Source organism: Peromyscus eremicus, chromosome 8a (genome assembly GCF_949786415.1).
Source record: "Peromyscus eremicus chromosome 8a, PerEre_H2_v1, whole genome shotgun sequence".
Lineage (NCBI taxonomy): Eukaryota > Metazoa > Chordata > Mammalia > Rodentia > Cricetidae > Peromyscus > Peromyscus eremicus.
In genome coordinates, this window is record NC_081423.1 from 32,438,231 (window position 1) to 32,582,409 (window position 144,179).

At 40.4% G+C, this 144,179-nt stretch overlaps 6 protein-coding genes and 1 pseudogene across 7 annotated transcripts; all 7 read left to right on the plus strand.

Annotated features, from left to right (window-relative positions):
- Positions 1–16,443: 16,443 nt before the first annotated feature.
- On the plus strand, positions 16,444–30,409 carry LOC131916847 (olfactory receptor 2Y1B). Of its 2 annotated transcripts, XM_059270409.1 has the most exons (5): positions 20,839–20,891; positions 21,048–21,217; positions 22,470–22,560; positions 28,464–28,514; positions 29,149–30,409. In XM_059270409.1, the coding sequence occupies exon 5, from the start codon at positions 29,192–29,194 to the stop codon at positions 30,125–30,127; it is 936 nt and encodes a 311-aa protein (XP_059126392.1). In that variant the 5' UTR covers positions 20,839–20,891; positions 21,048–21,217; positions 22,470–22,560; positions 28,464–28,514; positions 29,149–29,191; the 3' UTR covers positions 30,128–30,409. The 2 variants fall into 2 exon arrangements, with proteins under 2 accessions (XP_059126393.1, XP_059126392.1); XM_059270410.1 differs by lacking the exons at positions 20,839–20,891; positions 21,048–21,217 and adding an exon at positions 16,444–16,540.
- Positions 30,410–38,554: 8,145 nt separating this feature from the next.
- LOC131916846 (olfactory receptor 2Y1B-like) lies at positions 38,555–62,139 on the plus strand. Its single transcript, XM_059270408.1, has 3 exons — positions 38,555–38,668; positions 41,414–41,464; positions 61,142–62,139. The coding sequence occupies exons 2-3, from the start codon at positions 41,443–41,445 to the stop codon at positions 62,116–62,118; spliced, it is 999 nt and encodes a 332-aa protein (XP_059126391.1). The 5' UTR covers positions 38,555–38,668; positions 41,414–41,442; the 3' UTR covers positions 62,119–62,139.
- Positions 38,605–108,566, plus strand: LOC131916850 (olfactory receptor 2Y1B-like). Its single transcript, XM_059270414.1, has 4 exons — positions 38,605–38,668; positions 41,414–41,464; positions 105,911–106,073; positions 106,235–108,566. Exon 4 carries the CDS (start codon positions 106,898–106,900, stop codon positions 107,810–107,812), a length of 915 nt encoding a protein of 304 aa, XP_059126397.1. The 5' UTR covers positions 38,605–38,668; positions 41,414–41,464; positions 105,911–106,073; positions 106,235–106,897; the 3' UTR covers positions 107,813–108,566.
- Positions 41,413–43,294, plus strand: LOC131916848 (olfactory receptor 2Y1B-like). Its single transcript, XM_059270412.1, has 2 exons — positions 41,413–41,464; positions 42,112–43,294. Exon 2 carries the CDS (start codon positions 42,155–42,157, stop codon positions 43,088–43,090), a length of 936 nt encoding a protein of 311 aa, XP_059126395.1. The 5' UTR covers positions 41,413–41,464; positions 42,112–42,154; the 3' UTR covers positions 43,091–43,294.
- LOC131916851 (large ribosomal subunit protein eL21-like) lies at positions 74,112–75,797 on the plus strand (annotated as a pseudogene).
- Positions 78,425–80,943, plus strand: LOC131916849 (olfactory receptor 2Y1B-like). The gene is made up of 2 exons (XM_059270413.1): positions 78,425–78,581; positions 78,743–80,943. The coding sequence occupies exon 2, from the start codon at positions 79,406–79,408 to the stop codon at positions 80,333–80,335; it is 930 nt and encodes a 309-aa protein (XP_059126396.1). The 5' UTR covers positions 78,425–78,581; positions 78,743–79,405; the 3' UTR covers positions 80,336–80,943.
- Positions 108,567–137,269: 28,703 nt separating the features above from the next.
- Positions 137,270–138,205, plus strand: LOC131915996 (olfactory receptor 2Y1-like). The gene has a single exon (XM_059269298.1). It carries the CDS (start codon positions 137,270–137,272, stop codon positions 138,203–138,205), a length of 936 nt encoding a protein of 311 aa, XP_059125281.1.
- The last annotated feature ends 5,974 nt before the right edge of the window (positions 138,206–144,179 follow it).

Consider the following 144,179-nt stretch of genomic DNA (forward strand, 5'->3'; position numbering starts at 1 on the left):
TGGATATAGAGCAGGCTGTGCATTGGCACTTAAGACTCCTGATTGTGACCTCAGTGAGAAGAAATACACTGACAGAGCACATCTGTCCCACCCTCAGCATTTGCTGAAATTTCACCCATATCACAAGCAGCACCCTCTGAGAAGTTTTATTCCCCACTGACTAATTTGTACGTGTGTTTATACGTGTGTGTGTGTGTGTGTGTGTGTGTGTGTGTGTGTGTGTGTGTGTATGCTGTATGCATGCTCATGTGTGTGTACACTTGTGTGCCTTTTTATGGAGTCCAATGGTCAACCTCATGTCATTCCTCGGAATACTGTCCATGTTACTTTTTGAGACAGAGTCTCCCAATGGCAGAGAACTTCCCCATTAGGCGAGGCTGGCTGGCCAGTGAGCCCAGGGATCCGCCAGTCGTCCTCCCCAGTGCTGCCATAATTGGCCTTTTTACATGGGTTCTGGGAGTTGAACTCAGATCCTCTTGCTTGCGCAGCAAGTAATTTATTAGCTACCCCCCCCCCTCCAGCCCAATTTTTTTTTTCAAAGTGATTCTTGAGAACCCTGGGTCTGACTGTGTGACAATCAAATTTGGATCTGGCCACTAGTGGTAGAGATCACTGGGAGAAGTGGGGGTTAGTGACTTTGCTTTGCGGCTCAGGAGTGCAGACTAAAACAGTGGAATCCGTTTCACTATCTTAAACTTTGACATTGTGGCCTTGGCTGTGTCTCCCCTTGATGCTCTCAGATGGATTATTTAATACTAATTTTTGATTTTGAAAGCAGATAGTCCATTGTTTGTAGCTACAGACACAGGGCCTGGAGGAGGAGACACATCATATCCCTGACCATTGAGTGGGGAGTAGTTTGTCTGGACTTCATGTTCTCAGCATACTTAATGAATGTATTTAGCAGTCCCTGGCCAAGTGCTTTGTTCGGAGCTCTGCCGGAATTGTGTTGCTGCTGTTACACCAGTGGAGGAGCAGGCACAATAGGGGTGAACTTGATCAGGGGTGCTTGGGGCAGACCCGGGATCTGAATGGAGTGTATGCTGTAAACAACGGAGATACAGGATGTTCCGTTCCATCCTTTAGTGCCTTCTTCAACACCCCTCCCCAGCCTCATTTGGCCCCAAGGCAGCAGGTGGTACTAGACTTCCGGAATGAACAGCCAGTGGTCTCCTACCCTGGATGGTGGGTGTGTTAGACTGAGTCCAGGAAATACAGGACACGGAGAGGCAGAAGGGGATGACTTAAGGCCCGCTAAAGCTGTACAGACACTTAAAAATAGCCTGGCTTCTCGGGTTTTCCTCAAAATGAGGATTACCTTTTTGAGGTCTCTTCGTATTCTGTTTACTTTTGAAGTATGCCCCTAAAGAGTCAGCTTGCTGCTTGTCAAGGCACCTTTGAGGTTCATGTGTGCATAGTTGACTAGGAACCCTGATGCTCTGGTGGAGGACCAGTGGGTCCTGGAAAACCCCGTGGTGGTAAATGCTGTAGAGTCCTGTTACCTTTCAGTTTAGAGATTCCACCGGCTGGAAAACCCCATGGTGGTAAATACTGTAGAGTCCTGTTACCTTTCGGTTTAGAGATTCCACAGTCATTCTGGGTTTGCCTCAGCCTTGGTGTTTTCCTACTGTGCTTCTGCTTTTGTCTCTAAGCACTCCTTGGTCCACCCACTGCCATCCTCATGCCCCTTCACTCATGACTCTGATGGCTTTGGGACAGCCATCTTTGTCTTCCATATGGCCTAGCCCTCTTATCTAGGTCACATTGACATCTCGTTTGTGGAGTGAGTCACCCAGTGTAGACAGATGTATTAGATTTAGTCTCTGTGGCAAGGCTTCTGAGTCTTCAGTAGACTGCCCCATCTCTTCCCCATCTGATCCCTGCCGGGTGGGTTGCCAGGAGAGCTGAACCTCTTAGGGAAGGTAGGAGTTAGAGGGTAATTACAGCACTTGATTGAAAATCTTACTTTAAGAATGTCTTTTCTCTGTCATTACGTATTTATTTTAGGACGTCAAAACAGATTGCAATAATATCCATGCCTCTTTACCAGATTTATATTGTGGTGCAGGATCCTACCAGACTTCTTTCTCACACAAATAGAACTTCATAAAGTTCTGCAAATACTTAGCTTATATAAGTTTACATAACTAATAAGTTTATGTAACATAATATTACCCTCATTCTTAAGAAATAACGGGTCTCAGGCTTCCAGGTGGGAATTTCAGAGCAGCAAGTGGTTTACTACTCCAGGAGCCCTTGGGTCCTGTTTTCTACACACTTGGCTAGCCTGGACAAATCACAGGGAGTTTATGTTTGGAAGCAGAGGTTAGAGGCCCTTTCAGGTAAGGATCAAGTGCCGTGTTCTCTTGTCCTAAGGCTAGGAGACCAAGCATGGTGGGCACAGATTACCCAGGTGATGGGCCTTGCTTGGACCCTGCACTGGGCCAATGTCTGTATGCCTCACTCCAGAACAGACCTTGGAACCTGCCAGGGTTTCGTCCTATGAGGTCAGGACAGTAGTACCCTCTGGAAGGTTATGAAGATGACTTAATGTGTACAAGCAACATGAAGACAGTCCCGTGGGAATCGTCTCGTGTTTTCCTTTCCCAGTGCTCACCTCGGTTCTCCCGCTTTAGGCCCTCACACCTTCACGAGTCTAAAGAAGGCTGAGTGGCAGTCTTAGAAACTGTGTGCATGGGCCCCACACGGTACTGAAGTTGGTGTGCTTTGCCCCGCTGCCTCCCTTCGCTCATTTGAAGTCTGATTCTTTCTACTAAAACTGTAAGTGACTCAGAACTAGAGTGAGCTGCACACAACAGGAAATTTGGATCTTGAGAGAGAGGGGCTGGCGAGATGGCTGATCAGGTAAGAGCATATACTGCACGTGCAGAGGACCCAAGTTCAGTTCCTAGCACCTACATGAGGCAGCTTACAGTCACTGCTATCTCCAGTTCCAGGGGATCTGACCTCACACTTCCTGGGGCACCTGCACACGTGGTACATAGACGTACACAGGCATAGACACATAAAACTAACACAAGTCTTTAAAAAAAGAGAGGCAGGCGATCTAGGGCTGGCTTGATGGCTTCTGATGTCATCAGGGCTACAGATACATGTTGGTGTCACCCTCCTTAGCATGAGGCTTCCATTCTGGGTATCACTCCTTGGCTCCGAGAGTTCCAGCCATCACCCAGGTTAGGCTGGAAGAAAGGAAGACAGGCTAAAGGAGGGCCAGCTTCTGTTTCTGGGAATCTGCAGCCAGCACCTGGTCACAGGTCCATGGCCACAAACAACACACAGACATGCTCTCGGCAAAGGAGACAGAGAAAGTAACTTGCCAGCTAAACTGACGTTCAGTCCAACTAGAATTCCTACTGCTAAAGAAAAAGGGAGCGAGGTGTGGGAAGCCATTGATGCTGTCACACCTGCAAGACTAAGACCAGCAACAGTGGCCGAGGGTTCTTGGAGAAGGAAGGATAATGATGGTGTTATGGAAATGCATTAAGAATCCTGACCCAGAGAAGGGCAAAATTAAGCTCCCTGAAACGCTTACTGGGTTCTGTGAGAACTGTTCTATCATGGTGAGGCCTTCCCAGGGTCACACAAGAGTAGTATTCTTATGGTTTTACCTTATTGTTGTTGGTTTTTCAAGACAGGGTTTCTCTGAGTAGCCCTGGATGTCCTGGAACTCTCTGTAGACCAGCCTGGCTTCAAGCTCGGAGGTCCTCCTGCCTCTGCCTCCTGAGTGCTGGGATTAAAGGTGTGTGCCACCACTGCCTGGCTAAGAGTGGTATTCTTAAAGCCCAAACACATCCACAGAAATGCTGATTGACAGGCTCACGCAGTGGGATGAAGGAATCATCTTCAACCTACGGCTCTAGGGTCCCCCTTCAAGATGGATCTAGGCATCAGGACAGAGTAAAGGGGAGGGGAGAACAAACAATCTTCACCCTCCCCACACACATGCACACACCCATTCCATTCTTTAGAACTTGGCCCAGGGCTCTGAGTTGCAGATCAGGGAAATGGAGTCTCAGCCTCCCCACAATGTGTTCAGCTAAAACTCTTACCTAGCACAGGCGGGGGCGGGGGAATGTGGTTAATGGGCAGGCAGTATGCGTGAGTATGGAGATAGGGCACCTTTGCTCAAATACCTCTTGGGAATGTAATTATATTTCAAGGTTTCTGTTTAAGAAAAAGGAAGAACTCAGACCCTGGGGTGGGTGGTGAGAACTCACCAAGACCCTCCATACCTTTCCAGAGGAAGATACCAATTGGCACACACTGTGGGAACAGCTGCCTCCATCCTGCATGAAGCTGCAACAGGAGTCAGGCTGCATATATGCAGTTAGGTTATTGAAGGCACATTAGTCCCTTTATGTCACCATATCAAAATAGTAGACACAGATGGTTTATTTTGGCTCAGGATTTGGAAGTTTCAAGTCTAAGATGGGCCACTCTGCTGGTTTATTTTGGCTCAGGATTTGGAAGTTTCAGGTCTAAGATGGGCCACTCTGCTGGTTTATTTTGGCTCAGGATTTGGAAGTTTCAAGTCTAAGATGGGCCACTCTGCTGGCTGGTTGGCAGGATCCATGTCCTTGTGAGTGCTCACATCTCCAGCTTGGAAGCAGACAGACAAGCTAGGCCTGGGTTCTACACCTCACTTGGGGAAGCACACCTCCAAGTGACTGCAGATCTCCCACAGGCTCCATCACTGCCCAGACACCACCCTGGGGACCAGGCCTTTTGCACAGGGCTTCTGGAAAGAATCCGACATTCAACAGCAAAGCTTGTGTGACTTGATGATTTGCTTAGAATCTTGGGCTGAAAGCTCCCCGGTAAGGAATCTCACTTCCCTGAGAGCATCTCACTGGAGAGGCCCGATGGGGTGGTTGGCGGCAGGCAGCAGCATTTGCTGCTTCTGTGAGCGAGCCATCCTCGATACCCAGTCCTGTGGAGGCTTGGGAAACCCCAAGCCTAGGCTGACATCTAACTACAACTTGGTGTGAAGTGGCAATTACCTGGCCAAGCCCTTCCTCAATTTCTACCCCCCGAGTAGCAAACTAAATGATTATTTTTAGTTGCTAAGTTTGAAAGTAGTTGATCAGTGAAACCAGTTACTGGTTGGAATTCTCCTTGGCTGTTGGGTTCTGTCCTTGAAATAGAGAGTCTTTGCAACCAGAATGGAATGCTTAAACAAATATTTTGAGGATAAGAATTGCCAAACATTTACTTATTACTACCCAAGGGTGAGTATGGTGTCCGTTCTATTACTAAGGTAGAAATTATCTTTGAATTAAAGGATATGAATATTATTTTATTCACCCCCCCAACTTTTTTCAATTTTGCATTTGAAGTATTTTTCAAGTTTTTATTAGGAAAATTTAAGCCCATAGGGAAATTGAAAGATTAATGCCAAGAAGACACACAATTCTTCTACGGAGATAATATAAAAATTAATATTTTGTCACATGCCATCTACATGCACATTATACACACACCCTTTTATCTGTCCCATCAAATAGGTTATAGGGCAAATCTTTTAAAAATAACTTTTAAAATTGATTAAGTTCCATATGGCACCATGGGTTTCTCTGGTGTTTTCATACATGTATGCCATGATACTTAGTTCTTATTCATCCCTCTTCTCTGCTTCCCTCCCCCATCCTGTTTGCCCCCTGCTTCTAAGCAGTCTTCTCTTCCACTTTCAGGGCCTCTTATTCCAGTGGTTCTCAACCTCTGGGAGTCAAACAGCCACTTCACAGGGGTCACATATCAGATACCCTGCATATTAGATATTTACAATTCATAACAGCAGCAAAATTACAGTTATGAAGTCGCAGCGAAATGATCTTATGATTGGGGATCATCAAACATGAGGAACTATATTTAAGGGTCGCAGCAGTCAGTGGGAAGGCTGAGAACCACTTCCTTACTCTGGTACTCTCACTTCCCTCCCCAGAAGGTCTATTCCTCTTTTCTTAGGTCATGATCCCCTTTCTACTTCCAAAATACATACGCACGCACGCACGCACACCAATCAATGTTCCGGATATGAGAGGAAGCATGGTATTTGTCTCTCCGCGTCTGGCTCATTTTGTGTCTCGTAACCATCTGCAGCTGTTGACTCCAGTCCAAGTGTCATGATTTAACTTCTTTCTTACAGATGATAAAACTGCATCGTTTGTGCACACCACCTTTCCTTTGTGCGTTCATCTGTTTGATGGGCGTCTAGTGTGGATATCGCAGAAGCAAACGTGGATGTACGAACACCTCGGAGGGATGCAGACACAGAATCCTTCAGTTACGCATCCAGGAGCGACACAGCTGGGTTATATTCTTCTTCTACTTTCAATATTTTGAGTAACATCTTTACTGACCTCTAGAATGGCCCCAGCTCACACTTCCACAAGCACCGTACAAGGGGTCCCGTCTTCCTACCCTCACCCCACCCCCACCCCGCATTTCTTTTCCCTTTTGACTGGGTGAGATAAGCTATCAAAGCAGTTTTACGTTGCATTTCCTGCTGGCTAAGGATGTTGAGATTTCAAACATTTTGAAGTATTTTCTGGTCATTTGAGTCTTCTTTGGAGTACTATCTATTCAAATCATCACCCCATTTATTGATTGGATGATGGTGGGGTGTTAATTTTCATCACTTTTTTACAAATATTTTTAGAAATCTGTAAGTAATGTGTCAATTGTTCTGCCATTGTAAAAATGTAGAAAATTAGAAAGAAATAAAAGTCGTTAATAATTTCACTTCCTAGATTAATTTTTAATCTAGGTATACTAAGCAAGTGTGTGATCAGACGTTGGTCTTCATTAGGCAGGAGTGCCCTCTAGTGGTAACTAGGAAAATTGCATTAGATGGGAATTTTTCTTCTCAAGGTCTCTTGGTTGTATTGACTTGATTAGACTCCTGAGTTTCTGAAACTGATGAAGATCCTGTTGACCCACACCCGGGGCTTCCATCCATTATAACAGATGCCTGTCTCTGCTCCTGGCCTGGCAGCTCTACACTTCAGTCAGATGGCCCACACATTGAAGTCAGTGTCTTTCTTCCCCAGTGAGCGGATGTCTCTGGTTTTCCTAGGTTCTTTCCCTCTCTGTCAGTTTGTCCTTCCTGCCCCTTCCTCCACTTACATCATGTCTCATGTACAATGTCATACCTTCTAGGACTTCTGATACAATTTGCTCTCGATAGTTTTCAACCTTCCCACTTTGGCCTCTTTGCAAATTAGCACACCCAAGCGCCTGCATTTAGATAATGAAGTCTCTAGAATACTTTTAAAATGTGATGTGTCTTTTCCTCACAAAATTAAAAGCAATAAAAAAGACCCTACTCACATCACTTAGAAACTGTTGTTTGCAAAGACACAGGCAGGAAGCTCCACATTTTCTGCAAGCAGTATTCTCAACCCCTCCCCAGGCAGTCCAGAGAGCACTGAACCACACCTCACACACCACACGGTGAGTCCGTTTGTCATGTGCCTCCATCCTTGGTATGCACGAATAAGAACAATTCTTCCTCTCAGGATAAACGAATAAAGTCATTGTCGTTGTGACAAATCTGTCAGGAAGAGGTAGGGGGTTATTTGTCCCTGTGGCAAGCATGTGATGAGTCAGAATGAAGAGAACAGGCATCTGGACGTTTAGGAAAGTGTCAATGCAGGGTGGGCTGGAGTGCAGTGTCAAGAACTGGGTGGACCTCAGAGTTTGGGGCCAATGATTGTGTTGCCTTGCCTTAGCCAGCTGCTTCTCAAGAGCCTCGTGCTGTGAAAGGTGGAATGTTCTCAAGCCCCCTTCTCATTTGGGACATCCAGAACACCATGATGTGACTGGCTTGTGAAATAAGATTACTTCTGACTAAAATGTAACAGTGTCAGCTAGGGGGAGGATGAGATGGTGGATGGTGTTGAGTAAAAATACAGCGATTCCTTCGATGGACTATGTTAAAAATTTTATCTGTGGGATGGGGGTAGATTCTTATCTGCCATATTTATAGTTTTCTCACGTCAGCCTATAGTAAATGGGTTAATGCTTTGAAGACATTTTTCCCCCAAACACATAGCAACAAAGTATAAATAAAAAAGGAGATAGATATATCTTTGGTGAAGTATTTTTTAAGAAGTATCCAGAACAACACACAAGAGAATGGCAGCCAGGACTTGCTCCTCATGTCCTGGAGACAGTGGACTAGCATCTTCAAAAGGTTCAGAAAATTAGTCAACCTTCCTAAATTTTATATTTGGCCAAAATTGTATGTGTTAGTAAAGATAAATTCATAACTCAGTTTCACATGCATAATATCTAAGGGGCTTTGTTTTCATAGATTCTCAATAAAAGAGACAGTACAGGTTAAAAGGGCCACAATACATGAAGTATGCCTTTTTTTTTTTTTTTTTTTTTTTTTTTTGGTTTTTCGAGACAGGGTTTTTCTGTGTAGCTTTGCGCCTTTCCTGGGACTCACTTGGTAGTCCAGGCTGGCCTCGAACTCACAGAGATCCGCCTGGCTCTGCCTCCCGAGTGCTGGGATTAAAGGCGTGCGCCACCACCGCCCGGCATGAAGTATATCTTTTACACAAGTACACACAATACCTTTTACAGAAAGAAGGGGCTGGACTTTAAGAACAACAGCAAGCATAGTTACTAGTCAGTAGGGAGATTTTCTTAGCAAGTGCATGTAAAATTCCCCATTGCTTTGTTTAATGTGGTGTGTGAAGCTATACTCCCAACAAGAATAAATGAGACTGGGAAACAGGTATTTGAATAGAGTGCATTGAAGTCCTATTGGGATGATAATGGTTAGACATATATATGCTGGGCATCTCTAATCTCAAAATTCAAAGTCCAAGCTCTCCAAAATCTAAGCCTTTTTCTATATAATCTAGGCCGGGCTGGAACTCACTGTGTAACACAAATTGGCCTGGAATTCAGGGTCCTCCTGCCTCTGCCTCCCAAATGCTAGGCTTACAGATGGATCTGTGCTACTTGCTCAAAAACATTCTTACTGTTAACCTGACACCACAAAAGGGGCATTCCACATCTGACCTCATATGGAGGGTCATAGTCAAAACATAGGTACATTAAACATATAATATATATTCATCTATACATACATACATATATGCCTTCAGTGTATATATGTACAGGGCATACATGAACTAGTAGACTTGGGTCCCATCCAGAGAGATATTCAGAAACATGTGTTGTTCCAATCATAAACATTTTGGGTAATATTAGGCATTGCCTGTGGTTTGGACTGTGGTGCTCCTCACTCGGATTTCCTGTGGCCTTCTCAGAGCAGGTTGTGGGTGGACACTTAGAAGTTCATTGGGCTCTCCAGGAAAGGAGGACAACAATAGGTCGGAGTGCCAGCAGGAGGGCAAGCTGTGAGAACCAGCTGGACAGGATGGCATCCCGGTGGTGGTGGTGGTGAGGCTTGAAGGACGACTTGGGACTTTTTCCTGAAGATGTCCTTACCACCGTCTGTAGTCCGACCAAGCTGACCATATCTTGTCCAGCCTCCATGCTGACCCAGCCCTAGGTCCCTACATCTGATTTGCTTTTCTGGTCTCTTCAGCACCTCATAGCCACACATATCCTGGACGTTTCTTTATAGGTTGGCAGGTAGATAGCAACTGAAGGGTTCAAAAAAAGTGTGGTGATATTTCATTTGTTCATCCCAATAAAGTTTATCTGAGGATCAGAGGAAAAAGCCAGCCACTATATTAAACACAGAAGTCAGGCAATGGTAACACACACCTTTAATCCTATCACTCAGGAGGCAGGGATCTGTCTGGATCTCTGCGAGTTCAAGGCCACACTAGGAACAGAGCCAGGCGTGGTGGCACATGTCTTAAATTCCAACACTAGTTAACCATGGAAGTCTGGAGGTCTGTATAGACAGACAGGAAGTGACAAAGCTGGGCAGGAAGAGGAAGTGATGTAGCTGGACAAAGAGTAAATGAGATAGCAGAACAGAAAGGCATATAGGCATGGGTATGCAGGAAGTAGGTCTCTGGAGACTGAGGTGAGGTGAGGTTAGCTTGTGACTTTTCCTATTCCTCTGCTCTCTCAGGTTTTCACCCCTATATCTGGCTCCAGGTTTTTTGTTTTTGTTTGTTTGTTTTTAAAGATTTTATTTTTTAATTATGTATACAGTGTTCTGCCTGCATGTATCCTTGCAGGCCAGAAGAGGGCACCAGATCTCATTACAGGTGGTTGTGAGCCACCATGTGGGTGCTGGGAATTGAACTCAGGACCTGGGGAAGAGCAGTCAGTGCTCTTAACCACTGAGCCATCTCTCCAGCCCATGGCTCCAGGTTTTTATTTAATAAGACCATTTAGCAATTCATCTCCAAAACAACAACAATAAAAACCCCACATCTGTTAAAGAGGGCCACAGCTGTCCAGGCCTTTGAGCTTCTGGATCCTTTGCTGTGAGTCAGTCTGTACTCACGGATTATCTAGCTGTCAGAATCTCTGAAGCGGTGGTTTGGTCTCCAGTGGGAACGGCTGCAATCTGGTGTTCCCTTTGAGAGGGCCATCTGCCTGTCTAGTCTCAGTTTGCTCTGGAGTGCTCCAATAGCCTCTCAACACCCTTCACTGGTTTATCCCATCCTTTGTGTTCACTCTTCCCCCAATCCCATTGTCAGCTCAGGAGTAGGCTTTCCCAGGGAAGGAAAGCATGTCTCCCTTGTTGGAAGCACGGGCTGCTCCACTGTGGCCCAGGGGGTCAATGTACCTGCTGAGTTTACCTGGAAACAAGTTCAGCCTTCCACCCTCCATCACCACAGGGTGTACAAGTTGATCGAGGTGGAGGTTGAAAACCAAATCGATGGAATCCCATCATTCAAGTGGTCTGTGGCCCCTTAGGAGAGCAAGAAGGCAATTCAAGATAAGATAACATTAGCTTTTAACCACAGAGCCGTGGATCCCTGGAAGCTTTACTTTACTAGCAGGCTTATGCTGAATCCTAGAGGTCAAGGTATCCGGCTGCCTTTTTTTTTTTTTTTTTTTTTTTTTTTTTTTTTTTTTTAAACCATGATAACAGGAGGTTTTGGTACTGTCACAGTCTAAGCAGGAGCAACTCTATCCGCCCCCCAACACACACACATTTTCCCCCCCCTAATAATGAAATGTATGCACATTAGAAACAATTTGGTACAGATTTTAAAAAGGTCACCCATACTCCCAGCCCTCTAGTCACTGTTAACATTTTTGGCTTTCACTACTTCTCTGCAAAAATTTAAAGACAGTTATCATGGGGGCTAGAGATATGGCTCAGTGGTTAAGAGCATGTGCTGATCTCGCAGAGGACCAAGTTCCCTTTCCAGCACCATGCTGGGTGGCTCATGACTGCCTGCAACTCTAGTTCCAGGGGATCCGACGCCCTCTTCTGGACTCCCTGGGTAATTACATGCACATACCCACGCACAGACACAAAAGCACATAATCAAAATTGAAATCTTAAATGAATACAATTATCATTACTGCATAGTTAATTATATGTCTTTTTTTTTCTTATGAGAAAAGTCCTTTATGGACGACACATGCGTTATACAGGAACAAAGACACACTACACAGGGAGGTGGGGGAGGGAACGCTCAGCCAGGACAGCTGCCACAGGAACAAGATTAGAACTGTTCAGAAGCAGCATCGAACACTAAAGCATTTTTACAAGTGTAAGTCAGAACCTCATACAAAAGGAAGACGGGGAGAAGCCACTCATGAAGTAAAAAAAAAAAAAAAATCTATTTACACAGATACGAACACCCATATTTTCTCAGTGCTCCCCCCCCCCGCCCCCCTTTTCTCCACAAATCAGACAAAGGAAAAGTTCATTTCTCCAGGGTTGCTCTATTTACTGCAGGTTAGGGAGAGGGGCCTCACGTGGGCTTGGATTCAAGGAAGCTGATTCAGTGCTGATGAGTTAGTGTGGGAATGCTCAGGGACATAGGCGTGAATGTTAAGAAGGACAGGAGCCAGGCGATGGTGGCACACACCTTTAATCCCAGCACTTGGGAGGCAGAGGCAGGAGAATCTCTGTGAGTTCGAGGCCAGCCTGGACTACAGAGGGAGTTCCAGGAAAGGCACAAAACTACACAAAGAAACCCTGTCTCAAAAAAACAAACAAACAAACAAAAAACAAAAACAAAAAACAAAAAACAAACAAACAAAAAAAAAAGACAGGAAAACATGGGGCAGTGCTGGAACATGGAATCCTAGCATCAGGCAGGAATCAGGAGGAGGCAGATGTCTGAGTTTGAAGCCAGCCTGATCTAAATAGCAAGGTCCAGGCTAGCCAGTGTTACCTAATATGAACCTGTCTCAAAAAACAAAACAAACAACAAAACTCAAAAAACCAAAAACTCTGGTTCACCTAGTTTATACATTATGTGCAAGGGCGCCAGTGTCTGGAAGCACATGACTGTTCACTGAATCCTTAGCAAACTTCTCACTTGCGGAGGCAGAGTCATGAGGAAAGCGGTATTTTGACCCAGCACACTGGGTCAGTTGCACACACCAGTTCCAAGCAAGTTGGCAAGGATGGGCAGCTGACTACTTGGTGGGTGAGCTTTCTGTGTCCCTGGATTTCCCTCCCTGGGGCTGCAGCCAGACTCTCTACTGTTCCCTTGGGACCGGAGACTGATAGCGGACTGACAAGTTTAATTTACTGCTCTCCTCCGACTGACTTGTCTCGTTACCCCACCCCCACTCCCTAGCTTCCAACAAGGGATTCTGGGAAAAGAGAAATGGGACTACCTCTATGCTGATGACTGCCGGTCTTATCTGAGGCCTCCCCCAGAGACTTCACCACGATGTTCTCCTTAGAATTCAGCTCATCCCCAAATTACTCATGCTAGCCTTTCCCGGAGGAATCAGTTTCTGCATTCCTTATTAGCCTGGGTCAGCGTTTAAGCATGTCCTTGGACATTTCGTCCTCATTTAAACCTTTGATCCTTCAATGAAGAGGAATTTTTTTGTTGTTTATTTTTAACACACTAAACTGCTTTGTGTGGTGCCGTTTGAGATAATTGTAAAAAAACAAAGACTGTTTAGTACTTGACAGCATTAAATAAAACTGGAAACAAGGAGGCTAGAAGATGGCTTAGTGATTAAGAACTGGTTTCTCCAGAGGATCCGGGTTCCATCCCAGCACCCACATGTGAGTTTTAAAACAATATGAATTAATTTTTTTTTGTTCTGGGGGGAGGGGTTTATAACCTGAAAATTTCCCTTCTTTTCTTCTGCTTAAAACTATAGCAAATTGTTCGAGGTTGGCCTGGTCTACAGAGCGAGTTCCAGCACAGCCAGGGCTACACAGAGAAACCCTGTCTTGAAAAATCAAACCAAACCAAATCAAAACAAAACCCCCAAAACAAAGCAAATAAAAAACTATGCAAATCATTCTATTATAGTGTGTAAGACAAATTGCTTACCGGTCTTATTAATAAAAAAATAATCTGGAGCCAGATATTGGTGTTAAAACTGAAAGATCGGAGGAATAGGACAAGCCACAGCCAACCTCACCTTACGAACCCTCAGCTTCCAAAGAGATCTACTTCCTATATACCCATACCTATATGCTTTTCTGTCCCTACCATCACACTTCCTCTTTCTGCCCAGCTCTGTCACTTCCTGTCTGTCTGTATAGACCTCCAGACCTTTATGGTTAACTAGTGTTGGAATTTAAGGTGTGTGCCACCACACCTGGCTCTGTTCCCAGTGTGGCCTTGAACTCACAGAGATCCAGATGACTCTCTGCCTCCCGAATGCTAGGATTAAAGGTGTGTGGTACCATTGCCTGACATCTATGTTTAGTATAGTGGTTGGCTTTTTCCTCTGATCCTCAGATAAGCTTTATTAGGGTGCACAATATATTGGGGGACACAATATATCACCACATTTCCCCTTTTTTGTTTAAAATAAAAAATAAAAAGTTATAACTAATATAAGAAAAACTATATACAATAAGTACAATAACCATATACAATATATATACACACAAGCAATAAATATATGACAATGTCTAGTCCATTTGCATTTGACAAATTCAGAGAAAATACTCCATTATCTATCCTATTTTCGTGAATCCAAAGGATTGTATCTAATTTACCTTCTATCCTAATTTTCATTACTCAAACTATCTTTTGATATCTTTCAAACTTACATACTTTATACCTCTTTGGTGAGTTTCTTTTCTGAATTTTTTTTTTTTTTTGGTTTTTCGAGACAGGGTTTCTCTGTGTAGCTTTGCGCCTTTCCTGGATCTCGCTCTGTAGCCCAGGCTGGCCTCGAACTCACAAAGATCCACCTGCCTCTGCCTCCCGAGTGCTGGGATTAAAGGCGTGAGCCACCACCGCCCGGCTCTTTTCTGAATTTCTTAACAAGGAAAACTATAATCTACAACTCCCTCAGAGACCCAAGAAGGAAATAATTTTACCTAATAAAACAGGAAGTGCAAACAAGCGACTTCCAAAAAATGTGAGTTATGACAGAAACAACCATCTGCCTGGACAGTCACCTGAGGTTTCTCCACAACATTGGGGCATCCTTTTCAGCCTACAGGCTTAGCGTATCTGACAGACTCCTCTGTGAAGCAGGATTTTCTAAAGTGCTTTCCTACCCTGTCTTGTCAAGGTTCTGCAGTCCTTTCTTTTGTGTCCTGCTTGTCCCGTTTGGACAGCATACTGTCAGCAGTCAATGCAAAGGCACTTTCTTGCCCAGTGGCTAACTTTTGCCACAATGAAAGTAAACTCCATATGGAGTCTCTTCAATGTCCATCATCCTTTCTGAAGTAGATCAGTGCTGCCAGGAGCAGACATGTCTTATAGTCATGAAAAAAGAAAAAAAAATCTATGTTATTAAAACATCTCAAATGCCAAATTCTGTAGATCTCTGAAGTGTTTGAAGATGACCTGTTTATCTAAAATATATCTCTGCTTGACCTTAAAAACATACCTAAATGACTATAAGTTCGATTGTAATGACTATTAACTTGCAATTCTTATATCCTAATTAGTTGGTGATACTTTGAGGAGAGGGGACAACTTTTCACAATAATAAATGATACAGGTCTTTCTGTGCCCAAATATATCTGTGTATAACCTGTGTTCCATATCAGATGGCCAGCTACAGCCACAATGAGCCTGTGCAGGAGACAGCACATGGCCAGGCTTAGGACACAACAATGGCTACTCCTTCACCTGCTGTAAAAGCCTGTCCTTCCATCAGGCACTCTGACTTCCCACAGTCTCCAAATGACACCCACATGGTCCTCATGCTCATGAGTCATTTGTCTGAATGCAAAAACACAGTGCAACTCCCTAAAACATCCTCCTGCCAGACGCTGGACACTTGGTCTCCAAAGGGAGAGCCAGGCTAATTCAGGCAAAGGTTTAAAGCATCTCACACTTATCCACTGAACTTTCCAACATTCTGAATTACTACAGAGAATGCACAGTGGCCCCATGGCCATGTGTGCTCAGCAATCTCCAGTGTTGGATGTCAGTCATGTTTTACACCCACCATCCGGTCATGAGAAACACTGGAAACCTGGTGGTTGAGAGACTGCAGCTCGTGCACATGGGAAGCATGGACTTGACAGAGTCCCAGGTCAAGAAAGCTAACAGAATGAGCTCCCAACACTGCATAAACTGCAAGTGCATGTGGACAGTGGGCTTGAAACACATCTAGACAGAATGATTATTCACAAACACAGTTATTCAGGTGGAAGGTCCACTGAGGATAGGACAAGTGAAAGCTTGTGCTCCCAGGATTCTCACCCACCCCTCATTCTGGGCTCTGTAATTCATTCTATTGTGGCTCATGAACGCTGTGAGTTTATTCACTATCGATCTATATATTTTCATACTGTTCTCTCTAAAACTAAGGGTCACTGGCCTTGCAGGCTAACACTCAGCTAATAACTCACCACCCACCACAAGCTAAAAGATTAGTGGTGCAGAGGTAAAATAGGAAACAAGGTATGGTTACATTTGGAGCCAGATGCAAGGGGCAGAAGATGGCACCCTGCAGGTGAGTGCCAGCAATAAACCATGATGCCTATGGAGAATCTGAGATGCTGAGACACAGGGTGAGTTCAGACATTTGAGATGAGGAAGCAGCACTGTCAACTGTGTGCCTCCTCTCAAGGATGCAGTGACCTCAGAAAAGATGGAGGGCTGCGACAAGATGTATATAAGTGATTCCCACGGAGGTGTCTCTGTGAAACACTTCCAGCTACTTTCCCAAATCTATGTGTTTCCAAGGATGCTTAACACAGTTTGGGAGAAAATAAGTATGGACCAAGCTTGGAGGTAACTGAGGCCAGGATGCCCTTTGCGATTCTCAGAATGAAGTGAGGTGAGGCCTCTGTGACCTCACAGGTAAATCTCTGCCACAGTAATATCAGTGTTCTTTGCCTGAGGGCAACACAGAGTCCACCAAGGAGGGCTGGGATTCGAAGCAGGCCCAAGTGTCTGGGTAAGCTTGGGCTGTTTTCTGGGATGGATGCTACCTGAAATTCATTGTGAGTGACTCAGTCAGTGTGGGGCACTTCTTCATTGAGGCCTTGAATGGGGAGAATGAAATGTAGTGAGGTCATTGAAATGTTCCTGCCTGAGGGACAGCTCATCCTAAGAACTGGAAAGATCAAGGATCAGACATCTTATAGCCATGAGACTGGTCCCTCAAGACCACAGGGAGAGACCCCGCCCCCCCCCCCATCTCACCAGGGAGAGTGTAGTATGAATCTTAACAGGTCTCGGGCCAGGTATTGGGGTGAATGCTGGAAGATCAGAGAAGCAGAACAAGCCACAGCTGTAGCTCGAGAATTCCTGCCTGGCCCACGGTCAGGGCAAATCTCTCTCAGGCTGGAGAATTTCTCTCCAGCTCCCGCCACCAAGTCCCGCCAGTCCCAGAGCCCACTTATAAAATAAACACACAGACTCTTACATTATTTAAACTGCTTGGCCATTAGCTCAGGCCTGTTATTGTCTAGCTCTTACTCTTATATTTAGCCCATTTCTATTAATCTTTACTTTGCCACATGGCTCATGGCTTACTGGTACCTTACATCTTCCTTGTCCTGATGGCGGCTGGCAGTGTCCCCTTCTCAGCCTTCCACTTCCCAGAATTCTTTTCCTTGTCCCGCCTATACTTCCTGCCTAGCCAATGGCCAATCAGTGATTTCTTTACTGACCAATCAGCAACACACTTGACATACAGACCATCCCACAGCACTTCCCCTTTTCTTTTCTTAAAAAGGAAGGTTTTAACTTTAACATAGTAAAATTACATATAACAAAACAATTATCAAGCAAGAATTACAGTTACAATATTAAAGAAGAGATCCTATCTATCTTCTATTTGTAAGTTTAAGGTTTTATATCTAACTTATCTTTTATTATAACTAAGGAAAATTGTAAGTATCTAGTCTTTAACCACATCAAAGACCTCAGAAGGATATACTACTACCTGAGAAATGGAGAAGGATATAAGCAACTTTTAGGAGTCTTGTAGGGTAGACAGAGACAGCTGGCAGCCTGGACAGTCATTCAAAGTTCTCTTGTAAAGTTGGGGCATCTGTCCTCAGCCCACAGGCCTAGAGTCTCTTATTCACTTTTCTCTGTGTCCTGTAGAATGTCTGGCAGTTTTCTCTGCAAAGCAGGAACCTGAAGGACCATTTTGTCAAGCAAAGTTCAGTGGTCACCTTTGTATGGGTCCTGCATGTCCAGTTGATCAGGCAGTCCAGGCAAGAACAGTTTCTTGCCCAAATGGCTATTTTTGTCAAGGTGAAGATAAACTCCATATGGAGTGTCTTCGATGCCCATCCTCCTCTCTGAAGTAAATCGGTGCTGTCAGGAGCAGACATGTCTCACTGTCCAAAAAGTCTAAATTTTTAAAACATTTTAAATGCCATATTCTGTAGGTCTTTGAAGTGTTTGAAGACTACCTATCTATCTGAAATATAACTATGTATACCTAGAAGACTTAACTAACATGGCTACAAATATGATTATCATAGATGACTAATTATTAATCTATTTTTTAATTATCCATTATAATTTTAAATGAGTTACATAAACATAATACCTCAAACAAGAATAGAAATATATATACAGTATAACAAAATTAAGTTTAAATTTGTATCAATAAACTAAAATCTATAGCAATGTAAAACATTTTAAACAAGTTGTTACTCTTTAAAAGTAGGTTCATTAATCTACCCTTTCATCCTATCATATCTAAACTATCCCCCTTTTTGTTTTAGAAAGAGATTGTATTTATAATCAACCTGATTTAAATAAAAATATTGTTTTTTCTCTGTCCCACACCAGAGGGCTCTTCTGATTTGGGACACAAGAATCTCTTAACCATTTTTTTTTTTGAGCAATATGTCTGGGTTTAGAGGGGGAGTGAGCCAATTCCATCTCTAAAGCCAGCTTGGTATATTTGGGAATTTGGGAGTAGCTTCTCTTACTACTTCCTGCTGGAGGGGGGCGCTGTATCTTCTGGAGACAGAAAGAAAATTTTAGGATCATGGAGTAGTCCGTGAGGCTGTATATCTGAGCCAGTTGACTTGAAACCATTCTGGATGTTGAATCATCTGGGCCATGGTGTCATTGGAGACCTTTCAGGGGGTCTTGGCTGGTCAAACCTGATGTATCTTAATCTGGAACAAATCCATAGTCTCTGGCTTTCTGTGGAAACAAGAGCAGAGACTCTTTTCCAAAGCAACATATCCTTATATCCAAATTTTGAAGTCAAGGTACCTTTAAAATATACATTTTGGCATAACTCAACAGCTTTTACAATCAAATGTTTTTCTGCAGTTACGAATATCAAAGAGAACATAATCCAGATTCTCTGTGTGGTAGTCATCTTTACGTGGCTTATTTTTTTATATTAGCTTGAGCCTATTCCTTTTAAACTGCAGCCTTCTAAGCCTGAAACGGCGCAGTGGCTGCTGGCTCCGCCCACTTCAGCTTCCCAACATGGCGGCGGTCCGCTTTCCGCCAGCTCTGGGAGCCATAACTCTCAGAAATAGTGGGTCTACACTTTTACCAAAGTAGCGTGTAGCCCAGAAACCTCTTTTTTTGTTTTGTACTAGCAAAGGCTAAATCCACCACACAGTTTAATGTGCTACTTGCAGAGGCCTCATTCCCACCATACTGCAGGTCGAGAGCGCACGCTAGGAACCCGCCAGTAGCTCAAACCGGCAGCTGCCGCTTATTTGAGAGAGACAATTAGGAAGCTGTTTTCAGCTCCGTTTTAGAATCTTTTTACTCAGGTTTTAGGTGGAAACTCTTGCCAACACGTTGGGCGCCATTTGTAGCTCGAGAATTCCTGCCTGGCCCACGGTCAGGGCAAATCTCTCTCAGGCTGGAGAATTTCTCTCCAGCTCCCGCCACCAAGTCCCGCCAGTCCCAGAGCCCACTTATAAAATAAACACACAGACTCTTACATTATTTAAACTGCTTGGCCATTAGCTCAGGCCTGTTATTGTCTAGCTCTTACTCTTATATTTAGCCCATTTCTATTAATCTTTACTTTGCCACATGGCTCATGGCTTACTGGTACCTTACATCTTCCTTGTCCTGATGGCAGCTGGCAGTGTCCCCTTCTCAGCCTTCCACTTCCCAGAATTCTTTTCCTTGTCCCGCCTATACTTCCTGCCTAGCCAATGGCCAATCAGTGATTTCTTTACTGACCAATCAGCAACACACTTGACATACAGACCATCCCACAGCACACAGCCACCTCACCTTGTCAATTCCTCAGCTGATCCTGTTTCTTCAGACTGGAAGCTTCTGAGTCCTTATCCAAATGGATCTCAGCTGAACTGTGCTGCTCAAAGCCTAAAAGCTTAACCAGCTCTAGTTCCTGGTCCTCATACCTTACATACCTTTCTGCTTTCTGCTATCACTTCCTGGGATTAAAGGCTCACTTTCTGGGATTAAAGGCGTGAGTCACCATGCCTGGCTGTTTCCAGTGTGGCTTTAAACTCACAGAGATCTGGATGGATCTCTGCCTCCTAAGTGATAGGATTAAAAGCGTGTGTGCCACCATTTTCTGGCCTCTATATCTAGTGGCTGTTCTGTTCTCTGACCCCAGATAAGTTTATTAGAGTGCACAATATTTTGGGAAACACAATATCACCACAGGAGAGAGGCCTTGAATTGAAGCTGCACAGGTGTCTCTGGACCAGGACTCAGCATCCAGCATAGGTAACGAAGAAGGATCTGTTCCTGTTTGAGTTAGACCACCACATTAGATCAGCACTAGTGGCTTCTCCAGGGAAGGTAGGAAAAGCACCTGGGGGACTTCCACCTGCTCTTTCCTGAGGACTTCAGTCCTTGCAGTAACAATGTTTTTATTTGTACTCAGCTGTCACAATATGGACACAAACATCCATGTCCCTATCAGTAAACACAGTGAGAGCACTCTCCCCTCTAATTCTGTGATTATGGACATTTGCACTTTGTATGTGTGCTCCTGCGTGTGCTCTGTCTGCAGGTCCATGTCATATGTGTGAAAGTGCTTATAGAGGACACTGAATGCCGTCATGTATCTTCCCTACCAATATACACATTGCTATCTGAGGCAGGGTAACTTTTTGTTCAGGCTTTGTTAATAAGATGAACTCACCACAGGGAAAGCCTTCCACAGTGCTGGGGCGGAGTGCTCAGCACAGTTTGGGAAAGCATGGCTGTTCCTCATGCTGCACTCAGGCACAGAGGAATAAGCTGGACAGAGGTGTGGTCAAGCCTCTGTTACCTCATAGAATAGCTCATTGCCAAGGTAAAGGCTGTGGTGTTGATGTGAGGGAACTCAGTGTCTGCTGGGGTGGGCCGGGATTCAGAAAGAGTTGCTTGCAGGTATGCAGTGAGGTTTGGGCTATGTGGTGGGAAAAATACAAGATTCCTGGGATGAAGGCCTAATTAAACAGTGTGTTATACTGAAAAGTGGGAGGGTGTAATGTGTGAGGCACAATGTGGTCCTTGAGGCGACCTTTAACAGGACCTGTGCTATAGCAGCAGAAAAAGTTGCAGTACCAGTGGGATGTGTGCCAAGAAATTGTCAAAATAAGGACTCAGGGAGATGACACCCACAGCTCATCGGACGATGAGGCCAAGGGATGGCCACACCCGGCCTGTACTGCAGACTGGTACAGGGTGAAGTTCTGCTGTTGTGCTGTTCTCTGGTGAGTGACATTCTCAGAAATCATTGGTTACCATTGCATGGACAGGTAGAGAAATTTCATGATGTCTTGCTTTCTGGGCAATTCTACTTCAAGATTTGTTTAATGGTGGTGAAGGAACAGGTTGCAGGACAAATTTATCAGTCAGTTTGGTACCCAGGACCCAGCAGATGGCACACTCCAAGTTTCACGATGAGAGAAACTTGCTGATAACCAGAGCATCGGAAATGATAGACCAAGAATTACATTTTGCACATAGAGGCTGAGTATGCATACCTCATCTCCACTGGACTTGTTCTTCCCAGGGGTAAAGTTCTCTAGAGGGGTAAAGTTCTCTAGAGGAAGAGGAGGCTTGTATCTGAGCTTCTTCCCATGAAATGGTCATAAAAGACACCTTCAGATACTTCCCATAAGTACTAGCCCCAAATATACCCATGCACCTGGACAGCCCTTGAGATTTCCCAAACAGTGAGACCTGGCTTCTGTGACCTCACATGAGGGTCTCTGTCATAGTTAAAGGTGTGCCCTATATCTAAGGGCAGCAGAATCAGAGTAGGCAGGGATTTAAACCCAGGAGAATGTAGGCAGGGATCCATTTCAGGTAAGTGATTGCAGAAAATCCTTTAGGTGAAGAAGTGATCTCACACCAGTGTACGTAGTTGGCAGGGGGATTTCTGGAAGGGTTTTGAAGGCACAATTCAGTGTCTGAGGGGTTTTAATGGACAAGGCAGGTGTGATCTTCAGAAGAATTGCAATTCAAGGACCAGAAAGAGACCCTCACAGAGCATGGCCTTACATGACATACAGGGACAAGACACCATATCCAAATCAAGGAAAGAAGCCTTGTGAAGATCTGCACAGCCTCCAATGCCTAAGCATGGCATCCTCTAGATGTACAGAGGACTACCCTCTATTGTAACTCCTGTGATATTCCTTCATGGGAGGGTACCATAGGAAGAAAATGCAGCATGATGTTTTGTTGGGACTCTCTTGTGGGTTTCACAACTTAGAAGCATCAATCATTCTGTATGAGTTCATGGGCACTCCCCACCACAGGGCCAGTAGCTGTGTAACAAGAAGGGCTTTCCTAACTCTCTTTCTTCCCTATAGATTTCATCTTTCTATTTGTATAATGTAAATTTATATCATCTGGATGATGAGCTATAGATGTCAATGATATTCCATAAAAGAACACCAATATTATCCTCTATAATTATCCACAAGTCTATTGTTTTGTTTTTTCTCTTTTTTTCAGAAATGTTGACCATGTACGAACACTAGTGTAAAAGTATGTTTTGACCTACAAGAACTCAGAGTGATCCACTACATCAGCTGTAAAGAAACTGGTATGTTTGACCCTGAGGATGGCTAGACCCTCAGTGGTAAGATATGTAGGCATGATCCAGTGGCTCAAAGGAAAGAGGCCTTGGGCACTTAAAAGAAAATAGTGTGAGTGGGCCTGAGCCTGACCCTGAAAGGCCAAGCAGAATGCAAAAAGCAATGTGGTTCTGAGATGTGCTGCAGGCTGCAAACATATATAAAGTAGGATTTCAGCTGATCATGACAAGCTAATGCCTGGAAGAAGCCAAGGGCCTTCCAGAGGTCAAGCTGAGGCTCAAGGAGTCTTAGTGATATTGGCTTTTGATTATTAGCCATTTCCTGCTATGAGTTTCTTGTGTGCTATTGTAGCTTTTCCATCATTTATTGGGCGCCATTTCCTCTCTATTAATGGAATATTTAGATAACCTTCTGAGCAGTAACGCAGCCAGGATCCCTAATTTCAGACCTTTCTGTAATTATTGTCATTAGCAGCATCTGGCCAGGACCATCCTCAGACAGACAGATGAAGTATCTTATCAGAGATACATCTGTACTCTCTAAGAACAGACTTAAGTGTCCAGACTACCTGTTTGAGAAGGCCTGGTGGATGTGCTAATTAAGCTTAACATTCTCCTTTGCAAAGTCTTATCTCTAGTTTTAGATCCACCCTTAACAATTTATTCATAACTAAATGGTTCCAACTTATAGGTAAATCAAGCTGTGATGGAAGTTGCCTAGCCAAGTTACCTAGCGACTGAGCACACTTGCCAGAAACACACACTCGCCAGAAACAGCGGGAGCAGAGAACAGCAGGAGCAGAGATAGTTTGGAGAGATAAGGGCCAAAGGGATATAAAGGCAGTTTTTATTTTCAGAGTGGGGGAGACAGAGAAGAGAAAAGAGAATGGAGGAACTAGATGGGTAAGAAACTGAGATGGGGAAGAACTAGACCGATGGTCTAGAAGAGAGAACTAGAGGAACGAGATGGAAGATGAGGAAGAGGCAGATGGGGAAGAGCAAGATGAGAAAGAAGGAGATGGGAGAGGAGCTAAGATAGGAAAGAGATAGTTGGATGAGAACCTAGATGGGGCAGAACTAAGATGAGAGAATTAAGATAGAATATAGAACAGCAGATAAATGCAGAGAGAAATCAGGCAAGAAAGAAGCTAGGCACGAGAACAGAACTGAAGCTGTGCAGATAGGATCTTATCCCAGAGGAATAAAGTAGATGGACAAAGAACTTGGTGTACTTAGATTCATTTCCCCAAAATAATTCTCACTGTTTGTAGTTTCTCTTCTGGGCCCCTGGGAATTGTATTACTAAGGCTGGTCCTTTTAATAACATACAAGAGAGATGATTCCTACCAACCCCTCCCTAATCATGGATACACACAGGACATATTTTACAGACAGGAACATACACATGGATCCATTAAATAGTTGAAACACTCGAAAGTTTGCCACATGGCCTCCTGCCTCCTGTATTTCCAGGATCAATTGTTCCTGAAAGGGACTGAAACACACTGACAGTCATCTCAAGCACCATTTGCCGTTGGGGCAAAGAAGCCTGCTTATTCTTGCATGGACAGCTGCTAAAGCAGTGCTTTCCTTCAGTTTTCCTTTCCTGGAATTCTCAAAGTATCTCCTATGGTCCTCATTTCTGGGACTATCTGGGCCCACGTGGGGCTGCTATAAAAAGACATCCCAGGTCAATGGCAGTTTCCATGTCTGCTGAGGGCAACTTCCTGTTTCCTGAAGGGAACCTATCCAAGGTGTCCCTTCATCTGATCATTTATCCTACCTTCATGATGTAATCACCTCTCAGAGGCTCCACTTGTCATCTCTGGAGCTATACAATCACAGTATGGGAATTTGTGGTCCACCGTTTTCAAAAAGAGCAGGGGCCTATGTCTTAGAAACCAGAAACATGGCTTTTGCTCTTCTGCATGGTTACTACAACCTTCAAACCTCCAGCTGTCAGTAATAGAACATTCTGCACTGTTCTACAAGTAGGAAAAGATGAGCCTCCTCAAACCACAGAGATGTGAAGGGAACTGCAGCCACCCCCACCTCTAACACTACAGGGACAGACAGGAGGAACTACATACAACAAACTCCAAGCCTCTCAAATCAGCCTGGCTTTGGTCTCATATAAACCAAGAAAGCATGAAGGCTCCAAGGCTGGCTTTAGAATCCTTCCTTAAGTGCTCCCAGAGACACACTTGTATGTATAGACACATAGGTTGACCATCAGCACACAGAGGTTTAATTTCACTACACAAAATCCCTAGGTGCCTAGGAAAGACTACAGGGCAAATAAACATTTTGTTGATAATATCAGTCAAATATAAAGGACTTCTGCCCGAGAAGTGAGTATGACCCACATAAATGGCCAGACTTCCCACATTCCACAGAAATTCCAGGTACCTCCTACATGGTCAATACTGGAACCTCAGACACATTAGGCCCAAAGATGATACGTCATAATATGGGTGACCTTCACAGTCCAGTGGAGAACCAACAACTTAAACTTGAAAGAGTCTCAGCATGATCTGTAACATGATTCTTAAAAAATTTTGTAATAAAAAACGCAGAGCCAGATATTGGGGTAAAAGCTGAAAGATCAGAGAAGCAGAACAACCAGGCATTAGCCTCAAGAGAGCAAGTTCCTGTTTCCTCATGCCTTATATACCTTTCTGTGTCCTGCCATATTACTTCCTGGGATTAAAGACGTGTGTCACCACTGCCTGGTTCTGTTTCTCTCATGTAGCCCAGTGTGGCCTTGAACTAACAGATCCATTCTGCCTCCTGAGTCATAGGATTAAAGGGTGTGTGTGTGTGTGTGTGTGTGTGTGTGTGTGTGTGTGTGTGTGTCCCAGGTGGTCTTATTTCTGGGGAAAATAGAATGAACAGATTCCATTTTATCTCTCCCTTCGAAAGCAGCTATAAATTGCAGACAGGAAACACAAAATTTTTATTTGCGCATCTGAAATTTAAATAGGCAAATTAAGGGGAAAACATATTTTAAGACCAACAAACTAGCAGTGGTTTTATCATGTCCTCCCCTTTGTATCCACCTGCCTCAGTACAATGTGGTCTGAAGCCTAGACGTGGACACTGGGCACACATAAACTGTTCCAGGACAAACTTTTGGTTCTGCCTCAAGGATGAAAAGGGAATCCCCTATTCTCTGAGAGACGATGAGGCAGCCCATTTTTCTCACTCTTTTGTGTTCAGGGGCCCCAAACACGTGTTTGGTGAAAACAGTGCAGAAGGGGAGAGAACCTGCTACGGAGTCCACGAGAATCAACATCTTGCGAGACTGGAAAATTCTCCAGTCCACAAAACCCTATTGTGTTCCCTCCCTCTTTTCTCTGCTTTTCCGCCTCTTAGCTCCAGTCACAGGCATAAAAGAGAAATGCTGTGTAGAGAATCTAAAAAAAAGATCATATGTCCGTGTGGAGAGCTATGTACCATAGGTCTTTCTTTGGACCACCAGCTCCTGAATAATGATACAGAGACTTCTTATTAAGTATGAAAGTTTGGCCTTAGCTTAGGCTTGTTTCCAACTAACTCTTAAAAATTAAATTAGCTGAGCAGTGGTGGCGCACGCCTTTAATCCCAGCACTCAGGAGGCAGAGCCAGGCGGATCTCTGTGAGTTTGAGGTCAGCCTGGTCTACTGAGCGAGATCCAGGACAGGCACCAAAACTACACAGAGAAACCCTGTCTTGAAAAACAAAAACAAAAACAAACAAACAAAAAGAAACTTAACCCATTTATATTAATCTACATTCTGTTATGTGGCTAAGTACCTCTACTCAGTACCATATGATCGATTTCCTCTGTGACTGGTGGAGAATTTCCTGCACCACAGATTCTTTCCCAGAGTTCCCATCTCTCCCCAGAAGTCCCACCTATCCTCTCCTGCCTAGCTACTGGCTGTTAAGCTCTTTATTAAACCAATCAGAAGGTGCCTTAGGCAGGTGAAGAAGGACAGAGACACATCTTCACACAGTGTACAACAAGATTATCCCAACTGCTATGTTTCCATAGGACTGTGTTAGTACTGGCAATTACGTTTTGATGTTCTGAGAGTGAACAATTCCAAAAGGAGACTGAGAAAGAAAATCACCAACCGTACACCAAAAAGAAAATATTTAGAAATTCATTTGGCCCAGGAAGTAAATGCAGCATATAGAAATCTATAAAATGGTAACAAAAGAAATGCAAGCAAATGGAGATACCATGACCATGGATTGGGAAGCTAAATATTGTTACGATGGCAACACTATTCCAAAGTACCCTACAGATTTAATTCAATTTCTACAAAATGGCAAAAATTATTTTTATTGCAAAAAAGAGAGACACCTACTCTAAAATTCATATGGAATTTAAAGATCCCCTGAATAGTCAAACTTTTCCTCAAAGAATAAATGCTTAGTTGGATCAATGACATATGTAATTGAGAACATAGGATTTGATTAAAATCCTATAGAAATAAGACACCTGGATTGCGGTGAACATGGTAGGATTGTATGAGACACAGAATATGATCTAATTTTAGGACTAGCAGGACTTGGGTTCAAGTTGGGGATATGTGAGGAATCTCACAATATAAAGTTGCATGAGCCAAGTGAAATGGTGTGTTCTAAGGACCCTGAATAGATTAATTTAGACTGGGCAGTGTGTGGGGAATAGAGGAGCTGAGACTGGGCAGTATGTGGGGAATAGAGGAGCTGAGACTGGGCAGTGTGGGGGGAATAGAGGAGCTGAGAGTGAGAAGTGTGGGGGGAATAGAGGAGTTGAGACTGGGCAGTGTGGGGGGAATAGAGGAGTTGAGACTGAGCAGTGTGGGGAATAGAGGAGCTGAGGATAACAAGAATATCTTGGAGAACCAATCAGTTGGTTATAATTGCCACATTGGGGCTCAGAGGTCTCAAAGGCACAGTTGATAAATAATTCTGTTGCCACTGCAGTTAAAGAGGTATAGGCAAAGTCCAGAGTGGAAAGGGTGGTTTAATAATATACCGGGTCCTTCCTGGTCTTGATTAGGGTAAGTGAGCCAGAGTGCAGTGGAGGACACTTTCTTCTAGATCTTAGTTATGTGCGGGGGCAGGTGAGACTGTTGGGGAAGAGGGTCATACACATAAACAAGACTTATCTAGGATCACAACTGGGCTCCAAGCCCTCTACATCACAGATGAAGTCAGGACCAAAGAGGAACAGGTCTCACATGATCTTCCAGATAGATATGAGGGAGATAAACACAATTGTTTTATTTCCCAGAACTCAGTGATTACAGAGTTGGCGAGCTAGGCCAGTTTTACAGTCCCTTCCAAAACTCAATTTCTGAGATGCCTCATATCTAAAGTACAAAGCAAATAGAAGACATCAAATCCATGGTACAGAAAACAGAACCATAGCTCAAACTGTGGAAACTAAATGAAGAACAACTTATTAGAAGGGCTGAAGATGGAATAAAATTCTTCTTAATTTCTGGCAAGTCTGTGTTTAAAAAGTAATGTATTCTTTCAGACTTTGAATTTCAGTTAAGCTGACTAGACTCATTTTGTTCTCTGGTCTTATACTACAGAATGTTGCTGAGTTATTATTAAATATTTCATGAAGGAGTCTTGAAGATCACCATAAATATTTACAGGAATGAATAAATGTGGTGTGATTTCTCTAGAGTGGGTTTGTGTTGCCAAGAGAGAATGACTGAGTCAGAGAAAGTACAGACTGATACAGAATGAGTCCAAGGACGATTTAATGCCTACTCAGCTTTGGTTGAGAGTTCAGTTCTCCAGAGGCTAAGGAGAAGGTTACATATGCAAGCATAACACAGGGAAATTAGGTTAGATTTAATGTATTTTTATACATTTAAATTATCTTTTAATGACACAGTGTTGATCTCATTCCTTTCATCAAGCTCCAAGCATTTAAGCATTCATACTGCTGATGCTCCACATCACAGAGACTGGTGAGTATCTATGTTCATCTCTCTGTGTGGTTTTGAGTGCCTCTGTATATGGATGGTCTCCATAAACAATGAAATATGTTTGTAGTTCTGATAATAAAACCAGGGCTTCCCCAATACTAGGCAGTTTCTTAACACTTCTGTCTCCAAGCCAGTAATAAAGTTATTGGATAAGAAGTCAGATACTGTCTTCATGCTGGCACAGTGAGTTGATGCATCTTACAGTAAAAGACATATTTGAGCCTCACTGAGCAGGGGGGTGGGTTCTGTGGATGTTGGGGGTCTAAACCCCAGTCCTCACTTGTGTGGCATGGGCTATACCTCTGTGCCTTCACAAGACCAGTTTCACATGATTTTAAAAGCAATTCCCATGGTACTGAGTAGGTCCAAAACTCAGTGCAATGGGAACAGGACCAAGAGGCTGGACTAAGTCTAGGAATGAAGAGGTGGCTGAGAGGTGGTTCAAACACACATGATGTCATTCCTAATCCAGATATATTCTGCCTAAAGTAAAAAAGAGTAAACCTAGAAGGCTGGGGGAAGTGAACTGGATACCAGAATAGATAATAAACTCATCATTTAGGAGTACTTAAGGAATACGCTAATCAGTGAGTGTATGAACCCTTGTTTTTCACAGGATGCACTGATTTACCTTCAGGTACTTGTTCCTGCCCAAAGCTATGGGAAGCTTCAACACCAGTTTGGGAGGAGGCTTCATTTTGGTGGGCTTCTCAGACTGGCCTCAACTAGAAATCATCTTCTTTATTTATATTTTGATTTTCTACTCCTTCACTCTCTTTGGCAACACCACCATCATTGCTCTCTCCCGAATGGACCCTCAATTACACACTCCCATGTACTTCTTCCTCTCCCACCTCTCCTTCCTGGACCTCTGCTACACCACCAGCACTGTGCCCCAGCTCCTGATCAACCTTCATGGACTTGACAGGACCATCAGCTATGGAGGGTGTGTGGCCCAGCTGTTCATATTTCTCGCTCTGGGCTCCACAGAGAGTTTGCTCCTGGTGGTGATGGCCTTTGACCGCTATGCTGCTGTGTGCCGTCCACTGCACTACATGACCATCATGCACCCCCTTCTCTGCCAGGCATTGGCGATTGTCTCCTGGGTGGGAGGCCTCGTGAACTCTCTGATCCAGACAAGCCTTATGATGACCATGCCCCTCTGTGGCCATCGACTGAATCACTTCTTCTGTGAGATGCCTGTGTTCCTCAAGTTGGCCTGTGAAGACACAGAAGGAACAGAGGCCAAGATGTTTGTGGCCAGAGTGGTGATTGTTGCAATTCCAGCTGTGCTCATCCTGGGCTCCTATGCACAGATTGCCAGGGCAGTGCTGAGGGTCAAGTCAACAGCTGGGCGCAGAAAGGCTTTTGGAACTTGTGGGTCCCACCTCCTGGTAGTTTCTCTGTTTTATGGCTCAGCCACCTACACATACTTACAGCCCAAGGACAGCTATTCTGAGAGCAAAGGGAAGTTTGTTGCCCTTTTTTATACTATCATCACCCCCATGCTCAACCCTCTGATTTATACCCTGAGGAACAAGGATGTGAAGGGGGCTCTGTGGAAGGTGTTAGGGAGAGGAACAGCCACAGGATAGGAAAGAACAGGTGAGCAGTGAAAAGCTTTATATTCTGTCAGTCCAGAGGGGAGCTAGATGTCAATGCAAGTACAATTAATTATGTACATTCATGTGACTGTCAAAGCATATAAAAACAGAAAAACAAAAACAAAAACAGTCTTGGGCTGGCAAGATGGCTCAGCAGAAAAAGGATTTGCTGCCCTGGATTGGAGTTTGATGCTTGAATTCCATATGGTGGAAAAGATAGTCAAGACCTCTGACCTCCCTATACATGTATATGTGTGTGTGTGTGTGTGTGTGTGTATGCAATAAACCAATAAACATAATAAAATTAAAATAAAACAGTCCCCAAGAGGCATCAGAACTTTAATATCAGCCTTGTTTGGAAGTTGGAGTGCGGATCTGCTCTCGAGTTACTCTCTGTCATCACTGCTCAGCAAGGATTAATGTGAATTCAGACACAACTTTCCATAGAAGAGACTGGGAGATGTTGACTGCGAGCACCTGTGGAAATGGGCTGGGTTCTTGGCAGGGAAGAGTGTACTGTGAACACTTGTGGGAACTGGATTGGTTCTTGGCAAGTCTGAATGTCATAGGAATTTTAATTCTGAATTGCAACACTCCAAGTCAGATGTGGTGTCATACAGTGGACACTGTGACCCAAGGCAGAGGGCATGGGTTTACTCTGATTTTCTATCCATTTTGTATCTTCATTTTAATTTAATATCCATGCATTCATATGCTGTGTTTTGATCAAATCCACCCACAGGTCTTTCTTCCAATTTCTACCCTTTCCCTCAACACCACTTTTGTCTCCCAACTTCATGACTTAAAAAAAAAATGCATAACCCATGGGGTCCATGTAGGGCCACCTGCGTATGCATTGATGTGGAGCATCAGGTCTAAGTGGGGCCTCAACATCACACCATTTTTCTGATGTATCGTGACCCTATCTGGCTTCAGTCATAACTCGGGGTATTTGTGAAGGCCTCTTATGCTAGTGCTTACCATTCCTAGCTTGGAATAAACAAGCTGATGATAAGCAGAGCTGCTTCGTGTAGCATGTGAATTTCAGACATGGGTTCATTTACCCTCTTGGAGAAAAAGGCAGAATCATTTATTACACACGCTGCAACAAAGCAAGGCAAGAAGATCTCCTAGCAGAACCCTGAGTATTTATCATGCCAACTGGCAGCATTCCTCTCCTGTTAGACAGAGGTGAGGATAGGGAAAGTGATTATACATATAATAAACTAAGGAAAATTCAAAGAAATCTTTAACTTATGTATGTCCTGATGCAAAAATTTATATAGAATAAAATTCATATTTGTAAGAAAATTAGTAATGGAAATTTAAAAGAAACAAGGGAAGAGGCTACTATTTATCGTGTGACCAGCTATGTGAAAGTTGATTTGGGGCTCCATTTCACTTCTCTTCATCTCTGTTTTATTTGACTATCAGTCTTCCATCACTACTGTTTACTTCCATGTATTTAAAATGGTGATTTCGTGTTTACAAGTGCAGGGATCTTTGTTGATAGACTTTTGTAAGTATGGTAAATTTTGTGTTAACTGAATCATGTTTTATTATAATTTCCCACTGATTTTGCTTATATTTGCAACTCATTTTGCCAACCATGTCATTAATCCTTTCTCAGTATTGCCAAAGTTGTTATATTTTGTTGTATTCTTTGGCTGATGCAAAAATACAATTTTCACCTCAAAAGGTATTTTGTGGATTTTCCTGAGCAGATGTGAAGAAACATCTATCACCTAAGATAGAACAACCATGGCATACCAAAGAAGTTATTTCACCCTACTCTACCTTAACAAACCAGGGAATTCATTTGGGTTCACTTACAGGAGTGTGAAAGGCTCAAAGGCATCTGCATTACCAAAAAGCCCATCTCAGTATTGGTGGTGGCACAGGAAAGCCACATTCCTGGACTGGACTTCCCTGCCCAACTTGCAGGTGTCTCAGCCATTCAGACAGAGTCTCTTCTCCATAGCTGTTATCTCTGCTTATGTACACTTAGGGAAGACTGGTGTACATCTTGTTAGTTTCAGGAACTTCTTTTTTTTTTCATTTTTTATTAAGAAATTTTCTACTCACTCCACATACCACCCACAGATCCCCCTTTCTCCTTCCTCCCACCCCCCTGCCCTCTCTCTCAAGCCACCCCGCATCCCCACATCCCCCAAATCAAGGTTTCCCATGGGGAGTCAGCAGAGCCCAGCACACTGAGTCTAGGCAAGTCCAAGCCCCTTCCCACTGCACCAAGGCTGTGCAAGGCGTCACACCACAGGTGCCAGGGACAGATCCGGATCCTCCTGTCTGGGTGCCCCCCAAACAGTTTGAGCCAAAAAACTATCTTCCATATCCAGAGGGCCTAGTCCAGTCCCATGGGGGCTCCACAGCCACCAGTCCACAGTTCATGAGCTTCCACTAGTGTGGCCTGTCATCTCTGCACGTCCTCTCATCATGATCTCGATGTCCCTTACCTGCAGAATCCCTCCTCTCTTTCATCAATTGGATTTCCGGAGCTCAGCCTGGTGCCTGGCAGTGAATCTCTGCATCTGCCTCCATCAGTCACTGGACAAAGGCTCTATGATGACAGCTAGGTTATTCCCTAGACCGGTCACCAGAGTAGACCAGTCCAGGCACCCTCTGGATCACTGCCAGCAGATCAAGGTGGGGTCATCTTTATGGATTCCTGAGAGCCTCCCCAGCACCCTGCCTCTTCCTATTCCCATGATGTCTTCATCTATCATGGTATCTTCCTCCCTGCCCTCCCACTCTGTCTCTGTTCCAGTTTGACCCTCCCATTTCCATATGTTCTCATTCCCCATGCTTGCCCTCTGCCACCCCCCCCACACCCAGTCTGCTCATGTAGATCTCATCCATTTCTCCTTTGCAGGGTCATCCATGTGTCCCTCCTAGGGCCTTTCCCTCTTAGCTAGCCTCTCTGGAGTTGTGGGTTGCAGTCTAGCCATCCCTTCCCTCACATCTTGTATCCATTTATGAGTGAGTATGTACTGTGTTTGTCCTTCCGAATCTGGGTTACCTCACTCAAGATGATATTTTCTAGGTCCATCCATTTGCCTGCAAATTTCATGATATATTGTTTTTTTACTGCTGAGTAGTACTCCACTGTGTGTATGTGCTACATTTTCTTTATCCATTCTTCAGTTGAGGGGCATCTAGGTTGTTTCCAGGTTCTTGCTGTTATGAATAATGTTGATATAAACATAGTTGAGCATTGTCCTTGTGGTTGAGCATTCCTTGGGTATATGCCCAAGAGTGGTATAGGTGGGTCTTGAGGAAGACTTATTCCCAATTTTCTGATAAACCACCATACTGATTTCCAGAGTGGCTGTACAAATTTGCATTCCCACCAACATTGGAGGAGTGTTCCCCTTGCTCTACATCCTCTCCAATCTAAGCTGTCTTCAGTTTTTGATCTTAGCCATTCTGACAGATTTGTTTTGATTTGCATTTCCCTGATGACTAAAGATGTTGAGCAATTCCCTAAATGTCTTTCAGCAATTTGAGATTCTTCTATTGAGAATTCTGTGTTAAGCTCTGTAGTCCATTTTTTAATTGGATTGTTCAGTATTTTGAAGTCTAGCTTTTTGAGTTCTTTATATATTTTGGAGATCAGCCCTCTGTCAGATGTGGGGTTAGTGAATATCTTTTCCCATTCTGTAGGCTGTTGTTTTGTCTTATTGACCATGTTCTTTGCTCTACAAAAGCTTCTCAGTTTCAGGTGGTCCCATTTATTAATTGTAGCTCTCAGTGTCTGTGCTACTGGTGTTATATTTAGGAAGTGGTCTCCTGTGCCAATGCATTCCAGACTACTTCCTACTTTCTCTTCTATCAAGTTCAGTGTAACTGGATTTATGTTGAGGTCTTTGATCCACTTGGACTTGAGTTTTGTGCATAGCGACAGATATGGATCTGTTTGCAATTTTCTGTATGTTGACATCCAGTAATGCCAGCACCATTTGTTGAAAATGCTTTCTTTTTTCCATGGTACAGTTTTGGCTTCTTTGTCAAAAATCATATGTTCATAGGTGTGTGAATTAATGTCAGTGTCTTCAATTTGATTCCATTGGTCTGTATGTCAGTTTTTATGCCAGTACCAAGCTGTTTTTATTACTATGGCTCTATAGTAGAGCTTGAAGGTCAGGGATTATGATTCCTCCAGAGGTTGCTTTATTATACAGGATTCTTTTAGCTATCCTAGGTTTTTTGTTTTTCCATATAAAGTTAAGTATTGTTCTTTCCAAGTCTGTGAAGAATTGTATTGGGATTTTGATGGGGATTGCCTTGAATCTGTAGATTGCTTTTGGTAAGATTGCCATTTTTACTATGTTGAGTCTATCTATCCATGAGCATGGGAGATCTTTCCATTTTCTGATATCTTCTTTGATTTCTTTCTTCAGAGACTTAAAGTTCTTATTATACAGGTCTTTCACTTGCTTAGTTAGAGTTACTCCAAGGTATTTTATATTATTTGTGGCTATTGTAAAGTGTGATGTTCTGATTTCTTTCTTAGCCCATTTATCATTTGTATATAGGAGAACTACTAATTTTTTGAGTTAATCTTGTATCCTGCCACCTTACTGAAGGAGTTTATCAGCTGTAAGAGTTCCCTGGTAGAATTTTTGGGGTCATTTATGTATACTACCATATCGTCTGCAAATAATGAAAGTTTGACCTTTTCCTTTCCAATTTGTATCCCTTTAATCTCCTTTTGTTTTCTTATTGCTCTAGCTAGAACTTCAAGTACTATGTTGAATAAGTATTGGGAGAGTGGACAGCCTTGCCTTGTTCCTGATTTTAGTGGAATTGCTTTGAGTTTCTCTCCATTTAATTTGATGTTGGCTGTCAGTTTGCTGTAAATTGCCTTTATTATGTTTAGGTATGTTCCTTGTATTCCTGATCTCTCTAGAACCTTTATCATGAAGGGGTGTTGGATTTTGTCAAAGGCTTTTTTGGCATCCAATGAGATGATCATGTGGTTTTTTTCTTTCTGTTTGTTTATATGGTGTATTATATTGACAGATTTTCGTATGTTGAACCATCCTTGCATCCCTGGGATGAAGCCTACTTGGTCATGGTGGATAATTTTTTTGATGTGTTCCTGGACTCAGTTAGTCAGTATTTTATTGAGTATTTTTGCATCAATGTTCATGAGGGAGATTGGTCTGCAATTCTCTTTCTTTGTTACATCTTTGTGTGGTTTGGGTATTAGGGTAACTATAGCCTCATAAAAAGAATTTGGTAATGTTCCTTCTGTATCTAGTGTGTGGAACAATTTGAAGAGTATTGGTATTAGCTCTTCTTTGAAAATCTGGTAGAATTCTGTGCTGAAACCCTCTGGTCATGGTTTTTTTTTTTTTTTTTTTTGGTTGGGAGACTTTTAATGACCGTTTCTATTTCCTTAGGGGTTACTGGTCTATTTAAATTGTTTATCTGGTCTTGATTTAACTTTGGTATGGGGTACCTATCCAGGAAATTGTCCATTTCTTTCAGATTTTCCAATTTTGTGGAGTACAAGTTTTTGAAGTATGACCTGATGATTCTCTGGATTTCCTCATTGTCTGTTGTTATGTCTCCCTTTTCATTTCTGATTTTGTTAATTTGGATGCTGTCTCTCTCTGCTTTTTGGTCAATTTGGATAAGGGCTTGTCTATCTTGTTGATTTTCTTAAAGAACCAACTCTTTGTTTCATTGATTCTTTTTATTGTTCTCTTTGTTTCTATTTTATTGATTTCAGTCCTCAGTTTGATTATTTCCTGGCATCTGTTTCTCCTGGTTGAGTTTACTTCTTCTTGTTCTAGAGCTTTCAGTTGTGCTGTTAAGTCACTAGTGTGAGATTTCTCCAGCTTCTTTATGTGGGCATTTAGAGCTATGAATTTTCCTCTTAGCACTGCTTTTATGGTGTGCTGTAAGTTTGGGTATGTTGTACATTCCTTTTCATTGAATTCTAGGAAATCTTTAATTTCTTTCTTCCTTGACCCATTGGTGATTCAACTGGCATTATTCAGTTTCCATGAGATTATAGGCTTTCTGTCATTTTTGTTGCTGTTGAAATCTATCTTTAAGCCATGGTGGTCTGATAAGACACAGGAGGTTATTTCAATTTTTTTGTATCTGTTGAGATTTGCTTTGTGACCAAGCATGTGGTCGATTTTGGAGAAGGTTCCATGGGGTGCTGAAAAGAATGTATATTCTTTTGTTTTAGGGTGGAATATTCTGTAAATATCTATTAAGTCTATTTGAGTCATAATGTCTGTTAGTTCCTTTATTTCTCTGTTAAGTTTCTGTCTGGCAGACCTGTCCATTGGTGAGAGTGAGGTTTTGAAGTCTCCCACTACTAGTGTATGGGGTTTGATGTGCGATTTAAGCTTTAGTAATGTTTCTTTTAAGAATGTAGGTGCCCTTGTATTTGGGGCATAAATATTCAGAATTGAGACTTCATTTGTTGGATTTTTCCTGTGATAAATATGTAATGTCCTCCTTGATCTCTTTCGGTTGATTTTAGTTTGAAGTCTATTTTATTAGATATTAGGATAGCTACACCAGCTTGCTTCTTAAATTCATTTGATTGGAAAGTCTTTTCCCAGCCTTTCATTTTGAGGTAGTGTCTGTCTTTGAAGTTGAGGTGTATTTCTTGTATGCAGCAAAAGGATGGATCTTGTTTTCATATGCATTCTGTTAGCCTGTGTCTTTTTATAGGTGAGTTGAGACCATTGATATTGATGGATAGTAATGACCAGTTATTGTTAATTCTTCTTATTTTTTTGTGGTAGTGTTCTATGTTTCCCTTCTTTGGTATTTGTTGTTATGGGACTATCTATTGCCTGTGTTTTCATGGGTGTATCTAACTTCCTTAGGTTGGATTTTTCCTTCAAGTGCTTCCTGTAGGGCTTGATTTGTAGAGAGATATTGTTTAAATCTGGTTTTATCATGGAATATTTTGTTTACTCCGTCTACATTGATTTAGAGTTTTGCTGGGTATAGTAGTCTGGGTTGGCCTTCATGGTTTCTTAGTGTCTGCATAACGTCTGTCCATGACCTTCTGGCTTTTAGAGTCTCCATTGAGAAATCAGGTGTTATTCTTATGGGTCTGCCTTTATATGTTACTTTGCCTTTTTCCTTTGCAGCTCTTAATATTTTTTCTTTATTCTGTATGTTTAGTGGTTTGATTATTATGTGGCAAGGGGACTTTTTTTGATCCAGTCTATTTGGTATTCTGTAACCTTCTTATATCTTTATAGGCATTTCCTTCTTTAGGTTGGGAAAGTTTTCTTCTATGATTTTGTTGAATATATTTTCTGTGCCCTTGCATTGGTATTCTTTTCCTTCTTCTATCCCTATTATTCTTAGGTTTGGTCTCTTCAAGGTGTCCCAAATTTCCTGGACATTTTGGGTCATGACTTTGTTGGCTTTCATGTTTTCTTTGACTGATAAATCTATTTCCTCTACTGTATTTTCAATGCCAGAGATCTGCTCTTCCATCTCTTGAATTTTGTTGGTTATACTTGCATCTATAGTTCCTGTTCATTTACTCAGATTTTCTGCTTCCAGCATTACCTCAGTTTGTGTCTTCTTTATTGTCTTCATTTCAGTTTTCAAATTTTGAACTGTTTCCCTCACTTGTTTAATTGCTTTCTCTTGGCTTTCAAGGGATTTACTGATTTCTTCCCATTTTTTGTTTGACTTTTCCTCAATTTCTTTAAGGAAATTTTTCATTTCCTCTTTTAAGATATGTAATATCTTCTTAAAGTCATTTTTATGGTCGATATCTTCTGTTTCTTCTGTGTTGGGATGTTCAGGTCTTGCTGATGTAGGTTCAGATGGAGACATATTAGTTTTTATGTTATTGACTGTATTTTTGTACTGGTGTCTACCCATCTCTTTCTCCACCTGATGCAAGTGGTGTCTGTGTCTGAGGGAGCCTCTCTTGGTCTGATTGATACTCTTGATCCAGTGGGAGCTCTTGGTCTAGTTGGTGCTGATGGACTCTTTGTCTCAGGGAGCAGCTCTTAGTCCAGTTGGTGCTAGTGGGCTCTGTCTTAGGGAGTAGCTGCAGTCTTAGTGCATGGTAGATGGTGGTAGTCTGACCTGTCTGCAGGAGGTCTTCCTGCCAACTGGCCTGAAACTGGGACTCAGTCCAATCGGGTGCTGGCTGGCTCTCTTAGTCCATTCGGGTGCTGGCAGGCTATGTCTCAAGGAACAGTTGCAGTCTCGGTTGGGAACTTCTTGAGACTTGTTCATTTTGTTTACTTTCTAAGCCTTAAAGAACCTCCCTCTAATTCAAAGAGGGAAAGTTTCAATGCAGAGGAAAGACCTAAAAAAATAACATCTTTGGGTATTTACATTCTTTCTGCACCCTCTTCTCCAACAGGCCTTGAATCTTGAAGCAAATGATATGGATGTTTGATTGTTTTCTCCATCTAAAGCAGCCCTGCATTGGGCTGTCTGTCAACTTTTCACCTAGGCATATTTGGACACTATGCCAGATCAACAGTCACTTCCTGTGTGTGGAAGGTAATTTGGTGGTTGCTTTATGTTCATTTAAGAAAATAATAGCAGAAACACTGGAACCTCTGACCTCTCCCTTCTGGCTTATATTACCATTTGAGGTCCCTGTGGAGGAATGGACCTCAAATTCAACTGAAAGGCAATCACCCATAACATTCGTGCAACCACTGCACCAGTGGACACAGCCTGCCTGGCATATTGGTAATGGAGCACATGGGGTCCTTAGCTGAGTGGAACTGGTGGTGACAATTGTCCTCCAGAAGCCAGTGTGGTGCCTCTAGCACTACAAAAGGCAACTGAAAGGGAGAGAGCTACCAGTCTAGTCCTAGCTTTATTTTCCTTGTCTGAGAGCTAAAGCCTGTGATGCCTTCGACAATAAAGACATCCCGTCTAGGTCTAGCATCCACCAACACCATCAATGATAATGTGATAGTCTAAGGGGCCTCAAGGACCTCCCTGGCCAACAACTCAAGAGAAGTAGCCCTTTCATCTTATTGGAATTTTTACCCAACAACCTTAACTGCCTTTTCTCACTCATGTGTGGTGTTTTTGTTTAGCTCTTTATGTAATACCTGCATAGTTCTTACAGATGCTTTTACAAATCAGTGAGATGCTCAAGAGTTTAACACTATGTAATGAAGCCTTTTTACAGAGCGTGGGGAGAATCTCTGAAAGCCTCCTATCATCCATCTTAAATAAGTGCCAGTTGGTGTTGAGCATCTAGTGGACATTTAAAGAGAAATGTTAGCAAAGTGCAGTATAGTACAAATGGATTTATCACTTCTGCTGATCATTTAATTATTGGGGACAGCAGCATGAACAGAAGATACCACCCTTCAACCATCCTCATCCTGGGGTACCTTGCTTACACAATGCCACTGTGCATTGCACTTCCCATGGTGGTCTTTGCAGGGCTAGCTTGTGATGCTCAGGCTGGCTCAGGTCTGTGGGCTGCATTCTGACCTGGTATGCCTGCTTTTAGTACTGGACACTCAGATTTGACAGGCCACAGGCCCTTGTGGCCCTTGTCTTCCATTGGCTGCTAAAAGGACCCTAGGCTGAGCAAACAATTTGTGACCTGTGACCTTTATCTCCCACATGCTCTGGGGATATCTGTCCACCTTAAGACAGGCTTAGTATTTTCTCCTGTGAGGTATTGGTAGGCTTTACATTTTTCCAGAAGCTCCCTAGCACAGCATTGGGCTGGCTGTCAAGTTTTCACCTAGGCATTCCAGTTGACATACAGTGATAAAAAATCAGTATCTTTAATTTTTTAGCTTTGTTGAGGATAAAACCAGGGCATAAAATAAGAAGTAGTAATTTTGAAGTAGATTTGTGTGAGAGTAATACAAAACATCAGATTTTAGTTGGACAAATAATCTACATTCATGAGAATGAACTTAAGATGGAAATTCCATGGATGATGGTAAAATTTGGGTAGGTTATGTGAGACATGGAATATGGTCTGATGAAAAGGCTAATTAAATTTGGGTCAAAGTAGGGAAAGTACGAGAAATACACTAACACGGTTTTGCACAAGTCATATTAAAAGATGTGTTTTGAGGACCTGAATGGGTCACTTTGGCTTGGGCAGTGTATGAGGGATAGAAAGAGCTGAGGATAGCAGATAGATCCTGCAGAACCAGTCAATTAATTGTAATTGGCACAGAGGGCCCCAGAGATCTCCAAGGCCACACTTGAATAAACAATCCTGTTTCCATTTTTATTAAGGAGGCCTAGTCAATGTCCCAAGGGTGGGGGTGGTACTGTCTGCCTTAAGGTCAGGTTGGATGATATACTGGCTCCTGTCCAGGGCCAGCTGGTTATGGTGAGGGAGCCAGAGAACAGTGCAGGATGTTTCTCCCTCCTCCCTTAGTTATGAGTCTCAGCAGGTGATCCTGCTGGGGGGGGGTGGCCTCAGGTAAGTATGATTTCTCCAGGACCAGAGCTGTGATCCAGCCTGTCATATCACAGATACAGTTAAGACCAAAGAGAAGGAGATCTTTTTCAAGCACTTCTAGATGACATTGGTGTGGAATGGGTTTCATACTATCTAGAAGCCAGCAGGACTGAGGGAAGTAAACACAATCCACCACCCCCCCCATCAAGACTGTTTTGAGTACAGACTGGGTGGGATACTCTGGATTCACAGTCCTTCTACAACTCCATTTCTTTGATGTCTAGGATCTAAGATGAAATCCAAACTGTAGATAACAGAACCAAGAGACAGATCACAACTATGTTCAGAGCTTCCGAAAATCAATGAACAATTTATTAGAGTGGCTGAGGATGGAAGAGGATTCTCATTTGGAGGCAGTGTTCCCTGTCGGGAGTCAGAGTTTAAAATGTCATATTTTCATTCAGATTTTGAATTTTAGTTAAGCTAACTAGACTTATTTTATTTTCTGGTCTTATACTATACAATACAGGTGTGCTATTATTAAATATTTTATCAAGAAGTCTTGAAGATTACCCCAAATGCTATGGGATAGAGTGAATGAGGTGTGATTTCTCTAGATGGTATTGCCAAGAGAGATTGACTGAGTCAGAGAAAGTGCAGACTGATACAGAATGAGTCCAAGGACGATTTAATGCCTACTCAGCTTTGGTTGAGAGTTCAGTTCTCCAGAGGCTAAGGAGAAGGTTACATATGCAAGCATAACACAGGGAAATTGGGTTAGATTTAATGTATTTTTATACATTTAAATTATCTTTTAATGACACAGTGTTGATCTCATTCCTTTCATCAAGCTCCAAGCATTTAAGCATTCATACTGCTGATGCTCCACATCACAGAGACTGGTGAGTATCTATGTTCATCTCTCTGTGTGGTTTTGAGTGCCTCTGTATATGGATGGTCTCCATAAACAATGAAATATGTTTGTAGTTCTGACAATAAAACCAGGGCTTCCCCAATACTAGGCAGTTTCTTAACACTTCTGTCTCCAAGCCAGTAATAAAGTTATTGGATGAGAAGTCAGATACTGTCTTCATGCTGGCACAGTGAGTTGATGATGCATCTTAAAATAAAGAAGACATATTTGAGCCTGATAACTCACTGAGCAGCGGGGGTGGGTTCTGTGGATGTTGGAGTTTAAACCCCATATCTCCCTTGTGTGGTATGTGCTATACCTCTGTGCCTTTCCACAATCGGTTTCATAACATTTTAAAAGAAATTCCAATGGTACTAGGTAGGTCCAGATCTCAGTGCAATAGAAACAGGACCAAGAGGCCAGGCTAAAGTCTAGGAACAAAGAGGAAGAGGAGATGTGGTTCAGACACAGATGATGTCATTCCTAAACGAGTTATATTCTACCTAAAGTAGAAAAGAGTAAACCTAGAAGGCTGGGGGAAGTGAACTGGATAACAGAATAGATAATAAACTCATCATTTAGGAGTACTTAAGGAGTACTCTATCCAGTGAGTGTATGAACCCTTGTTTTTCATAGGATGCACTGATTTACCTTCAGGTACTTGTTCCTGCCCAAAGCTATGGGAAGCTTCAACACCAGTTTGGGAGGAGGCTTCATTTTGGTGGGCTTCTCAGACTGGCCTCAACTAGAAATCATCTTCTTTATTTATATTTTGATTTTCTACTCTCTAACTCTCTTTGGCAACACCACCATCATTGCTCTTTCCCGAATGGACCCTCAATTACACACTCCCATGTACTTCTTCCTCTCCCACCTCTCCTTCCTGGACCTCTGCTTCACCACCAGCACTGTGCCCCAGCTCCTGATCAACCTTCATGGACTTGACAGGACCATCAGCTATGGAGGGTGTGTGGCCCAGCTGCTCATATCTCTTGCTCTGGGCTCCACAGAGAGTTTGCTCCTGGTGGTGATGGCCTTTGACCGCTATGCTGCTGTGTGCCGTCCACTGCACTACATGACCATCATGCACCCCCTTCTCTGCCAGGCATTGGCTGTTGTCTCCTGGGTGGGAGGCCTCGTGAACTCTCTGATCCAGACAAGCCTCATGATGACCATGCCCCTCTGTGGCCATCGACTGAATCACTTCTTCTGTGAGATGCCTGTGTTCCTCAAGTTGGCCTGTGAAGACACAGAAGGAACAGAGGCCAAGATGTTTGTGGCCAGAGTGGTGATTGTTGCAATTCCAGCTGTGCTCATCCTGGGCTCCTATGCTCAGATTGCCAGGGCAGTGCTGAGGGTCAAGTCAACAGCTGGGCGCAGAAAGGCTATTGGGACCTGTGGTTCCCACCTCCTGGTAGTTTCTCTGTTTTATGGCTCAGCCACCTACACATACTTACAGCCCAAGGACAGCTATTCTGAGAGCAAAGGGAAGTTTGTTGCCCTTTTTTATACTATCATCACCCCCATGTTCAACCCTCTGATTTATACCCTGAGGAACAAGGATGTGAAGGGGGCTCTGTGGAAGGTGTTAGGGAGAGGAACAGCCACAGGATAGGAAAGAACAGGTGAGCAGTGAAAAGTTTTATATTCTGTCAGTCCAGAGGGTTTCAGTGGGAGAGAGGAGTTGGATGTCAATGTAAGCACAATTAATTATGTACATTCATGTGACTGTCAAAGCATATAAAAATAGAAAAACAAAAACAAAAACAGTCCTGGGCTGGCAAGATGGCTCAGCAGAAAAAGGATTTGCTGCCCTGAATTGGAGTTTGATGCCTGAATTCCATATGGTGGAAAAGATAGTCAAGACCTCTGACCTCCCTATGTGTGTGTGTGTGTGTGTGTGTGTGTGTGTGTGTGTGTGTGTGTGTGTGTGTGTGTACAATAAATCATTAAACATAATAAAATTAAAACAGTCCCCAAGAGGCATCAGAACTTTAATATCAGCCTTGTTTGGAATTTGGAGTGCGGATCTGCTCTCCAAGTTACTCTCTGTCATCACTGCTCAGCAAGGATTAATGTGAATTCAGACACAACTTTCCATAGAAGAGACTAGCAGAGGCTGACTGTGAGCACCTGTGGAAATGGGCTGGGTTCTTGGCAGGGAAGAGTACTGTGAACACTTGTGGGAACTGGATTGGTTCTTGGCGAGTCTGAATGTCATCGGATTTATAATTCTGAGTTGCAACACTCCAAGTCAGATGTGGTGTCATACAGTGGACACTGTGACCCAAGGGTTCACTCTGATTTTCTATCCATTTTGTGTTTTCATTTTAATTTAATATCCATACATTGATCAAATCCACCCACAGGTCTTTCTTCCAATTTCTATCCTTTCCCTCAACACCACTTTTGTCTCCCAACTTCATGCCTTTAAAAAAAAATACATGGGGTCCATGTAGGGCCACCTGCATATGCATGGATGTGGAGCATCAGGTCTAAGTGGGGCCTCAACATCACACCATTTTCTGATGTATTGTGACCCTATCTGGCTTCAGTCATAACTCAGGGTCTTTTGTGAAGGCCTCTTATGCTAGTGCTTACCATTCCTAGCTTGGAATAAACAAGCTGATGATGAGCAGAGCTGCTTTGTGTAGCGTGTGAAATTCAGACATGGGGTCATTTACCCTCTTGGAGAAAAAGGCAGAGTCATTTATTACTTACGCTGCAACAAAGCAAGGCCAGAAAGATCTCCTAGCAGAACCCTGAGTATCTATCATGCCAACTGGCAGCATTCCTCTCCTGTTAGATAGAGGTGAGGATAGGGAAAGTGATTATACATATAATAAACTAAGGAGAATTCAAAGAAATCTAAACTTATATATGTCCTGATGCAAAAATTTATATAGAATAAAATCTGTATTTGTGAAAAAAATTAGTAATGGAAATTTAAAAGAAGCAAGGGAAAGGCTACTATTTATCATGTGACCAGCTATGTGAAAGTTGATTTGGGGCTCCATTTCACTTCTCTTCATCTCTGTTTTATTTGACTATCAGTCTTCCATCACTACTGTTTACTTCCATGTATTTAAATGGTGGTTTGGTGTTTACAAGTGCAGGGATCTTTGTTGATAGACTTTTGAAAGTATGGTAAATTTTTTGTTAACTGAATCATGTTTTATTATAATAATTTCCACTGATTTTGCTTATGTTTGCAACTCATTTTGCCAACCATGTCATTAATCCTTTCTCAGTATTGCCAAAGTTGTTATATTTTGTTGTATTCTTTGGCTGATGCAAAAATACAATTCTCACCTCAAAAGGTATTTTGTGGATTTTCCTGGGCAGATGTGAGGAAACATCTACTCACCTAAGATAGAGCAACCATAACAAACCAAAGAAGTTATTTCACCCTACTCTACCTTAACAAACCAAGAATTCATTTGGGTTCACTTACAGGAGTGTGAAAGGCTCAAAGGCATCTGCATTACCAAAAAGCCCATCCCAGTATTGGTGATGGCACAGGAAAGCCACATTCCTGGACTGGACTTTCCTGCCCAACTTGCAGGTGTCTCAGCCAGTCAGATGGAATGTCTTCTCCATAGCAGTTGTCTCTGCTTATGTAAACTTGGGGAAGACTGGTGTACATCTCGTTAGTTTCAGGAACTTCTTTTTTTTTTTTCATTTTTTTTTATTAAGGAATTTTCTACTCACTCCACATACCATCCACAGATATCCCTTTCTCCTTCCTCCCAACCCAGCCCTCTCTCTCAAGCCCCCGCCTCTGCATCCCCACATCCCCCAAATCAAGGTCTCCCATGGGGAGTCAGCAGAGCCTGGCACACTGAGTCTAGGCAATTCCAAGCCCCTTCCCACTGCACCAAGGCTGTGCAAGGTGTCACACCACAAGCACCAGGGACTGACCCAATCTCTCTGTAGGGTGCCCCCCAAACAGTTTGAGCCAAAAAACCATCTTCCGTATCCAGAGGGCCTAGTCCAGTCCCATGGGGGCTCCACAGCCACCAATCCACAGTTCATGGGCTCCCAATAGTGTGGCCTGTCATCTCTGCACGTCCTCTCATCATGATCTCGTCGTCCCTTACCTGCAGAATCCCTACTCTCTCTATCATTTGGATTCCTGGAGCTCAGCCTGGTGTCTGGCCATGAATCTCTGCATCTGCCTCCATCAGTCACTGGACAAAGGCTCTATGATGACAGCTAGGTTATTCCCTAGACCAGTCACCAGAGTAGACCAGTCCAGGCACCCTCTGGACCACTGCCAGCAGATCAAGGTGGGGTCAACTTGTGGATTCCTGAGAGCCTCCCCAGACCCTGCCTCTTCCTATTCCCATGATGTCTTCATCTGTCATGGTATCTTCCTCCCTGCCCTCCCACTCTGTCCCTGTTCCAGCTTGACCCTCCCATTTCCATATGTTCTCATTCCCCATGCTTGCCCTCTGCCACCCCACCACACCCAGTCTGCTCATGTAGATCTCATCCACTTCTCCTTTGCAAGTTCATCCATGTGTCCCTCCTAGGGTCTTTCCCTATTAGCTAGCCTCTCTGGAGTTGTGGGTTGCAGTCTAGCCATCCCTTCCCTCACATCTGGTATCCACTTATGAGTGAGTATGTACTGTGTTTGTCCTTCTGAATCTGGGTTACCTCACTCAGGATGATACTTTCTAGGTCCATCCATTTGCCTGCAAATTTCATGATATCACTGTTTTTTACTGCTGAGTAGTACTCCATTGTGTGTATGTGTCACATTTTCTTTATCCATTCTTCAGTTGAGGGGCATCTAGGTTGTTTCCAGGTTCTTGCTGTTATGAATAATGCTGATATAAACATAGTTGAGCATGTGTCCTTGTGGTAAGATTTAGCATTCCTTGTATATATGCCCAAGAGTGGTATAGGTGGGTCTTGAGGAAGACTTATTCCCAATTTTCTGAGAAACCACCATACTGATTTCCAGAGTGGCTGTACAACTTTGCATTCCCACCAACAGTGGAGGAATGTTCCCCTTGCTCTACATCCTCTCCAACCTAAGCTGTCTTCAGTGTTTTTGATGTTAGCCATTCTGACAGAGTTGTTTTGTTTTGCATTTCCCTGATGACTAAAGATGTTGGCAATTCTTTAAATGTCTTTCAGCCATTTGAGATTCTTCTATTGAGAATTCTCTGTTTAGCACTGTAGCCCATGTTTTACTTGGATTGTTCAGTATTTTGAAGTCTAGCTTTTTGAGTTCTTTATATATTTTGGAGATCAGCCCTCTGTCAGATGTGGGGTTGGTGAATATCTTTTCCCATTCTGTAGGCTGTTGTTTTGTCTTATTGACCATGTTCTTTGCTCTACAAAAGCTTCTCAGTTTCAGATGGTCCCATTAATTGTCACTCTCAGTGTCTGTGCTACTGGTGTTATATTCAGGAAGTGGTCTCCTGTGCCAATGAGTTCCAGACTACTTCCTACTTTCTCTTCTATGAAGTTCAATGTAACTGGATTTATGTTGAGGTCTTTGATCCACTTGGACTTGAGTTTTGTGCATAGCGACAGATATGGATCTGTTTGCAATCTTCTGTATGTTGACATCCAGTCATGCCAGCACCATTTGTTGAAGATGCTTTCTTTTTTCCATGGTACAGTTTTGGCTTCTTTTTCAAAAATCATATGTTCGTAGGTGTGTGGATTAATGTCAAGGTCTTCAATTCGATTCCATTGGTCTGTATGTCAGTTTTTAATGCCAGTACCAAGCTATTTTTATTACTATAGCTCTATAGTAGAGCTTGAAGGTCAGGGATTATGATGCCTCCAGAGGTTGCTTTATTATACAGGATTCTTTTAGCTATCCTAGGTTTTTTGTTTTTCCATATAAAGTTAAGTATTGTTCTTTCTAAGTCTGTGAAGAATTGTGTTGGGATTTTGATGGGGATTGCCTTGAATCTGTAGATTGCTTTTGGTAAGATTGCCATTTTTACTATGTTGAGTCTATCTATCCATGAGCATGGGAGATCTTTCCATTTTCTGATATCTTCTTTGCTTTCTTTCTACAGAGACTTAAAGTTATTATACAGGTCTCTCACTTGCTTAGTAAGAGTTACTCCAAGGTATTTTATATCATTTGTGGCTATTGTAAAAGGTGGTATTTTTCTGATTTCTTTCTCAGCCCATTTATCATTTGTATATAGGAGGGCTACTGATTTTTTTGAGTTAATCTTGTATCCTGCCACCTTACTGAAGGAGTTTATCAGCTGTAAGAGTTCCCTGGTAGAATTTTTGGGGTCACTTATGTATACTACCATATCATCTGCAAATAATGAAAGTTTGACTTTTTCCTTTCCAATTTGTATCCCCTTGATCTCCTTTTGTTGTCTTATTGCTCTAGCTAGAACTTCAAGTACTATGTTGAATGAGAATTGGGAGAGTGAACAGCCTTGCCTTGTTCCTGACTTTAGTGGAATTCCTTTGAGTTTCTCTCCATTTAATTTGATGTTGGCTGTCGGCTTGCTGTAAATTGCCTTTATTATGTTTAGGTATGTTCCTTGTATTCCTGATCTCTCTAGAACCTTTATCATGAAGGGGTGTTGGATTTTGTCAAAGGCTTTTTTGGCATCCAATGAGATGATCATGTGGGTCTTTTTTCTTTCTGTTTGTTTACATGCTGTATTACATTGACAGATTTTCATATGTTGAACCATCCTTGCATCCCTGGGATGAAGCCTACTTGGTCATGGTGGATAATTTTTTTGCTGTGTTCTTGGATTCAGTTAGTCAGTGTTTTATTGAGTATTTGTGCATCAATGTTCATGTGGGAGATTGGTCTGTAATTCTCTTTCTTTGTTACATCTTTGTGTGATTTGGGTGTCAGGGTAGCCTCATAAAAAGAATTTGGTAATGTTCCTTCTGTTTCTAGTGTGTGGAACAATTTGAAGAGTATTGGTATTAGCTCTTCTTTGAAAATCTGGTAGAATTCTGCACTGAAACCATCTGGTCCTGGGCTTTTTTTGGTTGGGAGACTTTTAATGACCATTTCTATTTCCTTAGTGGTTATTGGTCTATTTAAATTGTTTATCTGGTCTTGATTTAACTTTGGTATGGGATACCTATCCAGGAAATCGTCCATTCCTTTTAGATTTTCTAATTTTGTGGAGTAGAGGTTTTTGAAGTATGACCTGATGATTCCCTGGATTTCCTCATTGTCTGTTGTTATGTATTCCTTTTCATTTCTGATTTTGTTAATTTGGATGCTGTCTCTCTCTCTGCTTTTTGGTTAATTTGGATAAGGGCTTGTCTATCTTGTTGATTTTCTCAAAGAACCAACTCTTTGTTTCATTGATTCTTTGTATTGTTCTCTTTGTTTCTATTTTATTGGTTTCAGTCCTCAATTTGATTATTTCCTGGCATCTGTTTCTCCTGGGTGAGTTTACTTCTTCTTATTCTAGAGCTTTCAGTTGTGCTGTTAAGTCACTACTGTGAGATTTCTCCAGCTTCTTTATGTGGGCATTTAGAGCTATGAATTTTCCTCTTAGCACTGCTTTTATGGTGTGCCATAAGTTTGGGTATGTTGTACATTCCTTTTCATTGAATTCTAGGAAATCTTTAATTTCTTCCTTTATTTCTTCCTTGACACATTGGTGATTCAATTGGGCATTATTCAGTTTCCATGAGATTATAGGCTTTCTGTAATTTTTGTTGCTGTTGAAGTCTAACTTTAAGCCATGGTGGTATGATAAGACACAGGAGGTTATTTCAATTTTTTTATATCTGTTGAGATTTGCTTTGTGACCAAGCATGTGGTCGATTTTGCAGAAGGTTCCATGGGGTGCTGAAAAGAAGGTATATTCTTTTGTGTTAGGGTGGAATATTCTGTAAATATTTATTAAGTCTATTTGAGTCATAATGTCTGTTAGTTCCTTTATTTCTCTGTTAAGTTTCTGTCCGGCAGACCTGTCCATTGGTGAGAGTGGGGTGTTGAAATCTCCCACTACTAGTGTATGGAGTTTGATGTGCGATTTAAGCTTTAGTAGTGTTTCTTTTATGAATGTAGGTGCCCTTGTATTTGGGGCATAAATATTCAGAATTGAGACTTCATCTTGTTGGATTTTTCCTGTGATAAATATGTAATGTCCTTCTCGATCTCTTTTGATTGATTTTAGTTTGAAGTCTATTTTATTAGATATTAGGATAGCTACACCAGCTTGCTTCTTAAATTCATTTGATTGGAAAGTCTTTTCCCAGCCCTTCATTTTGAGGTAGTGTCTGTCTTTGAAGTTGAGGTGTGTTTCTTGTATGCAGTAAATGGATGGACCTTGTTTTCGTATACATTCTGTTAGCCTGTGTCTTTTTATAGGTGAGCTGAGACCATTGATAGTGATAGATATTAATGACCAGTTATTGTTAATTCTTGTTATTTTTTTGTGGTAGTGTTGTATGTTTCCTTTCTTTGGTATTTGTTGGTATGGGACTATCTATTGCCTGTGTTTTCATGGGTGTACCTAACTTCCTTAGGTTGGATTTTTTTTCTTCAAGTGCTTTCTGTAGGGCTGGATTTGTGGAGAGATATTGTTTAAATCTGTTATTTATTTATTTATTTATTTAAATTCATTCATTCATTTATTTTTAAATCTGGTTTTATCATGGAATATTTTGCTGGGTATAGTAGTCTGGGTTGGCATTCATGGTTTCTTAGTGTCTGCATAACATCTGTCCATGACCTTCTGGCTTTTAAAGTCTCCATTGAGAAGTCAGGTATTATTCTTACGGGTCTGTCTTTATATGTTACTTGTCTTTTTTCCTTTGCAGCTCTTAATATTTTTTTCTTTATTCTGTATGTTTAGTGGTTTGATTATTATGTGGCGAGGGGACTTTTTTTTTTTTTTTGATCCAGTCTATTTGGTGTTCTGTAACCTTCTTGTATCTTTATAGGCATTTCCTTCTTTAGGTTGTGAAAGTTTTCTTCTATGATTTTGTTGAATATATTCTCTGTGCCTTTGAGTTGGTATTCTTCTCCTTCTTCTATCCCTATTATTCTTAGGTTTGGTCTCTTCAAGGTGTCCCAAATTTCTGGACATTTTGGGTCATGACTTTGTTGGCTTTCGTGTTTTCTTGACTGATAAATCTATTTCCTCTACTATATCTTCAATGCCAGAGATCTGCTCTTCCATCTCTTGCATTTTGTTGGTTGTACTTACATCTATAGTTCCTGTTCATTTACTCAGATTTTCTGCTTCCAGCATTACCTCAGTTTGTGTCTTCTTTATTGTCTCCATTTCAGTTTTCAAATCTTGAACTGTTTCCCTCATTTGTTTAATTGCTTTCTCTTGGCTTTCAAGGGATTTACTGATTTCTTCCCATTTTTTGTTTGACTTTTCCTCAATTTCTTAAGGGAAATTTTCATTTCCTCTTTTAAGATCTGTAATATCTTCTTAAAGTCATTTTTATGGTTGATATTTTAAAGTCATTTTTATGGTTGATATCTTCTGTTTCTTCTGTGTTGGGATGTTCAGGTCTTGCTGATGTAGGTTCTGATGGAGACATATTGGTTTTTATGTTGTTGACTATTTTTGCACTGGCGTCTACCCATCTCTTTCTCCACTTGGTGCAGCGGTGTCTGTGTCTGAGGGAGCCTCTCTTGGTCTGATTGGTACTCTTGATCCAGTGGGAGCTCTTGGTCTAGTCGGTGCTGATGGACTCTTTGTCTCAGGGAGCAGCTCTTAGTCCAGTTGGTGCTAGTGGGCTCTGTCTTAGGGAGTAGCTGCAGTCTTAGTGTATGGTAGATGGTGGTAGTCTGACCTGTCTGCAGGAGGTCTTCCTGCCAACTGGCCTGAAACTGGGACTCAGTCTAATCGGGTACTGGCTGACTCTCTCAGTCCAGTTGGGTGCTGGCAGGCTCTGTCTCAGGGAACAGTTGCAGTCTCGGTTGGGAACTTCATGAGACTTGTTCGTTTTGTTTACTTTCTAAGCCTTAAGGAACCTCCCTCTAATTCAAAGAGGGAAAGTTTCAATGCAGAGGAAAGACCTACAAAAACAACTTCTTTGTGTACTTAGATTGTTTCTGTACCCTCTTCTCCAACAGGACCTGAATCTTGAAGCAGGTGATATGGATGTTTGATAGTTTTTCTCCATCTAAAGCAGCCCAGCATTGGGCTGTCTGTCAGCTTTTCACCTAGGCATATTGGGACACTATGCCAGAGCAACAGTCACTTCCTGTGTGTGGAACGTAATTTGGCAGTTGCTTTATGTTCATTTAAGAAAATAATAGCAGGGGCTGGAGAGATGGCTCAGAGGTTAAGAGCACTGGCTGATCTTCCAGAGGTCCTGAGTTCAATTCCAAGCAACCACATGGTGGCTCATAGCCATCTATAATGAGATCTGGTGCCCTCTTCTGGCCTGATGGGATATATGCAGACAGAACACTCACTATACATAATAAATAAATCTTAAAATAATAGCAGAAACACTGGAACCTCTGACCTCTCCCTTCTGGCTTATAGTACCATTTGAGGTCCCTGCGGAGGAATGGACCTCAAATTCAACTGAAAAGCAATTCACCCATAACATTTGTGCTAGGACTGCACCAGTCAACATAGCTTGCCTGGCATATTGGTAATATAGGACATGGAATCCTTCGCTGAGTGGAACTGGTGGTGACAATTGTCCTCCAGAAGCCAGTGTGGTGCCTCTAGCACTACAAAAGGCAACTGAAAGGGAGAGAGCCACCAGTCTAGTCCTAGCTTTATTTTCCTTGTCTGAGAGCTAAAGCCTGTGATGCCTTCGACAATAAAGACATCCCGTCTAGGTCTAGCATCCACCAACACCATCAACAATAATGTCATATTCTAAGGGGCCTCAAGGACCTTCCCTGGCCAACAACTCAAGAGAAGCAGTCCTTTCATCTTATTGGAATTTTTACCCAACAACCTTAACTGTCTTTTCCACTATGTGTGGTGTTTTTGTTTAGCTCTTTATGTAATACCTGCATAGTTCTTACAGATGGTTTTACAAATCAGTGAGATGCTCAAGAGTTTAACACTATATAATGAAGCCTTTTTACAGAGCGTGGGCAGAATCTCTAAAGCCTACTATCATCCATCTTAAATAAGTGCCAGTTGGTGTTGAGCATCTAGTGGACATTTAAAGAGAAATGTTAGCAAAGTGCAGTATAGTACAAATGGATTTATCACTTCTGTTGATCATTTAATTATTGGGGACAGCAGCATGGACAGAAGACACCACCCTTCAACCATCCTCATCCTGGGGTACCTTGATGCATTTCCCATGGTGGTCTTTGCAGGGCTAGCTTGTGATGCTCAGGCTGGCTCAGGTCTGTGGGCTGCATTCTGACCTGGTATGCCTGCTTTTAGTACTGGACACTCAGATCTGACTGGCCACAGGCCAACACTGTGACCCTTGTCTTCCATTGGCTGCTAAAAGGACCCTAGGCTGAGCAAACAATTTGTGACCTGTGACTTTTATTTCCTATGTCCACCTTGCTCTGGGGATATCTGTCCCCCTTAATACAGGCTTAGTATTTTCTCCTGTGAGCTATTGGTAGGCTTTACATTTTTCCAGAAGCTCCCTAGCACAGCATTGGGCTGGCTGTCAACTTTTCACCTAGGCATTCCAGTTGACATACAGTGATAAAAAAATAATATCTTTAATTTTTTAGCTTTGTTGAGGATAAAAACCAAGGCATAAATTAAGAACTAGTAATTGAAGCAGATTTGTGTGAGAGTAATACAAAACATCAGATTTTAATTGGACAAATAATCTACATTCATGAGAATGAACTTAAGATGGAAATTCCATAGATGGTAAAACTTGGTTGGGTTATGTGAGACATGGAATATGGTCTGATGAAAAGGCTAATTTAATTTGGGTCAAAGTAGGGAAAGTATGAGAAATACACTAACACGGTTTTTCACAAGCCATATTAAAAGCTGTGTTTTGAGGCCCTGAATGGGTCACTTTGATTTGGGCAGTGTATGAGAGATAGAAAGAGCTGAGGATAGCAGATAGATCCTGCAGAACCAGTCAATTAATTGTAATTGGCTCAGGGCCCTCCAGAGATCTCCAAGGCCAACCTTGAATAAACAATCCTGTTTCCATTTCTATTAAGGGGGCCCAGTCATGTCCCAAGGGTGGGGGTGGTACTGTCTGCCTTAAGGTCAGGTTGGATGATATACTGGCTCCTGTCCATGGCCAGCTGGTTATGGTGAGGGAGCCAGAGAACAGTGCAGGATGTTTCTCCCTCCTCCCTTAGTTATGGGTCTCAGCAGGTGATCCTGCTGGGGGTGGTGGCCTCAGGTAAGTATGATTTCTCCAGGACCAGAGCTGTGATCCAGCCTGCCATATCACAGATACAGTTGGGACCAAAGAGAAAGAGGTGTTTCTCAAACACTTCTAGATGACATTGGTGTGGAATGGGTTTCATATTATCTAGAAGCCAGCAGGACTGAGGGAAGTAAACACAACCCCCCCCCCCCCAGGACTGTGGTGAGTACAGACTCGGTGGGATTCTCTGGATTCATAGTCCTTCTATAAACTCAGTTTCTTTGATATCCTAGATCTAAGATGCAAACCAAGTTGTAGACAACAGAAACAGGAGACAGATCACAACCATGGTCAGAGCTGTGAAAATAAATGAAGAACAGTTTATTAGAGTGGCTGAGAATGGAAGAGGATTCTCATTTGGAGGCAGTGTTCCCTGTGGGGAGTTGGAGTTTAAAATGTCATTTTTTCATTCAGACTTTGAATTTTAGTTAAGATGACTAGACTCCTTTTATTTTCTGGTCGTATACTACATGGTGTTAGTGTGCTATTATTAAATATTTCATCAGGAAGTCAAATGCTATGGGATAGAGTGAATGAGATGTGATCTCTCTAGATGGTGTGGGCAAGAGGGAAAGATTCTGTAGAAGCACACACTGCTGCAGAATGATTACAGGATGATTTAGTGCCTACTCGGCTTCGGTTCAGAGTTCAGTTCTCTAGAGACTGAGGAGAGAGTTACATATTCAGGTGTAGCAGGAGAAAGAGAATTGAGTCAAATTGAAGGGTGGATTCTTTAGTAATGAGGGTGATTAGTAAGAAATCTGCCAGACCCCTCCTCTCTTCAGACACAGAATACTGGGTTTTTGTTCCCTCAAAGGTTGCTCCACTGCAGGCAGGCAATCACTAAGTCAGTGTATTGATATGAAGAATATTCTTATCATTTCTAATATCAAGTACTTTACTACTGACAGTGTAGGTCGGTGGTAGACCTACCACCGTGGGGAGTCTTGGGATTGATTCCCAGCACTGCAAACTAGTTATTCCTGGAGGCCATGAACAGACACATCCACATCCACACTCACATCCAGCCACACACACTGGGAGATAAACACAGGCTCTTGGTGATCTCAGTCAAGACCACCAGCAGTGTCAAACATGCAGATGTCAGGTTTCTTTGTGGTTCTTAAGGAGATTGTGAGTAGGGTTTGCATTTTAGAAGATAATTTAACAGTAGAGAAATGTGCACTTTGAGACTGCTACTCTTAGAATTTCTCAGTGTTTTGGTTTTTTTTTTTGTCTGTTTGATCTTTGTTACATTTCAAGCATTGGTCTTCATTCTGCCCTGTGAAGAACAAAGAAAGGCCATCACCTTTTCTATATGAGAAATATTTAAACTTGCGTGTAAGCCACCACACCTATTTTTAACCATCCTGGTTTTTTTTTTTTATCTAAAATGTGCAATGAAGGCATCCAGTTCTCACCCAAGATGCCTTCAGATGGCTAGTTGGTGTTTTAGAAGCACTGGATAGTATACTTTTTTTAAAAAAAATATGAAAATACAGAAGGATCCTCTGTAAATATTAAATGGCTGTGCAGGAGCCACCAGGGACCAGTTATATCAGCCTGACCTAATTTTCTTCCTTTGCTGGAAGAAGATATGGGAAATTCTTAAGGAAATGGTCATTTTGAAACTCCCACCTCCACTGGAGGACCGTGGCATTCGGTAAAGTTTACATATAGTTTATATACAGTCTACATATAGTTTACATACAGTCCTCCCTTCAGTGCAGGGAGGACTGTCACTGTTTGGAAGGAGCCTTGTGATTATTGTGTATGGTCCCGTCATGAGAAGTTTCTCACCCTTCTCAGCTGCGTGCGCTAACGCCATTTACATGAAGCCCAGTTCTGCCCCTTGGCTCACTCATTTTATCTAGAGTGGAGCTTGCTGGTGGGCTCACACTCCTGGCTTCACTGTGTGGAATTTACCAGGAACCCAATGCCAAGTACACATGAGGAGTAATGTGCCACTATTCTAGAAAGGTGAAAGACTCAAAGGGAATTGGCTAAGCTGAGGTCTTTTTGTGATCAGTAGAAGTGGATGTGAGCAAATCACAGCCAGGAGCCTAGGGAAGGGTGGGAAAATATTCTATGAAGCATTAGTAATGCATTATAAATGCAATTACTGGTTCTAAGCAGTAGAAGTGTGTCAAATGCAGGCACGGTGAGATCACCTGTGGCGAACACATGGTGTCCTTAGCATCAGTCTTATGGGGGCTTTAGGATACTTCAACTGATCTTGGATATTTAGTTCTGAAGACCATCCAATCTCAGCAGGGCCCTTGAGACTAGGAAGTAGAAGGAATTCTCAAAGGAAAAACATTCTGATGGCTGTCCACACCAAATGATCATCACAGGGATACATAACATACAAAACAGACATACAAGTAACAGTATACAGCCCAAGCAGGTTATATTTAGGAATATATACGCATGTAAATATACATATATGTATACAACAACAATTAATGAAAAAGAGCACAGGTTGGTTTATGGGAGGGTCTAGAGGGAGAAAAGGGAAGGGGGAAAATGATCATAATCTCAAAAATAAAAGAAGTAATGAAAACATAAAGGCTCACACGGGGGCAGGCAAGCATCAAGGTTTTGATTAGACAGAAGGAAGGAAACCAACATAACATAGTAGTGGTGGGAACGCCCCCTAGAGGATATATGGTGTAGTACCTCCCTTCTTGACCACCATCTTCCTGTTCTCATCCTTAAGAAAGAAGGCACCTCCACATCTCTTTCTAAATATGGTTGAGACTGCTTTTCTCTGAACCTCTGAAAGCTGGTGCTGCCTTCAGACTTGGAGTCTCTTCTTCTGGTTTCACATGGCAGTCTTTCTTCTGCATCCTAGAATTATAATTGCAGATATGCTGGAAACAGCAATGCTCTCTGGAAGCCTGAGAATGGTGGTCCAGGTAAATAATCACATGAGAAATTAAGTTTGACGACACAGTCTGTATGTGAAGGTACAGTGCCTGGGAGGCTCTTACAGCAAGGGGTTAGCTCAGATGAGAGGCATTGAAGCCTATCTCTTTCAGAAGTGTTTATCAGCACAGCTGATGTTCAAACCCACATCACTCTTGTGTGTGTCATGGTGGTGATGCAGTCTGCAACGCAGTACAGGTTATACATGGACGTTCTTCACCCATACAAATGAGGTGTCAACCACATCAGTCTCAAATGTCTGCAACATCACCCCTGATGAAGAACTGCTGTCTCAAACGAGGTGACATGTAAAGGTGATTGAACAGTGTTGGAGTATAGCTAGCTACTGACAACCAGTTTTCTGGTTAGGTAAACTCTGTAGCTGTTGCTCTTTCTGAAACAAGCACATGAGAGTAAAGTTAACTCTTGACAGGATTATGATTGTGCAATTAACAGTGTTTTGCATCCATTCTCTCCCTCCTGCCCCCTCCCTCTGTACCTGTTCCTTTAGTACAATTTCCCCAAAGAGTACAATCTTATACCTATGTTTTTAAATACTGTTAGGCCTCTAGACACTTTTTAAATCCTACATATCTTGCACTTGTGTCCTGTGATCTGTAACCTCACATTGTCACCTGAATTACACTCCCAGCAGTCGTATTTTATTCTCTTAACGTTTATTTTATTACGTTATTTTTCTTTGACGTTGTGTGTACTGGTGAGGTGGTGAGGTTACACATTTTTTTCTCCAATTCTGGCTTGTTTCTTTTACAGTGTATTTCAGTTGCCTCCATGAAGTTCCAAGTGGCGGTATCTGCTGTTATCATTGTTGAGCCGTTTTGTGAAGGGTGTTTGATAGTTGCAGTCTTACCCTTTGCTCATGGAAACACATTCTTCCAGCACTACTTATGTGAGAGACTGTCCTTTATTCTTTGTGTCCTGGTGTCCTTAGGAAACAGCGGTTGACTGTGTACTGAGATTTGTTCCTGGCCTCTCTCTCCCACCCCAGGGGCCTATGTGCTCTTTATAGCTCTTAAAAACACTGTTGCTTTGTAATGTGCTTGGAAGTATGACATGTCCAGCTTTGTTTTTCTTTCTTAGAGCTAATGTGGCTACTTGGGGTTGTCATCCACATTCTTGTGAACTAGTTGGAAGTTTTGCAATTTTGGTATCTTCCATTACACAGTTGTCCAACTGTGCCTGAGATAGATAAAATGATCCAGCTGTCTCTGTGGGTATTTGTCCAAGAGTAGAGTACTGTTGATAAGTCTTTACTGTAAACACAGTTAAAAAATTATTTTCTCTTTTTAATTTAAATTTCTATTTTTTGAGAATTTCATATATGAGTAATGTATTTATATCATTTCCATCTCTCCTTCTCCCCACTCCAACTTCTTCCATGCCCCTCACTCTCTCAAATTCATGACCTCTTATCCTTTAATTATTGTTTTATAAACACACACACACACACACACACACACACACACAAACACACACACTCTACTGGGTATATTTAGTGTTCTTTGTATATATGTAGTAAACAAACTTTTTCATGTTTATTTTTGCTTTAAATAAGTACGATGTTGGATGCTGGGGAAATTTAAATCTCCAGTAGAGAGCTGTTAGACCCTTTCCTGGATCCTGGCTTCCTTGGGCAGAGGACAATCAGCCGAGCTGCCACTCAATGGCAGCAGGTCAGACTTCCCTCACGGCAGCTCAGCTGTTCTGAAGGTACTACAGATGCTTTGAGGAAGGCATGCTACCACTCCTGCTGCTTATTCCAGCTCCAATTCTTTTAAGAATCTTAAGCTAGATTTTAGATTTTTGTCATCACAAGCCTTGGAAAAATCTAGCAGTCACTTTCACTCAGGGCAGAAGGGAAGAACTTCTCTTACTTATCCCCAAGAAGGGCAGCTGCAGCCCTGCTGCCGCCTCCTGCTCCCACTGCAGCCTGCTGCCGCCTCCTGCTCCCACTGCAGCCTGCTGCCGCTTCCTGCTCCCACTGCAGCCTGCTGCCGCCTCCTGCTCCCACTGCAGCCTGCTGCCGCCTCCTGCTCCCACTGCAGCCTGCTGCCGCTTCCTGCTCCCACTGCAGCCTGCTGCCGCCTCCTGCTCCCACTGCAGCCTGCTGCCGCCTCCTGCTCCCACTGCAGCCTGCTGCCGCCTCCTGCTCCCACTGCAGCCTGCTGCCGCCTCCTGCTCCCACTGCAGCCTGCTGCCGCCTCCTGCTCACACTGCAGCCTGCTGCCGCCTCCTGCTCCCACTGCAGCCTGCTGCCGCTTCCTGCTCCCACTGCAGCCTGCTGCTGCCTCCTGCTCCCACTGCAGCCTGCTGCTGCCTCCTGCTCCCACTGCAGCCTGCTGCCGCCTCCTGCTCACACTGCAGCCTGCTGCCGCCTCCTGCTCACACTGCAGCCTGCTGCCTCTTCCTGCTCCCACTGCAGCCTGCTGCCGCCTCCTGCTCCCACTGCAGCCTGCCGCCGCCTCCTGCTCCCACTGCAGCCTGCTGCCGCCTCCTGCTCCCACTGCAGCCTGCTGCCTCTTCCTGCTCCCACTGCAGCCTGCTGCCGCCTCCTGCTCACACTGCAGCCTGCTGCTGCCTCCCACTGCTGCTCACTGATGCTGGAAGCTAAGGATTACATAGGCACGAAGCTTCCAGTCACAGGATCTATAGCCATAAGGCTGGGTTCTTTTCCCCTCCTTTTTATTAAAAATAGATTTTTTTCTCATATAATAGATTCTGATTCTGATTTGCTCTCCTTGTACTCCTCCCAGTTCCTCCCCACCTCCCCTCCCATCTGATCCACTGTGCCCTTTCTGTGTCTCATTAGAAAACAAGCATTAGAAAACAAATATAATGTAAGATAAAACAAAAACTATCGCATCAGAATAGGACAAAACAGATATGCTGAGACATTCGTGTACATCAGACGTGGTGCCAGGATTAAAAATGCATTCATCCATTCATTTATTTATTCATCCAATCAGTCAATAATATTGTTTGTTATTTTCCAGCTACTGCAGTAAGAGTTGGACGTACAATGCTGAGTGAATCATGCAGCCTAATTTGCACAAGTTAATTGCTAATTATGAAGGCAGAACAGTGTTAACAGTGAGAACAAACAACTTTTTGTAATACACATGACACATTATTTCATGTAACCACAACCCAAATTGCTTGGAGCCAGCGATTTCCTTTGTTTTATGGGTAACTAAGCCGAGACTCATAGAAAAAAATATTTCAGAGCAGGAAGCACAGCTGCCCCATGATAGAGCTGATCTGTGGGGCCATGATATGGACCTAAGGGCGTTAAGTTCAGCATTGACTCATTGATGACAATATTCCAGTTTGGTAAACTTGACAAAAAAGGAACTAGTTAAGTATGCAAAAATGTCTCCCTCTAATCATAGGCTAGATTTTGGAATGACATTTCTGGTTTTCTCTCTCTTTGGCATGCTTTCATATAATCTTATTTATATTTTTATAAGAAGTGTCCATCTTTTGAGGAGAGTGATAGTTTATGTCTATCACGCCTCTACCATTTGTTGGTGTGTTAGCAGTTCATTTGCAGGTAAATCTCTCGAGCTCTAAAAAGGTGAAGGCACATGATGCACTGAAGAAAGTTTATTCAACAGCCATGGTGTATCTGGAATGAAAGTGACATTCATTTGACACCCTCAGTACCAGAGAGGCATGTGATGATATTTATTCATTATTTATTATTTCTGTGATATGCACTAATACCTATTTTTATATTTGGCCAGTCCCCTACCACAGAGGAGCTTCTAGAAGGACAAAGACGTGTGGCATGAGTGTCATCAAGTGTACAGAAGGAACCAGAAGGAAATAGTTTCAAAGAGGGCTTGGACAGAGAGGAGAAAACAGCTTTTTCTGTGGAGTTGAACTGTGAACATTTTTAGCTAAAGAAGCAGGGTCAAGTCCCAAGGAACACATTTCTTGCTATTTTTCTCTCCAAAGAAGTGGAACTACTTCTCAGTCTTGTGTGACAGATGGCAGCTACTGTGAGTGGGGCTTCTAGGATGGGTTCACTGACAGTACCCACGGTGTAGAAGGAGGCAGATGAGAACCCGGGGGTCAAAACTGTGATTGCCTCCTGGCTGGGCCTGGGTTCAAATCTGAAATGAGCTAACGAATAGACCTTAGATTTTCAAAGCACTTTTTAACTTTTCAATAAGAAAGATTGGATCCACAAGTCTGAAGGACCAGGCTGAAGTCTTAGAGCAAATAGCTGAGCTACAGTTCAAACAAAGATGATATCATTCCTAATTCAGTTTATAGAAGAGAAAAATAAGAATAAAAGACTGGATAAAATAGAATTGAATAATAAAACAGATTAATTTGTGATTACTTGAAGAATGCTATGAATAATATCTTAATATGTTTTCTTCAACAGATGCCCTGAATTGTCTTCTGCTGCTGTGCAGGTCAAAGGCTATGGGAAGCTTCAATGCCAGTTTGGGCAGAGGCTTCATTTTGGTGGGCTTCTCAGACTGGCCTCAATTAGAACTCATTCTTTTCATCTACATTTTGATTTTTTACTCCTTAACTATCTTTGGCAACACCACCATCATTGCTCTTTCCCAACTGGACCTCCGATTGCATACACCTATGTACTTTTTTCTCTCCCATCTCTCCTTCTTGGACCTCTGCTATACCACAAGCACTGTGCCCCAGCTCCTGATCAATATTGAGGGACATGACCACACTATCACGTATGGAAGGTGTGTGGCCCAGCTCTTCAGCGTCCTTGCCCTGGGCTCCACAGAGAGTATGCTTCTAGTGGTCATGGCCTTTGACCGCTATGCTGCTGTGTGTCGCCCACTCCTCTACACAACTATTATGCACCCTCTTCTGTGCCAAGCATTGGCTATCTCATCGTGGGTAGCAGGCCTCGTGAACTCCCTGATCCAGACAGGTCTCATGATGGCTATGCCTCTCTGTGGCCATCGACTGAATCACTTCTTCTGTGAGATGCCTGTGTTCCTCAAGTTGGCTTGCAAGGACACAGCTGGAACAGAGGCCAAGATGTTTGTGGCCAGAGCCATAATCTTGGTTTTCCCTGCGACACTGATTCTAGGATCCTATGCACACATTGCCAGGGCTGTGTTGAAGGTCAAGTCAGTATCTGGCCGCAGAAAAGCTTTTGGGACTTGTGGATCACACCTCCTGGTGGTTTCTATGTTTTATGGCTCAACCATCTACACATACTTACAACCAAATGACAGTTATTCTGAGAATGAGGGGAAGTTTGTTGCCCTTTTTTATACCATAGTCACCCCCATGCTCAACCCTCTGATTTATACCCTGAGGAACAAGGATGTGAAGGGGGCTCTGTGGAAGGTACTAGGGAGAGGTATAGAATCAAGGTAGTAAAAAACAACTTTTTTTCTATGATGTCTCTAGGATAATTGAGCCCATTGGTCTCTAGAAAACAATTCTTATGGGCTTGTGGAGAAAAAAGTTTCACTGGAAAAGAGGGGGAGAGGAAAGAAGATAACATGGGGTAAAAATGATCAAAATATAGTATATACATTTATGAAGTTGTCAGAAATACTAAATATATCCTCAGTAGGCACCCGGACTTGGTGCCTTCCTTGTGGGAAGTTGGAAGTGAGAATCTCCTGTGGTGCTTTTTAGGTCACTCTCTGGTCATTGCTCAGCAGGGGGTGAGTAATTGTATCACAGCTTTCCAAAACAAAAAACAAAAACACGAGGTTGAGAAGACTATACTGTGGGAGAGGGGTTGAGAGTGAGAGAATTAGCTCTGAATGACTCTTTGCAAAGTCAGATCCTAACAAGCTGTTCTATAGTTGGCAGTATGATCCAAGGCAGAGGACATGAGTTTACTGTTTTTTGTTTGTTTGTATGTTTCTCACTTTTGGTGGTCCTGTCAAATTCTTGCTGTATCAGAGTCCATTTCAAAGGTTTCTTACAGTGTTTACTATTCTATGGTACTTGGAGAAAATAATCAGATCATGAACAGCTGTTTTATAGAGCATGTGGCTTTCAGACGGGCTCATTTACTCAAGTGGAGAAACCTCAAAACCTTCCTCTAGTGACACATTTCCTTCAATAAGGCCACACCTCCTAATCCTTCCCAAACAGTTCCATCAACTGGAGACCATATATTCAAACATATGAACTTATGGAGGCCATTCTCATTCAAACTGACATAGCTTCCCATTGATGGCCTTGGTATGTGTGCTGAAAAGTCTAGGATTTGGCTATTACATATACTTAAGCTTACACCTTGCTAGAGCTCTGAGTGGTCAAAGCATCTACCTTACCTTAGTTTTGGTTTCTTTTTCTGTAAAATAAGCACGATATCAATCACTTTATCAATAATTGATTTGTAGTGTGTATGCAATAAATGTTAATTCCCATTTCCCATTTGTGTTGAAGGGAAAATAAAGTAGCCTAGAATGTCTTTTCTCAAACACACACACACACACACACACACACACACACACACACAATGACAAGTGGAGAGGGTAAGTGTGATCAGATTATATTATATACATGTTTGGAATTGTTAATAATTAAATTGAATAGTAAAATATTTGATATTTAAATAATATTAAATTTAATAATAAAATAATAATCAACTAGAAATTTATAATAACATAAACTAATTGTTTATATATTATATAATATAGCATGTATTACATAAGATGTAATAATGGTTTATAACAATAAACCAATAGACCTAGAATTGGTAATTGAATGTCTTTCATTCTGACAAGTCCCAACTGAACTCCATCAAATTTCAAGGAACAAAGCAGCTATTCTTTTTTTTTTTTTTTTTTACACAGGAGGTAACATTTTATTTAAAACATAGCCTTTTTTTTCCTTCCAGAGAATAGAAAGTGAAAATCAACCCACTTTCTTGTGCTTTGTAACCTCAATGCAAAAACAAGTCAAAGATGCTACCGACCAAAATGTAGATAAATCTATTTTTCAATATGGAAGACTACTGACCAGAATGTAGGTCAATCTATTTTCAATATAGAAGCAAGGTCCTCAACAAGATGTTAGTAAATTGAATTCAGACGGATATAAGTCAACTTTAAAAACAGTTAAAATGAATTTATCACAATAACCAAGTGACAAGTCAACACTAGACCTTGTACATGTATCTTATGACACCAATAGACATAGTGATAAATATCATAGCATTCCTAGGGTGGGGAAGAAAAGTCATTTATAAACAGTCAGCACCAGTTTGTGACAAACATAGCAAACTTAGAAGAGATGCTCTAGATGAGCCAAAACTGAGTCTTAACATCTTCCACCATTGTGCTGGTGAAATGCTGGCCTCTCTCTCTCTCTCTCTCTCTCTCTCTCTCTCTCTCTCTCTCTCTCTTTCTTTCTTCTTTCTTTCTTAGTTTTTTTTTTGAGACAGGGTTTTTCTGTGTAGTTTTGGTGCCTTTCCTGGATCTCGCTCTGTAGACCAGGCTGGCCTCAAACTCACAGAGATCCACCTGCCTCTGCCTCCCGAGTGCTGGGATTAAAGGCGTGCGCCACCACCGCCCAGCCAGCTGGTCTCTTTCATACAATAAACAAGGTAGAGAACCTTCTTCTCTTCAACATTGTATTGAACAACACAACTGGTAAAATGAGTTAGTGATCTGAAAATTAGAAAACATCAGGTGAAACTACTTTCTATCAGATTGCTTAATCTCTACACAGATTATACAAGGGAATTTGTAATGCTTTGAGACAAATGGGATTTTAGAAAGCTTTTTTCTTTTTAAAGTTTGTAAAAACAAAAATCAATTGCATGGGTATTTTGGAAAATGGTGCTGCTTCTACTATAAAAAACAGGTTGGAGATTCCTCAAAAAGATTAAAAACAGAAGTACTGTATGATCTGACCACTTAACTGGGTATATATCCAAGAGAATTGAAAGCAGGGCTTTAAGGAGATACCTGTGTATCCCATTCATAGCAGAATTGTTCACAGTAGCCATAAGGTGAAGGCAAAGGTGAAATAGAGTCTGTCATCCATTACCAGATGAGTGGATAAACAAAATATAGGAGGTGTGTGTTTGTGTCTATCTGTGTGTGTGTGTGTGTGTTAGTCTTCAAAAGGAAAGTGGAAGCTGATCCATGCTATATCATGAATGAACCTTGAATTTATTAGCTATATGAAATGCACATCCATAAGGAAACAAATACAGTATAACTCCACTGATGTAAGCTACATAGACCTGGGAATAGAAACAGAAAACAGGAAGTTTCCAAAGAGATGGAATGTAGGATGAGAAAGGTCTGAAAATTTCTAATAAATATCCTTAATCTGATTGATATGTACTCTTAAAATGACTAATTTTATTGATTATTTCACTACCATTTGAAATTAAAAATTTAAATAACAATATTCTGAAATACTAACACATAACCAGATAAAAAATGCTGTAGGAAAAAGGTTAGCTTGAATTCATCAAAGAAAAACTATGGTTCAGAAAGGACATGAAAAAAGTATCTGAATTATTTTAGAATTCTATCACATTCATGGGTTAGAATACTGGATAGTGAAAGAAAAGCCATCTTCAACAAACAATTTTAATTATTCCCCAATGAAATTCTAATAAAACCTAAATGTTTCATTGTTTTTTTTTGTTGGGGGGGGGAAGGGGACTCATTGGTCCCTTATATTCTCATATAGAAATCAGGAACCAAAAAGAAAAAAGAAAACTTTGAAAAATAAAAATGTTTGGAAAATCAAGCCACACATCAAGATGCTGCAGATCTGTGGCAACTAACACAATGGCTGTTGACACGGGAGTAGAAGATGGAACAACAGGACAAAAGAGAGCACCAGAAACAGAAACAAACACATATAAAAATTTGGTACATGATAAAGGCCAAATCATTTGGGAAGCCTGGGCATCCAATAAACACTGCATAACAATGGCATCATCTACCAAGTTGACTCATGGTCTTGTTGTAAAAAGCAAGAGACTAAAATTTTCAGAACACAGAAATTTTTATGATCTTATCTTGAAGATATATTTTAGAGAAAACTTAGAACAGTAAGGAAAGGATAGGCATTAAATGCCCACGTGCACATGTGTACACTCCTTCCCCACTGCCCCATGCTGTACAACACACTTCATAAAGGGAACATCAAGCTGAAGATCGGGAGGTATTTGCAGTGCACATGACCCACAGAAGGTTGGTATACAGAACATGAAACCCATCAAACCCATCTTTCAGGAAAGCACAAATACCCTCATAAAACAGAGAAGTGCATGAATAGATAATTCCAGAATAAATTGAATGAGCAACAAGCAATGCTTTTTCCTTTCAGTCGATAGTGACTAAGGCAGAGACAACTGGCTAAGGTGTAGAGGACAATAGACTGAAGAATTTTCAGCCCTAAATGAAGCATGTGTGCTGGACCCCGCCTCCAAAGGCTTAGGGTTTGTTGTGAGAAAGGGGCCAAAAGGAGTGTAAGGACCAGAGGTGGTGGATGACTACAAGGAGGCAGTGTCTCCTGGACAAAGCAGTTGTGACAGCGTGCACAACACTTGTGCAAGCCTGAGCCAGATCAAATACCAGCATGGAGAGGGAAGCTGAGCACCTCGCAGTGACTTATTGGTAATTGTCAGATGGGTTAAAAATAGAGGAAGACACAGAAGTAGTAGGGAAGGGAGAGGGTCTGGGAAGAGGTGGGGGCAGTGAATGTGATTAAAGCACATTGTATAAAACCGTTAAAGAACTAATGTTTTTAAAATGCAAAAATGATCAACCTTGTTTACAATCAATGAAACACAAAATAATGAGGTAAATTGCCATAATCCTTTTACTAACAAACATGTCGAATTCAATAACGTTATTCTTCTTTCTTTTTCTTTTCTTTTCTTTTCTTTTTTTTTTTTTTTTTTTTTTTTTTTTTTGAGGCAGGGTTTCTCTGTGTAGTCCTGGCTGTCCTGGTGCTCGCTCTGTAGACCAGGCTGGGCTTGAACTCTCAGAGATCCACCTGCCTCTGCCACCCAAATGCTGGGGTTAAAGGCGTGTGCCGCCACTGCCCGGCTATAACTTCGTTCTTATTGCTTTTAAGAATAAGAACAAAACAAGCTCCATCAATACGACAGTTCTTTCAGTATTGAAGATCTCCACCTCCTCTGTCCCAGGATTTAACTCTATGAAAAACCAGAGAAACTCTTTCATATAAGCACCGGAGCTGTATACAGACATGTTCACAGCCATGTTGTCTCAAAAGCAACAGTATAAGAAGCGATTCAGTGACTTCTTTCTCAAAACATAATGGGTAAACTCTAGAATTTTGATGTCATGAAATTCTATACAGCAATTAACAGGAGAACCATCTCAGGGGACAGCCACTTTTGCATACTGCTCATTTTTCCTATTTTATCTGCATTGGTATGTATTTTTAGGAGTGAGTGGGAAAGATTTTCATGCTCAGAACAGAAGGTATCTCATTTTAATCATGGCTTGCCCTACTTACTAATTTCTTGGTCACAGACAACTTAGAACGTGAGCCTGTGCTTAAGAATCTAGAGTGTTAGTAGCTCTCTTGCTCTCTCTCTCTGAGACAAAGTCTTCTATGTAGGACCTCAGACTCACAGAAATCTTCCTGCCTCTGCCTCCCAAATACTGAGTCCTATTCTGGTAGGACTTTCTATTGTAAAGCTTTCTCATTTTGAGTAAGGAAAAGGTTAGGGGATGATACAGGAAGATAAGTTTGATTTAATGTAATCATTAATGATTACAATCTATGAACATTTCTTGGTTATGAGTCTAGCCTTTAATGGCTGAGCCATCTCTCCAGCCCAAACTATGAGTGTTGTTTATTTAAATTTTTTATACAATGTATTTTAATCATATTCTTTCCCCTCCCCCAGCTCCCCCCAGATCCTCTCCACGTCCCTGCTCATCTAACATCATGTTCTTTGTCACTCTGAGAAAAGCAAAACCCCAAAATCAAATCAACCAACCAACCAAAACAATGACAAAACTACTAAAATAAAGCAAAACAGAAACTGTATGCACCCCCCTAAACATCCCATTGAGCCTGTTTTATATTGGCCAACTACTCCTGGGCATGGGCCTGGAGTGGAGTTGACATACCCAGTGACATCCCATTGGAGGAACTGATTTCCCCTTTCTCAGGGGCCATTGATAACAAATAGCTTCTTGGCTGAGGGTGGGCCTTTGGACTGATGCACATACGAACTCACGGAGACTGTGACAGCATGCACAGGACCTACACAGGTCCAAGCCAGCTAGAGTCCCAGCACTGAGCAGCCAAGGCAGATGCAGAGTCCCACCCCTAACCAAGAAACTGTGAGCACCTTTTGATCAATGTCTTTTTTACTTATTTTCAATCCAAATACGAAAATAATGAAAGACAATGCAATATTTTCTCTTGGAGAAGGCAAAAGAAATACACCTTACTGTTACTCAGTAGTAATTGTGCATAGGTGGGAATGTATCTCACAGTACTAAATTGTACCTAAGGATCTCAATCAGCTTCCCAGTCAGAGTGTCCATTTCCAATTTCCCTGTGCAAGCGCATTGATTAAAATGCATTGAGCTAGTTTCCATCAGATGACCTGCGAGACTTCCAGAATACTCCTGAGGATGCGGCCAGGTAGATATTTTTCTGATGGATCATTTCACATGGAACTTCTTTCTAAAGTCCTTTCCACATACCATTCTTGAAGGCCTTCTATCAAATTGAGCTATTGTGCTCCTCAAAATATCCCCCTCCCACCCCATCCCTGAAGCCATATGTGCTGAGTGGAATACAAACACTTTTAGGCATTCTGAAAGGCTGTCATATTACAGCACTTTCTATTGTACTAATGCTCCTCATTGTATTTGTCATTGAGATCACAAGTATGTACCCCAGATGCAAATGAGATGGCATAAAACATGGTAAGCACCAAGATTTTAGCAGAGAAAAGGGGACATGGATTTATAGGTTGTGCCAATGCTGGGACTGTCAGCTATTCAAATCCTAGCAAGCAATTTGTAGTCACAACGGTTTTTCACCCTGGTCCTGATGGTCTAGTGTATGGTCCCAAACAAAACAAGCTTGCTGTACTCAATTCCGGAGGCACTGACCCCCTATTTGTTTGCCTCTGCATGGGTGGCACTGTGTGTGGAAGAGCCCTTGACTGTAATCTCCAGTAACAGAGATTGGCCCTCTCCATCTAATCCCAGGAAGTAGTTACAAAGTCCTTCTCTTTAGGAGACAACTCTGCGACACTTTCTTTGCTTGGTGGATCTTGCACACAGTTTTGTTTTTTGTTTTATGGAAGATAGATTTTTTTCTGCCCAAACATAATATATCCTGATCACTGTTTCCTCTCCCTCTACTCCCCCCAGTTTCTTCCCACCTCCAGATCCCATGCAGATCCACCCCTTTCTGTCGCTCATTAACAAACAGACAGGTATCTATGGGGCAATAATAAAATATAATAGGATAAATCATAAGCTAACACATTGGAAGAGAACAAAACAAACAGAAGGAAAGAGCCCAAGAGAAGGGACAAAAAACAGAGACCCACTCATATACACACTCAGGAATCCCATAAAAACAATAAACTGGAAGCCATAATATACATGCAAAGGACTGTGCATTAACAAGAGAGAAGAAATATATATATTATAAAAATAAGGTAAAGTTAAAAATACAAAGTGCCCTGATACTACCTTATAAGACAAAGAACCTCCAAAGATACCGCTGAGTTTATTTTCTGTTGGCCATCTACTTCTGGGCATGCAGCCTTCCCTTAAGAGTTTTTTTTTTTTCCCCCCAGTGAGACCCCTTGGAGGAAACTAAAATTTCTTTTGCAAGTGACTATCAATTGGAGATAGCCTCTGGGTTTCTCCTTTTAGCTCTAGGACCCCAACTGCTGCAGACCCATGGTGGCCCTGTGCATGCTGCCTCAGTCTCTGAGAGTTCATATGTGTGTGACCATGTTGATATAGAGGGCCTTGTTTCTTTGATGTCCTCCATTGCCTCTGCCTCTTACACTCTTTCTGCCTCCTCTTCTTCAGAGTTCCCTGGAGGCTTTACTGGAGACATCCTGTTTAGGGCTGGGTTGCACACAAATATGTGTAAATGTACCAGCTCTAGAAAGAATGAATGTGGTTTTACGTATCTTGCTTATGTCATCAGTCTGTCTGTGGGTACATAGGACTCTGTCCCAGCCTAATGAACGTTTTTTAAAATAAATTTATAAGGATGCTGGAGCAGGTTCTAGATTTGGTCTTGGAGATCCACCTTTGTCAACCCATCATTTCTATTGAACAACAGTGATATACTTCATCCCAGTACTGTTACCACAATGCCTTTTCATCACGGGAACTTTGTTTCTTACTGAGTCTTAGCCTAAATGACACAAGTTTTGTCTTCAAAACATGGTGTGAAAAAAAACTAAGAACCAACTAGGAACTAAACTAAGGTTTTATCTAGTGTTTCAGGAAAATGTTTGTGTGACAGCAATCCCCCTTTGGCATCATGGTGTTAGTTTTTGTCTCATCTCTTATAGTATACCCAGCAGCTGGATATGCTCAGTATGCAAATGCCTTACTAGCCAGCTAACAACCATGATTCAGTTAACCTCAACAACTATGGAGGCTAAACTAACGAGGGTAATATGGGGTATAGCAAGGTTTTAGTGACTGAGATTAGGAGTAGAAGGGAAGTCGGGTGGGCAGGATACAAACCAGCATTAGACTCCTTATAAAAATATCAAGGCAGGAAAGTTTCTGGGAGGGGAAACTTAGGATACTGTATCTGGAAGTTTTTCTGTGTCCCACCAAGTCCTGCAGTCACTTGGTCCCAAGTAAACACACAAAGGTTTATATTAATTACAAACTGCATGGCCTTTGGCTCAGGCTCACTATTAACTAGCTCTTATAACTTAATTCAACCCATTTCTATTAATCTATGTTTAGTCACGTGGCTTCATGGCATGACCTATTTTCTCATATCTTGCTTCTCCTGGAGGTGGTTCACAGCTTCCGCCTCATTCCACCCTTCTTCATCTTTGTCCTCACTTTGGATGTACCACCTAACCTTATTCTGCCTTGCCATTGGCCAAACAGCTTTATTTATCAAACAATGAGAGAGCAACATATGTTCACAACATACAGAAAGACATTCCACAGCAGGATACTGCTAATATCCTTAGACTTTAAGGATTGTTAAAGCTATAGAAAGTCATAGTTGTAGACTATAAGGGTGAAGAGATAAGAAAGATTTAGAAGGGAAGAAGTTGGGATGAGAGGGAAAGTATATGAATTATGCACGAGAATAGTAATGAGTACCCATTGACTTTATGGATAAACACATAGAACAATCCGAAAAACATACATGAGAAATTCACAAACAAAAGCAAAATCATTATGATACATATTGTTATATATGTATGTTATATATGTGTGTGACCATGTTGATACAGAGGGCCTTGTTTCTTTGATGTCCTCCATTGCCTCTGCCTCTTATACTCTTTCTGCCTCCTCTTCTTCAGAGTTCCCTGGAGGCTTTACTGGAGACATCCTGTTTAGGGCTGGGTTGCACACAAATGTATATAAATGTATGTATATGAGATTAAAGTAGGCAACAAAAGATAAAAAATACTAAAAGTGGCAAAATTTAATATAACATGCAAACAAGAAAAGGGCAGAGTATAAAAAGTGCATCACTTTAAAAATCAGTCATTATTTCTTCCTGTTAAATTTAACTTTTAAACTACAATTAAAACTTAAACTTGGGGTTGGAGAAATGGCTCAGCAATTAAGAATACCGGCTGCTCTTCCAGAAGACCCGGGTTCAATTCCCAGAACCCACATGTCAGCTGTCTATAACTCCTGTTCCAGGAGATCTGACACCCTCTCACAGGCATACATGCAGGCAGAACGCCAATGCACATAAAATACAAATAAATGAGTTATTTTTTAAAAAGTTAAGTGGGTGGTGGTGGCATACGCCTTTAATGCCAGCACTTGGGAGGCAGAGGCAGGCAGATCTCTGTGAGTTCAGGGCCAGCCTGGGCTACAGAGTGAGTTCTAGGACAGGCTCCAAAGCTACACAGAGAAATCCTGTCTCGAAAAACCAAAAGAAAGTTAAGCTCACAGGACTCATACACAAAAAACGTTTATGTTATTTTATACATAAATCATAGTACATGAAGTTGAGTTTTGAAAAACATCATGACCTCAATATTTGAGAAGCTGCTATGTATGTGAAAGATGAGTTTCCTTGTGATACTGAAGGTGAATATTGATGTTCGAAGGACAGTTTATAATGGAAGAACTGAAAATTACATAAGGGGGTGGTTCCCTTCCCTGAGACATTAGAGCAGGCTACATGGCAACGTTTGGATACAGATTCAGAAAAGTTCTGTGAGTTGGACAAGGACTTCACCATTTGCTTCCAAGTCTGACATGTTGCCTAGATTCTCCAGTCCTTCTCTTCTGTCCTCTTCTTAAGAACTCAGGGTAGGGAACAAAGGATAAATGTGTTTGCATCCAAACCTTATGTGACCCACAGGGTAGAAAGAGAGAACCCACACCTGTGAGTTGTCCTTTGACCTCCATACCAACAAACACACACACACACACACACACACACACACACACACACACACACACACACACAGAAAAAGAAACAAAGAAATGTAGCAAGTAATTTAAAAAATCTCAGGATAAAAATCAGGATGGAAGTTCATGTATTCAAAAAGAGGGGTAGTTCAGTGAAGACATAGGATGCTTTTTAAGGGAGAGGCAGCAGCTATTCAGCTCCCATTGACTTCACTGAGGCAAAAATAAGGGCTAGCAGGTCCTTATCCTTGGGGTTTGTGTATTGAGGATACTGAATAATAATAAGTTATTATTTGAGCAGTATATGGGGAATAGGGAAAACTGAGTCCTTAATTCAGGTCTTGGGGAGCCCATTGACTGCTTTTAATTGCCTTGTAAGGGCCTACAGGTCTCTAGGGACTTAACTCATAAACAACTCTCCCTTTTGTGAATTTTAAAGGGGGCAATGCCCCCAGGACAGAATCAAAGGGCTCAGTTTTAGGGACAATAGCTGATGTGGTGTTATAACAGCTTTCGGGTCTAACGTAGGCTCAGTAAGGAAGTATAGTGGAGATGATGGTGCCTCACCCCAAGTTGTGAATCTCAGCAGCCTGCGCAGCTGAAGGAAGAAACAACTTCTTACCACAAGCTCTCCAGGAAAGTCACCCTCACTCAAGCTATTCACCTTACAGATGAAATCAGGTCTGAAGTAGTGAGTAGCTTTCCCTGGCTCCTAGATAACAGTGCCATGTGGATCTCACCTCAACTTTGATGCCAATAGACTCAAGAGAGGTAAGCACAGTAGTTTTCTTCTGTGGAGTTGTGGGTGAGTAATGATCAGTGGCACTTCAGCACCCACAGAGAAAACCAGAAAATAATAGGCATTGCATTAGGCAGTTATGCAAGGTTCTGTTGTGTCCCTGGATTGAGGGTGGAAACGTGGAACTCAGGCAAGAAGATAGTCTAGCACTAACTGGGTCTTTCTCTGCCCTCCCACTCAAGTATACACAGCAGGTTGCACACAATTTTTTTTTTTTTTTTTTTTTTTTTTTTTTTTTTTACTAACTTTCCAGTTACATAAAGTTAGGAAACTTACTGAACGTCTATGGAACATTTGGTTTTCTCATTAATTGTAAAGATTGGCTTAATAGTGTTTGGCAAAATTTAGCTTCTGTGATGCCAAGGCAATAACATGCAAAATAAGGTACATACATCATCACTAGGAGACAAAGACTAGGGGTAAAGTCAGAGCTGTTGATACATCAAGGAAGACTTCTTGGAGTAGACAAGGATGGCGACATGAGAGAAGGCAATGCTCTGCATGAGGAGTCGGTGTGAAAGCAGAGTGTGGACTTGTTCATTTATCGTTTGGGTGTCAAATGAGCTAACTACATTCTAGAAAATATTGGTTGTTTCTGCCAAGAAGGTGATGGAATCCTGAAAATCACGGAAGAAAGATGTGAGATAGAAGGAGATACTGGGCGATTTTAGCATGCAAAGGATGGACTGAGTAAGCAATAATTAAATCTGTGGAGAAGGAGGCTGTAGTGGAGAATAGGAAGAAGGATTCATTGTTGCCTAAAGAAGTTCCAAGGGGAGGAGGGTCTTCTAGAAGCTAATAAAAAAATTACACATTCACAAGGTCTCCCGGTTTTCAGAGTAACGCGCTTCTCTCGAAGAGCCTCGCAGGCCTGCATTTGTCTTCAGGCGGCGCCAGGGGCAGCCCGCGGTCCTTGTAAGAGCCGTGGCCCCGCCCCCTTCCTTTTGGCCAAGGCAGCCATCTTCCAGTAACTCGCCAAAATGAGGAACACAAAGGGAAAGAGGAGGGGCACCCGCTGTATGTTCTCCAGGCCTTTTAGGAAACATGGAGTTGTTCCTTTGGCCACTTACATGTGAATCTACAAGAAAGGTGATATTGTAGACATCAAGGGAATGGGCACTGTTCAAAAAGGAATGCCTCATGTTACCATGGCAAAACCGGAAGAGCCTACAATGTCACCCAGCCTGCATCATTGTAAACAAGCAAGTTAAGGGCAAGAGAATTAACGTGTGGATTGAGCACATCAAGCACTCTAAGAGCTGAGACAGCTTCCAGAAGCGGATGAAGAAGAACGACCAAAAAGGAAGCCAAGGAGAAGAGCACCTGGGTTCAGCTGAAGCGCCAGCCCGCCCCACCCAGAGAAGCACACTTTGTGAGGACTAACGGGAAGGAGCCTGAGCTGCTGGAGACCATTCCATACGAATTCATGGCCTAATGTACAAAAAGAAATAAAAGACCTGGACTGTAAAAAACAAACAAACAAAAAACCACATTCAGATAAAAAAAGATGAGAAATTATATATAAAATATGTGTATATCACAATAATAATCAGAGAAGAAGCTGTAGATTTGAGAATGAGGAAAAGAATGGGCAAAAATAATGCAATTATATTTCAGTTTAAAATGTATTTTAAAAGAACACATGATGAGTAAACACTTCTGAAAGGATATAAAAGGAGAGAACACATTCTACCACACACTGGTCTATTTAAGGATGACTCTCCCAATGAAGAAAGTTGGGGATAAGGTAGAATCTCCTATGCTCAGTCAGATGATTGGCATTTCTGGCTCAGACATGGCTCCATTTAGTTAAAATCAGTGATGTATTAGAGTGGCATGAAGAAATGAAAAAATGTAAATGTGACTTTTGCTCTCAAGAATTTTATTATTGCGGAGATAAATACTCCTACACACATACACATACAGACATGAACATAGTCAATAGTTTTGCTGTTACAAAAATCAACTGTGTCAAATATATAAATATAAAACTAATTTAGTCAAGGGGATTAGGAGCATGTAAAGTTTTGACAAGAGTGTTCAAAAGGAGAAAATCTGGAGTGTCACATCTGGGTATAATGCTACCCTAATTTGCTGAGAGAATGCTCGAACATTTTACAATGTAATAGAAGTTAAATTTCAGGCTCTGGATGAACAGGAAGCTTTCAAGTGACTAGAAGCCAGGTTCCTTTCCAGGCAGTCTATATTTAGTCTGTTCTCTTTTCTTCCAAGTTTTCTTATATTATGATTTACCCTTGAAAATCTCAGTTTTGGCTTTGGAGAACAGAGGGGAGTTACCATCTTTCTCATAGCACAAGACTTGAACTGGATAGAAGTCATCAAGTGTAATCACTTGCTCTTGGCTTTAGAATCTAAAAACATAATTTAAAATACCTGCTTCTCATGAAGGACATTTTCACATCTTTGTTCTAAGAACAATACAGACATGGCTCTGTTCCTCAGAAGCCCTGGCATGATGAAACTCAAGGTCATAATTTAATGTCAAGGATGGTAAGTGATATGTGAGAAGATGAAGTGCCCATAGGGCCATGCACCAAGGAGTTTTCAGTTCTCACAAAAGTAGAAAAGAATCATCACAAGAAGTGAGAATGTTACCTTCACACAACTGACATTTGGGACTGGATAATTCATGTGTATGTGGTGTTGATGGGGGGGCTATGTGTACAGCAGCACTCCTGGCCTCAACAAACCACAGAAATGTCTGCATACATCGGAGACTCTTCCTGAATAGATGACTTCATCTCTGACTGAGAAATGCTATTGTAGATGAAGTGGCATGTGTAGAGGCTGGTGACTGATTTTCTGGCCAGGTGACCAGCATAGCTGAGATGTGCTTCCCTGAGATAAGGCAAACAGATGAAGAAGCATTTTTATAAGGGACAAGAACAAGTTTCATGTTGAATGTGCTGAAGTCCAGGGGACTAACAAGTGAAAATGACAGGCAAGGAGATGTCCACTAACACAAAGATGTTGTTATTGTTAAAGGTAAATCAAGGCCCCTGTTAAGGAGATAACTGGAACTTGATTAGGAGCTCATTGCTCAACGGTTCTAAAAATGAAGAGGCATGGTGTTACCTGGGTCCACAGAGTGCAGTGCCAGAGCTTGTTAGAAAGAAGGAAAGTTGAGAGAAAATGCAGACAAAACCCACAGGGTATGAGGAAGCATACAAAGCTTAGATACCGTATTTTTAAACAAGTAACTTCAGCATGCTTTATGATATGACTGATTTTCTGGTCTTGTGTTAGAGAGGGTAGATGCTGCTGTGTTAGACACCAGCAAAGGAGCAGGAAGAAATGTGGACTCTGAACTGATTGTTTTCATGAGGTGTTTCTTACAAGAAAGTGCTATCTGTGAGAATTTCTATACCTCAAAGGGGAAGGCCTTTTATGGTCAACCAGGCTCCAAACTATCAAAACATGAGAAATACATAAAAAGATTGAATTAGCTGAACCATGGGAGTCTGAAATGCAGACAATAGATAGGGATGGAGACATATTTGGGTGTTCTCAACACAGTGAGTGTGACTCATACCCTGAAATGGATGAATTTTCCAGGAATACTTTATAGCATAATATTAGAAGAGAGTCTGCAATGTGCAGGTAGAGGAGACCATGATGCAGGGAAGGAGATATCCAGGAAGGGAGGGGAAAATACTGAACAGAAAGGGCCAGTTACTCAACATGTCAAATGCTACAAGGATGAGATTTAGAAGAGAGTGAGAACAGAAAGTGTAGGGAGAAATTATATTTTAAAAATTGTACAGTCTTCATAATAGATAATTTCTGTAGACAACTAACCAGATGAGAAGGAAAGGTAAGACATGCACAGGCAGGGATATGAATTTTTAATAGTATTGCTTCAGACACTTGAATTATTTTTTGTAGAACTTATTAGCCTGAGTTTAGTGATGGCGCTATAAAAAAAATCATTTTTCCAGAATTGAGTAGATCATACTTTGATAGGCTTAAAGATGTTTATTAAGAAAATTATTGAAATAATGGGCAGGGAATACTAGATTTATCAGCAGAAGTAGGGAACTCATGGCCACATAGGAACAAAAGGCTCCAGGTGATGACGAGTGGAGAGAGGTTGTCGTCACTTAAGCACTGGTTTTAGATTCTCTGCCAGAGATCAAGGAACAGAGACACAAGCGGCTGAAGAAATGACTTCCAGGTTTCCCTCCAACGTAAAAGTAGATGCTGATTAGATTTTTGTCTAGTCTGAGCTTGTACTTTCTAAGATTCAGCAGCCAGTGGGCACTGCTGGCCTGTGTTGAGTCTTTGCTGGATACATTCCCAGGCCATCTAGTTTTCTAATATATGAATTTGGGGTTTTCAAGTTGAGTCCTATACTTCAAGATCTGAAGCTAAGTTCAATTTTTACTGTTTAATATTATCTTAAATCAAATCACTGTTGTATTAGATTTCTAAGTTTTGATTTATTTATAAACATATTAATACCAAGCATAGCTATAATTATGGACAACATTGTTGATAAAATATGAATATGAATGGTCAAAACAGTAAAAACTTAATCTACCATGTTAGAGACAATACATGTTTATTCCTTTCATGTTACACTGGAAACAAACATTTCTGTGGCATGTATGTTGTCTAATGGAGGAAAACATTCATTAATTCATTTAACAATATTTGCTGAGTTCTATTCATTCTTTATGCACTGGTTTGGAAATGGCACTACAATAGTTAACAAATCATACCCTGTTACATGGTCAAGATTAGTGATGTAGATACACAAAGACTACAGGACCTAGAAAGACAAGAGCTTCATGGTTTTCTTCATGAGGAAGTTAAAGATGCCAAACTAAATGTAGAACATTGGTCACTGGTGTTTGGGAAGTTGCGTGTGTAATGGGGATAAGAGGAGGCTGGGTTCTGTGAGTGTACTCTGATTATGTTGAATTATCTCATATATATGTACAGTTTACACATGTCAACAAAATGAAGTAATTTAAAAATATATAATAAAAATATTACAAAACTTCATGGAGCACATTCTTTTTTTTTTTTTTTTTTTTTTTTGGTTTTTTGAGACAGGGTTTCTCTGTGTAGCATTGCGCCTTTCCTGGAACTCACTCTGTAGCCCAAGCTGGCCTCGAACTCACAGAGATCCGCCTGGCTCTGCCTCCTGAGTGCTGGGATTAAAGGCGTGCACCACCACTGCCCGGCATATTCTTAATAGCTTGCAGAATATATGATATCATTCAATCTTTTTTTAAATCTTGTTTCATCTGTTCTGTGATATCTAAACTGAGACTCACGGAAGTGAGTGAAGTGAACATGTCTGAACAGGTGCTTCAGTTAGACAGTGGTAGAGTTGATCTGCAGGGATCTGGTAAGGACTCAAAATAAACCATATCATTCTAAGACGATGAACTTGCAAAGGCCAACTTTGACATTATAAACTTGTAAGTATGCATATTAAAAAACCTATAACAATGACATCTTTGATATCATCACAAAGATCTATTACTGTGTTTGTTAAGAAAGAACTTCAATGTATTGATTTATCTATATGTAAATTAATACTTTATTGAATCATTCAACTTCTCCATCTTTTCTTCAACAGCATCAAAGATGTTGTCCAAATGGCTTCCTGGCATCATTGGTCCAGCACCAACTCATTAACCTTCTAGTTCAGCAGACTTAACAAGAGAACAAATTGACAGCTGGTCACGAGCAGGGCTTCTGGGTTTGTGGTGCTGGTCACAGCCACTGAGGAAATGGGGCAGTGGGGACAGAATTGCGGTCTCATCCTGGTTAGTCCTAGATCTTCACCTACATGAAACACTCTGCCAACTGGACCAATGATGAATCAAAGAGACTGATAGAGAATAATAATGCTACATTTGTCTCTTTATATTTTTCAAAGAAACTCTGCTATTACCTGTTACTGGGTTAGATCTTAACATCAGTGTGGGAAGGTGGGAAAGATGCTGTCTCTGCTATCAGACAGTGAGGTATCCATTGGGATTAAGGGAGCTAGATAAAGTTCAGGACACATAGGGTGCCAGGGTTATAGGTCAAACAAAAGATAATACTCCTGATCCCGTGATTTCCAGTCTGAAGAGGACATGAGTAAGAATTTAAGACTGGATAAAACTGAACTAGAAAAATAGAAAAGAAAGAGCTTGATTTTGGAGTATTTCAGGATTGTCTGGAACAATGTTCTAATCTGTGTGCTTCATAGCAGACACTGAATTGTCTCCTGTTATTTTGGCACACAAAAGCTATGGATTTCAACACCAGTTTTAGACAAGGCTTCATCTTAATGGGCTTCTCTGATTTTCCTCAATTGGAACTCATTTTTTCTGTTCTCATTTCCATATTCTACTCCCTAACTCTCTTTGGCAACTCTGCCATCATTATTCTTTCACAACTGGATGCTCGACTTCAAACACCAATGTACTTCTTCCTCTGCCATCTCTCCTTCCTGGACCTCTGTTACACCACTAGCATTGTGCCCCAGCTTCTGATAAACCTCCAGGGATATGACAGGACCATCAGCTATGGAGGGTGTGTGGCCCAGCTCTTCCTTTTCCTTGCTCTGGGCTCCACAGAAAGTGTGCTCCTGGTGGTGATGGCCTTTGACCGCTATGCTGCTGTGTGTCGTCCCCTGCATTACACGACCATCATTCATCCCCTTCTCTGCCTCTCACTAGCTATTGCTTCATGGGTAGGAGGATTCATGAACTCTCTGATTCAGACAAGCCTGATGATGGCTATGCCTCTTTGTGGATACCAGCTGAACCACTTCTTCTGTGAGATGCCTATTCTCTTGAAGTTGGCCTGTGAGGACACAGAAGGAACAGAGGCCAAAATGTTTGTGGCCCGAGTTGTAATCTTGATATTTCCTGTAGCATTAATTCTGGGCTCCTATGCAAACATTGCTCAGGCGATGCTGAAGACCAAGTCAATGGCAGGGTGCAAAAAGGCCCTGGGGACTTGTGGGTCCCACCTTGTGGTGGTTTCTATGTTTTATGGTGCAGCCATCTACACACACTTACAACCCAAGGGCAGTTATTCTGAGAGCAAGGGGAAGTTTGTTGCCCTTTTTTATACTATCATCACCCCCATGCTCAACCCTCTGATTTATACCCTGAGGAACAAGGATGTGAAGAGGGCTCTGTGGAAGGTGCTAGGGAGCTCAGACTCAGGATAGAAGACCAAAGGACAACCAGTACAATTTGGTTTAACAGCTCTTGAGTTACAGACTCATCCTGTCCTTGCAAAGCAATTGGTTAGTAAAAAATAAGCTTCAACAGACACTATGGGTTTGATGTTTCCTTGTTCTGAAGTTGGAAGTACGGAGGGTCTTTTGAAATGCTTTGTAATTGTCTATAATCCATATGATACAGGGAGTAAGAGTTGATTTGTAACACGGTTCTTAGGAAGTGGATATTGTCTCCTCTTGTACAAAGTGGAGACAGTTTCTAGGTAAGCCTGGGAGGCAGGGAAGCATTGTTCTGATGGCAGTGGCTTCAGATTTCTAGCATGGTGCCATGCAGAATGCCCTATGTCAAAGATTTGCATCAATGCCTATGCTTCTAATTCCCCTCTCCTGCCTATGTCCCTTCACATCACAGGACCTCTTTTTAATGTCTACTGAGGTGGATACCTTTCTGTGATATTTGAAGAATATAAGAAATAATGATTAATGGTTTATCAAGAAGCATGTAGAGGCCAGATGTGAATGTTGCTTTTCTACTTGGGGTCACATGCAGAGAAGTATTAAGGAGGCATTCTGTAAAAAGGGGGGCAGGCATTGCTACTTCCCCAGCTGTCCAGTGCAACTCAGAAATGATGGGAAAGATGATAATGTTCATGAATGAGAAGAAACTAGAGAAACTGGAGAGAAAACCAAACATGAGCTTAATTAGTAGACATCACTGCTTTGACTGATTCTTTTCAATGTTCTAGATTCTTCTTAATTACCTATTCTTAGGTAAAAGGTCAAATAGTGTGCTTTACAGAGTCAACTAATCTATAACTGTTCTCGATTCTAGAACTTTTAATGTGACTCAAGCCCTGTCCTTATAGAACTTTCTGTATTATTACATTTAATTATCTCAGTGTGGAATACAGGCAAATTCCTCCCTCATATTAGTTATACTTATCAAGAGACCAAATGCCATATAATTACTTTGTGTTGTTATTTTGTTTGCCCAGATTCTAAATAGAAATTCGTTATTTGAATGTGCCCTATTTTACTCTAAATCTTATCCAGCTAGCTGCTACCTAAGAATCCACGTTATGGTTATTAGCTTGGGTCACTAGCCAATAAATGTAACAAAAATGAATTTTTGCCTGTTTTGTGTATCAAGGTCTAAATAATTCAAGTATATTAAAAACTTAATAGAAAAAAGTGTTTATTTGGACACAGAATAAAATTCAATAAAATTGTTTTATAGTTATTGTGTTTTATTATTTAGCTTACAGAGAACATAGCAATATTAGTGGAAACACATTTCATGTTCAAGGAATCTGAAGAAGCCACTAGTGTATCTAGGCACACAGCCATCCATGACATTTCACAAATCTTGTCTTTTGAGAAGGAAATTGCATCTCCATGGAAACCTAAACCCATCAGGATCTTCTCATCCAGGACAGGAGCTAATTGGTCATCAGAGAGCACGGATCCCTAAGCCACTCCAGAGTCAGAGTCCCAAGTCTCTCTACTATGATAAAGTAGTTAGAGGTGAATAAGAAAAAACATGCAGCAGAATATCAACTTACCCTTTTCCTTTTCTTTTTATGATTTTATTTTATATTTAGTTTGTTAGTTTTTAAAATGAAAGTAATTGCATGTGCTTGAGGTTCATAAAAAGAAGTTATGGGTTGCATAGAGGAAGTAAGGTCACCAGTATTTGAAGCAAATTAATTTATCTGTCATCTTACATAAATCTTCTAATCTCTTTTTGGATTAGAGAAGAGAAGATATATGATAACAATTACTTACTAATCACGAGTATCTCATACAATAAAATTTTATTAATGATATCACTATTTTGTAATTAGACATCTAGACTTGTCCATCTTAGATATCTAAAATTTTGTGTTCTTTAATTCACATCTCCCCATTTCTTTTCAGTTCACTATAAAACATATGCTTTGTTTTATTTTCTGCATATTTTATTATTGTGCAATCTTTACTTTGGAAACCTATTTGTCTTCACACCCATGAAGAGAGCAATGATAAACCAAAGAAACAATTCCATCCAAGTCCAACTTAGTGAACCTGTGATTCAATTGGAGTTTGTTACAGAAGTGTAGGTGACTAAGGGAGCTGCATCATTGGAGAGTCTCACTCACGCACGGGTGTCAATCATGAAAGCTGTGCTCCTGGAGCCCCCTGCACCACATGTAGGCAGATGTACTACTGTTGTTTCTACAGTCTTGGAGAGGGGCCTTGTCAGTCATGTAACGTACATGTGCCTCTGAGGCCTGAGAGGTTCTTGTAAGTTTCATAAGTCTGGTGAGCTTCCCTCTCCCTCCAACAAGGAACCTTACAATCCAGAGGAAACAGCTACACAGCATTAACTTAAAAAAAATCTAGGAATAAGCAAGCTAACATAATATTTTTCTTTTGTTTTTTTTCACTTCCTATAATGTTCCAGCTTATTATACAGTAGCATAGAACAAGATATTTTCCTGGACTCAATCATGTTTTCTCATAAACTTCAGTTTCTTTATCCATTAGATAGGGCATTGGTGGATATTAGGGTAGTTTCCATATCTTGACTATGACGAACTAAAGTACAAAACCATGATCGCAGATTGCAGACATTTTGAAAAGTTGGTAATTTCATTTGCTTTCATAAACCAAGAAGACAGAGCTCTAGATTTTCTGGTAGTTATGTTTCATTTCTCTCTGTCTCTCTGTCTCTCTGTCTCTCTGTCTGTCTGTCTGTCTGTCTGTCTGTCTGTCTGTCTCTCTCTCTCTCTCTCTCTCTCTCTCTCTCTCTGTGTACACGTACATATTTTAAATTAAGCTAATTCTTTTAAAATACATATGAGTGTTTTGTCTACAAGTATGTCTGTGTACCACGTGTGTGCCTAGTGCCCATGGAGCACAGAGGAGGGCATCAGGCACCACCATGTGGGTGCCGGGAATCAAACCCAGATCCTCTGGAAGAGTAGCAAGTGCTCCTAACCATTGAGCCATCTCTCCAGCCTCATTTTAAATTTCTTAAGGAATTGCCCTATTATTATCCCTAATGTCGGTACCAATCTACATACCCACTTACAAGAGAGTTGTTTTCACTTTTTCCATACCATCATTAACACTTCTTATCTTTTCATAAACATTCATCCTAGAGAGTATAGGTGACATCAATATGTATTTCTGGGTAATTACTAACAGCAAACAGATTTCATATGTTTGTTGGAAAATGTTTAAAGTCTTCTATGGGATAATGACCTGTGTCTATTTTTAAGATGGGTTTTCAGTTTTTCTTCTACTGTAAGAGTTAGTCATAAACTTGGGACATTGCCTTCTCATCAGTCTCATGGTTTTCAAGTAAATTTTCCCAGTCTGTAGACTGCTGTTTGCATTTGTTGAACATTTCTTTTTCATTTCAGAAGATTTTTTCCTGATGTAGTTCCATTTTTAAATACTCATTTACTTACTTTTTAATCCTGAGCTATCATATGCTAGCCCCAAAACACACTGCCAAAGTCAAGATTCAGGAGTTTTTCCTCTGTAATCTTCTCCAGGAGTCTTATAGTTGTGGTCTTACCCTGAGGACTTCTATTTAGTTTAAATTGACTTTTACATATACCATACTATGTCAACACACACACACATGTTTAGAGCAAGTTATAGAAATATCATTTTTGAGGTTGGGTAGTAGGTTCAGCTGTAAAGAGCATTGACTGGTCTTCCAGACAACCTGGGTTTTATTCTCAGCTTCCATGTGGAGGCTCACAACCAGTTAGAACTCCAGTTCCAGAAATTTGATGCTCTCTTCTGGCCTCCATGGGTGCTGTATATATGTGGTGTACAAACATACACGCAGGCAAAAAAAATCCGTGTGTGTGTGTGTGTATGTGTGTGTGTGTGTGTGTGTGTATAAAAATTCAAAGGATTATCATATTAGATAAAGCTCAGAAAACATCAAGAGAGAGGGGGTGGAGAGATTGCAAGAACTGGAAGACCAGGACACCTGCTGTGAGATGGTGTCTTCTAAACAGGCAGGGAAACTGCACCATAAAATATCAACAATATGATTGGCTGAACAAGGCCAGCATGACAACAACTGACATGCCAATGTAGATGAGGAAATTTTCACAATTCCTTGGGATAACTTTAACCAAGCCAGTGAAAAATTTGCATAATAAAAACTTTAAGACATTGAAGAAGAGATGGAAAGATCTCCCATGCTCATGGATCAGTAGATTAACGTAAAAATGGCCATTCTACCAAAAGTAATCTCCAGATTCAGTGCAATCCTGATCATAATTCCAACACAATTCTTCATAGAAATTAAGAAACAATCCTCAAGTTCATATGGAAGCACAAAAATCTCAGGATAGCTAAAACAATTCTGAATAATAAGAGAATTGTCAGAGAAACCACCATTTCTGATTTCAAGTTGTTTTACAGAGCTGTAGGAACAAAAACAGCATTATATCAGCATAAAAGCAGACACATTGATCAATGGAATCAAGTTGATGACCCAGACAGAATTTTACACAGTTATGGACACCTGATTTTTGGAAAAAGAAGCCAAAAATACACAGTAAAGAAAAGGCAGCATCTTCAACAAATGGTTCTGGTCAACCAGAAGCTGTGTTCAGAAGAATCAAAATAGACCTATATCTATCACCCCACACAAACCCAACTCCTAATGGACCAAGGACCTCAATAAAAGACTAGACAACTTTGGATATGATAAACAAGAAAGTGGGAAATGAGCTTGAACTCTTTGGCACAGAAAAAGACTATCTGAACAGGACACCAATAATACAGGCATTAAGATCAACAATTAATAGTGGAACCTCAGGAAGCTGAAAAACTTCTGTACAGCAAAGGGCACCATAATTCAGTCAAAGTGGCAGCCTACAGGGCAGAAAAAGATCTTTATCAATTATACATCTGATAGAAGGTTAGTATCTAGAATATATAAAGAACTAAACAAACAAACAAAAACCCCTGAACAACAAGAAAACAAATAGCCCAGGTAAAAATGTAGTATAGAACTAAGCAGAGAGTCCTCAAAGATAAAATGCAAATGGCTGAGAAACACTGAGAGAAATGTTCAACGTCCTTAGCCATCAGGGAAATGCAAATCAAAGCTACTTTGAGGTTTCATCTTACACCCATAAGAATGGCCAAGATCAATAAAAATGAATGACAACTCATGCTGGTGAGGATGTGGAGTAAGAGAAACACTCCTCCATTGCTGGTGGGAATGTTAACTTGTACAGCCACTATGGAAATCAGTGTGGTGGTTCCTCAAGAAGATAGGAATTGATCTACTTTGAGATCTAACTGTACTCCTCCTGGAGATACACCCAAAAAATGCTTCATACTATCATAGAGATAGCTCAACCATGTTCATTGCTGCTCTATTCATAATAGCCAGAAATAAAAAACAACCTAGATGTCCCTCAACAGAAGAATGGATAAAGAAATGCAGTACATTTACAAAATGGCATATTACTCAGCCATTGAAAATATGAAATAATGAAATCTGCAATTAAATGTATAGAACTAGAAAAAATCATCCTTAGTGAGGTATCCCAGACCCAGAAAGACAAATATGATATATATTTTGCTTATATGTGGCTATTAGCTGTTCAGTCAGTGATAACCAAATTACAATCCATAGAACCACAACAGTAGGTATAAAGTAAGGAACTAGGTATGATCGATAGATCTCACTAGGAAAGGGAGATACAATAGCTAACAGTGGATGTGCAGGGAAGCTGGAATGGAAAGATCAAGTAGGGAGGGGGAAGGGAAAGGTGGACACAGGAGAGAATACAGGGAGTGACATTTGAGGGATAGTATGGAAGCCTACCACCATAGAAGGTTCCTAACATATGTATGTATATGAAGGTACTCTAAAAGAAATTGCCAAATAATGGGGAAGAAAGAGACCCAGCTTGCCATCTCTTTTCACCAAATGATGCTCTCAGTACCAAAAATGGGTTACATCAAATGAAATTGTTGGCCAAAGGGTTCCATGTGAATCCCCAAACAAGCCAGGCTATTACCAAGAGTATAGGTTGTTTTCCTCAAACTGATGACAAGTTCCTATTGATAATGATAAGAGCTATACAACTCACTGAACATGGAGAAGTAGAGCTGTTGTCTACAATGAGCCTTCACCTATACGTTCCAGTGTCTTTGGTACAGAAAGGTACTCTGCAGGCTACCAAAGGAAAAACATAAACCCCCACCTACCTACAAACAGTTTGATTTACAATGATGTCCCGCTTATAAGATATGCCAGTGTAAAGGTGGCACAGATCTTGTGGGGTAACCAATCAACATCTGATATTGATTTAAGACCCTCTCCACAAGATGGAACCCATACCCAATACTGCTTGGATGACCAAAATCCTGAGACTAAGATAAAACCAAATACTTCTATTAAAAAATGTAGAAAAACAAAATAATAGTCCTAAAGATGATCAATGCCTTCTGCAAGCAAGGCTCTGTGATGGGCATGTGCCATTTCTGGGGGACCTTTGAGACTCTTTGGACCTTTTCACCAAAGGCCATTGGTTTATCCTCAGAGATTGTGGGTCCACAGAGTCAATGAACTATCCACGAAGGTGACTGTCTAACATCTTGCTACCTGTCTTCTTCATCTTTGGTGGCCCAGATGACTGCCATTTGTTCCTTGTTAAACTGTGTAGAAGTTTTACCCTAGACACAATGGCGCATACAGGACTTAGATTTGACTATTATCTATGGAAAAGAGAAGGAGTCTTCAGGAGAAGAGACTGCAGAGGATTGTCTCTCAAAAGAAAAAATAATAATATATATGTCTGAGTCCCTCCATGTGTGTATATGCACTAGGTACAGGCAGTCCCTTCAGAGACCTGGAGAGAGCATCAGATCCTCTGGAACTGGAGTTACAGGCATCTGTTAATCACCATATAGGTACTGGGAACAGAATTCCAGTCCTCTGCAAGAGCTGCAAGTGCTTTTAACCACTGATCCATCTCCTAAGATCCTCAAAATTTCAATGATAACTTAATGGAGAAAAAATTTAAGAGATTTTACAGTTAATGCTGGGGGAAGCTATTACTATAGGTCAGACCACATTCCCGGACTTCATAACACATTTATTATACAAACTTCATTGGTTTTGCCAAAGTCATTTGTAATTACTACCTATACTTTTTTAAGGTCAAGACCAAGACAAGGGAGGCCACTTTGTTACATCAATCTACATAGTACTAGAGTCTAGCCAGGGCTGTGAGGCAAGAGAAAGAAACAAAAGACAGACATCTGAATTGGAAAGAGGAAGTACCGTTGTCTCTGTAGATGTTGTGATTTCACGTGTAAGAAACCCTAAAGATTTACCAACAAACTGTCATAACCGGTAAACAAATTCAGCAAATTCTCATGATATAAAATCAACAAACAGTATGAATAGCATTGCTTAACACTAACATTAGATTATCCTAAGAAGAAATCAAAAGCCAAACTCTATTTCTAAAAAATGTAAAATAGAATAAGATATTTAGGGATAAAGTCAACCAAGAATATAAACTATACCTTAGATGAAGACTATAATAGGAATTTCAGGTACTACAAATAAATAGAAAGGTATTTTACATCATGGATTTTAAGCATATCTTTAAAGTTCCCATATTATACTAAGTGATTTACAGATTCAGTGCAATCTCCATCTAGATTCCAATGGCATTTTTTTCACAGCAATAGAACAAAATCTAAGTCGTAACTGTCTATTTTTAAAATCTGACAAATTGTTCTAGTATTATTAAAAACTCAGGAGTTAGAAATTGAGAGGAAAAACCTGATAAATGTAAGGATCAGGGTGGGTAAGATCAGCTGACCCTACTGTCCATGTTTTCCTGATCCAAAAGTCCTGGAAATCTCCCTCAGCCCCTCCTTCTGTCTTCCTGTTCCTCTTATCCAACCTCCTCAGTCCTCCAACATCTCTATGGCTAATGTCAACTTCATGTCTTTTTAAAAAAATATATAACCCAGGGGGTCCATGTAGGGCCACCTGCATATGCATGGATGTGGAGCATCAGGTCTAAGTGGGGCCTCAACATCACACCATTTTCCTAATGTATCATGACCCTATCTGGCTTCAGTAATAACTCGGCGTCTTTTGTGAAGGCCTCTTATGCTAGTGCTTACCATTCCTAGCTTAGAATAAACAAGCTGATGATGAACAGACTGCTTCGTGCAGCATGTGAAATTCAGACATGGGTTCATTTACCCTCTTGGAGAAAAAGGCAGAATCATTTATTACACACGCTGCAACAAAGCAAGGCCAGAAAGATCTCCTAGCAGAACCTTGAGTATCTATCATGCCAACTGGCAGCATTCCTCTCCTGTTAGATAGAGGTGAGGATAGGGAAAGTGATTATGCAAATAGTAATCTAAGAGAAAAAATTGAAGAAGTCTGTAACATATATGTCCTGATGGAAAAATTTATATAGAATAAAAATATATTTGTAAGAAAATTAGCAATGGAAATTAAAAGAAGCAAGGGAAGAGGCTATTATTTATCGTGTGACCAGCTATGTGAAAGTTGATTTGGGGCTCCATTTCACTTCTCTTCATCTTATTTGACTATCAGTCTTCCATCACTATTGTTTTCTTCCATGTATTTAAATGGTGGTTTGGTGTTTACAAGTGCAGGGATCTTTATTGATAGACTTTTGTAAGTATGGTAAATTTTGTGTTAACTGAATCATGTTTTATTATAATAATTTCCACTGATTTTGCTTATGTTTGCAACTCATTTTGCCAACCATGTCATTAAGCCTTTCACAGTATTGCCAAAGTTGTTATATTTTGTTGTATTCTTTGGTTGATGCAAAAATACAATTCTCACCTCAAAAGGTATTTTGTGAATTTTCCTGGGCAGATGTGAGGAAACATCTACTCACCTAAGATAGATGAACCATAACAAACCAAAGAAGTTAATTCATCCAACTCTACCTTAGCAAACCAGGGACTCATTTGGGGTCACTTACAGAAGTGTAAAAGGCTCAAAGGCAGCTGCATTACCAAAAAGCCCATCCCAGTATTGGTGATGGCACAGGAAAGCCGCATTCCTGGACTTCCCTGCCCTACTTGCAGATGTCTCAGCTAGTCAGACAGAGTCTCTTCTCCATAGCAGTTGTCTCTGCTTATGTAAACTTGGGGAAGACTGGTGTACTTCTCGTTAGTTTCAGGAACTTCTTGAGACTTGTTCCTTTTGTTTACTTTCTAAGCCTTAAGGAACCTCCTTGTACCTTCAAAGAGGGAAAGTTTCAATGCAGAGGAAAGAACCACAAAAAATAACTTCTTTGGGTACTTACATTCTTTCTGTACCCTCTTCCCCAATGGGATCTGAATCTTGAAGCAGGTGATACAGATGTTTGATAGTTTTTCTCCATCTACACCTTAGTATTGGACCACTATGCCAGAGCCACAGTCACTTCATCTCAGAAGCATGGACAGTTGTGAACCTACTTTATACTTCTTGTTGCTAAAGAGAAGTCTCCCTCCATGAGCAACTGAGGTTAATAGTAGTAATGATTTATAAGTACACACACACACAAAAAAACCAAAACCACAAATGTTTAGAAGGTAATTTCGCAGCTGCTTTATATTCATTTAAGAAAATAGTAGCTGGAGCTTCCTTAGTGGAACCCCTGACCTCCTCTAAAGCAATGAATCTATGGTAGTCTGTTTAAGAAGTATTAGGGAAATTTATTAAGGTAAATTGAGGAAATACACTCATGAAAACAGAACAGAGTAGAGAGCTGAAGTCATCCTCTGATCTTACCATCAGTGAATCCACCTTCAGGCAGGAGCAGGGAGAAGGAACATGTGACCTTTCCCCCTCACCTTTTAAGAGGTCACATACAAGGGCAGGAAGCACTGCCTCCTTGGCCATGGACAGAGCAAATACCACTACATTTCCCCTTTTTGTCTAAATAAGAAGGTTCTAAACTTAATGCAAACTATATACAATACAAGTGATTATCATGTATTGTCCAGGAAAAACAAAGGGTAATAACATAAACAAAAATGGAACTACAACCAAAAAGAACATCAAACAAGAAAAACATGCTAAATGTTCAGATCATAGGTAAATGGCAAATTACCGAGATTACTCCAATAGCTGTCCTATCTTGAAGATTCTAAATCTAGTACTAATATGTTCTAGCTAAGATAGGAGAAGATTGTAACTGTAACTATCCAGTTTTCAACTCCTTCAAAGACCTGAGAAGGAAAATAAAAATATCTGAGAAGATGGAAAATGAAAGCAAGCAATTTCCAAAGTTTTTGCAAGAATAGACAGAGATAGCTGGCAGCCTAGACAGTCACCTAAAGTGTCTCAGCATCATTAGGTCATCCAATTTGGCTACAGGCCTAGAATATCTGACAGACCATTTTCAGAAGCAGGAATTTTGAAAGACCATCTTACCCAGACTTGGCAGAGTTCAGTAGTTGTTTTTCCTTGTGTCCTGCTCATCTGGAAAGGACAGCATTCATACTATCAGCAGTTGAGGCAAGAGCAGTTCTTTGCCCATTAGGCCATTTTGTGCCAAGTGGAAAACAAGCTTCCAAATGGAAATATCTAGAAACCCAATACTCTCTTGGGATCAGATTGGTGCTGCCAGGAGCAATCGTGTCTCATATCAACACAATTGTAAGTTATCAAAACATTTTAATGACATATTTTTCTAAGTCTATGAAGTATTTGAAGATTACCTATCCATATGACATATGTTTCTATAAGTCTGGACAACCTAACTAGCATAACTATAGAAATGGCAAGCATTGGTGACTATAGTTCTGTAAGTCTTATCTACTTTAATAACTTAAGGACTAATGCTTCACATTAACAAGATAAACAGTCTGTGAGCTGATTTACTATATAAGGACAATGACCTCAAAATTGTGACAATAACAAAATATCTTAAACAGAAGTAGAAATTTATAGTGCAATATGCAATATGACAACAATATCCTTAATATGTATCAATATGCAAAATATCCTCAACAGAGGTGGAACATATATACAGTATGATAAATACAATATTTCAATTGTATTAATATACAAAATATTTCAAACAGGAGTAGGAATATGTGTAGAATACAACAAATACAGTCTTGTATTTATATCAATATATAAATTATCTGAAATAGGAATATAAGAATAGTTTATATTTGTATCAATATACAAGAATCCATATCAGTGCAAATTATCCAAGACTGATAGTTTGCCAAATCAGTGTATTAGTAGGTACAATAATCTACATTAATATACTATACTTATCCTTTCCCCTCTTTCTTTTCTAAAGGAGAATACTGACTCTAAATTTTATTGTTCCACCCCCAACTTTATAACCATCCATCCATACCCTGAGAAAAATTAAACCTTTGTTAAAGAGGGCATCATTTTCTTAGAATTGCTTCCTGCTGTTTATGGGGTGATGGTATCTCTGTGGCATCCTGTAAGAAAGCTTAGATAGTTAGGTCTCAATAGGGCTAGTTGTAGAGTCTGCAGCCAGTCTCAGAGTAATGAATAAGATTGTCTGAGATTCTGGCTAGAGGTATAGTATGATAGACCATCTCATCTTAGAACTGTTCTGAACAGTTTTCAGTCCAAAGCTGATCATTGAGTAATGTTCTTAGAAACAATGGCATCTTTCTGGACAGAGTAGAGTTGTGGTGTAGCACCATCTTTCTTTTGGAGACTTTAGAAATTGTTATTGGAAAGACTTATTTTTCACTGTGGAAAACTTGAACATTATTAATATCAAAATGGAAAGTTTGGATTTACACTGGGTCAAGAAGGGATTCCCAGAAAGCAAGGACAAGCATGGAAAAAAATAGAATCTTGACAACAACAGCCTTTAGATTATTGGTTTTCTTCTGTCTCACACCAGTTGGCTCTTCTGATTTGTGACACAATCTCCTAATTTTTCTTTTAGCAATACGCTTGGGATTAGAGAAGGAGAGAGCCATATTCCAACTCCAAAGCCATCTTGATTTGTAATTGAATTGGGACCACAACTATTCTAGAGTTGAAGAGATAGAGAAGTTAGGCATTGAGATATTACCCTGTAGAGTATATTGGTAACAATAGGTCCTTCCTTTATGTGGTAGATGTCTAGGTGTCCAAGACCTTATGATTTCTTGAAGATGGGTATTTCTATTATCCTATAAAGACAAAAACAGAACCCTGCCCCGACCCATGTTTGTTGAATTTTTCTTACAACGTTGTAGAGCTGTCACATCGGTGGATGAGTTATTACTTCTCCTCATCAAGAGGTTTCTCCTGTTTGAAGTGAATTTTTATTAATTTTGTTGGTATCCATAGCTTTTCCTCTCCTGCAGAAACAAAAGCAAAACCCCTTCCCCAATGTAGGATGTATCCTGGTTTCCATTCCAAGGTCAACACATCTTTAACTGGTTGGTTTAGCTCAGGAGTTTTTTCTGTTGTCCAATGTCTCTCCACAGCTGTTGTTCCTTTCTCATCAGCATTGAGAAAATTCAAAGTTAATAAATTATTATGTAATCTATTTCTAGGAGTCATTGTACCTGTTTCTGTTTATTTATCATATCCTTTAAAGTTTGATTGGATCTTTTTATGACTGCTTGGCCTGTGGAATTGTGTGGTATACCTGTAACATGCCTTATATTGTAATAGGCAAAAAACTGTCTCATTTTATTCGTGATATATTCTGGAGCATTATCAGTCTTAATTTATACAGGTATTCCCATGATGGCCATAACTTCTAATAGGTGTGTAATCAGAGAGTCACCCTTTTCAGAACTCATAGGAATTGCCTATTGAAATCCTGAGTAGGTGTCAATGGTATGTTGTACAGATTTTAATCTTCCAAATTGTTATCTCTCCCAAAAAGTTACTGTAGGTTCTTTGACAATATTCATTATATTTCCATAAAGAGGAAATTTCCTCATTAGTTAAAGGTATTACAATTTCTGCTGGGTCCATTCCTGTCAACTGACAACTGATGAAGCCTTAAGTTTCCTTTTAGAATTAAATCAGAGCTCTTTTCTACATAAGTCTTTAACTTCCTACTCAGTTTATGTGATAGAAATAGTCATTCTAATATAATATCTTCCCTCTGCATCAAAATCCCTGTGGGGAAGTATCTGGAGGGGAGTATGACCAGAATGCAGTTAAGTTCTGGGTTCACATGATTCACATGTGCCTCTTGTATTTTCTTTTCTGCTAGAGCCAATTCCTTCCCAGCTTCAGATGATAATTCTCTTGAACTAATTAAGTCCTTGTCCCCTTTTAGGGTATTGGCCAAAATTCCTAGTCCATCTTTAGATATTCCAATGATGTTCTGTAAGCTGGAAATGCTTCCTAACAATTTTTTGAAATCTTTAAGAATCTGCAGTCAATCTCTCCCAAGTTGTACTTTCTGGGATCTAATTTTCCATAGATCTATCTTATATCCTATGTAATTAATAGAATTTCCTCTTTGTATTTTTTCAGGAGCAATTTGTAATCCCCAGCAAGGCAAAAACTTTCTTTACTTCTTCAAACATGTTTTCTGTCTAACTTTGGATCAGCTAATAAGGTATCATCCATATAATGGTAGATTATAGATTGTGGAAATTTTGCACAAATTATTTCCAATGGTTTTTGCATAAAATATTGGCACAGGGTAGGACTTTTTAACATTCCCTGTGGGAGGACCTTCCATTGGCTTGGAATTATTATAAACAGGTACTGTGAAGGCAAATTTTTCTCTATCCTCTTCTTGTAGAGGTATGGTAAAGAAACAGTCAATAACTTTATATTTAAGTCAATAACTATAATAGTCCATTCTGTAGGTAACAGAGAGGGCAAGGGCATCCCATTCTGCAAGGTGCCCATAGGCTGAATTACTTTATTTATGGCTCTCAGATGTGTCAGCATTCTCCATTTACCAATAATCTTTTTAATAACAAATACAGGAGAATTCCAATGGCTGGTAGATTCTTCTATGTGTTGAGCATTTAACTGCTCCTGAACCAGCTGTTCTAAAGCTTGTAGTTTCTCTTGTATCATAGGCCATTTTCCAACCATACAGGTTTATCCATTAGCCATTTTAAAGATAGGGCTCTTGGTACTTCTGAGAGTTCAACAGCAGTTGTGCTCTGTTTATATACAGCCGGAATGGTTGGTGGCTGTTTTTTCTTTTTTTTTACAATATCTTATAATATTATTCCCCAAAACATGAATTAGTCTATATTCCACTCCTGATATGGGAGGAATTTTAATCTGAGTATTCCGTTGCTGTAACAGATCTTGGCCTCAAAGATTCACTGCTACATTTGCCACATATGGCTTCAGCCTTCCTCTTTGTCCTTCTGGTCCTAGGCATTCAACCCATCTCGAACTTTGTTTTTCCTGAGATAGGGTTCCAATCCTTAGAAATTGGACATCTATCTCTTGAACAGGCTGATTCGGATGCCATGAATTTGGTGTAATTATAGTCACATCCTCATCTGTGTCCACTAATCCTTCATGGACAATGTTATTAATTTGCACTTTAAGCTTTGGTCTTTATTCATTTATGGAAGTGTGCCAAAATATTCATTTTATGGTGTTTTTTTGGAATTTTTTGATTCATCTATCAAAGTTTTTCTATCACCCAGTGCAGTATCATTCTTTACATTAGGTACTGGGATACTTAATAGTCCTGAGGAGAAATTTCCTTTATATAAATTTCCATGTTTGATTTGTGGGTCTGCAAGAAGCCCCCAGAGGCCTTTTCCCACTGGTAAAGGGTTGCCTCATATGTTGATCTACATTCATTGATCCAATGTTGGTTTTTGCTGCATCTTCTACATAATCCAGGAGGTTGAGCTCTCCTTTTTGGGTTATTTCTAAAAGAAGCATTGCTTCTAGGAGCACAATCTGTACAATTTCTTCTCATATGGCCTGGTTACCACACAAACATTTGTTACCTGCATGCCTCCTTCCACCTTTGAGAACTGCCTCTCCTATCCAAGCCTCATTACCATAGTTAAGAGACTCAACACCGTTTGCATGTTGAATCTATTTCTCCAAAGATGCTGACCTGACCTTTAAAGGAGGTGTAAGTATTCTTTTGCATTCTGTATTGGCATTATTAAAAGCCAAAGATTGAGTTAATACTTGTCTTAATTGTGGATCTGATATTGTCTTGTTTACAACCATGGTCAGCCTTTGTAAACAATCAGTAAATGGTTGGTTCTTTTGACCCTTTGAAAACCTTCATATATAGCTCAGTTAGTTTCCCTGGTTCTGGAATTTTATTCCAAGCATTTAAAGCTGCTGTACAGCACAGAGATAATGATTGTTCATCCAAGGTAGTTTGTACTTTTATATCAGTCAAACGGCCCTCACCAAGAATTTGGTCTTGGGAGATCTCTAAACCTCTGATTTTTACATTGTTGTCAAGAGCATTAGCCTCTTCTCTAAACCAGCTTTTCCATTATAACTGCTGGCTGTACTCTGATACAGCTGAAATTAACTGATTTTAGTCATCTGACATGGTTCTATTTCTAGAAGATCACATTTTTAGTATCTGTCTTACATATGTTGAATGTATTCAATAGGAGACTATCACTTCCTTAATATTTTTTAACTTTCTCAAGGCCAGCCTGGTCTACAGGGTGAGATCCAGGACAGGCACCAAAACTACACAGAGAAAAATAAATATATTTCTCTCTCTCTCTCTCTCTCTCTCTCTATATATATATATATATATATATATATATATATATATATATTTCTCAAAAAATATATATTTTTAACTCTCTCATATGCATAGGTTGCCAGAGATATTCTATACCTTCTTCAGGATGTGTATCATCTGCTGGCTTCTCATGGCTGGTGACAGGATAAGCTATGTTATAAGAGCCACCCGGTGATGTTATTACTTGTATGGCTCTGCCTTTCTGCTTATTGGTTCTTTTATTATCCTTACTGAGAGACTCCTCATGAGCTTGAAATTGGTTAGCTGCTGCATTATGTGTGGAAGAGCCCTTGACTGTAATCTGCAGTAACAGAGATTAGCCCTCTCCATCCAATCCCAAGAAGTAGTTACAAAATCCTTCTCTTTAGGAGACAACTCTGTGTAGCTAGAGTTTTCCTGCCTGGCCCAGGGTCAGGACAAATCTCTTTCACCCGCCAGTCCTACAGCCGCTCAGACCCAACCAAGTAAACACAGAGACTTACATTGCTTACAAACTGTATGGCTGTGGCAGGCTTCTTGCTAACTGTTCTTATATCTTAAATTAATCCATTTCTATAAATCTATACCTTGCCACATGGCTTGTGGCTTACCGGCATCTTCACATGCTGTTTGTCATGGCAGAGGCTGGCAGTGTCTCTGACTCAGCCTTCTACTTCCCAGCTTTATTCTCCTCCTTGTCCCACTTATGCTTCCTGCCTAGCCACTGGCCAATCAGTGTTTTATTTATTGACCAATCAGAGCAACACATTCACCATACAGAACATCCCACAACTCTGAGACACTTTCTTTGCTTTTGATGATCTTGCACACAGTTTTGTTTTCATTTTATTGAAAATAGATTTTCCCCCCAAACATAATATGTCCTGATCACTGTTTCCTCCCCTTACACTCCCCCCAGTTTCTTCCCACCTCCAGATCCCATCCAGATCCACCCCCTTTCTGTTGCTCATTAGCAAACAGACAGGTGTTTATGGGGCAATAATAAAATATAATAGGATAAATCATAAGCTAACACATTGGAATAGAACAAAACAAACAGAAGGAAAAGAGTCCAAGAGAAGGGACAAAAAACAGAGACCCACTCATACACACACTCAGGAATCCCATAAAAACAATAAACTGGAAGCCATAATATACATGCAAAGGACCTGTGCATTAACAAGAGAGAAAAAATATATATATTATAAAAACAAGGTAAAGTTAAAAATACTAAGTTCCCTGATACTACCTTATAAGACAAAGAACCTCCAAAGATACCACTGAGTTTATTTTCTGTTGGCCATCTACTTCTGGGCATGCAGCCTTCCCTTAAGAGTTGTTTTTTATTCCCCCCAGTGAGACTCCCTTGGAGGAAACTAAAATTTCTTTTGCAAGTGACTATCAATTGGAGATAGCCTCTGGGTTTCTCCTTTTAGCTCTAGGCCCCCAACTGCTGCAGACCCATGGTGGCCCTGTGCATGCTGCCTCAGTCTCTGAGAGTTCATATGTGTGTGACCATGTTGATATAGAGGGCCTTGTTTCTTTGATGTCCTCCATTGCCTCTGCCTCTTACACTCTTTCTGCCTTCTCTTCTTCAGAGTTCCCTGGAGGCTTTACTGGAGACATCCTGTTTAGGGCTGGGTTGCACACAAATATGTGTAAATGTACCAGCTCTAGAAAGAATGAATGTGGTTTTACGTATCTTGCTTATGTTGTCAGTCTGTCTGTGGGTACATAGGATTCTGTTCCTGCCTAATGAACTTTTTTAAAAAAAATAAATGTATTTATAAGGATGCTGGAGCAGGTTCTAGAGTTGGCCTTGGAGGTCCACCTTTGTCAACCCATCATTTCTGTTGAACAACAGTGATATACTTCATCCCAGTACTGTTACCACAATGCCTTTTCATCACGGGAACTTTGTTTCTTACTGAGTCTTAGCCTAAATGGCACAAGTTTTGTCTTAAAAACATGGTGTGAAACAAACTAAGAACCAACTAGGAACCAAACTAAGGTTTTATCTAGTGTTTCAGGAAAGTGTTTGTGTGACAGCAATCCCCCTTTGGCATCACAGTGTTAGTTTTGTCTGTCTTATAACTTATCTCTTATAGTATACCCAGCAGCTGGCTATGCTCAGTAGGCAAATGCCATAATAGCCAACTAACAACCATGATTCAGTTAACCTCAATAACTATGGAGGCTAAACTAACGAGGGTAATATGGGGTATAGCAAGGTTTTAGTGACTGAGATTAGGAGTAGAAGGGAAGTCAGGTGGGCAGGATACAAACCAGCATTAGACTCCTGTAGCTAGAGTTTTTCCCTCCAGGTCCTGCCAAGCCCCAGCAGTCCTCTAGCCAATTATAAAATAAACATACAGACGCTTGTATTATTAAACTGTATGGCTATGGCAGGCTTCTTGTTAACTGTTCTTATACCTTAAATTAATCCATTTCTATTTCTATTAATCTATAAGTTACCACGTGGCTCATGGCTTATCGATATCTTAACAACTGCTTCTCATCGAGGCGGCTGGCAGCGTCTCTTTGCCTCAGACTTCCACTTCCAAGAATTCTTTTCTCTCCTTGTCCCACTTATAATTCCTGCTTGGCTACTGGCCAATCAGCACATTATTTATCAATCAATCATCCACAGCAGACTCCTTAGAAAAATATCAAGGCAGAAAAGTTTCTAGGATACTGTATCTGGAAGTTTTTCTGTGTCCTACCCGGTCCTGTGGCCACTTTGTCCCAAGTAAAAAAACACACAGATGTTTATGGCCTGTATGGCTCAGGCTCATTATCAACTAGCTCTTATAACTTAATTTAACCCATTTCTATTAATCTATGTTTAGTCACTTGGCTTTATGGCATTACCTATTGTGCTTCTCCTGGATGCAACTCACAGCTTCCAGCTCACTCCACCCTTCTTCATCTCTATCCTCAGTTTGGATGCACTATCTAACCTTATTCTGCCTTGCCATTGGCCAAACAGCTTTATTTATCAACCAATGAAAGCAACATATGTTTACAACATACAGAAAGACATTCCACAGCAGGATACTGCTAATATCCTTACACTTTAGAGATTGTCAAAGCTATGGAGTCATAGTTGTAGATTATAAGGAGGAGTAGATAAGAAAGATAGAAAATGGGAAAGGTTGGGATGAGGGGGAATATATATGAATTATACATGAGAATAGTAATGAGTACTTGTTGACTTTATGAAGAAACACACAGAACAATCCTAAAACATACATGAGAAATTCACAAACAAGAGCAAAATCATTATGATACATATTGTTATATAAGTGTGTGTATATGAGATTAAAGTAGGCAACAAAAGACAAAAAAATACAAAAGTGGTGAAATTAAATATAACATGCCAACAAGAAAAGGGCAGAGTATAAAAAGTACATCATATTAAAAATCAGTCACTATTTCTTCCTGTTAAATTTAATTTTTAAATTACAGTTAAAACTTAAACTTGGGGTTGGAGAAATGGCTCAGCAATTAAGAGTACTAGCTGCTATTCCAGAAGACCCGGGTTCCCAGCATCCACATGTCAGCTCACAGCTGTCTGTAATTCCTGTTCCAGGGGATCTGACACCCTCACACAGGCATACATGCAGGCAGAACACCAATGCACATAAAATACAAATAAATCAGTTGTTTTTTTAAACAGTTAAGTGGGCGGTGGTGGCATACGCCTTTAATGCCAGCACTTGGGAGGCAGAGGCAGGCAGATCTCTGTGAGTTCAGGGCCAGCCTGGGCTACAGAGTGAATTCTAGGACAGGCTCCAAAGCTACACAGAGAAACCCTGTCTCGAAAAACCAAAAGAAAGTTAAGCTCACAGGACTCATACCCAAAAACATTTATGTTATTTTATACATAAATTATACAAAATGAAGTTGAGTTTTGAAAAACATCATGACCTCAATATTTGAGAAGCTGCTATGTATGTGGAAGATGAGTTTCCTTGTGATAATGAAGGTGAATATTGACTTTCAAAGGACAGTTCATAATGGAAGACCTGAAAAATTATATAAGGGGGTGGTTCCCTTCCCTGAGATATTAGAGCAGGCTACATGGCAACGTTTGGATACAGATTCAGAGAAGTTCTGTGAGTTGGACAAGGACTTCACCATTTGCTTCCAAGTCTGACATGTTGCCCTAGATTCTCCAGTCTTTCTCTTCTGTCCTCTTCTTAAGAACTCAGGGTAGGGAGCAAAGGACAAATGTGTTTACATCCAAACCTTATGTGACCCACATGGTAGGAGAGGTCCTTTGATCTCAATACCAACACACACACACACACACACACACACACACACACACACACACGGAGAGAGAGAGAGAGAGAGAGAGAGAGAGAGAGAGAGAGAGAGAGAGAGAGAGAAAAGAAAGAAACAAAGAAATGTAGCAAGTAATTTAAAAATCTCAGGATAAAAATCAGCATGCCTACAGGATGGAGGTTTGTGTATTCAAAAAGAGAGTTGGTTCAGCGAAGGCACAAGACGCTTTCTAAGGGAGAGGAGGCAGCTATTCAGGTCCCATTTACTTCAGTAAGGCAATTTGGGGATAGCATGTCCTCATCTTTGGGGTTTGTGTATTGAGGATACTGAATAATTATAATAAGTTATTATTTGAGCAGTATATGGGGAATAGGGAAAACTGAGGCCCATAATTCCGGTCTTGGGGAGCCCACTGACTGCTTTTAATTGCCTTGTAAGGGTCTACAGGTCTCTAGGGACTTAACTCATAAACAACTCTCCCTTTTGTGAATTTTAAAGGAGGCAATGCCCCCAGGACAGAATCAAAGGGCTCAGTTTTAGGGACAATAACTGATGTGGTGTTATAACAGCTTTCGGATATGACTTAGGCTGCATGAGGAAGTATAGTGGAGATGATGGGGCCTCACACCAAGTCATGAATCTCAGCAGCCTCCACAGCTGAAGGGAGAAACAACTTCTTACCACAAGCTCTCCAGGAAAGTCACCCTCACTCAAGCTATTCACCTTACAGATGAAATCAGGTCTGAAGTAGTGAGTAGCTTTCCCTGGCTCCTAGATAACAGTGCCATGTGGATCTCACCTCAACTTTGATGCCAATAGACTCAAGAGAGGTAAGCACAGTAGTTTTCTTCTGTGGAGTTGTGGGTGAGTAATGATCAGTGGCACTTCAGCACCCACAGAGAAAACCAGAAAATAATAGGCTTTGCATTAGGCAGTTATGCAAGGTTCTGTTTTGTCCCTGGATTGAGGGTGGAAACGTGGAACTCAGGCAAGAAGATAGTCTAGCACTAACTGGGTCTTTCTCTGCCCTCCCACTCAAGTATACACAGCAGGTTGCACACTATTTTTTTACTAACTTTCCAGTTACATAAAGTTAGGAAACTCACTGAACGTCTATGGAACATTTGGTTTTCTCATTAAGTGTAAAGATTGGCTTAATAGTGTTTGGCAAAATTTAGCTTCTGTGATGCCAAGGCAATAACATGCAAAATAAGGTACATACATCATCACTAGGAGACAAAGACTAAGGGTAAAGTCAGAGCTGTTGATACATCAAGGAAGACTTCTTGGAGTAGACAAGGATGGCAACATGAGAGAAGGCAATGCTCTGCATGAGAAGTCAGTGTGAAAGCAGAGTGTGGACTTGTTCATTTATCGTTTGGGTGTCAAATGAGCTAACTACATTCCAGAAAATATTGGTTGTTTCTGCCAAGAAGGTGATGGAATCCTGAAAATCATGGGAGAAAGATGTGGGATAGAATGAGATAGTGGGAGATTTTAGCATGCAAAGGATGGACTGAGTAGGTAACAATTAAATCTGTGGAGGAGGAGGCTGTAGTGGAGAATAGGAAGAAGGATTCATTGTTGCCTAAAGAAGTTCCATGGTGAGGAGGGTCTTCTAGAAGCTAATAAAAAATTATACATTCAGATAAAAAGAGATAGAGAAATTATATATATATATATATATATATATATATATATATATATATATATATACCACAATAATAATCAGAGAAGAAGCTGTAGATTTGAGAATGTGGAAATGGATGGGCAAAAATAATGCAATTATATTTCAGTTTAAAATGTATTTTTAAAAAACCCCATCATGAGGAAACACTTCTGAAAGGATATAAAAGGTGAGAACACATTCTACCACACACTGGCCTATTTAAGGATGACTCTCCCAATGAAGAAAGTTGGGGATAAGGTAGAACCTCCTATGCTCAGTCAGATGATTGGCATTTCTGGCTCAGACATGGCTCCATTTAGTTAAAATCAGTGATGTATTAGAGTGGCATGAAGAAATGGAAAAAATGTAAATGTGTCTTTTGCTCTCAAGAATTTTATTATTGCAGAGATAAATACTCCTACACACATACACATACAGACATGAACATAGTCAGTCAATAGTTTTTCTGTTACAAAAATCAACTGTGTCAAATATATAAATATAAAACTAATTTAGTCAAGGGGATTAGGAGCATGTAAAGTTTTAACAAGAGTGTTCAAAAGGAGAAAATCTGGAGTGTCACATCTGGGTATAATGCTACCTTAATTTGCTGAGAGAATGCTCGAACATTTTACAATGTAATAGAAGTTAAATCTCAGGCTCTGGATGAACAGGAAGCTTTCAAGTGACTAGAAGCCAGGTTCCTTTCCAGGCAGTCTATATTTAGTCTGTTCTCCTTTCTTCCAAGTTTTCTTATATTATGATTTACCCTTGAAAATCTCAGTTTTGGCTTTGGAGAACAGAGGGGAGTTACCATCTTTCTCATAGCACAAGACTTGAACTGGATAGAAGTCATCAAGTGTAATCACTTGCTCTTGGCTTTAGAATCTAAAAACATAATTTAAAATACCTGCTTCTCATGAAGGACATTTTCACATCTTTGTTCTAAGAATAATACAGACATGGCTCTGTTCCTCAGAAGCCCTGGCATGATGAAACTAAAGGTCATAATTTAATGTCAAGGATGGTAAGTGATATGTGAGAAGATGAAGTGCCCATAGGGCCATACACCAAGGAGTTTTCAGTTCCCACAAAAGTAGAAAAGAATCCTCACAAGAAGTGAGAATGTTACCTTCACAGAACTGACATTTGGGACTGGATAATTCATGTGTATGTGGTGTTGATGGGGGGCTATGTGCACTGCAAAAGACACAGCAGCACTCCTGGCCTCAACAAAACACAGAAATGTCTGCATACATTGGAGAATCTTCCTGAATAGATGACTTCATCTCTGACTGAGAAATGCTATTGTAGATGAAGTGGTATGTGTAGAGGCTGGTGACTGATTTTCTGGCTAGGTGACCAGCATAGCTGAGATGTGCTTCCCTGAGATAAGGCACACAGATGAAGAAGCATTTTTGTAAGGGGGAAGGATGAGTTTCATGTTGAATGTGCAGAAGTCCAGGGGACTAACAAGTGAAAATGACAGGCAACGTGATATCCACTAACACAAAGATGTTGTTATTGTTAAAGTTAAATCAAGGCCCCTTTTAAGGAGATAACTGGAACTTGATTAGGAGCTCATTGCTCAACAGTTCTCAACAAGAAGAGGCCATGGTGTTACCTGGGTCCACAGAGTGCAGTGCCAGAGCTTGTTAGAAAGAAGGAAAGTTGAGAGAAAATGCAGACAAAACCCACAGGGTATGAGGAAGCATACAAAGCTTAGATGCTGTGTTCTTAAAAAAATAATTTCAGCATGCTTTATGATACAACTAATTTTTCTGGTCTTGTGTTCGAGAGGGTAGATGCTGCTGTGTTAGACACCAACAAAAGAGCATGAAGCAATGTGGACTCTATACTGATTGTTTTCATGAGATGTTTCTTATAAGAAAGTGCTTTGGGCTCTTTGGTGGTGGTGCATGCCTTTAATCCCAGTGCTCGGGAGGCAGAGGCAGGTGGATCTTTGTGAGTTTGAGGCCAGCCTGGTATACAGAGCAGGATCCAGGAAAGGCACAAAGCTACACAAAGAGACCCTGTCTCATAAAACCAAAAAAAAAAAAAAAAAAAAAAAAAAAGAAAGAAAGAAAAAGAAAAAAAGAAAGTGCTTTGCTATCTGTGAGGATTTCTATACCTAAAAGGGGAAGTCCTTTTATGGTCAATCAGGCACCAAACTATTAAAACATCAGAAATACATAAAAAGATTGAATTAGATAAACAGTGGGAGTCTGAAATGCAGACAATAGATAGGGATGGAGACATATTTGGGTGTTATCAACACAGTGAGTGTGACTCACACCCTGAAATGGATGAATTTTCCAGGAATACTTTATAGCATAATGTTAGAAGAGAGTTAGCAATGTGGAGGTAGAGGACACCATGACAGAGGATGCAGGGAAGGAAGGAGATATCCAGGAAGGTAGGGGAAAAGACTGAACGGAAAGTACTAGTTACTCAACATGTCAAATGCTACAAGAATGAGATCTGGAAGAGGGTGAGAACAGAAATTGTAGGGAGAAATTATATTTTAAAAATTGTACAGTCTTCATAATAGATAATTTCTGTGGACAACTAACCAGATGAGGAGAGGTAAGACATACACAGGCAGGGATAAGAATTGAAAATAGTTTTGCTTCAGAAACTTGAATTATTATTATTATTTTTTTGCAGAACTTGTTAGCCTGAGTTTAGTGATGGAGCCCATAAAAGAATCCCATTCTTCCAGAATTGGATGGATCATATTTTGATAAGCTTGAAGATATTAATAAGAACATTATGAAACAATAGGAAAAAATACTAGATTTATCAGCAGAAGTAGGGAACTCATGGCCACATAGGAACAAAAGGCTCCGGGTGATGATGAGTGGAGAGAGGTTGATGTCACTTAAGCACTTGTTTTAGATTCTCTGCCAGAGATCAAGGAACAGAGACACAAGCGGCTGAAGAAATGACTTCCAGGTTTCCCTCCAATGTGAAAGTAGACGCTGATTAGATTTTTGTCTAGTCTGTGCTTGTACTTTCTAAGATTCAGCAGCCAGTGGACACTGCTGGCCTGTGTTGAGTCTTTGCTGGATACATTCCCAGGCCATCTAATTTTCTAATAGATGAACTTCAGGTTTTCAATTTGAGTCCTATACTTTAAGATCTGAAGCTAAGTTCAATTTTTACTGTTTAATATTATCTTAAATCAAATCATTGCTATATTAGGTTTCTAAGTTTTGATTCATCTATAAACATTTTAATATCAAGATAAGCTATAATTATGAACAGCATTGTTGATCAAATATGGATAGGAATGGTCAAAACAGTAAAACCTTAATCCACCATGTTGAGACAATATGTGTTTATTCCTTTCATGTTACACTGGAAACAAATATTTCTATGGGTTCTATGTTATCTAATGGAGGATAATGCATACATTACTTCACTTAACAATATTTGCAGAGTTCTGTTTATACTTTACGCACTGGTTTGGAAATGGCACAACAACAGTTAACATATCACACCCTGTTGCATGGTCAAGATTAGTGATGTAGATAGACAAAGACTACAGGACCCAGAAAGACAAGAGCTTCATGGTCTTTTTCATGTGGAAGGTAAAGATGCCAAACTAAATGAAAACGGTGGTCATTGGAGTTTGGGAAGCTGGGTGTGTCATGGGAATAAGGGCATACGGGGTTCTGTGAGTGCACCCTGTGTATGTGCGAATTATCGCACAGGCCCCAGGTATATGTACAACTTGCACAAGTCAACAAAAAGGAAGTAATTTAAATATATATAATAAAAATATTACAAAACTTCATGTAGCATATTCTTAATAGCTTGTAGAATATATGATATCATTCAATCTTTTTAAATCTTGTTTCATCTGTTCTGTGATAGCTAAACTGAGACTCACGGAAGTGAGTGAAGTGAACATGTCTGAACAGGTGCTTCAGTTAGACAGTGGTAGAGTTGATCTGCAGGGATCTGATAAGGACTCAAAATAAACCATACCATTCTAAGACGATGAACTTGCAAAGGCCAACTTTGACATTATAAACTTGTAAGTATGCATATTAAAAAACCTATAACAATGACATCTTTGATGCCATCACAAAGATCTATTACTGTGTTTGTTAAGAAAGAACTTCAATGTATTGATTTATCTATATGTAAATTAATACTTTATTGAATCATTCAACTTCTCCATCTTTTCTTCAACAGCATCAAAGATGTTGTCCAAATGGCTTCCTGGCATCATTGGTCCAGCACCAACTCATTAACCTTCTAGTTCAGCAGACTTAACAAGAGAACAAATTGACAGCTGGTCATGAGCAGGGCTTCTGGGTTTGTGGTGCTGGTCACAGCCACTGAGGAAATGGGGCAGTGGGGACAGAATTGCGGTCTCATCCTGGATAGTCCTAGATCTTCACCTACATGAAACACTCTGCCAACTGGACCAAAGAAGAGCCAAAGAGACTGATAGAGAATAATAATGCTACATTTGACTCTTTATATTTTTCAAAGAAACTCTGCTATTACCTGTTACTGGGTTAGATCTTAACATCAGGGTGGGAAGGTGGGAAAGATGCTGTCTCTGCTATCAGACAGTGAGGTATCCATTGAGATTAAGGGAGCTAGATAAAGTTCAGGACACATAGGGTGCCAGGGTTATAGGTCAAACAAAAGATAATACTCCTGATCCCATGATTTCCAGTCTGAAGAGGACATGAGTAAGAATTTAAGACTGGATAAAACTGAACTAGAAAAATAGAAAAGAAAGAGCTTGATTTTGGAGTATTTCAGGATTGTCTGGAACAATGTTCTAATCTGTGTGCTTCATAGCAGACACTGAATTGTCTCCTGTTATTTTGGCACATAAAAGCTATGGGTTTCAACACCAGTTTTAGACAAGGCTTCATCTTAGTGGGCTTCTCTGATTTTCCTCAATTGGAACTCATTTTTTCTGTTCTCATTTCCATATTCTACTCCCTAACTCTCTTTGGCAACTCTGCCATCATTATTCTTTCACAACTGGATGCTCGACTTCAAACACCAATGTACTTCTTCCTCTGCCATCTCTCCTTCCTGGACCTCTGTTACACCACTAGCATTGTGCCCCAGCTTCTGATAAACCTCCAGGGATATGACAGGACCATCAGCTATGGAGGGTGTGTGGCCCAGCTCTTCCTTTTCCTTGCTCTGGCCTCCACGGAGAGTGTGCTCCTGGTGGTGATGGCCTTTGACCGCTATGCTGCTGTGTGTCGTCCCCTGCATTACACGACCATCATGCACCCCCTTCTCTGCCTCTCACTAGCTATTGCTTCATGGGTAGGAGGATTCATGAACTCTCTGATTCAGACAAGCCTGATGATGGCTATGCCTCTTTGTGGATACCAGCTGAACCACTTCTTCTGTGAGATGCCTATTCTCTTGAAGTTGGCCTGTGAGGACACAGAAGGAACAGAGGCCAAAATGTTTGTGGCCCGAGTTGTAATCTTGATATTTCCTGTAGCATTAATTCTGGGCTCCTATGCAAACATTGCTCAGGCGGTGCTGAAGACCAAGTCAATGGCAGGGTGCAAAAAGGCCCTGGGGACTTGTGGGTCCCACCTTGTGGTGGTTTCTATGTTTTATGGTGCAGCCATCTACACATACTTACAACCCAAGGGCAGTTATTCCGAGAGCAAGGGGAAGTTTGTTGCCCTTTTTTATACTATCATCACCCCCATGCTCAACCCTCTGATTTATACCCTGAGGAACAAGGATGTGAAGGGGGCTCTGTGGAAGGTGCTACGGTAGGCACAGACTCAGGATAGAAGACCAAAGGACAACCAGTACAATTTGGTTTAACAGCTCTTGAATTACAGACTCATCCTGTCCTTGCAAAGCAATTGGTTAGTAAAAAAATAAGCTTCAACAGACACTATGGGTTTGATGTTTCCTTGTTCTGAAGTTGGAAGTACGGAGGGTATTTTGAAATGCTTTGTAATTGTCTATAATCCATATGATACAGGGAGTAAGAGTTGATTTGTAACATGATGCTTAGGAAGTGGATATTGTCTCCTCTTGTACAAAGTGGAGACAGTTTCTAGGTAAGCCTGGGAGACAGGGAAGCATTGTTCTGATGGCAGTGCCTTCAGATTTCTAGCATGGTGCCATGCAGAATGCCCTATGTCAAAGATTTGCATCAATGCCTATGCTTCTAATTCCCTTCTCCTGCCTATGTCCCTTCACATCACATGACCTCTTTTTAAGTTCTACTGAGGTAGATATCTTTCTGTGATATTTGGAGAACATAAGGAAATAATGATTAGTGGTATATCATGAAGCATGTAGAGGCCAGATGTGAGTCTTGCTTTTCTACTTGGGGTCACATGCAAAGAAGTATTAGGGAGGCATTCTGTAAAAAGGGGGCAGGCATTGCTTTTTCCTCAGCTGTACGGTGCAACTCAGAAATGATGCTTGACATGGGAAAGATGATAATGTTCATGAATGAGAAGAAACTAGAGAAACTGGAGAGAAAACCAAACATGAGCTTAATTAGTAGACATCACTGCTTTGTCTGACTGATTCTTTCCAATGTTCTAGATTCTTCTTAATTACCTATTCTTAGGTAAAAGGTCAAATAGTGTGCTTTATAGCGTCAACTAATCTATAACAGTTCTCATTTCCAGAACTCTTAATATAACTCAAGCCCTGTGCTTATAGAACATTCTGAGTTATTACATTTAATTATCTCAGTGTGGAATACAGGCAAATTCCTCTCTCATATTCGTTATACTTATCAAGAGACCAAAAGCCAGATAATTATTTTGTGTTGTTATTTTTAGGTTGCCCAGATTTGTTATTTGAATGTGCCCTATTTTGCTCTAAATCTTATCCAGCTAGCTGCTACCTAAGATTGCATCGTCATTTTGTATTTATTAGCTCAAGGTACTAGCCAATAAATGTAACAAAAATGTATTTTTTTCTGTTTTGTTTATCAAGGTCTAAATAATTCAAGTATATGTAAAACTTAATAGAAAAAAGTGTTTATTTGGACACAGAATAAAATTCAATAAAATTGTTTTCTGGTTATTATGTTTTACTATTTCGCTTACAGAGAACATAGCAATTCAATTATATTAGTGGAAACACATTTCATGTTCAAGGAATCTGAAGAAGCCACTAGTGTATCTAGGCACACAGCCATCAGTGACTTTTCACAAATCTTATCTTGTGAGAAGGAAATTGCATCTCCATGGAAACCTAAACCCATCAGGATCTTCCCATCCAGGACAGTAGCTAATTGGTCATCAGAGAGCATGGATCCCTAAGCCACTCCAGAGTCAGAGAGTCCCAAGTCTCTTTACTATGATAGAGTAGTTAGATGTGACAATTTTTACACGCAGTAGAATAACAGCTTACCCTTTGCCTTTTCTTTTTATGGTTTATTTTATATTTAGTTTGTCAGTTTTTAAAATAAAAATACTTGCATATGCTTGAGATTCATGAAAGGAAGTTATTGATTCCATAGAGGAAGTAAGGTCACCAGTATCTGAAGCAAATTAATTTATCTGTCATCTTACTTAAATCTTCTAACCTCTTTTTGCATTAGAGAAGATCTAAGTATTAACAATTACTTACTGAACACAACTACTCATGTAGTAAAATTTTATTAACTATATCACTATTTTGTAATTAGAAATCTAGACTTGTTCATCATCTTAGATATCTAAAATTTTTTTAGATATCTAAAATTTTGTATTCTTTAATCCACATCTCTCCATGTCTCTTCACACCCATGAAGAGAGCAATGATAAACCGAAGAAACAATTCCATCCAAGTCCAACTTAGTGAACCCGTGATTCAGTTGGAGTTTGTTACAGAAGTGTAGGTGGCTAAGGGAGCTGCATCATTGGAGAGTCTTACTCAAGCACGGGTGTCAATCATGATAGCTGTGCTCCTGGAGCCCCCTGCACCACATGCAGGCAGATGTACTACTGTTGTTTTTACAGTCTTGAAGAGGGGCCTTGTCAGTCATGTGACGTTCATGTGCCTCTGAGGCCTGAGAAGTTCTTGTAAGTTTCATAAGTCTGGTGAGCTTCCCTCTCCCTCCAGCAAGGAACCTTACAATCCAGAGGAAACAGCTACACAGCATTAACTTAAAAAAAATCTAGGAATAAACAAGCTAATGTGATATTTTTCTTTGTTTTATTTCACTTACTTTAATGTTCTAGCTTATCATACAGTAGCATACAACAAGGTATTTTCATGGACTCAATCATATTTTCTTACAAACGTCACAGTTTCTTTATCCATTAGACAGACCATTGGTGGATATTAGGGTAGTTTCATAACTTGACTATTGCTGCAGGCCACAGGAATATATCGTAAGAACTCAGCTGGTTATGGCAAGCCACTACCTGGAGGAATCAGGGAATTCCTCCAGAGGAAGCCAAATCCCAAGGAGTTTTTGGTGTTACTTGGCTTGTTATATATCAGTTGTATTCTGTTATGAAAATCATGTGTGCCTTCATAGTTTTCCCAATTGACTTTTCCCTAAGAAGGGCTAACAGTGTGGACTGATCACTCTCTGGAGATACACATTCCAGGTATTTGGAGAACAGCCTCAGGAAAGGCTTTCTCTGGAATCAGATTATCTCCCTTAGCCACTTTCAAGGACTACTGGAAACACCACCCAGGTGGGTGCCCAACTTCTGAGGACTAACAGTGATAACAACCACATACAAGCCTCCTGACTTAAGGTAAATTTCACAAGGAGACACCGCCCAGGTGATCACCCAGTTTCTGAGGACTAACAGTGATAACAGCCCACATACAAGTCTCCTGACTTAAGGTAAATTCCACAAGGAGAGGTGGACGTTAAGTAATAGCTTTACACAATTTAGCTCGGACCTTCCCTTTATATACCGGGTCTTCCAGGGCACAGGATGGAGAAAAGGAAAGAGAATGGAAGAACTAGACGGGTAAGAACTTGAGAGGAACAAACTGAGATGCGGAAGAACTAGATTGAAGGGCTAGAAGAGAGGACTAGAGGAACGAGATGGAAGATGAGGAAGAGCCAGATGGGGAAGAACAAGATGAGGAAGGGCCAGATGAGAGAGAAGGAGATGAGAGAGGAGCTGATAGGAGAAAGAACTAGATAGATGAGAACCTAGAAGGGACAGAACTAGATGAAGGTATTAAGATAGAACCTAGAGGGGACAGTAGATAAATATAGAGAAATCAGGCAAGAAAGGAGCTAGACACGAGAACAGAACTGAAGCTGTGTATAAAGGATGTTATGCCAGAGGAATTAAAGCAAGTAGACTATAGAGCTCGGTGTGCTGAGATTCTATTTCCCAAAAATAGTCCTCGCCATTAGTAGTTCTCTCTCCTGAGCCCCTGGGATGTATAATATTGAGGCTGGTTCTTCAAATATTATACAAGAGACTATGATGAACTAAAGTACAGAAAGGATGATCACAGATTGCAGACATCTTGAAAAGTAGGTAATTTCATTTGCTTTCATCAACTCAGAAGAAAGAGCTCTAAATCCTCTGGTAGTTATGTTTATAATCTCTCTCTCTCTCTCTCTCTCTCTCTCTCTCTCTCTCTCTCTCTCTCTCTCTCTGTGTGTGTGTGTGTGTGTGTGTGTGTGTGTGTGTATTTTAAATTAAGCTAATTCTTTTTAAATGCATATGAGTGTCTTGTCTATACATACGCCTGTGCACCACATGTATGCCTAGTGCCCAAGGAGCACAAACGAGGGCATCAGGCACCCTAGAACTGGGGTCACAGATGCTTGGAAGTCACCATGTGGGTGCTGGGAATCAAACCCAGGTCCTGTGGAAGAGCAGCAAGTGCTCCTAACCATTGAGCCATCTCTCCAGCCTCATTTTAAATTTCTTAAGGAATCGCCCTATTATTATCCCTAATGTCGATACCAATCTACACACCCACTTACAAAAGAGTTGTTTTCACTTTTTCCATACCATCATTAACACCTCTTATCTTTTCATAAACATTCATCCTAGAGAGAATAGGTGACATCAATATATATTTCCGGGTGATTACTAGCAGCAAACAGATTTCATATGTTTGTTGGAAAATGTTTAAAGTCTTCTATGGAGTAATGACCTGTGTCTATTTTTAAAATGGGTTTTCAGTTTTTCTTCTACTGTAAGAGTTAGTCATAAACTTGGGACATTGCCTTCTCATCAGTCTCATGGTTTTCAAGTAAATTTTCCCAGTCTGTAGACTGCTATTTGCATTTGTTGAACATTTCTTTTTCATTTCAGAAGATTTTTCCCTGATGTAGTTCCATTTTTAAATACTCATTTACTTACTTTTTAATTCTGAGCTATCATACGCTAGCCCCAAAACACACTGCCAAAGTCAAGGTTAAGGAGATTTTCCCCTGTGATCTCCTCCAGGAGTTTTATAGTTGTGGTCTTACTCTTAGGACTCCATTTAGTTTAAATTGACTTTTACATATACCATAATATGTCAACACACACACATGCTTAGAGCAAATTTAAGAAGTATCATGTTTGAGGTTGGGGAGAAGGTTCAGCTGTAAAGACCATTGACTGCTCTTCCAGACAACCCAGATTTGAATCTCATCTTCCACATGAAGGCTTACAACCAGTTAGAACTCTCTTCTGGCCTCCATGAGCACTGTATATATGTGGTGCACAAACATGCATGTAGGCAAAAAATGCATATATATGCATAAAAATGCAAAGGATTATCATACATTAGATAAAGCTCAGAAAACATCAAGAGAGAGGGGGTGGACAGATTACAAAAACCAGAAGATCAGGAAACCTGCTATGAAATGTTGTTTTCTAGACATGCAGGGAAGCTGCACCATGAAATATCAACAATATGGTTGGCTGAACAAGGCCAGCATAATGACAACAACTGACATGCCAATGTAGATGAGGAAATTTTCACAATTCCTTTGGATAACTTTAACCAAGCCAGTAAAAAATTTGCTTAATAAAAACTTTAAGACATTGAAGAAGAGATGGAAAGATCTCCCATGCTCATGGATCAGTAGATTAATGTTGTAAAAATGGTCATTCTACCAAAAGTAACCTACAGATTCAGTGCAATCCTGATCATAATTCTAACACAATTCTTCACAGAAATTAAGAAACAATCCTCAAGTTCATATGGAAGCACAAAAATCTAGGATGGCTAAAACAATTCTGAATAATAAGAGAATTGTCAGAGAAACCATCATCTCTGATTTCAAGTTGTATTACAGAGCTGTAGTAATAAGAACAGCATTGTATCAGCATAAAAGCAGACACATTGATCAATGGAATCAAGTTGATGACCCAGACAGAATTTTACATAGCTATGGACACCTGAGTTTTTGAAAGAGAAGCCAAAAATACACAGTAAAGAAAAGACAGCATCTTCAACAAATGGTTCTTGTCAAACCAGAAGCTGTGTTCAGAAGAATGAAAATAGACCTATATCTATCATTCCACAAAAACCCAATTCCTAATGGACCAAGGACCTCAATATAAGACTAGACAACTTTCAATATGATAGACAAGTAAGTGGGAAATGAGCTTGAACTCATTGGCACAGAAAAAGACTATCTGAACAGCACACCAATAATACAGGCATTAAGGTCAACAATTAATAATGGAACCTCGGGAAGCTGAAAAACTTCTGTACAGCAAAGGACACCATAATTCAGTCAAAGTGGCAGCCTACAGGGCAGAAAAAGATCTTTATCAATTATACATCTGATAGAGGGTTAGTATCTAGAATATATAAAGAACTAAACAAACAAACAAAACCCCCTGAACATCAAGAAAACAAATAGCCCAGGTAAAAATGGAGTATAGAACTAAGCAGAGAGTCCTCAAAAGATAAAATGCAAATGGCTGAGAAACACTGAGAGAAATGTTCAACGTCCTTAGCCATCAGGGAAATGCAAATCAAAGCTACTTTGAAGTTTCATCTTACACCCATAAGAATGGCCAAGATCAATAAAAATGAATGACAGCTCATGCTGGTGAGGATTTAGAGTAAGAGAAACACTCTTCCATTGCTGGTGGGATGTAAATTTGTACAGCCACTATGGAAATCAGTATGGTGGTTCCTCAAGAAGATAGGAATTGATCTACTTCGAGATCTAGCTGTACTCTTCCTGGGGATACACCCAAAGAATGCTTCATACTATCATAGAGATAGTTGCTCAAACATGTTCATTGCTGCTCTATTCATAATAGCCAGAAATAAAAAACAACCTAGATGTCCCTCAACAGAAGAATGGATGAAGAAATGTAGTACATTCACACAATGGTATATTACTCAGCCATTGAAAATATGAAATAATGAAATCTGCAAGTAAATGGATAGAACTAGAAAAAAAATCATCCTTAGTGAGGTATCCCAGAAAGACAAATATGATATATATTTGCTTATATGTGGCTATTAGCTATTCAGTCAGTGATAACCAAATTACAATCCATAGAACCACAGCAGTAAGTATAAAGTAAGGAACTAGGTGTGATCGATAGATCTCACTAGGAAAGGGAGATACAATAACTAATTATGGAAGTGCAGGGAAGCTGGAATGGAAAGGTCAAGTAGGGAGGGGGAAGGGAAAGGTGAACAAAGGAGAGAATACAGGGAGTGACAGGCCATTTGAGGGATAGTATGGAAGACTAATACAGTAGAAGTTTCCTAACACACACACACACACACACACACACACACACACACACACACACACACACACATTTCTAAAAGAAATTACCAAATAATGTGGAAGAAAGAGACCCAACTTGACATCTCTTTTCACCAAATGATGCTCTCAGTACCAAAAATGGGTTACATCAAATGAAATTGAAATTGTTGGCCAAAGGGTCCCATGCGAATCCCCAAACAAGCCAGGCTATTACCAAGAGTATAGGTTGTTTTCCTTAAACTGATGACAAGTTCCTGTTGCTAAAGATAAGAGCTATACAACTCACTGAACATGGAGAAGTAGAGCTGGCACCTACAATGAGCCTTCACCCATACATTCTAGTGTCTTTGGTACAGAAAGGCACTCTGCAGGCTACCAAAGGAAAAACATGAACACCCACCTACCTACAAACAGTTTGATTCACAATGGTGTCCCGCTTATAAGATATGCCAGTGTAAAGGTGGCACAGATCTTGTGGGGTAACCAATCAACATCTGATATTGATTTAAGACCCTCTCCACAAGATGGAACCCATACCCAATACTGCTTGAATGACCAAAATCCTGAGACTAAGATAAAACCAAATACTTCTATTAAAAGAATGTAGAAAAACAAAATAATAATTTTAAAGATGATCAATGTCTTTGCCAGTCATCATCAAAGAAGCTTCCTTCTGCAGCAGATGGGAACAAATACAGAGACTCACAGCCAGACAATATGCAGAGAGTAAGAGACCTTGGGAGCCTCAGCCCTAAATGGGATGTCTCCATCAAATTTCTCTCCTCAGGGATTAGGGAACCCCAAAGAAGATGAGGAAAGAATATAAGAGCAAGAGGGGATGGAGGACACCAAAGAAATAAGGTCTTCCATGTCAACAGGATCAATGCATATAGTCACTAACAGAGACTGAGGTAGCATTCATAGGGCTACCAGATGGGGTCCTAGAGCTGAAAGAAGTGGACACATGGCTTCATCCCTAACCCAGGGAATTTGCAAGTGAAATTTAGTTTTCTCCAACAGAGGAGTCTCATTGGGGAAACAAACTACTCTTAAGGGTAGGCTGCATGCCCAGCAGTAAATGGCCAACAGGAAACAAATGTAATGGCATCTTTGGAGGTACCTTGTTTCACAATGTCATGTTAGAAAAAAACAAAATTTTCCCACTTCATCTTATTTTATTTTATTTATATTTTTTCTCCTACAGATCCTCTGGGTGTAATCATGACTTCCAGTTTAGTGTTTTTATGGAATTTCTGAGTGTGCAAATGTGTGGGTCTCTGCATCTGCATCTGTTTTGTGTCTTTTCTTGGGCTCTTCTCCTGTTGTCTGTTTGTTTTGTCCTAATGTGATGTATTAGTTTTTGTTTTATGTTAGTTTATTTTATTATATGACTTAGAAACTTGCTTGTCTTCTAATAAGAGACAAAAATTGGGTTGATTTGGATGGAAGGGGAGGTGAGAGGGACTGGGAAGAGGAGAGGTGGGGAAAACACAATCAGGATATAGTATGTGAGAACAACCCCATTTTCAATAACAGGAATATAAACAAATTAATAAATTAAACACATTAGTGGGTATATAAGAAAGACAGATACAGAGAGATGGGGGAAATTTTTCTATAGGCCCAAAATGGTATCTGAACATTTGGGTTGGTGGAAGCTAAGAAAATAGATTTCAAAAGGTTTTTTATCTATTAGTCACAGGATGTTAGTTCTGACACAAAGGTGAACAAGGAATGACTGTTCCAGAGGGCATGAGCTAGCCCAATTTAAGAGATTTTTATCTCTGTCCTTGAAATTGCATAAGAGATGAAATTCAATTTTCTTTGTGTTTTCAATGGTAAAAATAAGTACAGCTACACTGAAGATCTTAGGAGATTTAATTTGGCTGAATAGAAGTAGACAACTTACAAAAGAAGGTCAAAAGTGTAAGCGACTGCCTTTGAGGTAGTGAGTTCCCCTTTCCTGAGAACTTAAACAAGAGTTGTCTGGCAGTATTTGAGTATGGTTTAGGAAGTTCTCAATCAAATAAGGACATCAAACTTTGCTTCTAAATATGATACATTGCCCTAGATTTCTCAGTCTTTCCACATGTCCTCTGACTAAGAATTCAGAGTTGCCATTTAGGTTGTGGAATTATGTTCCAAAAGACAAATGCGGTAGTTGAAGCCATGTTCCTCCCAGGTGGGTGGAGCTCCCATGCAGATTCTACCAATCTCATGTACGTACATTTGAGTCTCGTGTTTCCAGATCTTTTGGACTCTTGGTCCTTCAAGGGATTGCTGAACCACAGTCTTGTCTCTCTTTGTCCTTCATTTTGCCACAAATAAATGTTTTTGTTCCTCTATTCATTCCTCACCATGGTACCCTGCCTAGCCACAGTTGCTGAAGGAATAGGTGCACTCCTAAACCATGAGCCAAAACAAACATTTCTTTTGAATTTATTATCTCAGGCATTTGTTACAGTGAAACAGAATAGGCTAAACAAACAGGAAGTAAACACTGCATCCTGACAAAGATTAATGGGGACAACCTATGGAGAATTCTAACAATGTTGTTAAACAAATAGTATGTTCTGCACAGCTTTATCTGTTAACGTTCATGGATCAGCCTATTAAAGCATTTCCCCATCCTTCCAGAAAGTAAGACTCTTTCATAATTTCATATGACTTGGTAGGATTTACATTAACTGGGTGTAAAGTAAGACCAAGTAAGATGATACTCTTTCAGTATATTTTTTCCTTTGTCATCTTAAGCTCTTGGAATAAAGAAACTTTTGCATTTAGTACTTTGATTGCAGCGTTGGCTGTTAGGTTTGAATTCCTTTGGAATCACAGACTGTAATTTCAAATTTGCTCTAGACTAAAAAAGACACTGAGTTAATGTTTGCACTAGAGTAATCCCACTGAATGAACATCTACCACACACTAGGCAGCTCACATATAGTAGTACAAGCTATACAGAGGTAGAAGTATTAACTTCTTACTTCTGGAGAAACTGAAGCTCAAACATGCCAATATATAGTTCCAATACAATAAAGACATTGACAACACAGCCATTTTCTCTATATTGTATTATATTTCTCCAAGTAGATGATTTAAAATGTTTGCCTTTTATTTTCCATGATATATAGGTTATTGTTTATTATTCAATAGACAGCTTTTAATTAATTGATAAATTCATGCATGCTGTTCTTAAACTACTTGTTGATAAAACTGGTATAAAATAAGTAGTATTTACTAATTAAATCTTACATATGAGAGAAATAGGAAATAAATGCTTCCTTATATCAATGATTCACATAAACAACAATAAAGGAACATTATATGAAAAGGTGGAAGACTTAACTCAGAATGGCAATACCTTTCACAAATTACTACTTGCCACTGTGATCCTGCATAGATTATACTATACCATACACAAAAGCAGAACATTTAAGTTCATCTCTGATTGCCTAGTGAGGTCATTTCTAAATTCTTGTGTATCAGTTTCCCTTCGCTCGTATTTAGACCAAACAAAGACATAATGAACAGATGTGCTTCCTAGATCAGGCAGAGTTTTCGATATGATGCTAGTCACCTACTTAAGAATCAGCAAAATGGTTAAGACAGAGCTGAGTAAAAGGTGACCTCCATACCTCATCAGCTGCACAGAGAGGTTATTTGTGTGACTTGGTGTCATAGAAAAAGAGGTAATACTTTCCACTCAAGGAAGAAGAGAACAGAGAGAAATGAGCATAAAAGCAACAAGCCAGAGGAAGAGATGGGGAAAGAAGAAAAAAGAATGAAATAAATGTAAAGTTAGGGAATGGTGTGGATCTAAAACCATTGGGCTAACATGTGAAAACAGGGGATACTTGAATTCTACAACTGTAAATAATACCATGGATTTAAACAATGACTTCATGTCAAAGTGCAGGTATCTATGTCAACCTTTCAAAGTCTCCCTAACTTTTCAGTTGAATAAATCTTCTCTTAGTTTTACACTCATTTAATATTTGATTTTGTCTTGCATAAATAATTTGTGGTAACATTGTGACAGTTAGGCCTTTAGGTTGTTTATATTCCCTATATGTCTATGACGACAAATACTGTGTGATACCAATATCCTGGTTTTTCTCACCTCAAAAACCCACAGTTAATTACAATAACAAAATTTGTAGGTCTTCCTTAGCCGTGTTTATTTTAGTTATTAGTAGACTGAATTTTATGTACTAACTCTTCTGTAATTTGCCTCAAGTGTAGAAGATATGAACCCAGTCATTATCTAAGAACCTATATTTCATATTTAGTCGCTGACAGAGTAACTTAATTTGCACAGAATGAAAGTGTATTATCATATCTGTTGTTTCACTTGGCATGTAAAAATACAGAGCCCTAAAATTATATTGAAGAGAGCATATCCCACAATAGAGCAATTGAAGAGGCCATTTGTGTGTTTGCACACACAGAGCTGTTGTCTTCTGCAAGCAAGGCTCTGTGAGGGACATGTGCCATTTCTGGGGGACCTTTGAGACTCTTTGGACCTTTTCACCAAAGGCCATTGGTTTGTCCTCAGAGATTTTGGGTCCACAGCGTCAATGAACTATCCCCAAAGGTGACTGTCTAACATCTTGCTACCTGTCTTCTTCATCTTTGGTGGCCCAGATGACTGCCATTTGTTCTTTGTTAAACTGTGTAGAAGTTTTACCCTAGACACAATGGCGCATACACGACTTAGATTTGACTATTATCTATGGAAAAGAGAAGAAGACTTGGAAGGAAGAGACTACAGAGGATTGTCTCTCAAAAGAAAAAATATTTAATGTATATGTCTGAGTCCCTCTATGTATGTACGTGCACTCGGTGCATGCAGTCCCTTCAGAGGCCTGGAGAGAGCATCAGATCCTCTACAACTGGAGTTACAGGCAACTGTGCATCACCATGTAGGTGCTGGGAACAGAATTCCAGTCCTCTGCAAGAGCTGCAAGTGCTCTTAACCACTGAACAATCTCTTCAGATCCTCAAAAGAAAAATTTCAATGATGATCTAATGGAGGAAAAAAAATAACAAAAACTTAAGAAATTTTACAGTTAATGTTGGGGGAAGCTATTACTACAGGTCAGGCAACATTCTTGGACTTCATAACAAATTTATTATGCAAATTTCACTGATTTTGCCAATGTCATTTGTAATTACTACCCATAGTCTAAGGTCAAGAATAAGATACGGGAGGCAACATTGTTACATCAATTCTACATGGTACTAGGGTCTAGCCAGGGCTGTGAGGCAAGAGAAAAAAACAAAAGACAGACATCTGAATTGGAAAGAGGAAGTACAGTTGTCTCTGTTTGCAGATGTTGTGATTTCGTGTGTAAGAAACCCTAAAGATTTATCAAAAAACTATCAGAACTGGTAAGCAAATTCAGCAAATTCTCAGGATATAAAATCAATATATAGTATCAGTATCATTGCTTAACATTAATATTAGATTATCCTAAGAAGAAATCAAAAGCCAAACCCTATTTCTAAAAATATAAAAAAGAATAAGATACTTATTGATAAATTCAATCAAGAATGTGAAATAAACCTAAGATGAAAACTGTAATAGAAATTTCAGGTACTACAAACAAATAGAAAGATATTTTACATCATGGATTTTAAGCATATCATTAAACTTCCCATATTATACAAAGTAATTTACAGATTCAATGCAATCTCCATCTAGATTCCAATGGCATTTTTTCACAGCAATAGAAAAAAATCTAAATCATGTCTATTTTTAAAACCCGATAAATTGTTCTAGTATTAATAAAAACTCAGGAGTCAGAAATTGAGAGAAAGAACCTGATAAATGCAAGGAACAAGGGAGAGACGATCAGCTGACCCTACTGTCCATATTTTTCTGATCCAAAAGCCCTGGAAATTCCCTCAGCCCCTCCTTCTCTCTTCCTATGCCTCTCTATCCAGCCTCCTCAGTCTTCCAACATCTCTATGGCTAATCACAGTCAGTCAATAAATAATTCTGTCCTTGACTCAAGGTGGCTTTATTGGCACAGTGGAGTGGCAGTGCAAATAATTCCCCCACAACAGACAGCATAATGTTGAATAAGAAGAACAAAGCTAGAATTTTCAATTCAATTCAATTCTGATTTCAAATCATTTTTCAATTCAATTTCAAAAGCTGGAATATGATTTCAAACCATATTACTGTGCTACAGTGATTAAAACAGTATAGTACTTATATGAAATAAACACAAAAATAATTTTGCAATGAAACAGAATAGAAAATATAGAACAAAAGTAAAAACCATGAATATATATGTATATATATATGTATGTATATATATATATATATATATATATATACACATACATACATATATATCCAACTAACTCTTAATTAATGACCTGGGTTTACACAATGGTCTGTTGTCCGTGCCCCATCTGGGGTGAACAGGTATTCCTTTACATCTTCTCTGGAAAAGTCATGCAACATAACCACTGTGAACTATTTCTATAAAGGTATGGCCATTATGGAAAACTGCCAAGGTTTCTCACTAGAACCACTCCATTGTCTAGCTACCCCCGTTCTGGGTATATGTCAAAAAGAAATCATCATCTCTAGAAAATAGCTGGCCTTGTATATGGTCACCAAAATATGATAATTATAAATATCAGATAAATGATTAAATTAAAGATAGGATATATTTATTATTATTCAGCATTATAAAAGAACCTTTTCATATGTAACACTGATTAATCTGAAAAATGTACTACATAAAACAAGCCAGATATAAAAAGACAAATACTATATGATGTCACTTATATGTGGAAAGTCAAACTTACAGAATCAGGGGACAGAAATGTGCTTAGTAAGGAGGGGCTGTGAGCAATCAGAGATTATGTTGATCGAAGTTCTAGTATATGTATATATTTGTATAAAGGTATGTTTAATTATTGATGTTAACCTGTTGTTTTGAAACAGGGATTCATCACAGGAGAAATTTGCTCTGGTTTTCCATGACACAGAATAGTAACTGAAGTAAACCATTCCATTTTCTCCAAGGGAGAGGATCTTCTGAGGTGTAGGACCAGGGCAACAGACTTGCACTGGCCAAAGTCTCAGGGAAGTAATAACTCTTAAAGAAAAATGTGACCTATGTATTTAATACCTTTCAGGTTTTAAAACTATGGGAATATTGTCTCAATGCTCCACAAAATGATCTAAAAATCTACCTCGAGAAGGTTAACAGGTTTCAAATACAATTTTCCCACTAAAATCATTGAGAAACAGCACTGAAAACAGAGTGACAGAAGATAATATAAATGCTATATACCTTTAAATAATGTTGAAGTATATTCAGCACACTTTGGGGAGGCAAAATGAAAAAAAATAGCAATTTTGTTTTTGTTAGAGTAACTAAACTGATTTTCCTGTTGTTACTACATATGGATAGGTGTTGCAGGAGAATTGTTCACACTGGGAACAAGCTGTTGTTGAAAGTTAAAATGAATTACCAGACATGAGGCCTGCAGATTTCTTAGACCATTCCTGGGACTCAAGCAGAAGCAAGGCCTTTGTCCTCAAGAGACCTTGAAAGGCCTGTCTGTCTTAAATACTGTAGCTCCCTCTAGTGGTTGGGAGTCTCTAGGCAGCTGTGTTATCTAGGTGGGTGTCCCAACCTACCAGGATCCATGTGGCTTCTCAATCCTGAAGCAAATGTGGACAGAAGCCTTGAGGAGTACTGAAATTCCTAACCATCCTTTGGCAGCATGACATTCATTTCACAAGATTAATTTTTATTATAATAAAATCTATGTTTAAAATATGTTTTTAGATTTATTTTATTATTTTGTTGCATGAGTGTTTTCTCTGCATGTATGTGCACCCCATGCATGCCTCATTCCTCAAGAGGTTGTGAGCTCCATGTGGGTGCCCAGAATCAAACCTGAATTCTTTGCAAGAACAACAGATGCTCTTAACCACTGAGCCAATTTTTCATCCCTAAGACATTTTTTATTTCATTAGTTACATTCACCTTGTACAACCATTGCTATCATCCATTTCTTATTTATTTTTTTAAAAATGTTTACTTTAAACCTTATTGCTTAAAAAGACATTGCAAATAAAATGCCATCATGCACCAAAATTAACCAGACCTAAGGATTATTCAACTCAGTGAAATTCCATACAGTTGGAATAGAAATTCAGAATGGAAGCTGTGGAGCTTCACAATGGATTTATACTTTTACTATCAGAATATTTTTAAACACGTATCTACCACCAAAATTAAAAACCCATGGCTGTTAAAACTAGAACAAAAATCAATTAGCTTTATATCTATCCCTTTTCATAACTAGTGCTCATTACCTTTTCTTCAACCTAAACTGAAACTCAGATTCCACCACAACACTAATTCTCCTGTTCTCCCCACCCAACCACCGATAACCACCATTTTACTTCCTGTCCCTGTGAGTTTCTCCATTCGAGATATTTAACATGGATGAGGTTTTATAACACTTGTCCTTCTGTGTCTGCTTATTTCACTTAGCACCCTATCTTCAAGGGTTGTCCTTGCTAGGGCATGTATTATGATTCATTTATTTTTATGGCTGAAAAAAATATATATATATACACCATAATTCAACTTTCCATTCATATGTTGAAGGACAGGAGATACTTCTCCTGTTGACTGCTAGCAATATTGGTGTGTAAATGCCTGCTTCAATCCATACTTAGCTTTCTCAGGTTAAAGAGCCAGAAGTGTAACCACCCAGTTACGTAGTGTCATAGTTCCCATCTTGCTGCTGTGATAACTTGGGAGGACAGCATCATTTGGCTTGCACTTCCACATCCCATGACTTAGGGAAACCAAAGCAAGAATTAGAGGTAGGAACTGAAGGAGAGACCACAAAGGAATGCTACTTACTGTCTTGAACAGCTAGCTACTTTTCTGCCACAGCCAAGGACCACCTGCCAAGGGATGGTACCACCCACTGTGGATTGGACTCTCCCATATCAACTAGCAACCAATAAAACGCCCCCACAGACACACTCAAGCCAATCTGATGGAGGCAACTCCACAATGAGAGTCCCTCTTCTTCATGACTCTAGTTTGTGTCAAGTTGACAAAACTAGCCAGCATACAAAGTAATTCAGATTTGTTTTGTTTGTTTGTTTGTTGTTTTTTTTTGTTTTGGTTTGGGGAAGTGCCACATGGTTTTCTATACTTGTCCTGTTGTTTTTACATCTTAACGAAAAATGTACAAGGGCTTAAATTTCTCTACATCCTTTCCTTGGTTTCCCCACCTGTGACTTTCAGGTATTTTTTTTTTATTAATTTGTTTTTATTTAACCATCCAAGTGAGATGGCATTTCACTTCATTTCCCAATGCTTAGTGATGCTCAGCATCTCTCCATGTGCTCACAGGACATCTGTGTATCTTATTTGAAGAAATGTCTAGCCAAGTTGTCTGTTCATCTTTTAATTGAGCTGTTTGGTTTTGTTTCTTTCTGGGGAGAAGTGAACACAGTCCTCCATTGCCACGGACTATGATGCTAACTATGCTTTCTGAGTTTGGTGACGTGGCAGAGGTCAGCACATTTGAGTGTAATGGATAAGCCTTGCCCCAGGAAAAACACCTTTGTGATCATGATACATCCTGTTTTTTGTTTATTTATTTGTTTGTCTGTTTTTGTAAAGTTGTAGGAATTCATTATACATTCTGAATAATATTCTGTTGTCTGATATATGATTTAAGTTTTTTTTCTCCCAACTGTTGGAGGGATGGAGCTCAGTAGCAGAGCTCTCGATCAGCATGTATGAGGTATATTTATGTGCTGTATTACATTTATTGATTTGTGTATACTGAACCAACCTTGTCTCCTTGGGATGTGTGGTCTTGATGTACAATATTCAATTTGCAGGAATTCTCATCTTTTTCATTAAGGAATACTTTTATCTATGTTCATCAGAGAAATTGGTCTATAGTTTTGCTTTTTTGTTACATCCTTATTCAGTTTTCGTACAAGGTAATGCTGGCATTGTAGAATGAGTTTGATAATGTTTCTTCCATTTCTATTTTGTAGAACAAGGTAAGAAGTGTTAGTTAGCTATTTCTTAAAAACTTCATAGGGGCTGGAGAAATAGCTCAGCCAATGAAGTGCCTGGTAAACGAGTGTGAGGTCCTGAGTTCAGATCTCTGGAAGCCACAAAGCCGGGCACTGTGGCATGCATCTGTAACCCTGGTACCAAGAGGGCAGAGACAGACAGGTCTCTGGAACTGGCCTGCCTAGCCAGTTGATGAGCTCCAAGTTGAGTGAGATACCCTGTCTTAAAATATAAAATGGCAAATCACAGAAAAAGACACCTGACATGGACTACCCTGACATGTATACACACACACATACACACACACACGCACACGCACACGCGCACGCACACACACACACACACACACACACACACACACACATATGCATACCCCTGAGCTTCTCTTTGTAGGGAGACTTAATTAATTTAATTGCTTGTTTGGGGACCTATTTAAGTTACTTATATCTTCATGGCTTAATTTGGTAGGTTGTATATATTAAGAATTTATTCATTTCTTCAGATTTTCCAGCTTTAAGAAATATAACTTTTGAAAGTATTCCTTCTAGACTTCACTGGAGTCTGATGTCAATTCCCCTTCCCTCTCTAATTTTATTAATTTGGCTTTCCTCTCTATTTCCTATTTCTTTTGATTAGTTTGTTTTGGGAGCTGTTGATTTTGTTTATCATTTCAAAGAAAAAAAAATTTTGTTGTGTGCCCTGGCTAGTTCACCCAATGTAGCAGGCAGCCAGTTCTGCTCTCATGCCCTTGGAGTGGGCTCACTAGCACCCACCCAACCAGGGTCAGCTCAACTGTGCTGCCCACCAGGGTGCAGTGTCCATCTCCTGAGTGCTGCAGCTGGTGAAGAGCAGAGCCAGCTCTCTTGCTCTCTATTTTATTTATTTATTTGTTTGTTTGTTTGTTCATTTACTTACTTACTTATTTGGTTTTTCAAGACAGGGCTTCTCTGTGGAGCTCTGGCTGTCCCAGAATTCACTTTGTAGACCAGGCTAGCCTCAAACTCACAGAGATCTGCCTGTCTCTGACTCTCAGTGCTGGGATTAAAGGTGTGCGTGACCACCACCTGACCTCTATTTTCTTTTGTATTTGTTCAGGCTTGCTTTGTGGTCTCTAATGACCTTCCTTCCTTCCTTCCTTCCTTCCTTCCTTCCTTCCTCCCTCCCTTCCTTCCTTCCTTCCTTCCTCTTTCTTTCTTTCTTTCTTTCTTTCTTTCTTTCTTTCTTTCTTTCTTTCTTTCTTTCTTTCTCCTTTTCTTCCTTCCTTCCTTTCATTCTTTCTTCCTTTCCATTTTCCTTTTCATTTTTCTTTTTCTTTTGTTTTCTGTGTAGGGCGTTTTGCTTGTATTTAAATGTACTGTGTATGTGCGGTACCCATGGAGGCCAGAAGAGGACATCAGATACCCTGGGGACTGGAGTTACAGGTTATACGCTGCCATATGGGTACTGAAAATTGAATTTGGGTCCTTTGGAAGAGCAGCCAGTGAACTTCTGAACCATCTCTTCAGCCTCTATTAGGATCTGTTTTAGATGATTCTTCGGCCATCAAGAAAAATATGCATCTGTAGGACAGAGTGCTCTATAGATATAGTCAATCCGATTTATCCAAGTCACAGTTTAGCGCTCAAGTTTCTTTGTTGATTTTCAGTTTATAAGAGGAAAAATTGAGAAGTTTAGTTTAGAAGAGTTTAAAGGGGAGAATGGAGTTTTGAAGTCTTCTACTTTTATTTTATCTGGTCCAATCTGGTCGATCAGGCCTTTAGTGTTTGATTTATGAAACTGGCTACTCCAACATTCAGTACATAAATATTTTCAACTGCTATATCCTCCAGATGCATTGTTCTCTTTACTAATACATAGTGGTCATCTTTATGCTTATGAATAGTTTTTATTTTAGGTCTAGGTGATCATCTATAGGCATAGCTATGGGAACTTGCTGTTTGGTTGCATTTAATTAGTGTGTTGATTGCCATCCTTTGACTCAGCATGTTGTTGCCAGTAAGTTCTACTTCTTAGAGATAACAGAACTCTCTGATCATTGCATCCACTTTTCTGTTGTCTTTATGTCTGGAATGGGTTTTCTTACTTCATTCTTATGCACATTTGAATACTTCATTGTGTCATTGATTCTTTTATAAAGTAAGACTCTGAAAGGTCTTGCTGGCATTTCCACTATCTCATTATCTTTGGTTTCTGCTTCTAAAGATTATGTGCGCTCATGGGTGTGTTGTAATAGCTTTTCATTCCGTATCTTTTGGGTTTCTTTGCTGTTTGGTCATCTCTTGGGGTGGATTGTCTTCCTGTTTCTCCCACTTTCTCCCACTGTTTGTGTTTGTTTTGTTTTGCATATGCTCTATTGAGCTATCTTCACTTGGCTTTATACTCCCCACTACCACTTAGGGGGAAGCCGACTACAGTAACAGATACAATGATTTGACACCAATCTCTGTGTTGGCTTGTATTGGAAAATAGAATGTATTTTACATGTGTCCCTTGAACACTTTCGGAAACAATACCACAGGCTGCTGGTTTCAGGAAATGTATTTTTATAGATTTTTAAGGCATCAATAATGAGGTAGTGAAAGGAAGAAAGAACGGGGTGGGAAGTGAAGTGTGAGTATTTAGTGAAGAACGTGGTTTGGAGGTAGGAGAAATAACAGAGAAACATTGTATAGGAGAGTCAAAGAAAGAAAGGACAATCCTAAAAGCTACTCAGGTGAGATGCAGAATATATAATAAAATATAATGAACAGTACAGGCACAGAAGTGTATATAAAAATATAAGAAACTAAAAGGAAAATGTATTTGTTATTTTTCCTGGTGCTGTGATAACATACCCTGCAATGCCAATTTAAAAGAGGAAGGTTTTATTTCGGGCCACAGTGTAAAGGTATAATCCATCATGGTGTCAGGAGCATGAAGTGGTTGGTCAAACTATATCCACAGTCAAGGAACAGGAAGTGATAAATGCCAGTGGTTAGTACTTGAGGCCAGTGCTAAGACGGAGTTGTGTTTTGACAGGGTCTGATGCATAGCATATTAGCACCATATAAGATTCAGGTGCTATTTTTCTTCCATAAGTCAGTAAAAAAGTATTTTCTCATTCTTATAAACACTCTCACAACTGTACACGGTATTTTGTGCCATTTACACTGTTGTGCAGTAAGCAAGACCTAGTAAAGGAATAATATTTCAAGTATTTTGAATACTTCCCTTTCTGGCTTTATGCTGGCTGGGTGAAAGAAAAGATCATGGCACAGGTCACCTTGATTCTAATGATCTCAGATGATGCCTGTCTTCTTAGGCTGTGAGCATCCTTGGAGTCAGAGTGTGTTTCCCACTGAATAGGTATTGGTGGTACAATAACAATATGTGCCCTTGAACGAATGTCAGTCTCACATTACACACCTCAAATGCATTCCCATTCATCCCCAAACAGCGATACCTTGTAGTTCCCAATAATAACATTTTACTGGTGAGGAATCCAAGGCTGACACACATCAAGAAAGCTTCTAAGCACTGGGAAATTTGTAATGGGACATCTAATTTCCTCAGTGGTTACAGACTAACGTCAATTGTTAGTTTTATTCCCACACTGTATAAAATAGCTTAACTGTTCAGTAAATACCTCTGGAATACATTGACAAAATATACTTTAAAAAAAACTTATAGCGATTAAAATGAGATAAAATAAACACTAAAATACCCAGCATTATATGTGACCTAAATATAAATCATAAAACTTTTCATCAAGGCACTAGATAATTGGGTCAATGATAAACACATATGAGAACATGAGCATTGTGTGAATACTCTAGACAGGGAAAAACTTTCAGTGTGTGTTGCAGGTGGGTGTGACTGGTGAAATGCTAGCTGTCAGGATGGGGACCGGAATAGAGGAATCGTGAAAAACCCAAGCAGAGTCACAGAAACAATTACAGAATTGTGCTCTGAAGATTCTGACTTCATCAGCTTGATTTGGTCAGAGTGTGGGGGAACAGAGAAAACTAAGGACTGCAAGACAGATCTTGGGGACCCAGTCAGTCGGTGATAGTCATTGGAACTCTCCAAAGGTCTCCACAGCCACACTTAGAAAATAATTCTAACACAGGAGCCCCTTAATTCATTATAATTGCGACACTGGGGCTCAGAGATCTCCAAGGCCACACTTGATAAACATTTTTAACCTGTGGAAACTCTCGGTGGATTATAATTGCCACAACAGAGCCCAGAGGTCTCTAGAGCCCCACTTTGTAAACAATAATTTTATGTCAACATTATGATGTGGACACCATCCCTAGGGAATGTTGCACTAAGTCTTAGTGTTGTGAGATGACTTGACAGCATGCGAGCTCCTTCCTGTTCTCAGTTGTTTAGGGCCAGTGTAGGCTACACAGGGAGGTAGCTGCTACCCCCTAAGTCAAGACTCACAGCAACCTCTCTGCTCAAATAGAAGGTATGTGATCATTATTTTTCAAGGGCACAAAAGAAATCAGGACCAAGAAAGACGTGTCTTCCTTGAACATCTCTAGTTATAGACAGTCCCAATCTGGTCTTCTATAGACGTTGAAGCCGATAGAATCAGGGGTGGTAATGGAGTAGTTGCCTTTCCTGGTGCTGTGGGTAAGTGATAAATGAATAGGCTACTTTATCTTCAAAGTTAAAAACTAGAAAATCAGTATCCTGTTATGCAGTTTGGCAGTGATTCTACTCCTGTTAGTTACCTCATTGAGGCATAGAAAAGTAAAGATTTGCAAAATGTCTTACTGCTGATATTCTATCAGCCACACATTTGTCCACCTAGCCAATGATACACAGCATATCCATAACATTCTCATGTGCATCTCTTTGTCTACAACAGCATAAGGTTAGCAGAAGAAATATCCCTTTAATAAAGTATGAATGCTGATTTAGAACTGTTTTAAGTCCTTTCTGAAATTCGACTCATGAATAGCCAAGGCACTAATAATGCAAAGTAAACTGTAGATATCAGAGCTAGGAGAAAAGACAAAAGGCGTGGTCACAGGTGCTGATAATAAATTAAGGGAGACTTGTAGGAAGAGTGTGCAGCAGAAGTAATCCCATTCTAGGTCATGTTGATGTTCCATGTGTAGAGTTCCAGGGAAACAGGCACCTCGTTAAGTAATTCAGATTGGAATGTCTACTGAAGTGAGTTGACCTAAACCTTGGTTATCTGATTTTATATTAAAAATGTTGTGAATTTTGGCCATTTGGGAAATCTTGAAAATAATACTCAAAGCTTGTAGGATAGGATGGGGTAACTGTCCAATTTCTAGTGAGGTATCTAGACAGGTATCCATACTAGAGAATGAGTGAGTCTGTAAAAAAGTTAAAGAAGGAAAATTTGTACAAGGTTGCTTTGGTGCCTGGGAGATTTGGTAGGGAGTTCATCTCCCAAACACTGGGAGAGCTGCACATGAGGGCTTAATGGAGAGAAGCAAAATTAGGTTCAAATTTTATGATGCATAATGCATCACTGAATGTGACTAGAAGGAGCTTATTGAATTTCTGGTTTTGCTCAAATGAGTCACAATTTTCTCTTCAATGTTGTTCCACTGTAACCTGACGATGTCATTAAATTAGTGGGGTGATGTATAAAATTCAATATTAAATGTTATTGGACAAATTTAAACATGCTTTCTGATAAAGAAGAGATTTGTTTCATAGGGAGATGATGCATGGGCAGTTGTGTGCACAACTCAGAAACAAACACAGAGCTGAACACAGATGATCACAAACAGGGACATATCAAAATGTTTTCTGTTTGCCAAGGAGGTCAGAAACAGGGGATAAGCTTTTAACGTTAACTTATGTTAGGGAAGTAAATATGGAAAAGGCTTAGTGGATGCTTCCAAACATTCCAGCTAATTCAACCATATTTTTACATCATTTCTAAATTTCACCTTCCATGCTCTGGCTGCTTTAAAGGCAGAGGAATTTTACTCCCTATTCAGGCAGTCTGTCTTTAAATTGCTTCATTTTTATTTCACTTTTACTAAGCCACAATCTGTTTCAATAATTCCATTGGTTGTTATGAGTTTTGCCTTTTGAGAACAAAGCAGGTTGGATATATTTCCATGTGAGAGATTGCCAAGTGGGGATGCAAGGTGTTGTGGTTATCTTGAAGCATTTTTGTAACCCAAAAATGAATAACAAGCATCAGTTTCTCATTCAGGATGCATACTGCTTCTATAGAGAGTCAATCTACTTTTTAAGGTTTTAAAACAGGCCCACTATCAAGCACATGAGTAATCTTCAATATTCTATGTGGGTCATTAAGAACCAGTTGTATCAACCCAACATCACTTCATTCTTTTACTGAGATGAACATTTGGGACATTATAAAAGGGAACAAATTGCCCAAGTGTCATCTTTTCTTGTGCAATATGGATTCCACTAGTATTTTCAGGCCCTGATCATTTTCCCAAGAAGGTCTGTGTTCACCTGTGTGCACTCTCATGGGGCTTTCCCACACCTCACACACACGTGTACCAGGTTCCCACAGGAAGCTCTGCATTTCCTAATTCCTGAGCCAGTGTGATTGGGGTCAAAGCCTACCTGGGGTACGACATGTAAGACTAAGAATAATGTGTGGGGCCTCCCAGAAGCCCATCCTTGTGCTCACACATAGAGGAACTTTCTATTGTTCATAAGGATGGAAAGAGCTCCCAGGAGAGTTTCCATTTAGAATTCCCAGATGTGGATGTGATGAGACAGACGTCAGGAACTGCTCTGTGAAAGAGTGGAAGGAAGTTCTCTGGGGGACAAGGGAGGTCCCATAACCACACCCAATGGTACATAAGTTATAGGCTCAAGGACAGTGCCTGGAGAAGAAGGTAACTTGGCTAAACACAGAGTCACTGCCATCAGTGTTGGGAGAGCAGTAACGGGACACTTCAGGTGGGTGTAGATGTCTGGTTATGGAGATTGGCCCTGTTGTCAGCAGAACCATGGAGTTTATGAAACAGTACACATCCCTAAAGGAAGTGGCTCACTTAAAGCAATAAAGTAGAGGATCAAAGGCCTTCCTTAGGCAAATGAAAGTCAATATGATAGAATAGGAATGGAAGAAGACTTGACCTTTGATGCTGCACAGGATTGACACTCTCTCCTCAAACACCAGATCACAAAGGAGAAAAGGATCAGTTCTCAAGGAGGAAGAACTCCTTCCACATCAAACATCCTGAACAAGACAGAAATTACTGCACAGTTGTATGCCTTTCTAAGGACCTGTTAATGCACATAAGCAGGTGAATACTTCCAGTCTCAGGAGTATACTGAGAGCTATCATTATATTAAGCACTAAAACTGAAAACCTGAGTGAGGTAAATCAGTTTATTGATGTGACTTTAGTCAGGGAAACCATAGACATTACTTTTCTCCAGAATAGGGTGCATGGGACTGAGTAGACATAAATTAAGTGCATTAGCAAGAAAACGATGTGGATGATGGATAGTGGAGTAAAAGACAGATGTCCCCATTAGTAGAACTGGGGAGTAAGAAATGGGGCGATTAAAATGCAAAAAGGCTGTGAATAAGGAAATGAGGCAGCAGTTTCTCTAAGTAAGTTCGTGGTTTGAGGTTCTGTATAGAGGAGTTCTAAAAATGATAAAGTATTTGAAAAGCTTCTTTCTGGGTCCTTTAACTTGAGACTCTGACTTCAGCCTTTACCACTGAACCCAGGAGAGTCTCAGGTTAAAGGACCCAGGAAGAAACTGTGCCGGTACTGAGCATGAGCCTCTGAAAAGCAGTGGTCTGCTGTGGCTGTATTCACTTTAGAAGCTTTACTTCTTTGTGTGCAACGAGCAGGTGATCACACTTAGTTTTGTGGCTTGTGGACTGGACAAGTTCCCATTTGCTCCAGAGATCCGATATCTCAGTTTGTTTACCCAGAAGTGCCTGCTACCGAAGTCAAACTCCTGATTTGGAGTGTGGGGGAAACATATACATCGCTGAGATACGCACTGGAGGGAAGAGAAGAGAGGGGTCCTGGCACTTTGCATATCAGTGTTACCATTTTAGGTCCTGCTCAGCAGGGAACCATGCTGTGAGATGGGGGAGGCTGCAGGAATAAATGCCTGGATCTGTGCTCAAAGTTCTCAGTCCTGTTGCTAACAAACCACGTGTAGCAGGTAGGACACTCTAGAAGCTGAGCCAACAGACTCCACAGTCATGCCCACTTGGTGAGGCATGCTCCTTACCACAGTGATGAGGCCACTGACCACCATGCCTGCACAAACCCCGCTTGCTGTCGAGTTTTCTTGGTGTTTCTGTGTCCAACTCTCTTCCCCGCCGCATGATTGCCTCTCGACGCTGTCTTCCACCCAGACACCGGTGGGACTCTCTGACTTCCCATTGTTCCTTGTTTTCAGGTCCTCAAAACAGCTCAATCTCACATAGGCCCCTTCTTCAAGATGGTGCTTGATTAAAACACTCTGAGATATGGGGAGTAATCAAATGGTCTTGCTTTCCAGTGCTAGCTTGCTAATCCAAGAATAGTCACTATCATCACACCACTCACCCACCTAGTGCATTACAGCTTGTGGGAACTAAGGGATTGTCCTCTGGCTAAAACCAGGGCTAACTGGCTTGCCTCCTACAAGCCGCTTTGGCCTTCTCTACCACCAGCACACTCCCCGCCCCCGCCACTAGGTGGGGCTAAAGCAGTGGAGTGGGCCGTACTTTACATTGTGCTTGTCTGTTTCGCCATGTCTTGGCTCCCCTGTTGGCTTACAGGATTCCTGATGCCTTTCCTCTGTCTCTCACTGGAATCAAGCTAGTTCTTCAGTATTCTGACCCTTCAGATTCCTGGTCACATAGAGAATTTACAAACCACTAACTCACCTTTTTCTATTATTAAATAAGTCTAGCTATTACTAAATAAGCGACTATCAAATTCCAGTGGTACACCCTCTATTCCACATTTGACCAATGCAGTGGTAAAACTCAATTTGGTTTTTCCTCTTCAATACCATCTTATTGACAATGGTGGCCGCACATTGGCCAATGTCTCCGTGTTTCATTATATTCAGGTCCTTTTGAGTTATGATTTCAGAATTTTTTATGTTCTTGAGTTCTCATTCATTTGAAAATTATCAACATATCTGAATGTTATTATAAACAGCAATAAAAGTATAGATCATTGTAACATGAATCTTAAAGGGTCTTATTAATAAGAAAAAACTCAGGAGCCAGATATTGGGGTGACCGCTGAAACATCAGAGAAATAGAACAAGCCACAGCCAACCTCACCTCACCAGTTCCTCAGCTGATCTTGTTTCCTCAAACTGGAAGCCCCTGTGTCCTCATCCAAATAGATCTCAGTTGAACTGCTACTAAAAGCCTAAAAGTTTAACCAGGCTCTAGTTCCTTGTCCTCACCCCTTATATACCTTTCTGCTTCCTGCCACCACCTCCTGGGATTAAAGGCGTGTATCACCATGCCTCACTGTTTCCAGTGTGGCTTTGAATTCACAGAGATCCAGATGGATCTCTGCCTCCAGAATGCTAGGATTAAAGTTTGTGTGCCACCATTTTCTGGCCTCTATGTTTATCTAATGGCTGTTCTGTTCTCTGAACCCAGATAAATTTATTAGGGTGCACAATATATTGGGGACACAATATCATCATAGATTATGGATTGCTAAAAATTCTTGTGTGACAAAACTCTATGCAGAACAGATGTATTACTTATTTCCTGTCTCAGAAAAAAAACATATCTGGGCCACTTACATATACTAGCCTTGGAGCTAGGGTATATAATGGCTCTGTTAATTGATTTAACAATATTTATTGGGAGCCTTCCATGCCTTGGGAACAGTGCTGAACCATGGAAATACAGCACTGAAGAAATTCACCATATCCAGTAGGATAGTACTTACAGCACAGTGGTCCAGACAGAGAATGTTGAAAGTGTACGAAACATGTCTTATCATTTAAGATGAATCAGAGATATTATTTTTACTTATTCGGGGATATATCCCCTCCTATTGGATATACCACCTCCTATGGTGGTATATTTTATATAAACGTTTATGGAAGGAATCAACTGGTCTGGAGACTTTTAAGTAAAACATGCCTGAGTCTGGAAGCTGCTAGGATAACAATTTTTCTTTTTAAATTTTCTTCTGGATGTCTTTTGATAACCAAACAAAAATGTCTGTCTACCTATTTACAAGATAGTAATTTTCAGTAGACTCCTTTCTATTTACAAAAGACTTAGAATAACAACTGGGTTGGCTTAAGCACTACACCACAGTAAATCTTTGAAAAGCAGGGAAGAGATTTCCAGATTCTGATTTTGCTTTCCAGTGTGCATAAATCTTAATCTCCATTCCAAGTTTCAATTTGAGATTTGTATCAGCTTAATGCACAGACCATCTTGTGTGAAATGTGCTGTGCTGTATGAAAGAAATACATGCAGTCAGCAGGCTGCACTTTGATGGGGAAAGACAGTATGCAATCTCAGCTTCACCCCAAAATGAGTTGTTCCGATGCAGACTCAATAGTCAAGAATTAAAGTAAAATGTTTCAACATGGAAAAAAATGTATCAGAGAAATTAACCTCCATCAAGATCTTGTGAACAAGATTTTGGTTGATGAAGTGATCTGAGACTCTTGGTGACAGATAGGTAGTAAAGGCAACACACAGGATCTGATTGCAGTTTGTTACCTATGTGTGCCAAAGGAGGCCATTCAAATCCATCTTAGGTGCGCTTGCTAAGCTACCTGTACACTAACATCTTGTCTTTATCATTCACTTTTCAAGCATGGAACCTGAATACTTTCCTGGAAACACTGACTCGGCATTGAAGCATTGATGACCTCCCCCTGCAGTAGATTTAATGCAGAGGGAAACTTGCCAGCATCCCCAAACTGTTCACAGTGAACACAGGTGAAATGTCCTTTGACTTCCACATTTTTTTTTTTTTGGTTTTTCGAGACAGGGTTTCTCTGTGTAGCTTTGTACCTTTCCTGGAACTCACTTGGTAGCCCAGGCTGGCCTCGAACTCACAGAGATCCGCCTGGCTCTACCTCCCGAGTGCTGGGATTAAAGGCGTGCACCACCACCGCTCGGCTGACTTCCACATTCTTGTCTTGGTTCCTGATTAACTTTCTTATATCTTATTTTGATTTTTACCACAGAAATATCAACACTGAAAGCAACTTTTATTGCCTTCTTAAGGCTACAATTTACTAAATTCATTTGCAGTTTAATCTCCTGAGTTCTTAGAGGACATGGATTTTTAAGAGATTGAAATGAAGGGTCAAAATTTTCACTTTGACATCTACTGCAAGGCATGAATGAAAAGAATATTAAATTGACAGCCTCTCATATGCCATAAAGAAGAACATTAATATTTGAAAACTCACTGTGTCCTCTATCACCCAGGATCTCACAGCTCAGAGAGAGGCACAGACATACAAAAGACCATGTGTGCATGACAAACGTTGTAGCAGGACCATATGAAGAGTTTCATACCATGCATTCATGGCAAGTGTTATAGCAGGACCATATGAAGAGTTTCATACCGTGCATTCATGGCAAGCATGAAGACTTTCATCTAGAAAAGAGAAAACAACTCTTCCCGGGAAGGCCAGGGATGGATTTACTAGTTGAATTTTTTAAAGAAGTTAAATATATTTGAGAAATAGTAATTTTCAATAAGAAATTTGTTGCATTCTCCCTCAAATTGATTCTGAACTTTTCTTGGTCCTTTGCAACAGACGCTGCTGACCGTGGGAGGCTTCCAGGGTTGGCACACTGGCAGCACCTGGAGCAGAAGGAAGCAGATGAGTGCTCAGAGGGTGAACTTATGATACTAGCCTTGTTAGTCCTGGGTCTTGATCCGTAGGAATACTCCACCTTCTAGAAAGAGAAGAGGAACAACCAAAACCAGCAACAACAACAACAACAGCAAAAAAGCAGAAACATGAGTGCTACACTTTACACATTCTGTTTTATCTCTTTATTATTAACTCTTGGAGGGCAGTGATGGAGGTTGATTCTAGAAAATTGCATGTGCTAGATAAATGCTCCATTTGTCAGCCACACCCCCCAGGTCCACGTTAGATCCTAAATACAGTCTCCATGTTAGTACATTTGGATACTAACCTCAAGCTGTGAGGGAGGTGATGGATACCTGGGCTCTAACTTTAGACAAGGAAGCCTAGCCAATGTTGCCAGAGGGATTCTTGCAAATTCTTGAGTGGTAAGAATAAAATTAGAGAACATCTAAAATGAGAGTTCAAACACAACCCACTCGTTCCTAACCTAGTGATTTCCTGTCTAAAGGAGAAACAGTACGGGAAAAGTGGAATTGGGCAATAAAGTAGAGAATGCGATGCATAATTCTGGAGTGTTTAGGGAATTGTGGGGGATGTTTTAACACATACTGCTCATAGGAGGCTCTGCGTGAATGTCCACTCTTTGCTCAAGTGAAAGGCAATGAAGACTTTCAATACCAGCTTAGGGGAGGACTTCATATTGGTAGGTTTCTCAGATTTTCCCCAACTGGAAGTTTTCCTCTTTGTTTTTATTCTAGTCTTCTATTTGCTGACTCTCTTCGGCAACACCACCATCATTGTTCTGTCACGGCTGGACCTCAGACTGCACACACCCATGTACTTCTTCCTCTCCCATCTTTCTTTTCTGGATCTCTGCTATACCACAAGCACCGTGCCGCAGCTTCTCATTAACCTCTGTGGGTTTGACAGGACCATCAGCTATGGAGGGTGTGTGGCTCAGCTCCTCATTTTCCTTGCCTTGGTCTCCACAGAGTGTCTGCTCTTGGGGGTCATGGCCTTTGACCGCTATGCTGCTGTGTGCCGTCCACTGCACTACACCACCATCATGCACCCTCAGCTGTGTCAGACACTGGCCATCTCCTCCTGGGTGGCTGGCCTTGTGAACTCGGTGATCCAGACAGGACTTGTTATGGCCATGCCCCTCTGTAGCCATCGGCTGAATCACTTCTTCTGTGAGATGCCCATATTCCTGAAGTTGGCTTGTGAAGACATTAACGGAACAGAGGCCAAGATGTTTGTGGCTCGAACAATCATCTTGATATTCCCTGCAGCGCTGATTTTAGGCTCCTATGGACACATTGCCAGGGCAATTCTGAGAATCAAGTCAATGGCTGGACGCAGAAAGGCTTTTGGAACTTGTGGGTCCCATCTCATTGTGGTCTCTCTGTTTTATGGCTCGGGCATATACACGTACCTCCAACCCATCCACCGATATTCAGAGAATGAGGGAAAATTCGTTGCTGTTTTTTATACTATTCTCACCCCCATTCTCAACCCTTTAATATACACTCTGAGGAACAAAGATGTGAAGGGAGCTCTGTGGAAGGTGCTTGGGAAAAGCACAGATTTGGTGTAAGAGGGGGAAGCAGGACACGTATAATTCTCTGTGATATCACTCATAATCTGAAACCCACCTTTGAGGGTTACTAGCAACAAACAGTCTTCAAGGTTCCAGGACTATTCTTCCGGGAATCTGGAAGTGGGGAGGGGTTCTTTTGCAATGCTTTCTAGGTTAGTGTATACGGTCCTTGTGCAAAAGGAGATGCTGATCTATATAGCTACTTTCCACAAGAATATTGGGAAGGGCTTGCATTTAAATTGTGCATGGAGAGTAGAGGATCACAGGCATTTCTGAGAGTGAAGTAAGACTTAATATATGACATCACCTTATCCAAAGTGATTGATTTCTGGTGTGATGTCATGTAGATGACCTTTTGCTCAAAGGCATAGGACATGAATTCACCATTGGATTTCCAAATAGTTGCCATGCTAGCTATAGCCTCACACCCCTTAGATTCTGTAACTACATTCCCTAGTAGAAGTTACCCCACTGACCTTCCAATGGCTAATGTTCCATGGAGAGATAAGGAGGTCATGGCCAGTGGTAGAGTTGTAGCTATGAAAGGCAGTGCCGTTAGGATGGTTACACACAAAGAAGCATCATAGTCTCTCCAGCTGCACGAGGAAACTGTGCCAGGAGGCTGAGTGACATGAAGACTTTCACGTAAGAGGAAAGAGAATAGAGAAGACATGAGCACACACAGAATGATCCATGAGGGGGTGGTATACAGAAGAAGAAAACAAAGCCAGAAGGTTCCTGAACAGGCAGATGTAGGAACTTCAAAGAGACAATGGACTCTTGACAGTCTGCCGTTGTCATTTTTCCCATCTATTTAATGCCTTGTTTTACATTTATTTACTGTGTGTGTGTGTGTGTGTGTGTGTGTGTGTGTGTGTGTGTAGATCAGAGAACAACTTGTAGGAGTCCGTTCTTTTATTGCACTGTGTGGATCCCTGATCATCTCACCAGCCCTTTTCCCTTTTCCATGTGTTTAAAGATTGGATGTCTATCGAAGTGTATATGTCCTTCTAAATAAGCTTCTAAGTTCCATTCTCAGACATTATTTTGACTCAAGGCAGATCTTAAAACTTTAAGAAGAACATATAGGATACTATGTTATATGGCCTTACCTTGGAGGTAATTTATATTTTTTCAATTAAAAAATACATAATAAGCATCCATAAGAAGGGGAGAGTCCCTAATATTTTTATAGTTATTTGACTGAGTATAATACATAAATTAATAAAAGACTAACAAGAGAAAGCCCATAGACATTTTAATAAATTTCTATATACACTGGGATATTCATAAAACAATAAAATCCTAAGAAAATTACTATAAAGCAAAATGTTTTTATATGTTTTTAAACAAAGAATAAGTAATACATGAAGGAATTATAAAGCAAATGCATCTCTCAGGTAGGATAGAGATATCTCTAAGAGGCATATTAAGGGTGGGTTTAAGTCTAGTGAAGATAATTGTTATTTCAAATAGCGTATTTATTTGGGTACATTAAAGTCTTATCTTGGACAATCTTGTGGCTAAGGCTATTTCCCCACATTAGGAAAGTGATGTCAACCCCCTCCAAAGGATCTCTATAGTTTATTTTTTGTAGGAAAAGACAGTCTAAATGCCTCTTTGTGAAATTTTGTTTTCTCTAGTGATTTCAGCGTGAAATAAATAAGATTCCTTGTAAGCATTTTTTGGCATAACTCAGCATCAACTCCTTCAATATTTATGAAGCCCATGGCAATATTATAATAGACAGACATCTGTAATGATTAGATCTGAGTAACTGGCATATCTATAACCTCAAACATGTATCATTCCTTTGTATTGTCAGCATTCAAAATCTTCTCTACTCACTATTTTGAAGGATACAATATTGTAAATATAGTTAAGTTTCTATGTAGAGAGATGTTATTTCCACCACCAAACTAAACCCTAGTATCTGTTAACCATCCTCTCTCCTTTCTCCCAGAGATACAATTTGTTGTTGTAGTTGTAATTGTTAAGCTTCAAAACATAAAGAATAGATTAGGATTAGAGACATTAGTGAGTTTTCTTTCTAAATAAATAAATAAAGTAAAAAAAAAAGCTAGAAATGAGGACTTACAATGTGCCCAATCAATGTCCTAAAACTCTTTCAGAAAAGTACAAGTATCTTAATATGGTTGAAAAAAATGTAAGCAGGTAATTAAAGAAGAAAATGAAATGGAAAATAAAACCATGCAAAAAGATGTTCTCATCTCCATATAATCAATGAAATGCAAATTAGCAGGACAATGAGATAATTTCATAGCATCTCATTAGCAGACACAAGAATGTATTTTTGGTGGTTCTGAGCACTGAATTTTTATAACTTGATATGGTAGATACATTAATGCTGAGATACAATCTCACTCCTTAAAGTGCTTTTAAGATGAGGTAAGGAAATACATTAATTTAGAATATATGTATATATATATATATATATATATTTAAAGTTCTAAGATCTAATTCTCATAATAGCTTCTTAATATTTTTGTCAATGTTTCGATATCTTTTCTATGCACCCTTACATGAGGAGATACACCTAATTTTTATTAATGTTTACTCTTGCCAATCATTGTATAAATTGTTTTTTCAAATTTGTTCTAGTTTTGGTTAACGTTAATTTTACGTGTTTATTTGGCTCAATATGATATTTCAACACATGAATATAAATGAACTTATAAAATCCTTCTTCCATCTACTCTCCCCCTCCACTCTTAGCCAGTTCTAGTAATCACTAATTTCCATTCAGGTCAATGTTTTTAGCATCAACATATGAGAGAATATGTGACTCTTGTCTTTCTATGCCTGGCTTAACTAATACAGTAGCTTCAATTCATCAATTCTACTTAAATGACAGAATTTCATTCATCTTTGTGACTGAATAACATTATATTATGCATATATTGAACCTTTTCTTTTCCATCCATCCATTGATTGGTATGCAGAGTGATGCTACACCTTGACTACTGTGAACTGTATCACAACAAACACAGTAAGTGTGTATCTCTTTGGATGCTGATTCAGATCCATTGGATATACATCCAGAAGTAGGATACCTGGATCATGTGATAGATCTGTAATAAATCCAGTCTTTAAAAGAACATGCACACTGTTCATCCTAATGTCTGTACTAATTTGCATTCCTACCAACTGTCAGATTTCCTTTTTCTCTGTGTCTTTACTAGTATTTGATATGTTTTGCTTGTTTTAGGAATGTCATTAAAACTAGAGTGAGATGATCTCTCATTGTAGTTTTGATTCAAATTTTCCTTGTATGTAATGAAGCCAAACTTTTAAAAACATATTTTTAAACTATTGTATATTTATCACTTCAGAATATTTTCACCACTTCCCAAAAGAAAAGTGATAAATATACAACTCAGGGAACAAACTAAAAACCATTGAATTGCAGACTTAAAATATTTGCATTTTACATGACATCACTAAATGATCATAAAAACACCTTATTTTTAAATGATTTTTATTTATGTGTGTGTGCAAGCATGTGTATGTGAGTGTGCGTGTGTGTGTGTGCATGTGTGTGTGTGTGTGTGTGCGTGTGTGTGTGTGTGTGTGTGTGTGTGTATGCCACATATGTGTATACCTGTGGGGGCCAGAAGACTGTGTCAAATCCCCTGGAGCTGGAGTTACAGGTAGTTGTGATCTGCCTAACATGGATGTTGGGAACAGAACTGCAGTCCTCTGCAAGAGCAGCAAGTGCTCTTATCTGCTGAAGGGGCTTGGGATGAAAGCATGAGTTGGTTTACTTACTTCCTTAGGGTAATTATCTCATAGGAGGTCTGAATTTCACCAGACTGTGACTATCCTTAGAGCTGGATATCATTGGAGATAATACTTTCTGTACTCTTCAGGCAAAAAAAGGCACCAAATAAATTTTATTACTAGAATAACACTAACTCCCACTGAAAAAAGTGTTAACTAAATACAAAAGTCACCTCCCATATGTTGCCATCAATTCATAAACAATGTCGGTAAGTCACACTAAATCATTTACTAGTTGGGAATCTGAGGCATACACATGTCAAGAAAATGTTCTATGGTTGGAAATTTTGCAATGATAGATCATTTTCTTTGTATTATACTATGATTCCTTAAGTGGATACAGAAAATTTTGATTTTCAAAAATTTCCTGGAGCTGGAGAGATGGCTCAGCCGTTAAAGGCTAGGCTCACAACCAAAAATATAAAAATTTCCTGTATTATGTGCAATAGTAGGAAATGTATAATAAATGATTTTAGGATACATTGGTGAAATATCTTTTTCAGTTTTGTTGGGGATAAAAATAAATATTTACATAGCAAACATTGTAACGGAAATTAAAACATCAAAATCTTCATTAAGGAAATAAATATTTAACTGGATTAATGATTCCTATAAATAGAATACATGAGTACTACATGAAGAGTCCAGAGAAGGAAAAGATTTAAGTGACGGACAGCCTATGATCACTCCCAAGGGAGTCATGGAATGTGTTCTGGTGGGTGAAGGCTGATAAGACTGTTGTCAAATTAGGGGAAGCATGAGGAGTGTCTTCTCCTACATGGCTTACAGGGCAGAGTCATGTAAGAAGAGGCATGCTGAGGATGCTGATACAACTGTTTCATTTGGGCAGTGTATGAAGAACCGAGGGAATTGATAATTCAAGGTGGATCATGGAAAGCCCATTGCTTAAGTGTAATTGCCTCATTGGGGCCCAGAGATCTCCAAGGCCAACCTGGCAAATGATTCTTTCTTTGTTGCTACCATGGAGGCCTTGGTAATGTCCCCAGGGCATGTGTGGTGCACTAAAACCTTAGTGTCATGGGGTGATTTGGTAATACACCAGATCCTTTCAATTCTCAGTTAACCAACCGAAGGGAGGTTGGAGGGCATTGCAAGGATGCTGTCACTCCCTGGGCTACCAGCATCAGAAACTTCTTTTCTTGTGCAGAACTATGTGAAATGGTGATCTCCAGGACAGGATCTCTTGTTCAAGACCTCTACTTCAGGAAAGAAATCAGGGCCACAGAGGGACATAGCCACCTTGAACATCTCTTGTGTAGACAGTCCCAAGTGGGTCTCACATTTGCCTTTGAAGCCAATAGAATTCGGGCTGTTAACAGGGTGGTTTCTTTTCCTAGTACTTGGGTGAGTACTGACCAGGTGAGTTACTCTAGCTTCACAGATGAAAATCAGGCTATAAATATCCCATTACATAAGCAACACGGGACTCCACTCTGATGGACAACTGGCTTAAGGACACTGAAGTTGTTTTACTGCTGATAGGGTTTCTTTCTCTGTCACCTGTCTACTTACTTCACCAGACACAGCATGCAAAAATAGTCTCATTTGCATGTATTTATCCCAACTGCACACAGTTAAAGTAATAAGTATTTTTAATTTGAAGAAGTGTCGATTTAAAATAATTTTTAAATCTTTTATAAAACTCAAATCTGAAAAATCCAAGGCTCTAATAAGCTAAGTAAATTGCACATATCAGAACCAGGCGATGAAGAAGAGAGGTGTGGCCAGTGGACAACACAGCAAGGAAGATTTGTTGTAAGAATATACAGAGGGAGGGAATGTACTCTAAATCAAACGATTGGCTGATACAAGTTAAAACAATTTATTAATTTAGTCTTTGAATGTTTAATACTCTGCCTGGATTCAAACTCTGGGTAGCTGGTATTGCTCTGAAAGTTGTTGTGATATTATGAGTTTTCAAGAGTTTTGAAGATCACTGTAAAAACCTGTAGTGTAGAATGGGCTACTGCATGGTTTCTAGTGTGAATGGTCCAGATCAAAGTATGACTCATTTTGCAGAAGAACATACAGATGGTGATAAGGAGTTGATAGAGGAATGCTTTGGTGCCTGGTAAGGTTTAATATTGAGTTAGCTTCCCAAACGTTAATGAGAAAGTTACACATGCAGGTACAAAAGGAAGATGTAAAT

What these genes read in the sequence shown, in the direction of transcription:
- LOC131916847 (XM_059270410.1), top strand. Translation starts at nt 29,192, where the DNA reads ATGGGAAGCTTCAACACCAGTTTGGGAGGAGGCTTCATTTTGGTGGGC.
- LOC131916846 (XM_059270408.1), top strand. Translation starts at nt 41,443, where the DNA reads ATGCTCCACATCACAGAGACTG. An exon ending in GCTCCACATCACAGAGACTG is followed by an intron (nt 41,465 to 61,141) that starts GTGAGTATCTAT and finishes TTTCTTCAACAG; the next exon opens with ATGCCCTGAATTGTCTTCTG.
- LOC131916848 (XM_059270412.1), top strand. Translation starts at nt 42,155, where the DNA reads ATGGGAAGCTTCAACACCAGTTTGGGAGGAGGCTTCATTTTGGTGGGC.
- LOC131916849 (XM_059270413.1), top strand. Translation starts at nt 79,406, where the DNA reads ATGGATTTCAACACCAGTTTTAGACAAGGCTTCATCTTAATGGGCTTC.
- LOC131916850 (XM_059270414.1), top strand. Translation starts at nt 106,898, where the DNA reads ATGGGTTTCAACACCAGTTTTAGACAAGGCTTCATCTTAGTGGGCTTC.
- LOC131915996 (XM_059269298.1), top strand. Translation starts at nt 137,270, where the DNA reads ATGAAGACTTTCAATACCAGCTTAGGGGAGGACTTCATATTGGTAGGT.